A 144,179-nucleotide genomic window follows, 5' to 3' on the forward strand; every position below is an offset into this window, starting at 1 on the left:
GAATTCAGTTTATCATTTGTCATTTCGTGGCCTTTTATAGCGGTCTATGTGTTATGGGCTTTACTCATTATTGAAGGCTGTACAGTGACCTATAGTTGTGAATTTCTGTCATTTTGTCTCTTGTGGAGAGTTGTATCATTGGCAATCATACCACAACATTTTTATACTTCATTTCAATAGATTTGGTCAAGTAGTATATTATCATGGAAACGAATATTTTATCAGTAACTAAGGTCATTTCGTGTTCAACTTATGTCAAAACCATAAAAATCTAACTGTCCCTCAATTTTATGGTCCATGACATTGCCTTGATATTTCAAAAGATTTGTTTAAGCTGTACTTGAAATCTGGAGTGGAAATTATAGTTCTAAGAGAAGAACATAGGGACGGATTGATGGACATCTGCCATCACTACCTGGTATACACCGCTCTTTATTGCAGGGTTTTAACATAAGTTATGTCAAATCAATTTTATATACGAGTCTATTCACACGCAAAAAATATAAATAAGTCAAAATTGAAAACAAGGTTCAAACATGATTGTATTGGATAAAAACCACAATTTTTTATATGTGTACATGCAAAACAAATTTCTTATTAGAGGGGTCTAAATACTAGCCCAGCAAGCATAGTGGACAACGGAATTTATTAAATAATTATATACATGTGTCTTAATATATAAGATATATGAATAAAACAATAACCACAATTATTCCTAATAACAAAAACCTTGAAATATACTTTTAGGTACAACTTAGCTAGTAAAGTAGACCTTGTACTAACAAGAGATATAATATGGTTGACATGAATGTAAACTGAATAACTGAACTAATGAATAACTCGATCATCAACGACCTCGCCGGCCAGGAACAACCAAACAAACCCAATAATGGGAAACTGGAAACCTGGGTCCGACCCATCGGTGCATAAACAGTCATATATGCTCCAACCCAATGCGACAAGTCGTCTCACGAGACATACTCGGACGTATATTGTTTTGTTCTGTTTGTAAATATGTAAGTAAAAACATCCCTAACAATACAATGTTCAAAGTTCAAGTTAGAAATAAAATAGATAAAGATGTCACTTTACAACTAAAATATTTTGGTGCTAAAATTCCTACGCCTACATGGACATGTATAACACATACGCCAGAAGACAATCAATTCCTGGTATACTTTTATGCCTAGGGAATTTATACATACAGTATACATGAATACAACTCATAAGCATAAACATATACACATAATGAAAATCATTATATTGATAATTAATGAAGTATTTAAAACCAGATAAAATCAATATGTAGTGGAAAAATGTTTTGTAACTATTTGCTTGGAAGAACTGTCTCAAGAGTTATACTTTGGACACTATAATAAAGGAGAACTATTCAAAACAAAATACATGATCATGTAAAAGTAAGGGTATATAAAAAGAAACTTGACACTCTGGGTAGAGTGAAGCTAGGTTTTCAAAATATTTCCAACCATAATTCTATGAAACACTAGCAAAATTTAATTATAAGGCATCATGCTTCAAAATACCTAAACAACACTTTTAATTGGCAGAGAAAACTAGTGTATTTTTTTGGTTGGGGTTCAAAAATTGAAAAAAGGTTGAAAATAAAAATCCTATGTTTGTCAAGTAAACAAATACCAATTCCTAGTATGCAGCTATAAACATTGGAAAACTTTTGAATTCATTCTAAAATTATTAATCTTTTCACTGTTGGTACACTTTTTTCTTTTGCTTTTTCAAGATTTTCTAATCTAAAGCTTACAAGGGAATGTTAATAAAAATAATGAATTTATCATGTCAAATCTGCAATTTGAATTTAAACTGAAAATTGTCAACTTTTTTCTTCATTTATTAAAAACAAATTTTTTAAAGTATATATGAGGTTTATAATTTAAAATTGTTAAAAGAAATATTAAGAGTTTCAATTTTCACTTAAAACTACTACATAACAAAATAATTTCTAGTAAAATCTATTTGGTGCCATGAGTAATTATTTTATTTCAAGGATTTTTCAAGACCACAAATATTAATTAACAAACTGATATGATTGCAAAGTCTGTTCTAATGAATTCATTAACTTAAGAACCGATGATTCTACCCCATCCTCTGACAATTTAATCTAAACAAAAAGTAATTTATTGTATTTTACATTTAAATAAATGAATTAAAAATAATGAACCCAAAGTTTGCTTACAAGCTATTTATTCACCTATAGTTAATTCAAATATGTAATAATACATGTACCTTTATGTGCTACTTTGATAGATGAGCAGTCAAATATTAGACATTTACTAGACATTTAGGTTTCTTGGATATTTCCAAGTAATAGAAAGACATACTGAACTTTTTTGTCATAAAATATAAACACAAGGTGAGTTTTGTAATTAAAAAAACTGGATTATCATCTCTACATATTAAGTGTGTTTTGAGTTAAATTTGTGTAACAACATATTGTCACGATTTCAGTAAAAGAAACGTCATTATTGGCTGTATATTTATCTTATTTAGAACAATTCCATTGCTGGTTTCTTCAAATTGGCACAAATAATCTTTAAACATATTCAAGCCTAATGTAATTTTTAAAAAGAGAGGTCCATGAATTCATTTTCATGTTAAATCAGTCAAAAAATGGGTCTTTTCCTGATATTAAACTATTTGACATGGCTAAAAGTAACATTTGACAGTAGCAACGTCATTACCTCCCCTGTTAATGTATCATATGCCCTTCACAGCAAATTTATATCGTTCTCCCTATAGACCTTGAGGAACCTTAGCTTCCAAAAAGTTACAGTAAGTTTAGTTATCATTTATAGGTGCATAAACTAAAATTAATAAAGTATTTTACCCTTATAACAATACTTGATCGTGTGTTGTAGTAATTTATTAGAATGATCTACTAAATGGTAAAGTGATAATTTGCACGTCACAATGTCAACAAGGGGAGTAATTATAAATAAAAAATGAGAGTTGGTATGCAAGTAAACTTTAAAAAGAATGTAAAATAAAATTTGTTTAATATTGTTTAATCAAATTTTGCAGAGGTACATGCTTCCAATTGGCTTCCCTCAGAGTTACGTACTTCTAATTGGGACCTCTCTGCCAGGGGTACTGCTTCTAATTAGCTTTAGCAGACAGAGGTATATATGTACTGCTTCCAATCAGCTTCGCAACAAGACAGAGGGTGTGCTCCCAATTAGCTTCACTAAGAGGTACGTACTTCCAATTGGCATCGCTCAGACAACCATACTACTTCCAGTGTGGTAATGGTATGGATTTGCAAGTCGATACTACTTCTATTGTTGAAATGGTACATAATTGCAATTAATTGTCGTCCAAATTTGCAAAAACATATTTTATTTAACATTCTTAATCCAGTTTACTGTCATACCTTCACTCACTCTCTATTTGTAATTTCTTCTTATCGTGACAAATTGTGAAGAAAAAATCATCACTTGGGAATTTTGTGCTCTTCTGTAGTTTTAATCCTGATCAGGGTAACCAAAACTTGTCTATCTTATTAAATTACTGCAGCAATCCCTCAAGTGTTGCTGAAACCTTAAATTCTGTTTTAATGTAACTTAACTTTACATATATATACCCAAGGCATGAACTTTAGGGATTAAATATTGGAGATTTGAATTGGAGATATTGATGGACAAATAGATCCATATATTGGATAATTATGAATTAAAGAAAGAAAAATCTTATTTTACAGGTCAGTTTAGCAAACTGTTTTTTAAATTTAGACTTTTTTGTAAATTCATTATTCAAAATAAACCTAGCTTGCTGTTAAAAAGATAAAAAATATGGAAATTTTCATTCCTCCTACTTTTGCAGTCAGGATTCTACTATGTCAAAATTATCTCCCCTTATTTTTCAATCATAAAAATGAAAGCCAATTTATTGACATTTAATGAAAAATCAAATCAGACAACCTTTGCATTAGTTGATTATTGTATACCCCCAACCCCTTATATTCAATTTTTTGGATCAAAGAAACAATTGTTTATCATTTAAGGACTTTCTTTACAGTTATCCAATTTGCAGAGGACATGGGGCATTGACCAGCATATTAACTGTTCTGTTAAGTTTAAAACAAGGTGTTTGATGAATCAAGTTTGATTTAGGCCTATTTAAAGACTTCAGGCAAAATATTTCCTGTAAAATTCCTACACTGGCTTAAGTTCTTTTTAATAAAGGGAGATAATCACAAATTCTGATAACCAAGTTGATTTTATCCCATTTCACCATATATTAATATGGGGCTTGTTATTTTTTGTACATGTATTAAATAAAATAGGGGATGCTTCTAAACAGTTGTAATTTTGTCCACAAAATTAAAAGCAATTTCGCCTAAAATAATTCTTTCTGGATGGAAAAGTTACAATAGCATACCACACAGTTAGGAAATAGTCCAAGGCGATGCATGACTAAAAATAAATTCAGGCCAATTTAGGCTGTAACACATATTTACATATAAAAGTGCATATAGAAGATTTAGGAAAGAGAAATTTGTTTCTTTTTGGTTATTTCTATGCTTAATTGTCATATATTTGAACCACTAACTATCCAACAGAAGAAGAAAAAAGTTTCATATGAATTCAATAATATACAAATTTTACATTACATTTAGTACACAAATTATTGTTTTACAGAAACTTTTATTTTAAATTCCTTGAAAGTAAGATGTTTCATCAATATTCTACTTTTTTTTGGACTTGGCATAACTCAATGCATGAAAAATTAAATAATTGCTTTGTAAAACAGTTCATTTATAATTACTCTGGTAGTGCTAAAATTACAACAGTTTTACAGTTTAATCCATCAAAAAACATGTATATGATACAAGAAGAAGTATGCAAGATTTATATGAACTGTTCATATTGGAAACTGTTTGGTAGAGTTAGAAAGACCCAAAAGGAAATATGGTCACTCTTGGTCTTCTTCAGACTTGCAGTAAAATACATGTAAAAGTAAGGTATCTGTTTGGTAGTGCATGATACTCAGGCAGGATATACAGATTGGCAGTCATGTCCTGTCAGAATGGGGATTTTAAATCTTATGTCTTCTGAAGAGAGAGCACCCAGCTGTCAACATGTTAAGAATCTTCACAACATCTCTAATTTAGGAGTATGGAGAATTAATCCCACAATTATATCCTTCAGCCACAGTAATTAATATCTGAAAAAGAATAACACTTTTCAATTTTCTGTCATATTTTCAGAAACTTTAATAGGCAACAAATAGCAATTAAACTGGGAATAACTTTATTTCTTTATTGAAATTTTCGAAAAGCACTTTATGCCAGTATCATCTTCGCTAGCCAAGGGTTACGATCCACTCCCGCTCTCTTCACCCTTGGCGGATTGAGATAAAATTTCGGAGACACAAGGTAAGGATTTTTATTGGTTGCAGTCAAAACTCGCTGCATCCAATCAAAATGCGCCTGTAACATGATCACGTGTAAATGTAGAAAGTGTTTGTAAACAATTGCCACGTGTTTTTTGTGCAACAAGCCTTTACATCCCTAAACATACGACTATATTTAGTGAAAACTTGAATGTTTTTAATCAACAAATGGAAGTTCCTGTGTATGTTACATGCACAAATGCATGAATGTTGACGTATGCTTTTATTTCCGGCTTTACCAAGTGTGTAGCATCTAGACGCTACCGTGTTTTTACCTCCAAGCTGAAGAGTTCAAGTGCTACCATTGGTCAAGACTAATGTATTCGTTATTGGCGTGGTTTTTATCTTCCGATAGATGGCGCAACATTGTTATCACAAATGTTGGCTCAATCCGCCAAGGGTGAAGAGAGCGGGAGTGGATCGTAACCCTTGGCTAGCGAAGATGTGCCAGTATGGGCCAATGGCTTAAAACATTATACAATTAAAGCAGAGAAACTTTTCAAAATAATAGTTTTTCCCTTCCTAAAACTTGACATGTCAATCCAGAAAACATTAAATTGTAAAAACATTATAAAAATCATGGGAATTTACATGATCTTAAATAAAAAAAATTATAAATCTATAAATCAGTTCTTACTTTTAAAAGTCATTTCATATAGCAATTTCCAACATCAATCTGCACAGACAAGCTGTAATGCTTACCTGAAATATAAAATGCTTAGTCATTGAAAATAGTGAAAAAAGAATCACTGTTGGTATAAGTACATTATATAGAAATATAACTCTCAAAGGGGATGATGAAATCCTACACAGCCTCATCTGGTAATACGTCAGAATGAGATCTATCGATGGTCAATATTTGGTCTTGATGACTTCAATAGAAACGGGGGGAGGGCATGTCAAAAAAATGTTGGAAGAAAAAAAAACATTAGAAAAACAATAAGGTCTTTCCTCACGTAGGGGAAAGACCTTAAATATGTGATATATAACATATCAAGGTGAAAGAAGATGTAGAGAACACATCAATGTGACAATAATTGCTTCATTCCACTTCATTTGAACTTTGGCGGATAGTTGTCTCATTAGCAATCATACCTTATTTTTATAACTATACGTGGGAAAACAATCCAATTAGGTATAGGAGCTTTCTGTAAAAGAGTCTCAATCAGAGGAGTTGTGTTCAGAAGTTTTCTCATGATCACAATACTTAAAATTGTGAAAGACTTCCCATAACTTCTTTCAAAATTGTCAAATTAAAATGGTGGTACATAATGGTCAACTACAGGTGACAGAAAACAATTTGACCAAATATGATGGCTTTCCATCTTATCCCAGACCCTCCACTTTCCTGTGTCATGCTAATAAAAAATCAGCCAATCCTACTTCACCCTTAGACTTCTATGAAAACCACATGTCTAGCTTTTGTCTTAAATGTCACAGGCTTAACAAAATTTAAGGGCATTTACCTGATCTGTAATTAACAAATAACAGGCTATTATTTGAACTTGGAACTATTTTTAATTATGACATTTGCATTATTTCATCTGCTTGAAATTTAAAATAAATTCCATGGTTATTTGGTATTATAATTTTTGAGCGATTCTTAATTAAGTTCATAAACCTATGCAATGGTTCTTTCTTAAAGGGTATATGTTGATAAAATTTGTTTAAATAAAGGAATTTTATACAGACTTGTATATGAAGACATCTTAACGCACTGATAAAATATCTATTTTTGTGTGTTGCACTTTAATTAATTGTAAATGTGCAAAATTACAAAACTGGGTGTTGCCTTATAGATCATCCATATATACGTACTTGTATTTAAGATATATTATACCACAAGTCTTACTCCCCTTCATGAAAACATTGGCACTGTTTTATAACCTGAAAAGGAATTAAAATTGACATAAATTATATATTTTACAAATTTGTTAAATTGCCTGCCTAAATTCTGATTGCGGAATAGTGAGTTATCTCCCACTGAAAGAAACATTCTTGCTGTTTATTGTACTAGTCTCTCTTGAAATCAAAATTCTATCAGGATTTACTTTTCATGGTATAACATTTTATTTGTGAACCGGAAAAACATTTATCAAACTGATAAATATCTATTTTTGTGTGTTGTAAATGTGCAAAATAAAATAAATGTGTGTTGTCTTATAGATAATCCTTTTAAACTTTATCACATTTTTCCTGAAAATGTATAGAATTAATTGGCTTGAATATACTTGCATTATTTCTTTCATGACAAAGCCTCAGACTTGGTTGAAGATCAATGTAATAATTAATCTTCATTCCAGCTGCTATCCTTGCTGCTTGATTGCTTACATGGCAAATCCTTGGACTTGGTTGAAGATCAATGTAATAATTAATCTTCATTCCAGCTGCTATCCTTGCTGCTTGATTGCTTACATGGCAAATCCTTGGACTTGGTTGAAGATCTAATTCATCTTCCATGGAGTTGCTACTCATCTGCCATCTGGACTGAAACTTGGGACTTGACGGCTACTGGAACATAAACTAAAATTATAAATTAGATTATATTTATAAGACTGCTGTTGGTCAATATAAATGAAAAAGACATTCCTTCAAGCTTCATATCCTGACCTGTAGTGTATCAATGGAGCCATTTTCATCTTCTTATTTTGTGAACAAAAAACCTTATCGCTTTTTAGTCAAATCCAGGAAAAACAGTCATTTATACAATTTCCTGTTTGGTTCATACCGCCAAAAATAGAGGTCATCAGTAGTGAGCTGAGGGAGGAAAAACTTCAAAACTTTAGAAACTTTAAGCAACAAAAAAAAACCATTTGACCTCTTACAACTTTAAGCCTAGTGCACGTTTTTTCCATGTAAACTTATTATATGATGATAAAATTTGTTTAAATAGAAGAATTATATACGTACTTGTGTTTAAGATATATTATACCACAAGTCTTACTCATCTTCATGAAAACATTGGCACTGTTTTATAACCTAAAAAGGAGTTTAAATTGACACAATTTATATATTTTACAAATTTGTTAAATTGCCAGCCTAAATTTTTATTAATCTATTCTTTATTCTGATTGCATAATAGTGAGTTATCTCCCACTGAAAGAAACATTCTTGCTGTTTTTTGTACTAGTTCTCCCTTGAAGTTTAAAATGCTATCAGGATTGACTTTTTATGTTATAAAATTTATTCATGTACCTGAAAAACATTTATCAAACTGATAAATATCTATTTTAATGTGTTGTAAATGTGCAAATTAACAAAAATGTGTTGCCTTATAGATAATCCTTATAGACTCTCACATTTTTTCCAGATAATGTACAGAATTAATTGGCTTGAATATACTTGCATTATTGCTTTCATGACAAAGCCTCAGACTTGGTTGAAGATCAATGTAATAATTTATCTTCATTCCAGCTGCCATCCTTGCTGCTTGATTGCTTACATGGCAAAACTTCCGATTTGGTTGAAGATCTAAGAAAACATCTTCCATGGAGTTGCTACTCATCTGCCATCTGGACTGAAACTTGGGACTGGCCCACTACTGGAACATAAACTAAAATTATAAATTAGATCATATTTATAAGACTGCTGTTGGTCAATATCAATGAAAAAGACATTCCTTCAAGTTTCATATCCTGACCTGCATCAATGGAGCCATTTTAAGAGTCGTATTTGGTGAACAATTGTAATTATGTTATACTTCATTTGGTGGTTTAGCCAAAGCCTGCACACAAGTCTTTACAATGAAATGGGTGTGATCAATTCAAAACTTTAGAACCTTAAGTCAACAACAAAACACCATTTGACCTCTTACAACTTTAAGCCTAGTGCATGTTTTTTCCATGTAAACTTATTTTTTGATGATAAAATTTGTTTAAATAGAGGAATTATATACGTACTTGTATTTAAGATATATTATACCACAAGTCTTACTCCCCTTCATGAAAACATTGGCACTGTTTTATAACCTAAAAAGGAAATAAAATTGACACAAATTATATATTTTACAAATTTGTTAAATTGCCAGCCTAAATTTTTATTAATCTATTCTGTATTCTGATTGCATAATAGTGAGTTATCTCCCACTGACAGAAACATTCTTGCTGTTTATTGTACTAGTCTCCCTTGAAGTTAAAAATGCTATCAGGATTGACTTTTTATGGTATAAAATTTCATTCATGCACCTGAAAAACATTTATCAAACTGATAAATATCTATTTTTGTGTGTTGTAAATGTACAAAAAAACAAAGATGTGTGTTGCCTTATAGACAATCCTGATAGACTTTATCACTTTTTCCAGAAAATGTACAGAATTAATTGGCTTGAATATACTTGCATTATTTCTTTCATGACAAAGCCTCAGACTTGGTTGAAGATCAATGTAATAATTAATCTTCATTCCAGCTGTTATCCTTGCTGCTTGATTTCTTACATGGCAAAGCCTTGGACTTGGTTGAAGATCTAAGTAAACATCTTCTATGGAGTTTCTTCTCATCTGCCATCTCGACTGACACTTGGTCCTTCCTTTAAGCTTCTTTCCAGATCTTTATCAATGGCACAATTTTCTGTGTCTATGCTCTTTTTGCCTATAATTCATTAACCATTTTCATTTTAACTTTTAAATCAGTTTTATGAGGACATCATTATTTCTAAAATTAATGTATGCAGATAATTATCAGAATGTGCAGGTGGCTAACTCAATCAATCTGAGGTATCAATTTTGAACAAACAATTTAAATAAAGTCATATTTTCCCAATTAAAATGCTAATAATTATGTAAATATCCAAATTGTCAATATTAAGACTAATATATATTTGTTGTAATAATTAACGCAGAAATAAATGTGGTGCATGTTTTATTTCAAATCCTAAATTGGGGGATCAATCTATTTACAATTACAATGATCAACTTTTAAAATAATATTTCATTAGATATCAGAAGAAATTATGGACAATTTTGTAATAAAGTTAAAGGGGTCTTTCAAAGGAAAAACAGCTTTTTATTACCTAATTTTTTTTTCAAATAGTTTTAAACACAATTAATTGTAATGACCAAATACTTACATCATCATTATTCCTTCAGGTCTTGTACTGAACTTTCATATGGGCTCCTCCATCTGCAATACAAACTTAAATCATCTTAATATAAGACAAACATATACACAATCTTATCTTAACATACCTGCTGTTCCGATCCTTGGGACGCCACCTAGAGGAAATGTGGACAAAAAGACATACAAACATATACACAATCTTATCTTAACATACCTGTTGTTCCTATCCTTTGGACGCCACCTAGAGGAAATTTGGACAAAAAGACATACAAAAATATACACAATCTTATCTTAACATACCTGCTGTTCCTATCCTTGGGATGCCACCTAGAGGAAATTTGTACAAAAAGACATACAAACATATACACAATCTTATCTTAACATACCTGCTATTCCTATCCTTGGGATGCGACCTAGAGGAAATAGGACAAAAAGACATACAATCATGTACACAATCTTATCTTAACATACCTGCTGTTCCTATCCTTGGGATGCGACCTAGAGGAAATAGGACAAAAAGACATACAAAAATATACACAATCTTATCTTAACATACCTGTTGTTCCTATCCTTGGGATGCCACCTAGAGGAAATTTTGATAAAAAGACATAAAAACATATACACAATCTTATCTTAACATACCTGCTGTTCATATCCTTTGGATGCGACCTAGAGGAAATAGGACAAAAAGGCATAAAATATATACACAATCTTATCTTAACATACCTGCTGTTCCTATCCTTGGGGTGCCACCTAGAGGAAATTTGGACAAAAAGACATACAAACATATACACAATCTTATCTTAACATACCTGCTGTTCCTATCCTTGGGATGCGACCTAGAGGAAATAGGACAAAAAGGCATAAAAACATATACACAATCTTATCTTAACATACCTGCTGTTCCTATCCTTGGGATGTGACCTAGAGGAAATAGGACAAAAAGACATACAAACATATACACAATCTTATCTTAACATACCTGTTGTTCCTATCCTTTGGACGCCACCTAGAGGAAATTTGGACAAAAAGACATACAAAAATATACACAATCTTATCTTAACATACCTGCTGTTCCTATCCTTGGGATGCCACCTAGAGGAAATTTGGACAAAAAGGCATACAAACATATACACAATCTTATCTTTAAACATACCTGCTGTTCCTATCCTTGGGATGCCACCTAGAGGAAAAAGGACAAAAAGACATACAAACATATACACAATCTTATCTTAACATACCTGCTGTTCCTATCCTTGGGATGCCACCTAGAGGAAATTGGACAAAAAGGCATAAAAACATATACACAATCTTATCTTAACATACCTGCTGTTCATATCCTTTGGATGCGACCTAGAGGAAATAGGACAAAAAGGCATAAAATATATACACAATCTTATCTTAACATACCTGCTGTTCCTATCCTTGGGGTGCCACCTAGAGGAAATTTGGACAAAAAGACATACAAACATATACACAATCTTATCTTAACATACCTGCTGTTCCTATCCTTGGGATGCGACCTAGAGGAAATAGGACAAAAAGGCATACAAACATATACACAATCTTATCTTAACATACCTGCTGTTCCTATCCTTGGGATGTGACCTAGAGGAAATAGGACAAAAAGGCATACAAACATATACACAATCTTATCTTAACATACCTGTTGTTCCTATCCTTTGGACGCCACCTAGAGGAAATTTGGACAAAAAGACATACAAAAATATACACAATCTTATCTTAACATACCTGCTGTTCCTATCCTTGGGATGCCACCTAGAGGAAATTTGGACAAAAAGGCATACAAACATATACACAATCTTATCTTAACATACCTGCTGTTCCTATCCTTGGGATGCCACCTAGAGGAAATTTGGACAAAAAGGCATACAAACATATACACAATCTTATCTTTAAACATACCTGCTGTTCCTATCCTTGGGATGCCACCTAAAGGAAAAAGGACAAAAAGACATACAAACATATACACAATCTTATCTTAACATACCTGCTGTTCCTATCCTTGGGATGCCACCTAGAGGAAAAAGGACAAAAAGACATACAAACATATACACAATCTTATCTTAACATACCTGCTGTTCCTATCCTTGGGGTGCCACCTAGAGGAAATTTGGACAAAAAGACATACAAACATATACACAATCTTATCTTAACATACCTGCTGTTCCTATCCTTGGGATGCCACCTAGAGGAAATTGGACAAAAAGGCATAAAAACATATACACAATCTTATCTTAACATACCTGCTGTTCATATCCTTTGGATGCGACCTAGAGGAAATAGGACAAAAAGGCATAAAATATATACACAATCTTATCTTAACATACCTGCTGTTCCTATCCTTGGGGTGCCACCTAGAGGAAATTTGGACAAAAAGACATACAAACATATACACAATCTTATCTTAACATACCTGCTGTTCCTATCCTTGGGATGCGACCTAGAGGAAATAGGACAAAAAGGCATAAAAACATATACACAATCTTATCTTAACATACCTGCTGTTCCTATCCTTGGGATGTGACCTAGAGGAAATAGGACAAAAAGGCATACAAACATATACACAATCTTATCTTAACATACCTGTTGTTCCTATCCTTTGGACGCCACCTAGAGGAAATTTGGACAAAAAGACAAACAAAAATATACACAATCTTATCTTAACATACCTGCTGTTCCTATCCTTGGGATGCCACCTAGAGGAAATTTGGACAAAAAGGCATACAAACATATACACAATCTTATCTTTAAACATACCTGCTGTTCCTATCCTTGGGATGCCACCTAGAGGAAAAAGGACAAAAAGACATACAAACATATACACAATCTTATCTTTACATACCTGCTGTTCCTATCCTTGGGATGCCACCTAGAGGAAAAAGGACAAAAAGACATACAAACATATACACAATCTTATCTTAACATACCTGCTGTTCCTATCCTTGGGGTGCCACCTAGAGGAAATTTGGACAAAAAGACATACAAACGTATACACAATCTTATCTTAACATACCTGCTGTTCCTATCCTTGGGATGCGACCTAGAGGAAATAGGACAAAAAGGCATAAAAACATATACACAATCTTATCTTAACATACCTGCTGTTCCTATCCTTGGGATGTGACCTAGAGGAAATAGGACAAAAAGACATACAAACATATACACAATCTTATCTTAACATACCTGTTGTTCCTATCCTTTGGACGCCACCTAGAGGAAATTTGGACAAAAAGACATACAAAAATATACACAATCTTATCTTAACATACCTGCTGTTCCTATCCTTGGGATGCCACCTAGAGGAAATTTGGACAAAAAGGCATACAAACATATACACAATCTTATCTTTAAACATACCTGCTGTTCCTATCCTTGGGATGCCACCTAGAGGAAAAAGGACAAAAAGACATACAAACATATACACAATCTTATCTTAACATACCTGCTGTTCCTATCCTTGGGATGCCACCTAGAGGAAAAAGGACAAAAAGACATACAAACATATACACAATCTTATCTTAACATACCTGCTATTCCTATCCTTGGGATGCCACCTAGAGGAAATAGGACAAAAAGACATACAAACATATACACAATCTTATCTTAACATACCTGCTGTTCCTATCCTTGGGATGCGACCTAGAGAAAATAGGACAAAAAGACATACAAACATATACACAATCTTATCTTAACATACCTGCTGTTCCTATCCTTGGGATGCGACCTAGAGGAAATAGGACAAAAAGGCATACAAACATATACACAATCTTATCTTAACATACCTGCTGTTCCTATCCTTGGGATGCCACCTAGAGGAAATGGGACAAAAAGGCATACAAACATATACACAATCTTATCTTAACATACCTGCTGTTCCTATCCTTGGGAGACCACCTAGAGGAAATAGGACAAAAAGGCATACAAATATATACACAATCTTATCTTAACATACCTGCCTGTCGGATCCTTGGACGCCACCTAAAACATAAAATGAAATAGATAACCATACTTCACTTTCAATTCATGTAAATGTAAATAAATCTAAAAAATAAAAGAAATACACCTATCGGAAATAGAATGAAAAAAAAACCATACACATGAAAACATATAAAATGAAACAGATAAACAGGAAAATGATAAAATGTTATAGATACACATACCTCACTTTCAATTCTTTGAAGTTACCTATACTATATATATTCTATAGGCTATAGAAAACAAAAAATTAAAAATCAATTGTTGAGTGAACAATTGAAGGTGTTTTCACAAGTAAGGATAATTTTAATATGAAAAAATTTAAATTTGATTATGAATGTGGATCCAAGCTTATTGTACCTCGATTTGAAAAATATATGGTTTCTTTACAAAAAAAATATATAAAAAGGGAGATTTTTTTTGGTGAAAAATGTCACTTCCAGTATTGTTTGAGAGTTTACTTGACACCGATTTCAAAAATATATGGTTCTATATACTTTTACATTAATTTAGTGAGAAAATAGATACTTCCAGTTTAGAAAAGGTGACTTCTGGTTGTTTTTTTCAAGGTGAAATGGATTGCAACCTAATGCAAAAAGTCCAATGACTTTATTATGTATTATTTACACATGAGTTATAAAAAGCAACGGTCAAATTATTGAGCGTAAGAAGGTCCAAAACAAGAGCCTCAAATCAAAAGACCCTATATTTTAATTATATATGATAAATGAGTTATATAACCATATCTGTAATTTAAGATATTACACGGGGGAGAAAACTCTCATTAAGTAACTTTGTTCCCTTTCAACTCAAATATATGTATTAGGACATGTTGCAACTAATAATTCTTAAATAATGTTTTGTTGATATCTTAATTATAACTAGGATTTCTGAAAGTTTGTAATTTTACCAGCGTTTTGCATTTGCGCCGATTTTTCTTTCATTTGCGCCGATTTTTTTTCCCATTTGTGCCGATTTTTATACAGGTAAATTACAGGTAAATACAGGTGAAATGATAAAAGAAGATGTGGTATGAGTGCCAATGGGACGACTCTCCATCCCAGTATTGTTATTTTCATTTATCATTAAAAACCTCCTCTGTTAGCCAGTTGTACATGTTATAAATTGTCAATCATAACATGTATATAACTGTTGTCTCCTGCTTAAAATCAAGAAAGAAGTAAAAACCTAAGAGCAAAGCACTTTGAAAAATATATGTACAGCATTCAAATCCATAAAAACGGAATACATTCAAATCATAAATCTGTTCTTGCCGAGTATGTATAGGCAAAACATCTAATATATTCCTTTCTTATGATTTCGTCTTTTCTATATTTGGCGTTATTGTCAATAACGAAGGTCATCTTTTCTTTGTCTTGCAAACGTTCTTGTGGGGGCATTTCTAGAGCTCGCATTTTCACAAGTAAGCTGTTAAACCAAGAGTTCCAAATGGTGAAGTTGAATTCATCCCTTTGTTAATTTTATGGACGCCATCACAAATTGGTTGACCGTTATGGAATGTGTACTTGTATGTTGTTTAAGAATGTATGACATTTGTCATCATAAGGAGCGGAGCGTCAGACAATGTCAAACGTGAAGCAGTCATCGATTTCATTTAGGGTTACCCAAAACATTGGGATAGCCATTTACCAATTGCAATGTCACTTGATTTGTCTGTATACTCTGTGCTCAGCCAATGTAAAAGTATGAACTTACATGTAACTTACCTGTAAATCCAATTAGGAAAAAAATATAAAATCGGCGCAAATAAAAAATAGAAATCGGCCTAAATGAAAGAATGAAAAATTTCAAAATCGGCTCAAATGTCATACGCCCGTAATAACAAGCCAAAATCAAAATTTTGAACATGACCTTGACCTTTGACCCTGACCTCATATTCATTTTTATGGATCAAGGATCTCAAATCAAATGCCCCTAGGCCTCGATCACTTATGGTTTCCAGTTACAAATACATTTCACTTATATCAAATACAAAAGGGAAATAACTCTCATATGTAATAGAATCTATATAGGGCTTTGGTCAAAATTAAACAAAAACATCCGTAGGATATAAACTTTTTTTAATATATATAGTGGATGGGCTAGAACTTATTTTATTGGAAAAAAATTGCTATCAATTTTATCAGTGTGCAGGAAATTCCTTTTGCAGGCACAAAAAAGGACATGGTCTCAACAATAATTTTCAGTTTAGGCCAAATCCAGATAGTCATCTTTAAATTTTTTTATAACTTTTTCAAATCAACATGGATTTTCATAAAGCTCTACAATTATTTCATTTATATATTGATCTTACAGAATACCAGGTTGTTTTGTAGTTTGGTGAATTGCTGTCATTCTATGGATTTAATAAATAGGTTAAAAAAAACTAAAGTTTTCAGTTAAGACTGAATCCAGATAGTCATGTTTAATTTTTTTCATAACTTTTTCAAATCAACTGGCATTTTCATAAAACTTTACAATTATTTCATTTATATATTGATCTTACAGAATACCAGGTTGTTTGATAGTTTGGTGTTTTGCTGTCATTCTATGGGTTTAATAGAAAGGTTAAAAAGCTTAAATTTTCAGTTTAGGCTTAATCCAGATTGTCATCTTTAATTTTTCTCACAACTTTTTCAAATCAACATGGATTTTCATAAAACTCTACAGCTATTTCATTATATATTGATCTTACAGAATGTCAGGTTGTTTGTAATTTTGTGAATTGCTTTCATTCTATGGGTTAAATAAATAGGTTAAAAAAAGCTAAAATTTTCAGTTTTGGCTAAATCCAGATAGTCATCTTTATTTTTTTTCATAACTTTTTCAAATCAACATAGATTTTCATAAAACTCTACAGCTATTTCATTTATATATTGATCTTACAGAATACCAGGTTGTTTTGTAGTTTGGTGAATTGCTGTCATTCTATGGATTTAATATATAGGTTAAAAACTAAAGGGCTGCGCTTAGGCGCATGATACGCCCGTTGCTCTTTTAACTTGTCTTTTATGCTTTAAATGAATTTATATGATCAACTAGAAATAGTGTGAGCCCTGTCAAATACCCCCCCCCCCCCCCCCCCAAATAATAAATAAAAATGCACAAAAAAATTGGCACTATTAAGGCTACCTCAAATTTAACTAAGTTTGTTTTCTTAATTTTTCATCCATGCATAAAATTTTGTGAAAGTGTTAGTTATTGTCCCAAAATTGAAAATCCCCCCTTTTTTAAGCATAAAAATTCATAACACTGAAATGTTATATCTGAAATTTATAAAAATTGAAAGGGAGCTTACATTAATAGATATAAACAATCCACCAAAGTTTCATGGACATTGGTAAAAGCCTTTTTGAGTTATTTTCTGAAGTGTTAAAAATCACCCTTTTTTATGAATAAAGCCCCATAAATCCAAAACTTAAAATCTGAAATTTATAAAAATTGAAAGGGAGCTTACATCAATAGATATAAACAATTCACCAAAGTTTTATGGACATTGGTGAAAGCCTTTTTGAGTTATTGTCCGAAGTGTTGAAAATCCCCCCTTTTTTATGAATAAAGCCCCATAAATCCAAAACTTAAAATCTGAAATTAAAAAAAAGAAAGGGAGCTTACGTCAATAGATATAAACAATTCACCAAAGTTTCATGGACATTGGTGAAAGCCTTCTTGAGTTATTGTCCGAAGTGTTGAAAATTCCCCCTTTTTTTTATGAATAAAGCCCCATAAATCCAAAACTTAAAATCTGAAATTAAAAAAAAACGATAGAGCTTACGTCAATAGATATAAATAATTCACTCAAGTTTCAGGAATTTGGTGAAGGTGTTTTTGAGTTATTGTCCCAAGTGTGGACGACGAACGGACGGACGGACGGACGGACAACGGTATACCATAATACGTCCCGTTCCGGGCGTATATAAACTAAAGTTTTCAGTTTAGACTAAATCCAGATAGTCATGTTTAATTTTTTTCATAACTTTTTCAAATCAACTGGCATTTTCATAAAACTTATCAATTATTTCATTTATATATTGATCTTACAGAATACCAGGTTGTTTGATAGTTTGATGTTTTGCTGTCATTCTATGGGTTTAATAGAAAGGTTAAAAAGCTTAAATTTTCAGTTTAGGCTAAATCCAGATAGTCATCTTTAAACTTCAAATTAACATGGATTTCCATAAAACTCTATAGCTGTTTCATTTATATATTGATCTTACAGAATAACAGGTTGTTAGGTAGTTTGGTGAATTGGTGTCATTCTTATGGATTTAATAAGAAGGTTAAAAAAGCTTAAATTTTCAGTTTAGGCTAAATCATTGAATTTGATAGTCATCTTTAAAAAAAATTATAACTTTTTCAACTCAATATAGATCTTCATATAACTCTTCAGCTATCTCATTTATATATTAATCTTCCAGAATGCCAGGTTGTTTGGTGTTTTACTGTCAAATGTATGGAATTAATTTATAGGTGAAAAAGGGTGCATCAAAGTCAAAAATATGTCTGCCTAAATTGCTTAAAAATACAATAATTTCTTCTTTGAAAAGTAGATTAGATAAAGGGACATTGGTATTTGAACTATATTTAACATGCTGTGTTATTAAGACAATAATTAGTAATTCAGCATATGATAATATTTTTACTAGTCCAAGAGTTACGCCCTTAGTTAAAATCATTTCAAAAGTTCCTTTATTGTAAATCAATATTGTATCTGAGACTGCAAATATAAAATCAAATATATATACATTGTATGTATATTCATACTGGTTTTAAAAACAATAAAATGTATGGTTCTGTCAGATACACACATAAATATTTATATATAAATGGAATTAACTAGCACATTTTAAATTTTGTATTTACACCAAAGTCTATTCTTTGATTTCAAGACATAAACTTGCAAATTTTCAAATAGAAAAAGAACTTTAATATTTTTGATTGTTTTAAGCTTAAGGAGGCTTGCGGGTATAAAAAAATCGGCAAAAAAATAAACATTTGTTTTTTCATTACAAATTTTATTTAATACATAATTAACTATTACTTTATAATATGGTACAAAAATTACCAAGAAAAATCGATTTGGTTTGGTCACAGATGACTTTTAAAATGTTCATATCATTGAAAAGCTCCAAATTATCTCCCTTTGGTGCAAAAATGTAATTTTTTGACGTTTAAATTGAAATATCTTTTTTATCTCATCGGTGACCTATAGTTTTTATTATTGTTTTCAAACAATCTGTACATAAACTAAATAATTGTAAAATTTTTGCAATTTCTGTAATTTAGTTCTTTTTTTATTTCGATATTACCAATATTTCTCCTATTAGTTCAACAGAAAAAAAGGACATCATTAAAGATGTATGCTTCTTTCGGAGGCAAATTGTGAGCTTAAATGAACGGTGACCCCATATTTTTATTTTATATTTCCTTTAGGTATAAGATAAAGTTTAATCATAGAAAAAGATAGGAAAATCCTATATTAGAAAAAAAAGTTGATTTAGACCCGCGAGCCCCCTTAAGAGAGGCAAGGACTTTTCTTATGGATTTTTTTAGATAGGCTAGGACTTTTTTTCAGAATTTAAAAGGATGGGCATTAACTTTTTTAATGAATCAATATTAAGAATCCATCCGATAAATATTGAACGGTCCCTTAAGAGACTATTTGCTGTTGAAATTAATTTAGAAATTAATTTAGAAATTAATGTGAAAGCATGGTTTATGTCAAATACTAAATTCTAGGACAAGTTGTATATTAACAATTACAATACACTTTTATTATTCTTTATCAAACAAACTCAGACACAGTAACTGCGCTACAGGAGCATCAATTACACATAGTACATTATAATTACAGATGAATGAACAAGTCAAACTGTGAGCTACTGGTCACTGATGTCCCCACGCCGCAAGGGAATAATTTTAATACTGTAAAAATATGTAAGTGTTTGTTAAATAGGAAGTTGTTGAGTGATGAATCTGAAAACGTATCACACAGTATAGGTATATTGTATAAACCCTAAACCCAAATTTCAGAAATTCTTGTATTGTAGTTCCTGTGAAATTTTCAAATTTGCTATCAGGTGCAATATAATACATGTGTTCGGTAAACAGGAAGTTGCTGAGTGATGAATATGAAAACGCATCACATGATATAGATGATATATATAAACCCCAAAACCAAATTTCAGAAATCCTTGTATTGGAGTTCCTGAAAAAAAATGTGACAAAAATATTCATGAGACGGACGGACTGACGAACTGATGGATGGATGGATAGACAGAGGTTAAACAGTATTACGCGTGCTGGCGTATTAAATCATAAACCTTTTACCGTTGATAACTATTCAATACAATTGTAATGACCAAATACTTACATCATCTTATCTGGCAACTAGAATGAAATTGTCTTCCTTCGGGCCTAGGACTGTATGCATGTTCATCTTGGCTCCATCCGTCTGTAATACAACATAAAATTATTCTTTTATTTATGAGACAACTATCAGTAAATTAAAATAAAAATATACTTAAATCAAAGTAATATGAAGATATCCAAATTGACAATCAGAAACTTTTCTTTAGTTCAGTTAATAGACTATTAGAGAAAAGGTTTCCAAATTGTCAATGGTTTGATACATGTAATTTAGAGCTGACTGCCAGGAGTACATGATACGCTGGATAAAGAATAAAGTTCCATAAGTCCTCAATGTTATAAATTTATAATAAAAAAAAAAATTAAAGAGGTTCTTTTAATAGGTAGAAACAAGTCACCAAAGTTTCATGAAAACTGCTCAAAGCACTTTTGAGTAATTTTTTTAATAAAATCTCACTACTAAAAAAACACAAAATTTTAAATGTCATGGCCATAAGACATATATTAAAGAAACTAGGGTAATTTAAGTGTTGACATTTTGATGTTTATTTTTGAAGTTCAAATCAAATATATTCAACTGTCAAGATTTTGGCCTAAAAATTTGCTTTTTAATTTCTCTTGAATATTTTACAAAAGTATTAAAAGCATCTGAACACCAATTTATTTATCAGATTTATTATAATTATTTCAAAGTCAAATCTATATCAGCCTATGTCTGAAAATACATTTTCCAATTCAGGAAAGCCTTATATAAACATGCATTTTTTCAACCAATTAAAAGTTTATGAATATAAAAGAGATGTGGTATGCTTACCAATGAGACAACTGTCCACAAGAGACCAAAATGGCACAGACATTAACAACTATAGGTCATCATATGACCTTCAACAATGAGCAAATCCCATACCGCATAGTCAACTTTAAAAGGCCCCGATAAGACAATGTAAAACAATTCAAACAAGAAAACTAACAGCCTTATTTATATAAAAAAATGAACAAAAAACAAATATGTTATGTTACACATAAACAAACGACAACCACTGAATTACAGACTTCTGACTTGGGTCAGGCACATACTTAATTAAATAATGTGGTGGGGTTAAACATGTTAGCAGAATCCCAACCTTCCCCCCTAACCTGGGACAGTGGTATAACAGTACAACATAAGAACGAACTATAAAAATCAGCTGAAAAAGGCTTAACTCATCAGATGGACAAAAATACAAGTGGATGTGGCCGAGAACTTTATATTTTTTGCGTTAAATATCAAGAAATAAATTGGACAGGTGTATAAAATAAAAAGGCAAGTTATACACTGTTAAAGACTAGGGACTATATTCATAGGCCAGGAAAACCAAAGGACGACAACTGTGACCTTGGACCACTTGCATTTTAAATTTATTAAAGAAATTCTAGGAATATATTGCAAAGCATCAAATGCTGCATGTTTAGCTGAGTTGAATAGATTGCCTTTATATACCTAGAATGGAATCTTCAGCAATGAAATATTGGCTCCATTTACAATCTGGAGTCAAATAATTCTCTTGCCCTTAAAATATACAAAGCAACTGAAAAAAAACTGTTGGATATTAAATATGAAAAATATGCTATTTCAAGACTTGGACTTCATTTCATTAATCTAAATCTTTTTGATATTAAAATGTATTAAAAACCCATTCATGAGAGAATCAATGATATATAGCCTTTCAGAAGCAAGAGACTGACATCAATAAATGTTAAAATTAAACTTTTTTTCTGTAATATACTATATTAAACAAATAAAAGACAATCGTATGTTGATCAATATATATATTTTTATTTATTTATTTCTATTGATGTCTGTTATTTGCAATTGATTTACACAAAAAGCAATGCTGCATGCTGTCTGGTTCTACTTAATCCACCAGGCTGCATATAATAATAGTTACATTAGATGTATGTTTCATTATAATGCGTTATTCTGATTGGTTATAACTGCACATCACATGTTAATCTGCAAGCAATTGCACCAGACAATAACATTTATCATTCATGATGACTCAAGGTCCCACAATAAAGTGCCCAGGTGAAATAAATAAAACTTGATAAAAATCGTGTTTTCACGATCCTAGTTAAAAATGTAATTATAAGTATTGAATGCTTCTTTTTGTATCTTTATAGGGTTGTAAAAAGCGTTGACCGTGCGTACATTTTTAGAATGAAGCGCTTCCGCGCTTCATACAAAATGTACTTCGGTCTACACTTTTACACCGCAATAAAATTACAAAAAGAAGCATTCAATTCTTAAGTGTAACAAATTCAAAGCAGATTTAAATACTAAATTATGAAATTTGAATGTTACAATCTTCTTTCAGGATTGTCTTTTTATAAACTCACTTTAAATAGCAAATAGCCACCAAAATAAACTTGACATTCATTTCATGCAACACTTCTATTACCATTAAGGTTCATGTGGACCCGATGGCTAAAATGCCCGTATTTTCACCTCAAAATTTTATCTGAGTACAGGCAAACCTGTGCATCTGGAAAAGTTTTAAGGCATAGCATGCCCTAGATAAATAGAATTCAAATGCATTGTATGATTTAGAAAATTCCTAACTTAACTGGATTTTGCCGTACATTTTTTTTTGTCTCTGCAGAAGATGATAAAATTAATAAACAGTCGAGTTTACCTTGATATGGTCCACTCAGATACACAGTTTAAATAACCAATTATTGTCAGGTATCTATTGTCCATCTAATGTCCATGTCAATTAAAAATGCTCACTTTAATTATTACCTGTGGGGAAGTTCTCAAACCTGTTTCCCAACTTAGTTTATTTTGGCACCTTCTGGAGGAAAGAAAAAAAGTGCACGGCAAAATCCTGGTAATTTTTTATTTTTCTAAAACATAAAACATACTTAAAATTCACGTATCTAGGGCATGCTATGCCCGATTTTTTTTTACAGATGCGCAGGTTTGTCTGTACTCAGAGTAAATTTTGAGGTGAAAATACGGCCATTTTAGCCATAGGGTCCACATGAACCTTAACTTGTAACATGCTTGTGTATCCTTGTTATTCAATGCTCAACTTATGGAAAAATTATAGGAAATCCACAGCCTTTCCCATTGTACCCTCATATTAGGCAATTTGGTACTTGATAGAGGATTATTACATGCATTGCTAGCAATGATTTCTTTAAAACAAGTTAATTAATTTAGTTATTGGTGAAAACAGATATAAATATGGACCAAATCAAGTACACCTTTTTGTTTTAAGGTGCGCTCGACTGAAGTGACTCAACACATTTTTTTATTTGCAACTCAAAGGTTGTTTAGAACTTTTTTTTTAAATAAACACTAGCACATCATAGAAAAGCAAGTCATTTATCTACGTTTAAAATTTTATAACAAAAATCTCTGTAGATTTTCTTTAAAAAATCCACTTAGCTTATTTGCCACAAAGTCCACTTTTTCTATTAAATGCAGTGAAACAGTAAATAATAATGCTTTGCACGAAGTTTCCCCTTGATGTATGTGCAAAATGGCCTATCTCTATTATTCATTATATTTGTTGTTTTGATACTATTGCAACTTTTGAAAATTTCGTACTAAACAGTCTACAGAAGGGGTAATAAACCATCATTAAAGAAAGAATAAAACCTACCTTAAGCAAGAGACTTTCCGACAGCCACTTCAGTGAAACTAGTAATTCAAAATGAATTCCCTCGTGATAAAAGTGTTCACAAATTAGAACAATAGAACTATTCCACCGAATCATAGTGCCCAATAAATAGCCGCGAGGTATTTTGTCTAATGAACCATGAAGGGACCATAAAGCCTAAATACCGTATTGTAAAATCTGTTCAAGTTCAAAACACAAGTTTAACCTTTCTTAAAAAGCCATATAAAAAAATACGCCAACATCTGATTCATTGTGATGTTTGAGGTGCAAAGACACTTGAAAAATTAAATGAGGATTATTTTGTTTCATTTTGATTTTTCGTTTGCAGAACAATAGCAATTTGCAGGGGCGGGTGCAGGTACGGATCCCCCTTTTTAAAATAATAAAATAAAAAAAGGCAAAGTGTAAAGCTAGCTTTAGTTGAAAACTAGCAACAACTAATTAAAATAAAACACTCATGCGTCTAAGTTGAGGTTCATTCAAGTTTGTGTTGATAGAAGTGAAATAATCTGAACCAACTAAAGTTCTAGTTTATAGATTCTATATACGGTAAAATCATAAAAACATTCATTTCTATCTAATATTCCACTCACTAAGAACGAGAAACTTGTGTACACATGAAATTCGATAATTTAAGAGTTTTGACAACTTCACCAGTTTTCATCTACAGATAATAAAATTGAGAATGGAAATGGGGAATGTGTCAAAGAGACATTGTTTACCATTTTTTTTTACTGATAACAAAAAATATTTGTGAAAATTATGTGAAGGCACGTGCCTAAAGTGCATAACGACAGCTACGCCCCTGAATTATCTATTAGTGAGCAGTGGCTGATCCATAACTTTTCATATAGCTGACTGACCTAAAAAGGGGGGGGGGGGCGCTTTAGTCATGCTTCAGTGATTCCCTAAATAATCAACAATTTTTTTCCCACGAAAGTTGCTCAACCATAGGCAGATCCATGGGGATCCGGGCCCCTCCCCCCTGGATCCGCCTATCTTGAGCAACTAAGTGACATATCATCAGACCTTCATTTTGCCATCACTGAGTTCTAGCACCATATTTATACATGTACCATATACAACCTATTGGAACTAGACAATGAAATGGTTGCTTTAATTTAGTAAGTTTGTTGTGCAACACGGTCAATTTACATATTCAATCATGTATTCCCACAGGCACTCGTTTCCGAATGTTTCCCCCTATATATACCTTTATATAACGGTATATAGGAATTTTATTTTCCGAGACAGGTCTTTGGAATTAATTTTGGCCAAGGATCTTTACATCAATATAGTCAATTCTGTAAAAAAGGAACACATTTTTTTCAGTTTAATCGAATTTCCAAGAATTAATTATATTTAGTTTTTACTGTTGCAAAATTAAAGAAAAAATCTTTGTAGGCATTTAATTACGTTCCCGTTTGAATGGTTTTACACTAGTCATTTGGGGCCTTTATAGCTTGCTGTTCGGTATGAGCCAAGGCTCAGTGTTGAAGACCGTACTTTGACCTATAAAGGTTTACTTTTACAAATTGTGACTTTAATGGAGAGTTGTTTCGTTGGCATTCATACCACATCTTCCTATATCTATGATAAGACGTAGATGGGCGTTTTTCAATAAAAACGTATTTTCTTGTCCCAGCCACTTTAAAAAAAATGTGTTTGATCTTTGCAAGTAATTTTTTGTGTAGTCAGTACATTGAATTAGATTTAACATTTTTAAGGAAAAAAACAGTTAATTTTTAGAGGGATTGATAAGACATTGACTCTTGAATGGTCCAAAACAACCAAAATGGCATGTCCTTTAATCGCCTGTTCAACATTCATACTCTAAAATTTAATAAAAAAAAAAGGAAGAAATAAATGGGCTTTTTACTTTACATAAGTTCCTAAATAATTCAAAAGTATGTTCAGAGCCAACATATTTTAATAAACAGCTTTCAATATAGTTTTTTTAATTTCAGAAGGTGTGTCCCTCACAAAATGTCCACTACGAAACGAAGTCATTAAAATTTGGCAATAAACAGTTTTATAAAATCTATGTGATTTTTGTTTGCAAGAGATATAAACATTAGGGTCTTACAAAAGAAGTGATGCTTTTATAACGGCAATTAAATTGTTGGTAAGAAAAATTGAGCACATCAAATGGACCAGAGTGATACCGTATTTTTGTTATTGTCCTCTACGAAACGGGTCAAATCTCCTGCAGTATCTGGTTTTAAAATTATGAAAAAAATATCAGTGTACAGCTTGATAAATGCTTTGATGAATACAATCAGTCTTGTTACTATTGCAATATAGGGATTGTGGGAAAAAAATAAAACATACGAATACGTCCCTTACGAAACGGTCCCCTACGAAACAAGTATGGGAGAAAAACGTTTCGTAGTGGACACTACCACTACCATGCAGTCTTTTTTTAACCTTTTTTCAATTATATTCGTCCAAAACAAATAACAAGGGTTAGTTTCATGTAATTTTTATTATGTTTTTATTAACATATAATAGGGTTGATGTCAACTACGAAACTTTTTGTCCACTACGAAACGGTTTTGTCCACTACGAAACGCATCGAAATGTCCACTACGTAATATGAGTTGAACCTTCATATGTGGAGTACTGTCTAATCTTTATCGATAAAAATGGATTTCCAATTCAGAAAAAAATGATATGTTTTCTAGTATTTGAAGTAAACTAACTGAAATGTCTATAGGAAACATTTAAAATTGCAAAAATATGTCACGTTGTTTAGAAGAAGTTTCGTAGGGGACAACTGTCCCCTACGAAACAGTACACAAATTATGAAAATAATATCATTTTAAAGAATATTTAAGGTTGCACTTTTTGTTTACAAACAGGTCTATTATAGAGGTATTCAAAATAACTCTTGAAATTGAATTTCAGACAAGTTGATTTTCCATTTTTTTAGGTCTGAAAATAACGCTTTTATTGAAAAACGCCCAGATATGTCTAGTGCAAATGCTTCTTCGCAAAATAGATATAGTTTCCTGTAGTACCATTTTTTTATGTATATGATGGTCTTCCCTCTTGCACGGACCAAAGTTGTTAATGACCATTATGCAGAGCAAGTATAATGACCTCTGTCCGAATCCCAGTCTGAACAAAAATACTGGTCGTAGCTGGATTAAAAACAATAATCTTGTCCACTTTTTCTGCTTTTAGAAACAAAACTTTCCAACAGAATTATTTAGAATATATATATACATGATGAATAACAAAAAAAACCGGTGTAATTTATTGGGGACTGGCAGTTGCGTGTGAATCCCATATATGATGGGAGTGTCTGTTTCGCCGAACTGATATATTGAATACTTTTTTCAAGGCCCGGCTGAAACCTGCCTGTTGGGTGTGGCCTTTATCACGGGTGTCATTCGGTTTATCGAGAGAAAAGATCGTGAAAGAATATCTAACGGCAGTCGATCAAGTATTGAGAGACGATCGTGAAAGTTCTGGTAACGGATCGTGAAAGACATTTAATCGAGAAGACAAATGAAAGTTCAGTAAATATTCTAATTTAATTAATTACACAGACACATTTACGACAAAATAAAACTGTCTGTCAAAATGGTTCAACATTATGATCAGTATGTCAGAATATCCAGTTTTAAAAGTACAAAGTTATTACAAAACGAGAAAAGGCAGATTGCTTCTTGACATTTCAATGACATAAAACATATAAACAAACACGATTTTTTCACAAATTCGACTAGATAAACTATGTTGATCAGAATAAGGGCATTGTATTTGAATTAATTAAACGGTTTTCATAGTTTTTTTGTATAAATATAATCTGAAACTTGGTATAAAGAACTATCTACACAAAAATGATTTTTTGGATCGTGAAAGATCACGTACCGCATTTTTGAAGATCGTGAAAAGGATTGTGAAAGATTTGATGCGACGAAGACGTTAACATTATTCTTCTTCAATTATATGATAATTGATATTTGTTATTGATATTGAAAAAGACTAGATAGGTCAACATCTCAATAGGTTTAAACCAAACAAGTAAAATGTTAAAGACTAAGAGGATCCAAAATTCCAAAAAGTTGTACCAAAAACGACTAGGGTAATCCTTAGTTTTTCGAAAAATTCAAAGTCTTGTAAACAAGAAATTTGTATCAAATGACCATATCATTGATATTCATGTCAACATCGAATAGTTGAATACAGTGCTGGGCTGATGATACCCTCGGGGACGAAACGTCCCGTGACCAGAAATGGCATCGACCCAGTGGTGTAAATAGTTATCAAAGGTACTAGGATTATAATTTAGTACGCCAGACGCGCAAATACATTAAAATTATTATTTGGGCATTTGTGAACGTGTTGTTTGTAAAATAGTTGGATGATTGTAGGATGAAGTTTTTTATTGTCATGTGAAGTACTCACTTATCATGAGTTATAGGATACCCATATTTTGTATATTGGATCCTATACTAACTGTCCGTCAGACAGGATTCACCTGACTCTGAATTTGCCTCATTCCATGGATGAAGATTCGTTTTAGTGGTCAAGTCCGTATCGATGATTCGTTAAGCTTTAGGATAACTGTCTGTTGTTATGATTGTAGGGTGTATATTTTCGACTTGTGCAATGTTTCAACTTACATTGAACTCAATTTACTCATTATCATGCATCATTCGGCAATGTTTGTTTTATGAAATTCAAACTTAAATTAAAATTTGTAAAAAAAATAATTTGATCACGACAACAATCAGATAGTATTCAGGAAGCACCGATATTCAACCGTTTCTAAGCGAATTAGTCCCGATAATACCGTTCTGAATCCGCTTCTAATCCGATTTGTATTTTTCGCCAGGTAAAATTCGACCGAGTCTGTCACGACTGCGTCCCGACTCTACCGAATGTTATCCCATGTATCCGACTGAGATCAGACAGTGACCGGACAGTGAACCGACGCTGACGGAAGTTATCCGTTCGAAAACTGTCGGCATATTCGGGATGATCAAGTACTGTCGGAACGTAATCCTATCATAGTCCGCTCTATCGCATTGCAAACAGCTTTGTCTGGTCTCAGTCGTATTGTATTCTGTAATTGTCGGGACTCTGACGTGGGTATCATTGACGAATTTCGTATTAATAACGGGACTGTTTCGGAACGGTTTCGGCAAAAAACGGTTCGCAATCGACAAGATCTGGATGCAATCTGGACTCAATCGGCAGAAAAAAAAACTATGAAAAATTACTCCGGATCATTCCCGTTCCACAGTACACCGTCCAGAATACACAAGACATTGTTCGGAATTCGATCCGATACAGCAGAATCTGTCACGACATAGCCACGATTGTAATCCGACTAGACAAAATCGGCTGAGTTGCCCCGAATGTTACGGGACGCACCTAACTGTCGGGATGCTTTGCCGAACTATTCGGACCCTTCCCGATCCGTAGGAATCTGTTACGAACTAAAACGAATGCGTTCAGACAATGATAGGACATTCCAGATAATTGAGGATACTAATCCGACTTTTTCACTTTTCGTGTCGTATTGCTGTCTGATCTCAATCGGGAGCAATAATCGGCAATGTGTGAACCCCGCATTATTTGGACACGTTATTAGTTTTTTTGTTTTTTTTAAGCTCACCTGACCCAAAGGGCCAAGTGAGCTTTTCTCATCACTTGGCGTCCGTCGTCGTCGTCCGTCGTCGTTAACTTTTACAAAAATCTTCTCCTCTGAAACCACTGGGCCAAATTAAATTAAACTTGGCCACAATCATCTTTGGGGTATCAAATTTTAAAAATGTGTTTAGTGACCCGGCCAACCAACCAAGATGGCTGCCACAGCTAAAAATAGAACATAGGGGTAAAATGTAGTTTTTGGCTTAACTCAGAAACCAAAGCATATAGAGCAAATCTGACATGGTGTCAAATTGTTTATTAGGTAAAGAGCTATCTGCCTTGAAATTTTCAGATGGATCGGACAACCTGTTGTTAGGTTGCTGCCCCTGAATTGGTTATTTTAAGGAAATTTTGCCGTTTTTTGTTATTATCTTGAATGTTATTATAGATAGAGATAAACTGTAAACAGCAATAATGTACAGCAAAGTAAGACTTAGAAATAAGTCACATGACCAAAATGGTCAGTTGACCCCCTAAGGAGTAATTGGCCTTTATAGTCAATTTAACAATTTTCATAAAATTTGTAAATTTTTACTATCATTTTCCACTGAAACAACTGGGCCAATTTCATTATAGATAGAAATAATTGTAAGCAGCAAGAATGTTCAGTAAAGTAAGATGTACAAACACATCACCATCACCAAATATAATTTTGTCATGAATCCATCTGTGTCCTTTGTGTAATATTCACATAGACCAAGGTGAGCGACACAGGCTCTTTAGAGCCTCTAGTTTAGGATTGTCAGTTTTCCTAACAATGATGGGTTGTTCTCTTCAGCCTCCCTGGCTTCCTCAACTAGTATTAATTGACTGCCACAAAATAGCACAATAATGTAAGTGTTAAAAGTGGTGTTTAGCATCAATCAATCAATCTATTTAATCTCACTGGAAAATAAATCACATTTTTGCAATTGCCTATAAAGTCTTCAGTGATTTTCCTAAGAAAGATTGATTCAATTGCCTAATATCCAGTTGATTATAAGGATTCAATGCATATTCAGTACAATAACTAATCAAACAATGAATAAATGAAGGAGGGTCTGAGTACATTGATAAATTAAGAGGCTAGCTATAGACATGAAATGTTTTCATTAGAAAATATGAACATCATGTGCATTTGGATTTGTAATCATAGCTTATTTTAAAGTTTTTCTTAATTATAGCTTATTTTTATATAAGTGATATAATTTGCTATATTTTTTCATTGTCATTTCCTTTGTTTTGACTAAATAGAATTTTGGTCTTGTACCTTTGAAAGTTGAGAGGTAACCTGTAATTTTTCCTTCTGTGTTTCTTTGCAAAAAATAGCAATTTTTGTTCACCAAATATTCATAATGATAAGGAAGATTTTTACTCAGTGATGATAAATTTGAACCATACATGATCATGTGATTGCTAAAATTAAACTTTAGTAACCCTCAGATTTCTGTGCCAATTTTTCAAATATCCGTATGTAATAAATAAAAAAAGAAATGTGTCTAAGGACATGAAAGCACCTGCACAAGCTTGCTTATAATATGTGAAAATACTTTTGTGATGAGGGAAGGACGGTTAAGGGTAACACATAGTGCCTGCTTTGACTAGAGGTTGGGGCATTAAAATTTGCATAAAAAAATGGTATGATTGCCAAGACACAACTCTCCACAAGAGACCAAATGACTTAGATTTAACAACTATAAGTCTATAAACAGCATTAACAATTATCAAAAGCTACATGTGTACTACAGTGTAAGCTATAAAAGGACCTGAATTACAAATGTAAAACAATTCAAAAAAGAAAACCAACACATTGATTTCTGATCAGCTGAATTAGAAAATTGTGATTTTAGAAATGTTCATGCCTTGCAAAGCAGAGACAATGACTCAGCTCAATTATAACCAGAAATTATCTCACTGTTTTCATTGCAGAACCGATTGTTCTGCTTGTGTAGATTACCAGATGAATTTTTGCAATGCCTTTGATTTTGTCCAATATCATAAACTGGTTGGATTTATAACTATTTCCTATATATGGTTTTGATGACATATTAGAATAAAGGGAGACAACAAATGGAAGTTCTTATGACCTTGACTGGATATACATCCCTCGCATGGTTGGTATAAAGGGAGAGAGAGGTATACATCAAAGAGAGAGAGACCTAACACAGATGGTCAATGTTTGGATGACAAAAGCCACAGGAAAAAACCCAAATATTTATTTATAGATTTAAAGTTATACTATAATGACTTGACCTTAGTGTTTCTCATCACCTATTGCATTTCTTTTCTAATTCTGACACCAATGCTGAATGGCAATTTGTTTTTATTAAAGTATTATATGATTGTAACAAGGCTTTATTTTATGACTTTTCAATTGGTTAAAGTTTCTGACCAGTTAGATAAAGCAACTCTCATTACTGAATGGTAAATGTCATATTTTTCCACTTTGGTAGTTTTATCACATAACATTGGTATTGTAAACTGTTCCAGTCTGTACTACACAAGATGTTTATTTTTCTATGTCCATGAATGTGAGTAATATTATTTGATCTAGTATGAAGTATCCATCATCATTCATGTCTCATTCAAAATCCCATGTCTGGCTTGGAATGACCTTGAGTAGAACTGTGCAGTTACAGTTGTATCACATGTTACTTTTGGTTTCCCATCTGTGCTTTTGTTCAAACCTGAAAAAACATAAGTAATGCATGTAGTTAGACTGAGGAAAAACATATATATAAATAATAAAACTAACATAGCTATGAAACAAATTCAATGTATCATTAGCTAGAGGCTCCAAGGAGCCTGTGTAGCTCACATAATATTTTTATTTGCAATTGATGCATGAAATAATGCAACCGATATACTTTTGATAATTTTTTAGTAAAAACTGTATTTTCACCCTTTTTTTAGCCATGTCTGCCAAGGTCATCACACGTTTTCAAAAACTAAATACCCTAATCCTAAATTGTGAAAAAGCTTGGTTAAATTTGTTTCAGTTGTTTCAGAAGAAGACTTTCGTAAAAAATTACAAAAATTTACAAAAAACAGTTAAATTTGACTTTAAGGGGCATTTTCTCCTTTTGCGGTCAATTGATTATTTTGGTCATGTTGACTTATTTTTAGATCTGACTTTGCTGAACATTTTTGCTAATTACAAATTATCTATAATAATATTCAAGATAGAAGCCAAAAACTGCAAAATTTCCTTTAAATTACTGATTCAGGGGTTGGAACCCAACAACAGATTGTCTGATTTGTCTGAAATATCAGGACCGATAGTTTTTGACCTAATATACAATTTCCCCATGTCAGATTGATCTAAATGCTTTGGTTTCAGATATATGAGCAAAAATCTACATTTTACCCCTCTATTCTATTTTAGCCCATGGCAGCCATCTTGGTTGGTTGGCCAGGTCCTCGGGGGAATTTTTCAACAGGGTTTTCGCTGGCGATCGCCATTTTCGCCATTAGTGAAAAAATAATAATTGTGGCGATTAAAATTTGTCATTGGCAAAAGATTTTGGCGAAAGAAATATATATGACGATTTATTTTCAGCCATCTTGTCTATTTACTTTTTTCGGGTTTCTCTTACTTTACCGATCAAACAATACTCGGAATTCACCTTGAACTCGTTAAGATTTTGACAGGAAATCAATAATCAGCTGAATGCATTCATAGCTAACGACATCAAAGGACTAATTAATAAAGGTGTTGATTGTATGATATGACAAAATGATAGGGTTAAATGGCTTCTGTCACATGTCACAAAAGGGATTTATTAACCACTTTGCAAACCACGTGTTTTAAGCAAAAATTTTACGCTTCTTCTCCTTCTTTTAGTGATAGTCCAGAAAAGAAAATTGTTGTTATGACGAAAAATGTTCAAAAGCAAGAAAGGTCTCTGATTTAAAACTTTATCATTTAACTTTCATTTAGATCATTGATTTATGTGGGTAATTCAATGTCGTTTCAATGACACATGTGTTTCAAGAATATAGTTTTAATTATTTACAATGGTCTAGACAAGAAAACTGTCATTATGAAGAAATCTTTTCAAAAGGTTGGCATGAGAGCAAGCCTTCAATGTACTGAATACACCTTACACGAGGGATCAATTCCAAGTGATGAGATGCTTCGTTTTGTTATAAAACAAGAGGCTCTCAAGAGCCTGAATCACTCACCTTAATTTTTTTGTGTTATAAATTGACTATAAAGGGCAATAACTCCTAAAGGGGTCAATTGACAATTTTGGTCATATCAACTTATTTGTAGATCTTACTTTGCTGATCATTTTTGCTGTTTACAGTTTATCTTTATTTTTAATAATATTCAAGATAATGACCAAAAACTGCAAAATTTCCTCAAAATTACCAATTAAGTGGCAGCAACCAAACAATGGGTTGTTTGATTCATCTGAAAATTTCAGGGCTGATAGATCTTGACCTAATGAACATTTTTACCCCATGTAAGATTTGCTCTAAATGCTTTCGTTTTTGAGATATAAGCCAAAAACTGCATTTGACCCCTATGTTCTATTTTAAGTAACGGTGGCCATGTTTTTTGACGGATCAAAAATGAAGCACACACTTTGTGCAGGATAATCTAAGGAACAATCATGCTAAGTTTCATTCAAATCCATTCAGTAGTTTCAGAGGAGAAGATGTTTGAAAAATTGTTAACGACGACAGACGATGACGACGTACGCCAAGTGATGAGAAAAGCTCACATGGCCTTTTAGGCCAGGTGAGCTAAAAAAACACTTCTTATTTAGGGGGGGGGGGGGGCTGGAAAAAAAGGAAAATTTTAAAAGAAAAATGTATTTGTGTTACTTGGCGAAAAAAATTATAAAGTGGCGAAAAATATATTGTTTTGGCAAAAGAGGTGGCGAAAAAAATTGTTGACCCAGGGGAAACCCTGTTTTTCAATTAAGATACCCTAATGATGATTTTACCCAAGTTTGGTTAAATTTGGCCCAGTAGTTTCAGAGGAGATAATTTTTTTGTAAAAGTTAGCAATGAAGCCAGACACAGACACCAAACGCCAAGTGATGAGAAAGGCTCACTTGGTCCATTGGGCCATGTGAGCTAATTAAAAATTGAAATTTCCTCACTTCTGCCTGCATGCTGACATAATCACTTAAGTGTGCCTGTATGAAATGTAAGATGATCATACCTGTACTTGTCATCTTGTAGTACCAGATATGCTATATTTGATGTCAACAATAAACTAATGTGTAATTTCAAAAGTTCATCTGTACAAAATTTGGTTACTCTGACCCTGTTTTATTGCCTTAATCAATCAATGGGTAAAATTTAAATTGATTAGCTACACTTTATCTACTTTTAATTTTTTTTGTTTTGTTTTTTAGTGGTTTAATAATCTTACCCCCAATTCAATTTCTTCTTCTTTCTTTTTGAGCATTTCTCTTCTAATTTCTGAAACAACAATTTAAGAGTAGAATATATACATAATAAATTAATTTACTGATGCCTTTAACTATTATCTGAGACTTGACACAGTGTCAACAAAATTGTTGAATTTATAAATATAATCTTGTCAGCTTTTACTGTGACAAGTTGATTCTCAACTTTGTTACGTAACTAACAGTCCTGATGAAAATATTTGCTCTGCCGATACAAAGGTGGTGGAAAGACTAAGACAAGATAAGCTAAAAGTGTAAGTCTATAGATATAGGAAGATGTGGTGTGAGTGCCAATGAGACAACTCTCCATCCAAATAACAATTCAAAAAGTAAACCATTATAGGTTAAAGTATGGCCTTCAACACGGAGCCTTGGCTCACACCAAACAACAAGCTATAAAGGGCCCCAAAATTACTAGTGTAAAACCATTCAAACGGGAAAACCAACGGTCTAATCTATATAAACTAGCTTGGAAAGGTGTCTTATATAGCCTACCTATGTTGATGGAATTTTTAAATGACAATTAAACACAAACATTCAAAACGTATATTAATTTTGATTTGTTTTATTTAATTTCCCTGGAGGTGCTCTTAATAAAAATATTATTTCTTTAAGAAGACCATACTTTGATATGTGTCAGAAAAGTTGTCTTAGTTGCAATCTGTCACATCTACTTTTTTTATAAATAATTCTATAAAATTTAAATCACATCAGTTTCCTTACTACAAATAGTGGCTTAGAGATTACACAAAACTGTAACACTGAACTATTACCAGCAAAAGTAAAGTCAGTCAGATGACTCTGATCAGAATGACACTCACATGTATTACAGGCAGGGGTTGAAATTGGCGCTGGTCAGAGACCAGTAGAAATTGCATCAGACTAGTAGATTTTGTCAGCTGGTGGTCAGGCAAACCAGTAGAAATTTATTGATACAATAGACTTAAGACACCTTTTTATAGGGTGGAATCAGCAATAGTATGGTTGAATTACCGGTACTCAACGAAAGACACTTTGTCAAGTAAGTTTCTCATAATAACAATGAAAAATCTAAAAACATTCTTTGAATGAAAACAGACTAAAGTCAATAAACTAACTGGATATAAGATGTTAGAGCTTTTAGAGAGTTAACATTGACACTGCAGCTCTAATTTTTGAGATTATACTCACTATGAATTGTTATTTTCGTTACCTTTTTTTCTATGTAGTCTTTAGCTGTGAAGGCATCTGCTATCTTTGTCCCAAACTAATACAAAAATAGATAAAAAAATTAAACTCACATTCAGCTGAATATTATCATTTCATGTTGTTTTTGTATGTTTAAACATATGTATGGATTATTGTTGATATAACTCTTGCAACAAAATACCAAAGATAGTATAACAAGGATGTAAAACAAGAGGCTCTCAAGAGCCTGAATCGCTCACCTGAATTTTTTTTGGTTTAATCTCTCATCAATGATTATTTTGGCTTTTCAATTTATTTAAATGTTCTTTAAATCGTCCTATTCTCTTCAAAAGCCAAAAAAAAAATCATTTTCTCCTATGTTCTATTTTAGCCATAGGAGCTATGTTTCTTGACATACAAGGAAATGAAATATAAAATTTATACTAGATACTCTGAAACTCATTCAGCCTAAGTTTGGCTGAAATTGATACAGCAGTTTCAGAGGAGAAGATTTTTGAAAGTAAGTCAACATGATGAACAAATTGTGAAAAAAGTCTTTAAAGGGCAATAACTCCTTAAGAGGTCAATTGACAATTTTGGTCAAATTGACTTATTTGTAGATCTTACTTTGCTGATCATTTTTGCTGTTTACAGTTTATCTTTATCTATAATAATATTCAAGATAATGACCAAAAACTGCAAAATTTCCTTAAAATTACCAATTAAGTGGCAGCAACCCTATATGGTTTGTTTGATTCATCTGAAAATTTCAGGGCTGATAGATCTTGACCTAATGAACATTTTAACCCCCATGTCAGATTTGCTCTAAATGCTTTCGTTTTTGAGATATAAGCCAAAAACTGCATTTGACCCCTATGTTCTATTTTAAGTAACGGTGGCCATGTTTTTTGACGGATCAAAAATCGAAGCACACACTTTGTGCAGGATACTCTAAGGAACAATCATGCTAAGTTTCATTCAAATCCATTCAGTAGTTTCAGAGGAGAAGATGTTTGAAAAATTGTTAACGACAACAGACGACGACGGACGCCAAGTGATAAGAAAAGCTCACATGGCCTTTTAGGCCAGGTGAGCTAATAAAAAGTGACTATATTAACTTCAATGATAAGTTAAAAATATCACAATATATTAAGGTATGAAACAAAATGCAGTGGTTTAATTAATTTAATAAACAATAACTCTCTCACTGGGAGACAATAACTTAACTATTGTACAGAAAAAAAACTCTGAAAATAGATACAATCCTAATTTTAAAACAAAATATAACAAGATATTTAATTATTCTCTGAGTTATCTCCCCTTAAGAGTCAAATTCTTTAAATCCTCAATAGTTTATCTTGTCTGATAATATGTGTTTTTGTCAAAAATTTCTTAATTAATTCTATTATAAAACAGGCTAAAATATATCTTATGACTGACTATCAAAATCAGCTGAATCTAAATACCTCACGAGTCGCTAATCTATCACTAAGTTTTTCTGCTGTGTTAAATTCTCCTAATTCAATAGCATGATCTATTTTCTTCTCTAATCCACTCCTGGGAGCTGCACTGCCTCTATTTATACCCTTCAGATGGTCATTTACACCTAGATATTGGTTCAAGACTTCAACATCTTTTGATGTACTCTCTTTACTGCTAAAAAGTTATGAAATAAATATAATTGAGATTCATTAACAATTGTACTTGCACACAAAAAACACATGACTTCATATGACAATGTGGATTATTTTTTCAAAATTTTAATGAATTTCCTATTTAACACTTAGCATCAATACATTTAAAACTTCATCATATTTTTTTCCATTAATTTTTTTGTACCAGTACATAAATTAGGCTGTAAGTTTTTCTTTTTGAATTGTTTTACATTTGTCATTTCAGGGAATTTTGATAGCTAAATATGCAGTATTGTCGTTTCACATTGTTGAAGGCCATACTGTAAGCCCTATAGTTGTTAATTTCTGTCTCATTTGGTCTCTTGAGAGTTGTCTCATTGACAAGGAATGCCACATTTTCTTTTTTATGCGCAGTCAAGTTAAATTATTTGCAAATAAAAATAGTAATCAGTATAAAATAAAATCTAACACAAACTTGATTAAAACTGTAGATTATATGAAATCTAAGTTTTCCTTGAGTACAGAAGGACTAATAATATAATGCATGTATTTAATGAAAGCAGATGTGGAGTATTTCCAGAATTGGTGATTACCTTTTATGGCTTATTTCTGTATCATTAGCATCATCAGAAAATGACCTCTTTTTATTATCAACAGAAGGACCAAATTTCACATCATATTTTCTAAGAATTTCTCTATCTTCTGGTAAGGTTATCTCTTTGTGAACTGAAAAATATAAACATGTAAAAATTCTGCAGAAATTTTTTATAGATTGGCAGACCTGCCAACTATCCTGATTTATGGTGAAAATTCAACATGAAATTAGAAGAGGAACATTTTACATTTTGTTAGGCCTTTAATCTTTTACTATACAGTATAGGTTTTTGCTCATTGTTTTAAAGGCTGCAAGTGAAGTTTTTTTTAAGGTGCTTAAATGTACATTATTTGGTCTCTGGTGGATAGTTGTCTAATTTGCATTCATACCACATCTTCTAATTTTTATAATGTATAGACAATAAGGGTAAAATCAAATCTTTCTGTCTAAGGAACATTCAAGTTGGGTAAAAAAAACATTTTCTCTAAAAGCCAAAAAAAAAACCCTAACAGTGTAAAAGGTTAAGGTTGAGTGTAATAAAAAATGTAGCACTCTGCAGTGATCTGGAAAGATTTTTTCTCTATGGGCCCAGGGCCCCAAAAAATAAAATCAATGGACCATTTTTAGAATTAATGGGCCATATTGTCAAACGAGGGGCAGTGATCGGGAAGGTCGAGCGTCATGCTTTATTCCTGTCTCATCTGTACTAGCCAACTTTCACAGAATTAAAGTTTTTTACTTTGAAAATTTATATCATGGATGATGGTTCATTACGTTTTTTCGGTAAACAGACATACTGCACGTTGCTATCTTTAAAGAAGGAAAACGCCCGAGACGTCCCAAAAATATATAGGTGGTGCTCCTGTCATTGGAGGGAACACAACACAGTTTTGTACACAAATATGGCGACAAGAAACACTCATGACACGATTGGCAATCCATTTTACGATATCTTAACGTTTACATACGAAGTGAAAAATATTGTGCGCCACAAGGGCGTTTGCATTTGTCACTCTATGCGCCATTTCTGGTCGAAATGCGCAATTGGCGCATGGCGCTCAACCTTCCCAATCACTGCTCTGCGAGGTAAGAGTCGTCTATAATAAAAGAAAATTTTCAAGATTTTACCTTTTTCTTTAATAGATTTTTGCAGGTGTTTTAATCTTTTCTCTCTTGACCTTTTAGTCATGTCATCTGTTCTTTTTTCTATTACTTTGAACCTCTACAAAAAATGAATATATTTTATATGAGACCAAGCTATTCAAGAATGTTAAAATCACTATTATTAAGTAGGTGTAAGAAGATGTGGTATGCGTGCCAATGAGACAACTCTCCATCCAAGTCACAATTTGTAAACCTAAACCATTTAACATGTTTAAATTGTTAGTATGTCTTGCAAAATTATTTTAAACAGTATCAGGGGTCCATATTTGCCTTGATAACAGATAATATAAAAAAAAGATCATTTTATTAACCAATCATGGTGCCCAAAATTTGAGCTATGCAATCAAATGAATAACAAAATTAAGCATAGTAAATGATTATAATGTATAAAGTACATTGAAACTAAACACATAAAAACACATATCAACAAAGTAATGATTATCATAAACCGTTTTATTAACAAAAAATTTAATCATATTGGAACACACAGTGACCTGGATAAATATCCTGGGTCGATGGGAGATAACTCATGATCAATTTTTTTTTTCAATTCTTTTAACTTCCCGTACATTGATATTTTCTAAAAGGTTTTTTATTCTTCAAAAGGGAGTGTAATAATTTAGACAAATCTTCAGATGAAAGAATCCAAATAGCCTTGAAAAATTTAGAATTTTAATTAGACTGTTAAATTAATGGTAAGTTTTGGCATTACATTGTTACATTAGTTTTTATTCAGAATAACTTTCAGTGACTGTTGATTGATATTTAAAATTCTGATTGCTAGGTAAAATAATGCTGCGTTTCTTTGATCTCAATGATTGATGGATTAAAAAAAAAAATTAGATGTACAACTGAATTTTTAAACATCATGAACATGTGAGAGAAATTCTCAAGTTTGTTTTTACCATTTTATTTTTATGTGGAAGTGGATTTTATGTTGTTTTACAATTAAAACAAAAGTTCCATCTCCCTGTACAATATTATATAGCAATTCAAAAGAAATATAATTATCTGTTCATCAATCATGTCAATGCAAAATATTTTTTTTCTGACATGCGAAATTAATTTTTTTTTTACATTAACAACATACTTCAAATTATATAATTAGACAACAATACAAAAATTAAACAAAAAACAGGTGATAGGGGGAACAGGTACTAGAGTGAATGTGAATCAGGGACTGGGATTAATTTTATTTGAAGGCTTGAAAGCAGAACTTATAATCCATGAAATCCACGAAAAATTGGTATCCAACCAATAATAATGAATCCACTGCAGTAACGGTATAATTTATTGCCAAATGATGTAAACAGTAATTTTTGGTGCATGACAATAAAATGTACACTTTCTTTTAGACAACTAAAAAATAAACTGATTTTGACGAATCATTTTAAATCATTTCGAAAAATTAATTGTGGCAATAATTATGTAGACTGTATTAACCTATGACAAATATCAGGATAATGATATTTTGACAAATCATTGTAAATTTTAACCAATTTGACTGTAATGATAGACGAAAATGGCTGATTGACGCCTGACAGTAAAGGGCATTACTTTCCTCTTGTATAGCTTTTCCAGATGTCACAATTATTTGGACTGGTCTGGATACACATGCAATACTAGTACTGTAAAGTCTCAGTCAGTATTGACACTATACACCTTATCGCTATTTGTCCGCCATTACCGGATATCACACAGGTTCCTGTAAAATTTTGACATCCTGAAACAAAATATTTGACGCCACAATGGAAAAGTAATTGTTGTATGTGTCAAAAGTTCAAGTGGCCGGGTCAGCAGGGATTAGCGATAAGGTGTATTAAAACGGGAGTAGATGTTTCCACTGGCTTCGTTTTCCCGTTGTCTACCCAAATTCTGGGATTTTGGACAAACTACGTAAAACACATAAATATAAACAAGATGTCTATTTCAAGACAAATATTATGGTTGAATATGATCAGTTACATGTACATAAAAGAATAATACAATATAGGACCGTGCGGCGTCTACTTAATTGTCATTGTAAAGTTCCATATTTCCAAACGGTATGAGCTTCTGCTCATTTCAAAGCCAAAGTGTAGACTGTCCAAAACCAGGTGACTGACATCATACTTATAGTTCCTAGGGACAACGAGCCCGGCTGGCCGGTATGTTTGGCAGGTGCAAGAAGCAGGAAGTCCTGACTAGAAATTATAATAACATGGCCGGTCTCGCGTGAAAGATTTATGGAACTATAAGTAATACTAACATTAATTTAACCTATTTCTTCATATATTATAGACAAGTAAACAAAGTGACCACCCTGATTAGTGTCTGACAGTAGTGTAGGATATACATTTGATATGATAATCATACTTCTAATAAATGAATAGGGACATTTGTAGCTCTTTTTTCTTCCTTGATGTCACATTTATCTGTTGATTGTGTTCTTTCTTGTCCGGCTAAGAGAAATTCGTCGTTATTTTCCATCTTGGCCAGTTTTGACTGCCGCAGTTTTAACATGGTCTACCCGGAACCGTAGGAGAATTATCGACTAAATGACACTTCCGGAACGCTTCACGTGCTGACTCATTTTTCGACAAAGCGAAAGTTGAAAGAATTGCTTACTTGCCTTAAAGTGCTTCTAGCACTTTATGTCATTACGATTAATAAGAAGGCTAACACATTTAAAGCCATCAATTAACTCGAAATTGTATCTCCAATTATCCTCTAAATTTGTAATTCAAAAACATATTGTCCAGCCACTTACTCACTTCTGCAAATTTGAATATTGCAATTGCAAGTCTGTGGTTTTAAAAAGTTGTATTATAGCAGAATTTCCAAGAAGATTAAATCACCAATCAACAGCAGATATGCCAGAAGCAAAACCATTTGAGAGGTTGCCACAGACGCTGTCACCGGTCAATTACAATATTCGTTTGAAGCCAAATTTGAAAGCATTTACATTTGAAGGGTCTGAAGATATTGATATTGAGGTATAGCACCATATCCCTTTATTTCATTTTGTAAGCTTTTTGTACATAAGTTATCCTGGCAAAAGTAATAAAACAAAATTTAACAATATGACCACAGGAGGTTGAAATCCTATCAATGAGGGTCTATAAATATGTCAACTCGACTATCACAGTAGAGCTTCTCTCGTAGAGATTGGAATTTCCTCGACTTCCTGCCATGGCCAAAAATAATGACAAGGATTCTGTCAGGACGTAAAAAGAAGCTGTAAATTAATAATTAGTGACCTGCAAAGTAGTTTAAGTGGTTACATTGAAGTAACAATATGTTTATTAGTTGACGCATAGCGTTTATTCCGATCAAAAAGTCCCAGATTCAAAAAAGTTAAAAAAAAATTGAAAAACGCGTTGCATTCCTGTCGCTTCTCTACGAGAGAAGCTCTATACTGTGATAGTCGAGTTGACATATTTATAGACCCTCATTGATAGGATTTCAACCTCCTGTGATATGAAACAGGTGGCACCACAGGGTTTGTTACAATAGATCACTTTCGAGTTCATTCGTCACAGGAAAAAAAGCCTCAATTATGGGCGCCTTTATAATGTCATTTACCAGACAGAGGGGATCCTCAGTATCCCCGCACTATTAACGTTCATCAAGCGTCTTGATGATCATCATTGTGCAGTATAAACTAGCAATGAATTATGCTTATTCTGTAGGCATGGTAGTTACATGTACATAATCACAATTCCCTTATGATACAAGAGCCGATTGTCAACTATTAGAATTCAATTTGCCGAATAATTCATGCAATATAGCATCATAGTTTTCCAACCACTCCCTCAAAATGGGAACAATGACGAGGCCCCTCAATGCACAAGTGATGTTCACTAAAACCACACTTTTTGACGGAAATACATCGAACTCAAAAGTTGTCTATTTGATGCTTTTACTCTCCATACGTACCCTGAAGTGTGTGAAGGTTTAGAAAAATTTTGAAACAACTATTTGAAGCAACGTTGCGAATGACCTTCCTCCCTTGTAACTTTTTGGCGATTCATATGGATTGTAAAACAGGCAAATTGCAACAAACCCCTGTGGAAGCACCTGTGTCATATTGTTAAATTTGTTTTTAGGAGTTATTTCAATTTATATGTACATGCAAAGGTCAAGAGTTAGTCTTAGTGATGGAGTTGAAAAAATTGAGTCTAAAAATAAAAAATCTCATTAGACATACCTCAGATGAAATATTTACTTGTTTTAAGTAGTCATGGTAGTTTACCATGTTTGATTCCAACTTTATTGCCAATTGCAAAAGTAATCAGTGGGATCTACCATTACAATGTGCATCACACCTTTTCCAGTTTTTTTCCAATCAGCCAGTACATATAACTTAACAATTTCATAGTCTTAGCTTAGTCTTAATAGAGAGAATAAGAAAAAGAGTTCAGTATTTTTTTCTTGTTTCAGGTGGTGAAGCCTTTATCTAAAATAACAATTAATTCTGTTGAGGTAGAAGTACAAGAGGTGTCCTATGTTGCCAGTGGTAAGAACATTTCTATTAACAGTACAAAAAAAAAGAAATAGATGGCATGATGGACAGACTGCTAACATAACATGGCTAAAGTATATTAGAAATAATTAGACTATTTAATGATTGTGATAGTTGAAGCTATTGTCTTTACCTGCAGATATTTAGTTGATTGTTTGAAGGATGATTTACAGATCAAGTTTTCAAAATGCCCATTGTGTTTTTGCATGCAATATTGCTGCCATACTCCTAAAAAAAACCTTTAAGGGGCCTTCAAATACAGTGTAATGTTGTTTTTTAGCTTCTTCATACTTTTGATAGCCTCATTGTAAAATTAATTGTTTTGTTAAAATTGTGGACACAATTGCTCTTTGAAAAAATTTCAATTTGGGAACCTCCATGGGGAAATCCCCTGCAAATAGTGACAGTTGGCAGGTATGAAAATGCAAAGTGAATGCAATCTTAACCACTCCCATCCTAGTTAATTTTGTTTTTGGATTGCTGTATTATTGCCATTCTATACATTTCTCTCCAAATTTTTATTTTATTTTTATATTTTTAGGTAAAAGTGACACAGTTAAAGGCACAGTTTCATACAACAAGGAAGATGAAACAGTCACTTTCACCTTTCCGTCGGAAATACAAGTAAGCCTTTATTAAACTGTGGATTAATTTATTTTCATTGGTCAATGTTCGTACCATTTTTTGGTAGTTAAAGTTTGAGGAAAATTGTATATTGGGGAAATTGGGTTTTGGGGTTTTACCAAATTCTGCATGCATGCAAATTAAAAGATAATTGGTACTTAATTGAAATCTTAATTCCTTGTTAAAGTTTCCCTCAAAATCCACAAAAAATTATATCCCACAATAACAGACAAAAATCATGTATACATTGGATGAAATGATATATTTAATTATTCACAATTAATAAATGCCTTAAATTACAATTAATAGATTTTATATGTTACATCAAGCATAGATATGTATATCTTGTGATTTTAGATATCGATAAACAAGAGTGGAGCTTTAAAAACAAATTGTATATTTAAATATTTCAACTGTATTTCAGCCAGGCAAGGGAAGAATGAGTATGACTTTTACTGGAATTCTGAATGACAAAATGAAAGGATTTTATAGAAGTAAATACACATCACCTGATGGGGAGGAACAGTATTCAGCTGTTACACAGTTTGAGGTTAGTTAAAAAAAAAAATTGATGCATATAATATATAAATAAATTTCAAGTTTTTCGTTAAGTGGAAAAACCTCATCAATTATGCACATCTTTTTGACATCATCTACTAGATTGAGGGGATCACCTGTATCCCTGCACTATTAACATTCATCAAGTATTTTTGTAATCATCATGTGGCATGATAAACTAGAAATAATGTTTGTTCTGTAGGTACTTAATCCCAATTCCCTAATGACAGCAGTGCTGATTGACAATTATCGGAATGCAATTTGCAGAATAATTCATTCAATAAATTATATAGCATCATAGTACATAGGCTATTTTAAACAATACCGTTTCAATATATTTTGTTCGCCTTAATTTTATTTTTACGTGTTGTAGGCCACTGATGCCAGGAGAGCTTTCCCATGTTGGGATGAACCTGCTGTCAAGGCCACATTTGATGTCACTTTGGTTGTTCCTAAAGACCGAGTTGCCTTGTCAAACATGGTATGTAGTTTAATATACAGAGTTATTTCCCCTGTTGAGATTAAAATGCTGTAGAGGATACAATTGATCTAATGATATTTTGAAACATTCATATTTAAGTTGAGCCAATTTTTTGCAACAAAACATTATTTTCTGTAGTTATTGACAAATATTTTATCATTAAATTCTGTTTTATAAATAGAGTTTCTATCTTTCCCAGTATGCTTTTCTGAAATAACCTAAATTCAATGTTGATTTTCTAGACTTTGTTAAATTTTGAAATTTCACTTATTTTAGCCTGTAAAGTCAGAACAAGTCTATGAAGGAGACAACAAATGGAAGGTTGTTAGTTATGAGAGGACACCGATCATGTCTACGTACCTACTGGCGTTTGTTGTGGGAGAGTTTGATTACGTAGAAGGGAAGGATGCTGATGGTGTGCTTGTCAGGGTGTACACACCTGTTGGCAAGAAAGAAGAGGGAAAATATGCACTAGACGTAAGGAGGAATTACAATGTCACCTTTCAAAATTCCAACTTAACAAATATTAAAACAACATTATAAAAGTCACAATTAAATCTGACAGGCAGTCAGGATTTTCCCACTTCTCTAATGAGACCCAGTTTCACTGATGGCTAGATATGTTTACATATGTACTAACTCTGACCTTTTCTTTGATGCAAAATATTCCCTCAAAAATGATAAAATGTCCAGCTGATGATATACAATGACCTAATTTTGGGAGAGAATATAAAATACAGAACTCTATCAAATTTCAAGGAGCTGAATTTCTGGCTTATTCAAATTGGAACATAGTGGAAAATTCTCAACTGTCCCACACAAAACAAAAGCATCAGTTCAGCAATACAGGACTTATTTATATGTATGTTAATGTGTGCGTGTCAACCGTATAACAAATTAAAACTTTTCAAATAAAACAATTCAGCTGGCCTCAAGTAAATATATATTTTGTAGTTATTAATACAGTACATTCCGGTTATTTGCATAGCCTATTTGTCAGACAAAATTATGCAATAAAGCGGAGTATGCTTATATCCGAAATGCCAAATTACGGAGTCAAATAACATCGATAGTGCAGATCAGCAAGGAAGAAAGATGAACGTCCATAGTCCACTTACAACATATTGAATGCTTATTTATTCTAATAAAAGTTATTTGTCTAGTGTCATACATTTTATTTCATTGTGTATTCTTTCAATAAAGTTTATAAACACATTTTGTTTTAGTTTATTTATGTACCGACTTTTCCTTTACCTGAGATACGAAAATAAAATTGTTCTAAAAATAGATTTGTTTCTTTGACCCGGATGTACAAATTACATTGTTACGCTTTGTTTAAAATAAACTGTTTAACAATACTAAACAGTTTATAATCATTGTAAACAATAATTGTGCAATGAACTGCCTTTGATGTTCAGTATTTACCGATTACACAGTGATGTGACACTGTTACTTTAACATCGTTAGTTTTCGTATATGCAAAGTGGATGGGGCCCTGCACGGGTTATTTGCTGGACACGAGTGTTGAAAGTGAGAAAATATAATAATCAGAAGTTAATTTTCTTTTAAAAAAATATTAAAAGGGAAAGATTGATGTATAAAATTCTTCAACCATATATAAATGCCCTGTAATATTTAACATAAATGTAGATCACCCAAGCTGAATTACGAAATTACACATTGGATAATGATCGATAATTAGCAGGCGTTAATGTTTTAAAAATCACCAAAAATATAATCTATGAACAATGTTTGAAATCCAATCAATAATTAACACCTTTTAAGATAGAAGATTATAGAATGGTTGTGTTTTTACAACAATCAGCTGATTGACATTTTTATGACCTCGAGGCTTAAAATAGAATATGGGAAACTTTACCTGTGTACACATCAAGGCCTTTTCTATAATCATATAAACACGAAAGATACTGTTTTAAAACTTTATTTGAATAACACACAAGTAAATGTGAAATAATATTGAAAATTATGATGCATTCAAGAAAAATATACTTAACCAAATTGCCGTTTCCGGTCAAAATTCTCGTCAGTTTTAACTGAGCATATCTAGCTGGCGATAATTTTCTATGCAATAAACCGAAATGCCACTTGTAAGGCTATGCATATAACCGGACAATTTAACATTAGGTGAATGGGAAATGGTTTTGTGCAGGAGAAAAGTATGCAATTAACCGAATTATGCTATTAAGCGGTATGCAATTAAGTGGAATCGACTGTACCGCAGATAAAGCTCTCAACCAGGTTATGTGTAAAGCTTTAAAATGAAGATGTTAACAGTAAGTCACTTATTGCAATGTTTATATGTGCATGTGTTAATACTGTAATGTCATTATATTGTCTTTTATTATTAGGTAGCTGTAAAGACATTGCCATTTTACAAAGATTACTTCAAAATACCTTATCCTCTCCCAAAGATGGACTTGATAGCTCTCGCTGACTTTGCAGCAGGTACAATTAATTACTTTCTTTTGTCAAACTTAAACAAATTTAGAAATGATAACTGCATATATGATCCTCAATCTTATAATAAAAAAAATTTAAACAGTTTTTTTCTGTGATAAAATTGTATGAATTAACACATTAATACTACTGAAGATTTTGAAATTCAGTTTTCCAGTAAATGGTAAACCTAAATTATATTTCAGTCTATTATTAAAATCTTAACCAACCATTAGTGTCAAATTTGCGACTCATTAAGTCATTGTTTTTCATTCTCTAAGTTTTCTTTAGAAAACTAAAATCCATGAATTAAAGAACCCAGACATGAACATGTAATTTTGGCTAAAACCTTGAAAATTGATAACCACAAGGAATAGTTCTTTTACAGTATTTCAATAAAAGTTCGCAAAATCTGCTCACTGAAGCAAATTTTTTTGCATCTGAAATAATTACTTTTATAACTTCAAAAAATTTGAATGAATATTCAGTGGAGCCTAGTATTATTGTGATTTTACTTTTTAGTAGTTTACATCAGTATACTTATAAGAAGCTTTCAGTATGAATTATAACCCATTTCTAAACTTTCCTTTGCTATATTCAGGTGCCATGGAAAACTGGGGCTTAGTAACTTACAGAGAAACAGCATTGTTAGTGGATCCAAAGAAATCATCTGCCAAAACCAAACAATGGGTTGCTCTAGTTGTAGGACATGAATTGGCTCATCAATGGTTTGGTAATCTTGTTACAATGGTAGGTTGTGACTGATAACAAGCCTTTTATAAACAAGTATTTCAATTAAAGTCAGCAATATCTACTGGCTTAAACAGAAGTTTGTTGCCTCTCAAATGTGTACTTTTTATAACTTCAAAAAAATAAACTAACAGTTCACAAGGTTTCATCATGTCTTTTGTTTGGTGTTATAGGTGTTGTTGTATAATGGAATCTTACATCATATCACCTGTAAGTCGTTATATAATTTATATTCATAGACAACTTTTAAAAATATTCCAATGATGATTAAAGTGTTCAAATTGGGGTAAAAAATCCATCAACGTTAGTAATAAATTGTTAATTCTAATTTTCTACAATGAACATCTTGTATATCTGTAATATATTTACTGTAATATTTTTGTTTACAGGAATGGTGGACCCACTTGTGGTTGAATGAAGGTTTTGCTTCCTGGATAGAATATTTATGTGTAGATTTCTGTTTTCCTGAGTTTGATATCTGGACACAGTTCGTAAAGAATGATTTAGGAAGAGCTTTAGAATTAGATGCTCTCAATAACAGCCATCCTATAGAGGTCAGTATGCTTTTAAAGTGTTTTTAGTACCACAGACATAAGTATCGAGATAAATTGGCCCAAAAACTAGGTTTTCATGACTTTTTAGAATAATTGCTTCAGAATTCAATTACCAAATGTTAGGTTATTAACTGGAAAATAAGTGTAGGTAAATAAAAAATCATGGCCCAAAACCACAGAAGAGAACATTAACAAGTATATCAGGTGTCAGATTTAAGATATTTTAAATAAACAAATACCTAACGTAAGCCATATTTTCTCTGATAAATGGATAACAAACATTTTTATCTTTGTAATACCTCTATGGCAAAATGCTTTCTTTGTAAAAAGTAATGTTTTTCACTTTTTCCCAAGGTTTACGTCATGTATGTAGGATATTGGTAAGAAGAAGAAATATTTGATGCTTTGTGATTTATTATTAAAATAATCATCTTTCTCTTCAGGTACCGGTGGGTCATCCATCTGAAGTAGATGAAATATTTGATGCTATATCATACAGTAAAGGTGCTTCCGTCATAAGAATGCTCCATGATTATATTGGGGATGCTGTAAGTTTAAAGTGATAGGTTTACAGATTTCTTGTCAACTTTGATAATTATAAGTAAGAATAGAAGGAAATGTTGGATATAGTTAACTAGACATCAGCCTGATAAAATGATAAAAGAAAATAAAACAACATCATACCTGCCAACTTTTGAAAATGCCTGTGGGGGTTTTAGCGCGCGACAACAATTTCAAAGGTTACAATTCTTTACGACGACTATTTTGCGAGTGCTGTTTTGTAGTCTAGAAAAAGTGTCATATTTGTAAGAAGAGCTTACATGCCTTTTTCTTAAGTTTATTTGCATGAGTCAAGTTTTTATATCAGCAGAAAATATGAACATGTAGCTGTAAGACCAGGAATTATTTTCATGTGTAAGGAAACTAAATAGTTGTTGACTTTTCCAATTTAAAATTATACACAAAGAAGGACCTTTATCAGGTTGGGAATAACACATAGGGATTTCCCCTCAATGTTAGGACATTAAAACCCACTTTTTAAGTACAAATGAGCACACATTCATATGCATATTATTTGAAGAAACTTTTCCCAGAGAACTATACATCTTATGATCTATCTGGTATTATATGATCAACACATGTCCAAGAATTTTTGATATGTTCTTGGCCTTATATCTTCTTTATTATTCATAATAATGGGACTCTTCATTTAGAAAAGCTGTTCCAAATATAATGTCAGAATTTCCCATTTTAAAGTAAATAAATCTACATTTTTCTATTTTATTTTTTACAAGAGTGACCCCTTGACTAAGGGTAGTCCCTCATTTAAGGGATTCCTCATGTTGATGTGGGTGGGGTCCATGTGAAAAATAATAAATAGTACATTATACTTTAAATGATTGAATACATAAATGAAATTATGTTACAGCAACAGTTACTGTAATGTCAATAAATTAGTGAATAAACTACTATTTATTATATTCATGGTAGTACTGCATCATTAAAGTTTGTCAATCAGCCATGCTTGTATTCTTATTCTGTGTAAGAACCTCATTGCAGTTGAAAAATCAATTGCCATGTTCACGTTTTTACATCAACAAACAGTGGAATACAACACAAGTTCAATATCTAGCATGTTAAAACAATCTTGAGAGAAAACGTTTTTGATTGGCTGATTAATTTGATCATGAGAAACACACAATTTGATTGGCTGAACACGATTTTCCTCCATTGCACACAGTTCAAAATCAGGAACAACAATATTTTTCGTGTAGATTTTCACCAAATCGTGTTTTAGAGGGTTTTTCAGGAACACGATCGTGCAATCGTGTCAAAGGGTCAAAATCGTGTAGTACACTCCTAAATCGTGAAAGTTGGCAGGTATGCAACATCCTAAGGTCAACATGAACTTCAACAATTAAATGGTGTCTACTATAGACCAACTAATTTTTTAGGTGTGATTACTGTACAATATTTTATCTAAAAAAAAAAAATGAGCTTATAAGTCCTCGTGAATTTTACAAAGAGATCTTGGATCTTGGTCATCACAAACTTTTTCAGTCTAAAATATGGATCAACAGGTATATTTGTTTTCTTTAGATATATATACAAATTGAAAAAAAAAAACACAATACAAAATTTAAGGAATGTGGCAGAAAATTTAAAATCAAATGAAATTATGTAGAGTTTTAATAATGAGGTGTTTGTCCTAGAAAATTGATGAACTTACAGTGATAAGAGTTATGTTTGGAATATTCATATCTCTATTGAATGTTTTAAAAATTTGTTGTAAATACAAATCACGTTTGAAATGTGAAAAAAAATTTACATATGTTTACACTCCAATTATATTTTTCTTTTTTAGGATTTTAGAGTTGGTATGAATGAATATTTAACAAAGTTTAAATACAGTAATGCCTTTACAGAAGATTTATGGGAATATCTAGGTAAAGCTAGCGGTAAACCAGTGGCTGAGGTTATGTCCTCTTGGACAAAACAGATGGGTTATCCTGTTATAAAGGTAAAAACTAAAGACAGTAAATGCGTAGTGGTCCATCTATCTCTAGAACAAGGTCCATTTGGATCTATTGAAGTAGTCCATTTATCTCTAGGACAAGTTCCATCTGGATCTATTGAAGTAGTCCATCTATCTCTAGAACAAGGTCCATCTGAATCTATTGAAGTAGTCCATCTATCTCTAGAACAAGGTCCATTTGGATCTATTGAAGTAGTCCATTTATCTCTAGGACAAGTTCCATCTGGATCTATTGAAGTAGTCCATCTATCTCTAGAACAAGGTCCATCTGAATCTATTGAAGTAGTCCATCTATCTCTAGAACAAGGTCCATCTCAATCTATTGAAGTAGTCCATCTATCTCTAAAACAAGGTCCATCTGGATCTATTGAAGTAGTCCATCTATCTCTAGAACAAGGTCCATCTGAATCTATTGAAGTAGTCCATCTATCTCTAGAACAAGGTCCATCTCAATCTATTGAAGTAGTCCATCTATCTCTAAAACAAGGTCCATCTGGATCTATTGAAGTAGTCCATCTATCTCTAGAACAAGGTCCATCTCAATCTATTGAAGTAGTCCATCTATCTATAAAACAAGGTCCATCTGGATCTATTGAAGTAGTCCATCTATCTTTAAAACAAGGTCCATCTTGATCTATTGAAGTAGTCCATCTATCTCTAGAACAAGGTCCATCTGAATCTATTGAAGTAGTCCATCTATATCTAGAACAAGGTCCATCTCAATCTATTGAAGTAGTCCATCTATCTCTAAAACAAGGTCCATCTGGATCTATTGAAGTAGCCATCTATCTCTAAAACAAGGTCCATCTGAATCTATTGAAGTAGTCCATCTATCTCTAGAACAAGGTCCATCTTAGTCTTTTATGAAGACAACATGGACTCTGCAGTTTTTTTCCTGTTGTGTTGTTTGACAGCATAGCTTTAGTTAAACAAAGTGGACACTTCTGTCAACTTTTGTCTTTATCACCAAGTTTATAAAAAAGAATGACAGAGTTTCTACAGAAAATGTTGTGAACCTGCTGTTAAAGTTTTCTATTTCTTAGTTTTTGGTATCCAATTCCAGCACATTAAGTTTGCTATTTCTGCTTATATTATTTTGCAATGACAGGTGACTCATATTCTTATACTCTCTAATTTAAAAGATTGAGAAAAACATTTTTATGCCCCACCTACGATAGTAGAGAGGCATAATGTTTTCTGGTATGTGCGTCCGTTCGTTTGTTCGTCCGTCCTTCCGTTCGTTTGTTTGTGTGTCTGGCTTCAGATTAAAGTTTTTGGTCGAGGTAGTTTTTGATGAAGATGAAGTCCGATCAACCTGAAACGTAGTATAAATGTTCCTTATTATATGATCTGTCTAATTTTAATGCCAAATTAGAGTTCTGACCCCAATTTCACGGTCCGCTGAACATAGAAAATGATGGTGCGAGTGGGGCATCCGTGTACTGGGGACACATTCTTGTTAACTCAGTTTCAGAATCTTAAGGACTATGTGTATTATTATTTGTCATTGAAAATTACTATGTTATTAGTTTGTATTGTTTTATAGAACATTTTTACCAATCGCAATTTCTTGGTATATACTATGTTCCCCATTTCCATTCTCAATTTTACTTATGAAAGTTTTACTCAAAATGCATTAGATTATTATTGTTTTTAATGGAGATTTATGAATAAATATATATCTTGTATGCAAATAAATATTGCATTTGTAGTTTAAATTTTACCATTTTTCCATAGGTAACAGAAAAACAAGATGGGAAGAACAGAGTTCTCTCATTGTCACAAGAAAAGTTCTGTGCAGATGGTAAAAAGCAAGAAGGTACTTAGAATGTATATTTTGTATGATGTTTCTTTTTTTTTTTTTTTTATTCTTTTTCATACTTTCCCCCCTGCTTTGAATTGTTTGTTTGTTTTTTCTCTTTTTTGTTATAAGTGCACAATAGTAGCAATGTAGATTAAGTTTTTGTAATCTCATTTAATCATAAAAAATTATATGTAATTTAATGTCAGATCCAAAATTATATGTATTTGATGTATTTCCGTCAAAAACTTTGGTTTTAGTGAACATCATTTGTGGGTATGGGCATTGTTACCATATTGGGCAAGAAGTTGGAAAAATATAATGCCAAATTGCAAGAATGATTTGGCAAATTAAATTCTTATAGTTGACAATCAGCACTGCTCTCAGTAGAGAATTGTGATAAAGTACATACAGAACAAATATTATTTCTAGTTAGTCCTGCACAATGACAATCACTTAGACCCTTGATGAAGGTTTATAGTGCAGGGATACAATCAATCCACTCTATATGATAAATGGCTTTATAAAGGTGCAGATAATTGATAATTATTTTCCTGTGAAGAACATAATTGATCATGATTGAAAAATGGTATCTTCATTACAAATTTGATGTTGAGCCAACGTTAAAATGATAGAACCTTTCAAACAAACAGAATACTTTTCAATTTATAACAGGGGAGCAGTTCAAGTGGATGGTACCCTTGTCATTCTGTACAGCATCAAGTCCAGATAAACCAGTGAAAAAAATACTGTTAGATGGTACAACAGCTGAAGTCACACTGGAAAATGTTAAACCTGGTGAATGGGTTAAGGTAAATAAGTTATTACTATTCTGGTGAACTCAGATGAATACATTAAGTGGAAGATACATTTATTCAGTTTTTAAAATTTTTAAAAATACATGTTTGTCAGGCTTGCTTATTAACACTAATCAGCTCCATGATTTGGACCTAACAGATAGCCTATCTTGTTGTTGCTCTCCTATAGTATGGGAGGTTATTGGTTTATCCCTGGCTTAGTCAAACCAACAACTTTGCTTTTCCTGCCAAACATGAATCATTTAGGAGTAAGAGCAAAGACTTGTGTTTGATTTATGTGATAAGAGCCATCAAATTAAAATTTGACTAAATGTGTCTGTCTAGTACAATCAGGGCATATTCCTTCCTCTTTCAACAAGTAACTTATTGTACTGAATATGCAAGTATTTTTTGCCATTGACATACAGTATTGGTGTTATTGTAAAGCACTTATTGTTGTGGGTTTTAAGCCAACCATTTATATTTGATAACACAATACATTACCTAATGATATTGGTGCCTATTCTGGCAGGATATGTCTATTCAGTGGTATTAAAGGGAAAATTCACGATTTTTTACTTATGGTTTAAATATGTTCATTATGACATAATATATATATTCACAAAGTTTTATCGCTATATGTGCAGTAATAAAGGAGAAATTCAATATTTAATGAAAAAATATTAACTACTTCCTGTAGGTCGTGACGTTTTCTCCTGGTTTTTGCATGCCGGGATTTAAAAAACAATCCTTAAAAGTCTTGGTTTTTAATCATATTTTAACGTAATCGTAAGCGTGCCGATGACTTATGCTTTATCTAATAACCATCCGATAATAAGAAGATAAAACGCACATACGTTCAATTGTACATATTCATGAGATAAATTTTCTATGTTAAACGTATATATATTCGAATTATTTTTGTAGACAACACAAAAAGTTATAAATTGATTTTTAATTAATGTATTTTCGGACTGATAAGGTGAACAAAGTAAAGTACAATAATCTGTAAAGACAATATGTTAGTGTACTCTTATTGACCTTTTACTATCTCTGCTATGACTTGGTTGATACGATGTGTGTATTGACGGTTCTGTAGCAATACTCGTAGATGGCTTGTTGAAAGGTAAATTGTTATTTGCACTTCGGTATTTAACCACGCCTCTCGGGCACACCTTGCCAGGTGTGACTGTCTATTCGGATCAGTGAATTATAAGACAAGGGGAGCATCCAATACACATATTTAAAATATATATTCAAGTTGGTGACAATTAAAAATTGATCGTCGTGGAATTATTTAATTATGTTTGGTGCTATTATTTATTTGAATTCAAATAAGTTAATTTACTAAGAAATACACAATTTTTGGTTAAAGACGGGAAACTTAATTCATATGTCCGATTGAAATGATTTACACCTTTTGTCCTTGATTGATGTCTAATAAAAAGGAGAACTTAGAAATTATAAATAGCTTTACCAAAGTATTTTTATTTGTCTTTATTAGGCAAATAAATGAATGAGAACACTTAGATTTAGACATTTTAAAAGCCACGTACAAATTAATAACTGGAACTCACTGAAGATAACTCTACCGAAGCGGAATATAATATGAACGAATAAAGAAAAAATACTTTTGTACTTGAGAAGTCTTAAAACATTGACAGCAAATTTAAGGTCTTCTTGGAATGGAATCGAAAAATTACGAATAGATATTCTTTATCAAGTGTGAAAAACGTCAACCAAATTTAATCATAATCGGGGACGTCCTTATTAAAGTAGTCTTCGTCTCACAACGTATAATACTTAATAACTATTTGACCAAAGATGTTTAAAAACAAAAGACAACAAATTTAATGTCATCTTTCCCTATTTTTGAATGTAATTATAAGTATCGGGATTATTAGTGTACGTCCAGTTGCATATGTCGGAACAGTTGTGGTGATGACGAATTTCTTTCTTTATTCGAGAACAATCTAATTGATATATAAATCTGTGATTTTACTATGTTCATAACTTCGATTAACCAAAGCAAGTTATAGATCGACCTGTATTTAACAATTTTTCAAATTGGTCCTCTTCTTCTTCTTCTTTTGGTATACAATAGTCTATCGAATTGGATGATTACATACTGTTGGTATACGTGGACTAGTCTATTTACAAAACTTTTACCCCAATTTGCACAAAATGTATGTTTCTTTCTTATGTTCAATGGGGTACGTCTAAACACCGCTCAGGACATACAAAGTGCACTCAGGACCCTTTATAGTCATTGCATTTGCACACAGGATGTATGTGTATATTCGTTACATGCTGCTTATATAAGATTAAAATTTTGGTAGAATTTGAAATCGAACTTAGATATGTTAATTTTTTTTGAAATAATGAGGGCACGTGTCACTGATTTCACAACTACTGAGCCGTGAATTATCCAATCAACAAAATTAATTGGATTATCTTTATTGATGTTTATGAATTGTTTTGTTTGTACAATGTTGCGTTTGAAATAGTTGAGATTGTTTAATGTAGTTAAATTTAAATTATGCACTGTGAAAATAGTGAATTGTATGTTTATGGAAAAAAAAATAACCCATTCGATGTTCTTTTTCAGTTTATTTTTCATTTTGACGGCTGAATTTATTTTTTTGTATTCTGCAGTTTATGAATAAAGAAAATAAAAAAATCTATGACAAGTTCTATTTTTGTTTTTCTTTAATATTTTTTTCTCTCTCTCCATATCAACTTAATAAAAAAAAACAATGTTTACTAAACATCAAATTTTATTCTCAATAAACAATACACATAGTTAAAGAGAAGACAATTACATGTATGTACAATATTTACAATGACAATATTTACAATTTTAAAAGAAGTCTAATATCTTGGCTGTGTGCGTGCTGTCCTTGGTCTTTTCCTTTGGTTAGGCTTACGAGCAAGCTTCTGGGGTTAAGGCACTTCAAAATCTGAGCATGAACACTAACATGTTTAACCCCGCCACATTATTTATGTATGTGCCTGTCCCAAGTCAGGAGCCTATAATTCAGTGGTTGTCGTTTGTTTAATTTATGTGTTACATTTTAGTTTTTCCTTTATTTTTTTACATAAATAAGGCCGTTAGTTTTCTCGCTTGAACTGTTTTACATTGTCTTATCGGGGCCTTTTATGGCTGACTATATGCGGTATGGGCTTTGCTCATTGTTGAAGGCCGTACGGTGACCTATAATTGTTCATGTTTGTGACATTTTGGTCTTTTGTGGATAGTTGTCTCATTGGCAATCATACCACATCTTCTTTTGTATATAAGTCGTGGTTTGGATGGATTTTGTGTCGATCAACAGTCTCCGAAAAAGTCTTTCTCGCTGTTCTTGTGTTTTCGAAAACCAACATTGGTACGATCCGACATGTCTTCTGTACGGACCGAAAAGTTCATAATTTCCCATTCCATACAGGGAACGCTTCAAATCGATTAGTTGTACACATACAATGTCCATCAGTTTGGTTACAAGGTCTGGATTTGGTGTCGGTTTCCTAAATACAAAACTAATTAACTTCATGAAAAGTAAATTTATTTCCCTTTTTTAACCTCGTTCAAGGAATTTATTACTGGACAAGAACGAGTTTCAATAGGGGAATAAATCTTACAAAATGAAATTTTGATTGAATCTTAACGACAAGAAAATAGAGATAACACACACACACACATACATATATATATATATAAATATTAAAGTATTAAAAACACAATGATACCAATTTAAAAAAGAATCAACGCTACTATTCGTAATTGTAACTGTTAGCTTGGAAATAAATTATATATAAAAAGGTGTATCACATATTCTTTTATTCTTTTTTTACTATGGAACAGTGCAATTAAAATCTATTGTAGTATATCTAGAGATATGAAAATACGAAAGAATTATTCATCTTAATTTTTGAACTATTAAAGAATAAAACTAAAACTTTTTCGTATATTGAACGAAATTTGATAAAAAAAAATAAACGCCACTTTTTGTGATTAACTGTAAGCTTAAAAGTAAATACTATATTATTTTTTTCACTATGGAACAATACCATTAAAAAGTCTATTGTAGTATATCTAGAGATATGAAAATACGAAAGAATTATTCATCCTGATTTTTGAATTTAGAATATAACTAACACTTTTCATTATTGATTTTTTTTAATTTTTTATAAAATTCGAAAATCTTTACAAAGAAAATGTTTATGATATATTTTTATCTATTAAGTTAATATACCTTGCTCACTCTCTAGAAACACTCCTCGTAGTTGAAACGGGGTTTTGATCCCCAAGGACGCCACATTTTGCAATAAATTTTATCTATTTATTTTTTTAATTTTTTTTTATAAAATTTTATCTATATTTTTGAACGTTTTCAAATTAGATGAATTGAATGAAAATTTCCCAACTTTATGTAGATTTCTCATATTTCTAAACTGGCTTCAATTATTACAAACAAAACGAAAAGTTTATTTAACATTTTTTTCCAAAACAATATATCTTCTTTGTTCTATATTTTTCAAAAGACATCTTGGTTTTGTTTGTTTGCCAAGCTTACATGTATGAGGTTAGATCCATCACTTATCACTAGTTATTAAAGATCAAAAGACCTAATCAACATGATAATTGGTATTCAACATAATCATCGGTCATGCCTGAAATATTTCATAAAAACGGCGCGTGCCGATGAAAACTCAAATAACTTCTTTAATATAAAATTGATTTTATCGAAACCAAAACTATAAGATGAAGAATTAAATTATCTACCAAAGGCATACCTTCACCACCCACTAAAACATAGATTTCATGTCCTGAGTGCACTTTGTATGTCCTGAGTGCACTCAGGAGGTCCTGAGCGGTGTTTAGACGTACCGTGTTCAATGTATACATGTATATATTTTAAATTGCGCTGTAGTTCCGTAACTTTCTATCCGGGCGTATAAACGAATCGTCGACAAGTGCGCACATTTTTTTAATCAACATTTCTGGAATGATCCAACTATGTCCTTTACTATTGACAACGAGTAAATATTACATTGTCCCAGAGACATATACGTATATTTGTATATCTTCATTTTTTTTAAATTTTTTTTTTGGTATCTTTTTTTTTTTTTTATAAATAATATTCTTTACACCAGAAATTTTATTTATAAACAAGCGTATGAGTTAAGTAATGACTAGTATATTATATCACTTTCGGACACGCAAGACAGAGATGTATATTATACATGCAACTTATAGTTCAAAATGGAAAGTTATAAGTTTTCGGCCGTGTACACTGATCAATACCTACAGAAGTGAAACGATGCATGAACTTGCAGGCCCGACAGGAAATCGCTTGAATACCTGGTCGTGTCACCTTACACCCCTCACAATACCTTTGAGAGTAATACCTTAAGCCATGCGGGTGATCAGTGGAGCGAAGATCCTAATTTATTTGAATAAAGTATATAACTTTAAAGAATTATGAACGAATTAGATTTTCGAAAACAATTTTCACGGAACTCTTATTTATGATTTGAACTTTGACTTTTTAACTAATTCCAATATTAACAGTTTAAAAATAACAGACTATATGGTTATTAAAAATATAAGAACATTTTCCGAATCAAGTTAGTTTATAGTCAGATAAAACAACCGTACGATTGACAAGATATCGACACGTAATTACGACAACATCGGTTACTGTAGTTTTGTTTCTTTATGGTTTATAGACATATCGTGATTTTTATTTGGACAAGATAACAAAATGGCGGAACGCAAAGAACTGATACTCAAAATTTAAAATCGATGGTGATCTCTTATCTAGCGGAATAAAACTTTAATATTTATAAATTTGAGCATTTTTATACAGAATGGACATAATATGAATTTTTGATTTTTTTGCGAAGTTTCCCTTTAAAGGCCATAAAGGCCAACATATTTTAGCTTATTAGTTATCTAACTAGTGCAAGTTAGTTTCAAGAAAAAAACAAAAAAAAAATTAAAAAAACTTCTGCTACTGTTATTAAATTTTGCATATTGGGTAATTGTTTTATAGCTAATCTTAAACCTCATGTAAACGGTATATTTAAGTTTCTCTTTATTAACAGGTAAATTGTGGCACAGTGGGAGTATATAGAGTACAGTATTCATCTGAAATGTTACAGTCACTTATAACAGGTATCAAAGACTGCAGTATAGCACCTTGTGATAGATTAGGTATACAGAGTGATCTGTTTGCCTTAGTAAGTATATTCTTTAATGCCACACTTAAGGAATATATTTTATTGTTATGATGTTATAAGATAATAGTAAGGATAAACAAGCACCATTTTGATGCCCCGTCTACAATAGTGAAGGGTAATTAGTTTTATAGTTTTTTCATCCATCTGTCTTCCATCTGTCACGTAATAGTTAAAGTTTTTGTTTAAATTATCATAAAAGTTGTCGCAGTTAAACTTGTTCTTTTTCATTAACTTTTATCATGTGGTTTCTATATTATATTTGTCAACAAACTGAACAGCACCTGACAGATTGCTTACTTGAATAAAATGATTAATATAGACAAAGTGGAAGTTTGCAAGTGTATTTGATTCCTCAACATCACCTTGTTGCAAAACTTGCTCACTTTTCTGAAAGATAAAGTTAGCTAAGGGAGACAACTTCATTTTAAATTGTCAAATTTTTTCCTGTATAATGGGATCTTTGTTTTAAGTGTCCTACAACTTTTTATATTGAAGGCCAGGACAGTTGGTGTATTGTTGGAAGCCTGGCTTTTTAATTGAGAAAGATTACACTGTATTGTTTTATCTCTGTATAAGATCTAAGTACTGTTTATATTGTAGGCCAGAGCAGGATTAGTGTCAGCTGTTGATGTACTGAAGGTAGCTGAAGCCTATATAAACGAGACTGACTATACCGTATGGAGTGATCTTTCTCTTAGTCTTGGTACACAAGGTTTATTAATACAAAGTACTGATGCCACTGATGAAATGAAAGCTTATAATCGTAACCTCTACAGCAAAGTCTTCCAGAGTCTGGGCTGGGAAGCTAAGGAAAATGAAGGTACAGTCATGTTTAAGCTGATGCAAATCTACTTTTAATCCAGGCTGCAAGATTACTGTCATTATAGCAAGATATATATGCTGATTGTTGATATATATATATTTTTCATTGCTGCAGCAAGAGTGTTAAAATAAATTTCCACTCAAGACAGTTAAATTTTAATATTTAAAGCGTGAGGCTTGCCGAGCTTTTTAAATAATTTAGATTTAACTGTTGAGAGTTGAGAAATATTGTAATATATGAGTTATAGTGGTGGGATCTGTAACTCTAATGTTTTTTATCCTTCTTTTTTCAAAGATGTACTAAAAGTTGTGTTTTTTATATGTGACGTCATCACACATGGTCGTCTTTTATCACGATGTCACAATAGGAAATTTCAGAGAAAAGCAAAAGAATTTGATGTCATAGATAAATTTTGACCAATCATTTGCCTTCAAACAAATTTTCTACTAGTGAGAAGAAATATTTTCCTCACACCAATCAAGAAATATGAAAAAAGCACAAAAATTAGAGAATCTGAATTTACAAATTCCAGAACTATGAAAGAAGAACTTAGATTTAAATCAAAATTTTCAGATTTCATTAATTAAATCAAATTAAATTAAATGAAGTCCTGAAAAGTTAATATGGCCCATATTTCATAATAAATGATGCTTAATTTGGCAATTTAAAAAAAGAGAGAGATTATGAAAAAAAAAAAAAAATTTAGTAAGTGTCAAACTTGAGATATTTTTTCATATTTATTTATTGTACTTTTTAAGACTGTTTCTAGTTCCATAAGATGTAGTTCTGGCAACATGTTTTTATTTTATAGGACCATTAACTGCCATGTTAAGAGATCTGGTGTTGGCTAAACTAGGTCGTAACCAAGAACAGTCTGTTGTTATGGAGGCAAAGAAGAAGTTCCTAGATTTTTACAATGGAAAACCTCTATCAGCTGATTTAATGGACCCTGTATGTTTTAGCTTAAATATATTTTTATTAGCGTATACTGTTTTATCTAGAAAAAAAGTATCATTGGGCAGTAAAAATTAGAAGTTGAAGATCATTGTTAAAAAAAAAATTAAATAAATAAAAAACGAAACAATTAGCCACACTGTGCCACTAATTTCTAAACTTATTATTGACAGCTTTATAATTGTTTCAATTTACCACTAGCTTGGTATTCTAATTCTTTTAAATCTCAACACAGTATATGTGACAATTAATTCAGGTAAAACAAGCATGGCAGTGTCATAGATTTGTTGCAAGGATGTTTGCTTATTTAATACTGTAAACCGGGAAATTTTCGCGGTAGTTTTATTTTTGCGGTAGCAGTTGGAACGCCAAAATAAAACTACCGCAAATATTTAACTGGAAAAGATGTGTTTCCTACCTATATCAAAGTATAGTCATGAACAAAATCTACTCAAGGCACATGGTCTGAAAATAGTATATGTCGATGACAAATGTATACCAACAACTTTTTAATGGACACTACTTTACCTTTGATTCTAACAGTTTATGTACAAAGACATTTGGTAATAAAATATTTATTAATAATAATGACAAATGTATTAAAAATGATCTCAAGTCTAATTCCAACACTGATAAATTTGTTATAAAAACAACACACATACAGTTAGGTAAACATGGTAAAGTACACCTGTATATCATTTAAATACCTATTAACACATTGTAGCTGTCACATAGATCAAAGGATTTATTGATTAACTTTTATCCCTGCAGCTTCGAAAGCGCTACGAATTAGGTCATTCTTTGTTTCTATTTTTTTTTTGGTTTATATTTGCCAGCTGGCGTGCAGTAGTTTAATAACGCTTAATCTCATGTCAATTTCAAATTTATCAAGGTTTTTTTGGAGAAATTTTGCTGCATACCTATCTTGGAACTTTGCCCTTAAAAAGATTTAATTTTTATTTACAAATGAAAACTATTTACAAATGAAAACTATTCACTCGTCCAAACAAGTTATTGATCGATATCAAATTAAGTTACAACCGACATACAAGAATAATATAGTTCACTAATTAACGGTACACAAACAAGTATGCAGTTTTCTAATTTAAAGATATTTTTTCCGGACATCAGAAAACCGCAAATTTAAAATGACGCGGATCTAGATTGAATTGGCTAATAGCGAAATAAAGATGGCGCGAAAATTTCCCGGTATACAGTATTTTATGAACATCATTTGTGGAAACACTGCAAAAACAATATGTATAATGCTGAAATAGGTATAGAAAATATCAACACAAACAGTTGTCTTTACAATTCTTATCTTCATTATTGCTATAATGTTTATAAATTACAAAAAATTCTCTTCATTTAATTTGCATGTAAACTATTTTTTTTCTATTCAGGTATATGTAACTGTGATGTCTAATGGTGATGAAGATATGTTTAATAAAATGTTGGAGGTAAGAATAACTTTTTTTATAAATCATTTTAAACCTATTTTCCTCTGTCAGAAGCCATTTATCATATTAAGGTTGAGGCTGTTTGAAAATAAATGTACCAGTATGAAGGAAGGTTGGGTTTATATTTTACCTGCCAAGCATAAATTCAAACTGTTTTACATATGGTAAGCAAGCTATCATTCTAACAAGCATCCTAGATCAAATATTAATGGAAATACCATTTGTTATGATTCTGGAATAATCTTGGTTATAACTCTTGGCTTGTCTCCCTTCTTAATCTCACAGACATTTCAGACTTTTGGATACAGTTTGGCTTGTGATACATGTATATTCTCTGTCGAATGCTACTATTACAATGCAAAAAGTAAAATAACAAAGGTTCTGAACTCCAAGGAAAATTTAATAAAGAAATTTTCTTAATGAATGGCAAATTCAAAAGCTCAAACACATCAAAAGAATAGAAAAAACTGTCATATTTCTGACTTTGTTCAGGCATTTCCTTATGTAGAAAATGCATGGTGGATTAAACCTGGTTTTATATTTAGTTAAATCACTCTCTTGTATGATAGTCCATTAACATTCCATTATATTGACAACAATGTGTGAAAAAAACCTAGACATGATAGATATGTAAAAGTAATCAAAAATTGAGGTACAGTATTCAACATTTTGTTATAATCTTAATCACTATAAAAACCATCAACTATGAACAATTATGTCCACAAAGAAATATAAAATGACATGTAGACACACTATAGACCATGCACATAAGCAAAAATGAAAGATAAGAAACCAAAAATGACCATAGTACAATAACACAATGGCAGGATGTTTAAATACCTAATGAACTTGGGGAAAGTCTGTAACCCTCTAGTTATATATTTTACAGTTGTATGATAAAGCAGATAGTCAGGAAGAGAGGAATCGAATCAGCAGAGCAATTGGTGCAGTTAAAGATGAAGCTTTAATCAAAAGAGTTTTGGACTTTGCCATGTCTGTAAGTTAAAAATCATATTGTAATTATTATCCTAAATAAGGGTTATATTTTTTTCCTCAAATTTTTAAGTGTGCTTAGTACACTAAAATTCCCTTTCTCTTACTCCATCTCATAAACATCAGCTTTTTATAGTTATACCCCCGCTTTAAAGCGGGGGTATAAAAAAAGGGGGGGTATACTGTTTTACCTCTGTCTGTCCGTCCATCAGTCCGTCAGTCAGTCCGTCCCATGAAACTTTTGTCACATTTTTCTCAGGAACTACAATACAGGGATTTCTGAAATTTGGTTTCAAGGTTTATCTAAGTCAGCAATATCGTGTGATGCGTTTTCAGATTGATTGCTTGACAACTTCCTGTTTACCGAACACTTGTATGATTTTACACATGATAGCCAAGTTGAAAATTTTCGTTACATTTTTCTCAGGAACTACAATAGAAGGAATACTGAAATTTGGTTTCAGGATTTATATAAGTCAGCTATACAGTGTGATGCGTTTTCAGATTCATCACTCGACAACTTCTTGTTAACCGAACACTTGCATATTTTTACACTATTAATATTATCCACTTGCGGCGGGGGTATCATCAGTGAGCAGTAGCTCGCAGTTTCACTTGTTAATGTTTGCAATTCCCAGATTCATTTTAAGACAACAAAGGGATATGGAGTAACACAAGTGAATAGATGAATGCATAGAATGTTGGTTTTCCTGTTTGAATATTTTACACTAGTTATTTTGGGACCCTTTATAGCTTGTTGTTTGGTGTGAGCCAAGGCTCTGTGTTGAAGGCTGTACATTGACCTATAATGGATTACTTTCATAAATTGTTATTTGGATGGAGAGTTGTCTCATTGGCCCTCACACCACATCTTCCTATATCTATAGACATCATCAAAAAGTTAAAAGGAAAAATGTGTGATATTAACTAATGATGTCACTATTTAGAGAAGTGTTGATACTGATTTAACAGACCTCATGAAATATATTAAAGAATATATTTATAATATTTCAGGATAAAGTGCGATCTCAGGATACAGTGTTTGTGATTGGTGGTGTGACAGGTTCTGTTAAAGGGAGAGAAATGGCTTGGCAGTTCTTAAAGGATAACTGGACAAAGTTACATGATAGATATGAAGGAGGTTTCTTATTATCAAGACTTGTCAAGGTAAATACACAATCAGATGCGGGATACAATTCAGCCATACCAAGTGATGATTGAATTTACAGTTTTTCTGTACAGAAAGGCTTTAATAATTAAGATGTGCTAGCAACAATTCTTGGATCTTTAAATTTGATATTTTCTGAATTACTTTAATTCAAAAACAATTAATTTTGTAATTGTAATATCTTTTCTATTTTTACCCGTGTCTCACAAAGCAGGTTTGACTGTATGTCTGAAAGATATTTGGTAGTAGTCTATGTCAAGATTTTTTTGCAACTATGAAAAGGAATGATTAAGTATTAGGTATGCAGCTTGACAGAAGTGAGTAATAGCAAGAAAGCACTGTTTACATCCTCATTGTAGCTGTTTCCTGTTGGCAATAGTTCAAAATTTTACAACATTCATTGTACAAGGAAATTTTTGTCAGAGTTTTCTGGGCTTCTGTAAATGAGATAGATTGATATTTGGTATGCAGCTTTATGATTTTTAGTTAATAAGCAATTTTTACATTCATTGTACATTGAAAATTCTTGTCAAAATGTTCTTGCCTTCTGTGGTTGGTTATTGTTCAGAATACATCCAACCTCAATCAATTACATGTGGCAACAATATTGGTAATGTTAATTATCTCAAGCTGTTTACATATAATTTACAACGAGAATGTATATACCTTCATTGTGCTTTTCTGATCACATCAGAGTTTTAGTTGTTTTATTGACATTTATTCATTATTCTACAGGTTACCACAGAAAATTTTGTGACAGAAGAAAAGGCTAAAGAAGTAGAGGTATGTATTATGTATATACATATACTTTAGACCCTTATGACTATACATCAAACCTTATTGTCATTGTTTCTATGTTGATAGGATGCCTTTGTCCAGTGGTAAGACCAATGAGAGACCCAATTGAAATGTAACACTTTATATGAAAAACTAGTAAAAAAATGTCAGTGATAAAACTGGTTAAATGCAATTTTAAACAATCATTCAAATTAAAGAAACAATTTGTAAAACTGTGTTATTATATATATAAATGCAAATACAATATGTTTTGATTTTCATCATTTATTGAACTATTTTCATATTTTTAAGAGAGATAATATTTTGTCATTGTGCAGGTACTGTGTACTTTGACTCCAATCTTAATTGACTAGGATTGTCAGTTTTCCTATCGAAGGCTGGTGGTTTTCTCCTAGCACTCCAGCTTTGTCCACCAATGAAAAACTGGAGGTAACAAAATATCCTAAATGATGTGCATAAAAGTGTTAAAACATCAAAAATCAAACCAATAAACTGATTAGGTTCTAGGTTTCACCCCTCACCATGTCAATTGACTTTGACTTTTATCACACATTTTTTTCAGCAATTTTTCACTGACCATCCAGCACCAGCAGCAGAAAGAACAGTAAAACAGTCGTTAGAAAACATTGGTTTGAACATAGAATGGATGAAGAGAGACAAAGATGCCGTGTCAGCTTTTTTAAAAAGCCGAAAAGCTTAAATCAAATGGACATTAAAAGTAAAATCTGACTTCAAAAGTTTAAACCTAGTCTCTAATATAATTATGACAAAAACTGTTCATCTGTTACCTGACACAATTTTACATGCTATCAGTTCTTTATAGGTTGGTAAAAGACCTGGCTACTATTACCATCAAAAGTGACCAAGTTAAGTTACAGAAATAATATTTGCTTTCCTGGAAAGTTCTTGTACAACAGATTTTATAAAGCTTGTTCAACAAGCTTCAGAACTGATCCCATATAAAAAAAAATGTGCAGCAGTCAAGGGTTGTCTGCTGATGTTTAAATGCAAATCATGGAACTATAACCAGTTCCTTTAAATTATAACCAGTTATTGTTACTTTAGTGTGTTTGATTTATGATATATTTATAATGGCATATATATGGTGCATAATTTATGAAAGTGCTGTTCTCATAAAACCACATTTAGGATTACATAATAACTACATACTCTTTTGACAAACTTTGAAATGTTGAGAAAATAAATCTTATTTATTTTACTGATATAAAAAACTTAAGTGATAGATCTATTTAATTTTGAACTGAAACATAATGACACTGAATTTATTTGTTTAATGGTCATTCATTATTTTGGCTTATATCTATAAGAAATTGTAATGTCAGTTGAAAAATTATAAAAAAGTCATGAAAACATTAGAATTTTCTTCTTTTATTTACCACTATTCATTGCATAATTTAAGATACTGCTTTAAAATTCTCAATAAGTGAAATAAACAAACTCATTTTCACAAAAAAAAATTCAGCATAATTGTTCATATTCTTTGAATCAAATTGTTATTTAATATCAGTCATCATTTTTTTCTTCATATATTAAAAAGATATATTTAGTTATTCAGACACTTATAGACCAGTATTACAATGTTCAGTTAGAATATTTATTAGATGTCTTGTTAAGCTGAAAAGTCTTAGATTGCTCTGTTGTCTTTTGTTATGTTGTATCTATATACTTTGTTGTTTCAAACATTTAATGTTAACATCATATGAAAGACTTCTCACTTTAATAACATCATTTGCGTACAACATGATTTGACATTTTTCTTCCAGGAAAAAGTCATAATTAAGCTGTCTTAGTAACAAAAATTTACCTTAATATAAATAGGTTCCATACTGGTATCAAACAAAGTTTTGGTTGTTGCAATGACATAGCTCAATATATATTTTTTTTCTTTTCTCACATTGAGGGAGGATATTTATGATACAGTATGATAAAAGGCGGAATACCCTATAGCATACATTTTTGCTTATTTTAGTGAATACTAGCAAACCAAAATCACCAAAATAAGTTCTGCTAAACTGTACCACATATGCAGGAGCATTTGTATAATAAACAGGTATACAACCAAAAATAGTCTGTTTTATAGAAACTGATAAAATTTCAGCATTAGAAGTATTCTGTCAGCATTCACAAATTAGTCTAATTATTAAAGTGTATGTTAATAACTGGGACCAATAAATTATGTCTGAACCTCTGTGTATTGTTATATTTAATATTTTCTTAACATCTCTATCAACTTGTGTATAAAAAGGATATATGGTATGATTGCCAATGGGTCAACTAGCAACCAACACCACAAAAACTCCGGAGCCATAAAGAATAACCTAATCCATGCAAGGTCAACTTTGCTTGAAGTTTTAAGAACATCAGCTCTTTATGAAGTGCAAGGGTTGTAATATGATAGCAGTTTTTTATTGCCCATCTCTCAACAAACTGTAAGCTATGTTTTGCCCCTGCTATAGTAGAAGGGACATTAAGTTTTAACCTTGTTAATCAGAGGCCCTTAGACACATTCTTCATTTATTTTAATTGCATATTAGTTTCTAAAAAGTTTATATTTCCGAATGTTTAGGACCTGAATAGATAATATTTTGTAATCCAGGGCCTTATGATCTGAAATTACTGTCTGCGCTGTCCTTTACCTCATATTTGACATAGTTTAGCAATTACTTAAAAACATAATTATATGTTTCAAATTGTAAAGTTGCAACAGTGAGACTCAGACATGCTGTTTCCATTGGTAGATGTGGTGTCAACAATGTTTTAGTTTGTGATTATTTGAGATTGTGAGGAACCACTAATGCAAGTTCAAAGATACATGGCATGCAGTTTGGTATGAGTATGGTTACATCTCATTACCATTGTGATATAGATCGTGCCCTCCTTAGTCATTGCCTATTGACTTTGAAACTTCTGCCTATAGATATAGGAAGATGTAGTGTGAGTGCCAATGAGACAACTCTCCTAGTTACATGTTAAATTTTGTGATTAGATCGGTTTCTGGATGGCTATTAATAGTTAGTCAAATATATTTAGTAGGCAGTTGTATATGCATTTGCGCATCTCTTTCCATGAAGATTGTGTGGCCCACAATGATAACTTGATGACATTTGGTAAGGACTTGTATTGGTATTGGCAGTTATTAAATCCACAGTAATTATTTTATCCATCTGCTCCCCATTTTGATTTCAACCATTTCATATACCCATCATCTTACATACATGCTAGCTATATTGCTATGGCAACAGTTTATTTATCAGATGAATTTGGTATTTGAGATCCTTGCAGGGTCAAAATGCCAGTTAAGACCTGACCTTTTATTAAAAAATGTGAAGTTTTAGTGGTCTGGTCCATATGTGATCTAAAACTATATTTTCGATGTATTGATTGATTGCTTAGATATATGTCTGTCTGGTGTTGTTCATTTGACCTTGACCCCATTAATAGGGATCATCCATTAAATTAGGTTTATGTGATACTTGTAATGAAACCTTTATTTTATAGACTAAACATAAATTCAATTATTATCAATTAAGCAGGCTAAACATTTAATTTTAAGTGAACTTCTGAAAATCGTTCTGAAGACTGGATTTATGAATTGATGTTTTAATACAACTGCATCTTTTAACAGTCGTATATTGGTATCACGTTGTCGTGGTCGCTGTCTGTGTTGTCAAAAGACAGATGGTTTTGAGATAATAGCACTAGTATAAGTAAATAGAAATCTATGAAATTTCACACACGGTTTATAACCACAAAATGAAGGTTGGGATTGATTTTGGGGAATTGTGGTCCAAACGTTTTAGGAATTCGGGGCAAAAAAGGGCCCAAATAATCTTTATTATAGTTTCCAGACAATAACATGCGTTTCAGTGTATCAATCTCTCTGAAATTATACCACAAGTTTCCATACTACAAAGGGATGATTGGGATTGACTTTGTGGGGTTATGACTCAAACCATTTAGGAATTAGGGGCAAAAAAGGGGAAACACTCTTTTTTCTGGTTTTAGGACAATTAAGACAGTTTAAAAGCAGTGTAATCCAATCCCATTTAAAGAATACTGTTTTATATGTTTGATTTCCTCCCCTACATTGCTTGTAAATTATGTATCAAGTAATGGTGTATTGTGGTTGCAAACTCCATTATTAGCTCACCTGGCCCGAAGTATATAAATGTTTATCAGGTCAAGATCTATCTGCCCTGAAATTTTCAGATGAATCGGTCAATTGATTGTTGGGTTGCTGCCCCTGAATTGGTAATTTTGAGGAAATTTTGCTGTTTTTGGTTATTATCTTGAATATTATTATAGATAGAGATAAACTGTAAACAGCAATAATGTTCAGCAAAGTAAGATCTACAAATAAGTCAACATGACCAAAATGGTCAGTTGACCCGTTTAGGAGTTATTGCCCTTTATAGTCAATTTTTAACCATTTTTCGTAAATTAAAGTAATCTTTTACAAAAATCTTCTCCTCTGAAACTACTTGGCCAAATTAATCCAAACTTGGCCACAATCATCTTTGGGGTATCTAGTTTAAAAAATGTGTGGCGTGACCTGGTCAACCAACCAAGATGGCCGCCACCGCTAAAAATAGAACATAGGGGTAAAATGCAGTTTTTGGCTTATAACTCAAAAACCAAAGCATTTTGAGGAAATCTGACATGGGATAAAAATGTTTATCAGGTCAAGAACTATCTGCCCTGAAATTTTCAGATGAATCGGTCAATCGGTTGTTGGGTTGCTGCCCCTGAATTGGTAATTTTGAGGAAATTTTGCTGTTTTTGGTTATTATCTTGAATATTATTATAGATAGAGATAAATTGTAAACAGCAATAATGTTCAGCAAAGTAAGATCTACAAATAAGTCAACATGACCAAAATGGTCAGTTGACCCCTTTAGGAGTTATTGCCCTTTATAGTCAATCTTTAACCATTTTTCATAAATCTTAAGTAATCTTTTACAAAATCTCCACTGAAACTACTAGGCCACAATCATCTTTGGGGTATCTAGTTTGAAAAATGTGTCCGATGACCTGGCCATTCAACCAAGATGGCCGCCACGGCTAAAAATAGAACATAGGGGTAAAATGCAGTTTTTTGCTTATAACTATGAAACCAAAGCATCTAGAGCAAATCTGACAAGAAGTTAAATTGTTAATCAAGTCAATATCTATCTGCCCTGAATTTTTCAGATGAATTGGACAACTGGTTGTTGGGTTGCTGCCCTCCAATTGGTAATTTTTAAAGAAATTTTGCCGTTTTTGGTTATCTTGAATACTATTATAGATAGTGATAAACTGTAAACAGCAATAATGTTCAGCAAAGTAAGATCTACAAATAAGTCAACATGACCTAAATGGTCAATTGACCCCTTAAGGAGTTATTGCCCTTTATAGTCAATTTTTAACAATTTTCATTAATTTGGTAAATTTATGTAAATTTTTACCAAATATAGTTCTCTGTTACTAATGGGCAAAGTTCATGATAGATATAATTGTAAGAAGCAAAATCGTTCAGTAAAGTAAGAACTTCAAACACATCACCATCACCAAAATACAATTTTGTCATGAATCCATTTGTGTCCCTTGTTTAATATGCACATAGACGAAGGTGAGCGACACAGGCTCTTTAGAGCCTCTAGTTAAATTTGAAATGGAATTATAACCATATCATAAGGGATTTTATTTTTAATAAGGGAAAGGGGGAGGTGAAATGATTTTTGTGTGTGTTGGAGAGAAAAGGGGGGGCATTTTTTTCTCAATTCAGATTTCAGAAATTATAAAGAAGAAAATTTCTTCAAATATATTTTTTTATATATCGCTACAGCATAGTTTATTGCACAAAAGCAAAAAAAAAAAAATATAAATTCAAATCATAAAACCAACTTTAAGTTCTTTATAGTACAGTTATTCTTTGTCAAAAACCTATTGGCTGTCAAATATTTCTAAATTACAATCCAAATTCAGACCTGTATCAAGTGCGATTTTTATGTCGATTTTGGCCCCTACTTTCAGGGTTGAACATCTGCGGTCGAACCCAGCTTCGTTTAGCCAAGCAATTTATTCTTTATCCTTTTTAAACCAATAATGCTGGTTTCCTGCGAGAGTCTAATGGAAGGTTTAGAATTATCCGATTGTAGAATGAACAAGTTGAACGTAAAAAATAGATTGATTGTTGGTTGGTTTATAACGCTATTTTTCTGTAATCTTCCATATATCGTAGCTGTCGACATTTCTTGGAGGAAGCCCGAGTGACTTGAGATGATTCAAACTGCAAATCCTAGTTTTGTACTTGTTTGGCTTTATAAATATTTTGATATAAGCGTCACTGATTAGTCTTGGTAACTATTAACTAGTCCATAAATATCGGAGATGAAAGCACCTGCCTTGTACAGGGTTGGTTAGACATCGCAACATCTGTGTTGAAGGGCTGTAGTGAAACAGCAACTAACTACTTCAGTCAGCGATACCCCCTTAAACATTTACAAATATCTCATCAGGTTTTTTTTTAATTAGTTTTGGTTTATTTTTGCAGAATTTCTGAAGATAGCACCATAAATAATTAATTAGCCCTTGTTTCTTTTTTATGTGTCTCGAAAAGGAAGTAAAATGTGCAGCTGCAATGTGTGTCTGTTTAAGGGTATGGATCATGATAAAATTATCTTACCATGGAAGACAGTCGTATTTTATTCAGTCACAGTTGAATAGTGACGCAATTTTAGATTACATGTAAAAGTATTATATGTATTGATATACTGTTACATTTTGTACCGTTGGCACTTCGATGTGCAGTTTCATCCTCTAGGGCGAAGGCATGCGTTTTGGTGCCCTTTTCACTACATTCTTATACAATAATAATAAATAAATAAGCTTTATGTATAGTCGGCAAAGTATATATTAAGTAAGGACATAACATAAGATCCAACACGCATGCAATAAGATACATAACAAAATGATTGATGATACAGATTGTTATATCTTTTTGTATATAAAAAAATAGCAAAATCTAACTGTGTTTACCTATTGGTGAGTGGAATCTGTAGTACATGACCTCATTTACCTATCTTGCAAGTTGTTATTTTATATATTGCAATAATACAACCAATTTCATGTTTTGAATTATTTATCTTTTTTTTTGCGTAGTGTACGATCCACCTTTACTACCTGTATTTCATGGATTAAAAAGAAATTTTCTATCCCATTTAACACAACACGTTGAGTATGAGCCACTGCCAGCCGTCGGTTTACTTATAGATATGCTGTCTATAACATTTATAACCCACACTCATAATTTAAGGTTTTGTCACCGCGGCACCTCGTTATTTGTTTTGCAAGACAATAGGATAATGAGAGGTGTATATTATTGCTCACTCAAAGACTTTGCTTACAGCATATTCGCCTGTTATTTTAAATGTCGGTTTGGATTATAGATCAGCTTGTCTTGGTTTTACAAAAAATCGACACCCATTCAAAAAAGTTTAAGCAAAGTAGTTTGTTTTACTATCCCGCTCACAGTCCACTTTAGGTTTTTGAAAATGTCATTGTGACTCAAGTTACTCGTTTCCATGGCTCTGTCGGTCTTATTAAACGGGGGTTGCTTCATTTCATAGCTATTTGTACTACCTTAGCATATGGTTTAGCAGCGATCTTCTCAGTAGCGTGTATCATAATATACCAAATGTCATAATGTTTAATCTAATATCTAAAGACAATTGTTCTCTCCTCAAAAAGAACTTCAAGATTTTTCAACTTATGATATTAAAAATAAGTATAGATTTAGAAAATTAAAGTTCTCATGATTCGAACGATCACAGAGACTAAATAAAATAACAGAGACTTTGAAAACAGATTTTCATTGCTAATTCTTCTCTTTTCTCCTACGTACAACAAAACTATCACAAATAACAGTAAAATCATTTTATTGAATATAACTCATTCATATAAATACTTTTTTTCTTTCAACTCTCATGGTTATTGTAAAACTATAGTAATAACAAACTTAACAACAAGGTGTGGATCAAATTTTCAGTGACAGGACAGACCATTTAACTATTATTCTCAATGAAATGATGTATTTGAAGAAATAATAGTCCCAAATATCAATAAAATATTCCAAATTGTGGTTAAAATTAAATGCCAAAATAATGATACCGAATATCAAAGGAAAAACGTAGCTATTTTAATGATTAATGAGTAAGAAACATGAATCATACATTATGAAGATTGAAAAGCATAAATGTTCCTATTATTTTATGGCTTTTGTATTGAGTTGTAAAAAAGATATCGTCATCAAACAATTGAACAGTATTGGCTATTGAGACATTATTTTACAGGTTTATTGTTGGTTCTTTCGACTCTTGTTTCAAAGTTATGATAGTTTTTGCAGCTCTTATTCCTGTTTCATAGGCACCGTGGGCTGTAGAATAGAAATTATAACTTGTCGCCTCTCCTGCAAACAGTAACCTTGGATTCTGAAAAATACAAGAATGAATATTGAAAGTTGGTTTATTCATTTTTTTTTAAAACAGATTGCACATTTAAACACGTATACATTAAGAAAGAAGCGAGTAACTACACTGTTGTCTTTAACTGCACTTCATAAGACACTAGCTTCGTGACAATTTGCAACATTCATATAAGCTGTGACAGAAATGCTTTACCTGATTGGAAGGTAAGGATTCACAAAGTGCTTCATAATCTCCATCTTGTGTTCGTGTGGATACGTAACTATAACCTCCGCCTATAAACTGGTTACTCTGCCATTTGGATCTAGTAATAGAAGAACATTTAAATGCAGATCACATACATTGTAGAAGATTAAACGCAATAAGAAAGAAAAAATAAGAACAGTGCATTTTTGCGTCTGTCCCTGGTCAGGAGCCTCTGGCTTTTGTTTGTCTTGTATGTTTTTTTTTAATTTAAGTTTATTTATATGTTTTGAAGTTAAGTATGACGTCCATTTTCACTGAAATAATACCCATTTTTTAGGGGCCATCTGAGGACCATCTCCGGTTGCGAGATTTTCACACTGCGTTGAAAATCCATGACCGGTTGTCTTTGGGTGTTATCTGTTGTCTTTTTGACATATTCCTCATTTCCATTCTCAAATTTATTAAAGGCGGACAATTCAAACGTCTGCCTTTCACCCCAGTCGACCTACTTTGTATAATCAACCAGTTCGATTCATTTGTCCTTTCTTGAATATACATGAAATATTTGCCACTGGCAGTTAAATGAGCATCAATTAACCAATCAAGTCAAATTCAAGGCAACAAAATCTTAACAATTTTAAAATCTCATAAAAGGGAACTGCATGCATATCCATAGTAGACAGACCACTGTCCAGTTGTCTTAACAGGGTATACACGTCTACTGCCACGCATCATACACCAAATCAACACTTAGTAAAAATGTCGCAATTAAACGAATAGTCTGGTATCTAAAGATCAAATACCGCGAATACATATGTTGATACTATTAGACTCCTTTTATTTGTTTAAACTGCCAAATAATGAGCTCTTTTCCAAGGTTGTCGTTTGTTTATGTGTTACATATTTGTTTTTCGTTCATTTTTTTACATAAATAAGGCCGTTATTTTTCTCGCTTGAATTGTGTTACATTGTCTTATCGGGGCCTTTTATAGCTGACTATATGCGGTATGGGCTTTGCTCATTGTTGAAGGCCGTACGGTGACCTATAATTGTTAATATTTGTGTCATTTTGGTCTTTTGTGGACTCATTACAAGAATCACATAAACCTAACTTAATGGATGATCCCTGTAAATGAGGTCAAGGTCATATGAACAACACCAGACAGACATATATCTAAGCAATCCTTCCATACACCCAAAATATTGTCTCATTGACAATCATACCACATCTTCTTTTTTTATATCTATTCCAAGGGCCTCGTATAGACGAGAGACAAAAGATATCAATTTGTCTTTAGTTTGGAATAGGGAATACTTAAAGTGTTGAAAAGAGTCTTATATGCTTTGATATTGTAAATATTAAGTAGTTTTCATCCTTATATATTATATGGTTCCGGTAGGTTTTAGTCATCACAGCAACATTGTAATACTCTTGTGTACTTACATGTATATATTATCTGGTTCCGGTATATCTTCGTCACCACAGAAACACTGCAGTAGTCTCGTGCATACTTTCGAAACGTCTATGTCACTCAATGTAGTTGACAATTCGGCACCTTCTCCTACCAACCAACCACAAAGTACGTTAGGTCGTCCGGTACAACGTTCAAACCCGGTAATATCAAGATACCATGGGTTTCCATCTACCTAGATAAATATATGATTAAAAGAAAATTAAAAGCTATTGAAATTTTCAATAACAACCTTTTCAATATTGAATTTGATATTTTTTAAGATATGGTGTATTTGAGAATTCTATGGGGATGAATAAATTAAATCTATTGTAGAAATAAGAGTTGAACTATATTCTTATTTAAGAATTGAATGCTTCTTTTTGTGACTTCATTGGGGGTGTAAAAGCGTTGACCGAAGTACATTTTGTATGAAGCGCGGAAGCCGCTAGATTAAAACTGACGTGGAAAGGTAACACATGCCCACCAAAAGCTCTTTTTTTGAGAACCCAGGTGGTCGTGTGGTCTAGCGGGACGGCTGCAGTGCAGGCGATTTGGTGTCACGATATCACAGTAGCATGGGTTCGAATCCCGGCGAGGGAAGAACCAAAAATTTGCGAAAGCAAATTTATAGATCTAACATTGTTGGGTTGATGTTTAGACGAATTGTATATACATTATGTACACAGCCATGTATCACCATCATTGATGGCGATCCGATGGATACATCCGTTGTAGGGTTGTCACTGACTCAGACGAACTTATGTATATATATATATATTTTAAAAACCCAGATTTATATGTGACCAATTCCATGTCGGTCCCGCTGTCATCCCTCAACCCATATATCAGTACATCGGCTAACATTTCGGTCTGATATAGAAGTCTCATACCGTCATGCATATCATTTTAATCTGCATGTAGCTTTTCACACTCTTCTCATTGAAAACTGTAAGAAAATTTCCACATTACGACGATGTTTATTTTCACACTCAAACCGTGCCTTAGCATTGAGCTCAAATGTGTTGCATTTTTTATATTCATTCGTGCATAAGCCCTCGTGAGTCGAAATGCAATTGTAACATGCAGGTTGGAATATTTTTTTAACACATAACCACAGAAAAAGAAAAGAGAATATGTATTTTCACGGGAAAAGAAAAGAGAAGATGAATGCAATTAAAGATAACCAAAGCTTATAATGATAACAAGATATAGTTGTTTGAATCATAGACAGTTCCTTGAGAAGATTTTTTTTTAATAAGTCGGAATAGAATATTTTTCACCTTAAGTAAACATTCACCTTTAACATTTCCGTCGTTCCCTGTTTACTAATTTCTGTTTTAAGTTGTTCTTGCATTGCATCTGAAGTCCAAACAAATTGCACACCACTATATGACTCGCACCAGAATGGTTTATTCCATGCCAAAAACACTTTAACAAGAGTGGAAAAACCAACGTTTTGTATTGCCTGAACCTTTTTGTCGGGTAATGATGGATAGAACATTGATGTCATGTGATCTTTTAAATAACCAATTGGAACCGTCACGATCACATGCTTTGATTTATACACCGAACCGTCAAAACATTCAATAGAACAAATATTTTTTTTCTTCCATTTTATCAGTTTAACGGGTTTGCGTAGAGCGACTTTTTGTTCTGGAAGATCCTTCTTTAATACATTAAAAACGGACCCAAAGCCAAATTTGAGATCAGTAATGCCATGACCCTCACACATCATATAACGTCCAGGAAAGGCAACGTCGTCCAAAGACGAACAACAATTGTCCCCAAGCTCCCATTTCAAGCGCCATTCATATAAAGCTTTCTGTATATCATAGTCTGTATTCTCACAACTTTCTAAATATTCATCGAAGCCTTCAGAATAATGAGTAGCGAAGGATTTTGTCATAAAATTTCTAGATATTGCCTTGTCAAACTTAGACGGTTCAATTTCCGATATAATATCAGTGTTCTTTTGACACTCTTTCGGAGCACTATCGATAGATTCACAATACAAATCCTCCATGGCCTTTGACACTTGACAAACAATATTTCTATTAATCAAGCTTCCGTTCTCTGTCCGGAATTCATGTACATCGTAAATACTGGCAGATGAAGGACTTATGTAGGAGCTTTGATTTCGGTTATGGACGAGTCGATTTTCTACAGCAATGTCGTACAAAGGATTTCCTTTCTGTCCATGGATCCACTCTGCTCCAAGATCAATGTAACCATATTCTGTATGATAAAGATAACAAACAGTTAAAACTATTGTTTTTCTCTAAAATTCATGATTTTTGGAAACATTATTTAAAAATGTAGACTAACGACTAAAATGATAATAAAAAAACCCAGTATGAAAAATAAAATATATGATAGTTTGAATTTCGTTGGATTTTCATTTTACAACGACCATTTTTTTACATAAATAAGGCCGTTTGTTTTCTCGTTTGAATTGTTTTACATTGTCTTATCGGGGCTTTTTATAGCTGACTATGTGGTATGGGCGTTTCTTATTGTTGCAGGCCGTACGGTGACCTATAGTTGTTAATGTCTGTGTCATTTTAGTCTTTTGTGGATAGTTGTCTCATTGGCAATCATACCACACCTTCTTTTTTATATAATGAACTGGAAAGGCTCAATGCTCGGGACATTCATATACAGTATGTGGTATAGGTAACCATATAACTACACATATTCATTAGAACTAAGAATAAAAATCAGTTAAAAGAAATACCCGTATCGATAGTCTTTATCCTTCCTCCGAGGTAATCTTGTGCTTCTAACACTAGTATGTTGTTTACACCACTCTGTAGTAGTTGCTGAGCGGCGGCGATGCCCGCCATTCCTCCACCAACGATAATAACGTCCAATTCGACATTTTCAAGACCCGATTCCATGTATTTGTAATAACTACAAAAGAAGGATTTTGAAAATTAATACCCTAGCCTTATAATAATAATTATCGAATACCCTCCACCCTCCCCCTTTTCTGTTGGTAATTTGTAATTTTAAAGAGCACAAAGTTTTCGAGCGCATTTTTTCAGCCTTTTCTTTTATTTTGCATCTTACTCACTTTGTCAACGTAAACTATATTGCCTGAGCTACATGTATATATATATAGACGATGCAGTAAAAAAATAAACATCTAAACTGAATGCTAACAAAGTAATTATAATCTAACAAGCTAATAATCATAACCACCTACCTCGTCTTATTCTTAAAACTGACTATTTGAGAAGATGTTAAACTATTGTCACAATTTTGTTATAATATAACCAGGAATATTTGGACAATTGGGACCTATGAATAAATCAAATTCAGACAATACATTTTAAGTGTAATCAATGATATAATCAATGGTTATAGTGACAATTTGTTAATTCGTTTATCTCACTTTTTACCTATAGATCTTTTTGCTCAATTATTTCTATTGTTGAATATGTGTTTGTCGTAATCACTTTGACGATGACAAGTTAATCCGATACGGACACTTATCTTGTTCTATAGCTACTGTTTTTTATATGTACTTTTGTACGATATTTTGAAGTCAGTTTAGGTCTAAGGTCTGGTACTGTCCGGACCTTGCTAATACAGTTTAAAGTATTGGTATTCCGTCTTTGAATTACTATAGCCGTAAAACTCCCGGTTATAATAGCAACAAAGACATATGGAGACATATAATTATACATATGATATATATAAATTTGCGAAGCAAATTGACAGATCTAACATTGTTGGGTTGATGTTTAGACGAGTTGTATAAATATATATGTGTATATTATGTCTCTGATAACAGTTATAACAATATGAACATGCGTAGTTATAATCTATTTAGAATTTCAATTTCGATTCAAATTCTTTATCAAAATAAAAGTTGTAAAAGCGAGGTCATTCAATAAATCTCTCTAGATACATGTATATGTTATTGACAGAGAAAATGTAGACTTATATCTAGCTTCTTGAATTAATTTATAATATATATAGATAGATAGATATTTTTATTTTAGAGTACAAATTGGTACATATACATGAAATACAATATATTGCAGTTTTAAACATAAGCATTCAATTATCATGTATAATTATACCAACCAGCCTTTAGAGGCCTATGATGCACTGTCATTTGAATGCGAAAAATTGTTTCTGAATGATTCATATTCATAGTGATATTACAACTCTACTTCAGTGTATTGTCATGAGCATGAAATATAATATTACAATGACCGGAAAACCAAAGACACGGGTTCGTGTACCCCCTCCTTTTGGTGTTTTTATATTTTAGCAGATTTTTAATATTTCAATTTATTATCTTGTTCTATCTATTCGTAATATTTTCAAGTATCATTAGAGGAACGACTCGTAAACACTACTGTAATTGGAAGATTTAATGAATGTATAATAAGAGCAAGACTTTAACACATTTTAAAAATACAATAAAAAATACATTTACATGTGATAGAAAAATTGAAAATAATAAATAAAACACCATAAAAATGAAAACAAAAATGGAGAACATGTCTCAAACGCCTGTGGTTGAAATTAATCTAACAGAAAAATCTATTCGTTCTGTTTAGAGAACCGAAGAAAAAGCCTTCAACAAAACGATTTCTATTGAAAAAAAATGTGAGCACAATATTAAAAGAAATAAACTTAATTTATATCGAATATATATACAGTATAAGTAAAAATTATCTAAATGTACGAACCAGGTCTATTCTTGGTCATTAAATCTCTAACAATGAGTATGTATACTACAATGTAAACAAAACAATGACCCAATGACTAGAAGGTTACATGTATTTAGGAAGAACAAGATTAAATGATTAATCACTGTTATTACGTCAAGAAGCTGGTCCGCGTCAATACAATACTACGCGTGTTTACCTTAGTGCGACGTCCACAGACTTTTTCATACTTATAAAAAAAAACATATATCCACTTTGTTTTAACGCGTTCAGGAAAGAAATAAGACTGAAAAAGTACCTGAAGATCGTCTGTGAAATCTAAAACTTATAAGGTGGGTGTAAGAAATACGTACACTTGTGATATCAGTTTTGTAAATCCTGTTTTATGAGTTTATTTTTTAATTTTGTTATATATATCATGAATATATGGAAAATGAGATCTAATGTATTTCCTGTTTTGATAACCTTTTAAACTTTAAAGATAAGAAATTAAGGTTCAATGTTTGTTCGTTTAAAGATACTTTAATGGGTAAACGGACAGAAAGTCACATGTTCGAGTCACATGTCATCGGACACCATCTCATTTGAGACTTAGTATACTGATACCAATGAGTACCATGTATACAAGATTTAAGTTTGTACAAATTATAATTTGCACAGGGTTTTTGTACAAGTTATAACTTTTTTATACACACCTTCTTGCACCAGGTGATAAATGCTTATCTTCCAAAATGTGTCGGTTTAATGTCTGAATTTCAAATTATATACTTCAACCTAACACTAATTGCTATTCTCCTTGTCCTTAAACAGAAAATAAGGATACCTGAATGATTTAAGTTCTCACATTATTTTTCTCCTTATACCAAAATCATATCCGTAAGAAGTCTGTTTGTGTATGTGCGTGTTTCAATACTCAGTTTTAGACTGTACCATGAAGTTGTGGAATTATGATAGAAATATGCAAAACAAAAGACTGTGTGCTTGCATCATCTATTTAAGTTAAGCGGTTAATAAAACACTGACATGTTGTACAAAGTATCTGTACAAATTATATGTATTTGGGTGGTATCTCGGATCATAATGAAATTGTATTAGAAATTGGCGAACTGCATCTGAATATTACTATATACTAGTGTATAGTTCCAATCAATTCGATTTGAAATTCATACTGAATCATAGAAAAATTGGTTTGAACAAACATCCAAACGATGTAAAACAGTATTATTCTATAATGAGGAGTACTCTTATTGCATCCATGCTAAAATTCACATCATCAAAAATCAAAACATAGATGTTTTGAAACAGTTCTTTAAAAAAATTTGAACAATTTGACAGTATTCTATGTTCACGTTTCAGTTTTAGCTCACCAGGCCTAATGGACAAAGTGAGCTTTTCTCATCACAGTCACTTGGCGTCTGTCGTCGTCCGTCGCCCATTAACTTTTACAAACATCTTCTCTTCTGAAACTACTGGACTAAATATAACTAAACTTAGCCACAATCATCATTTGGGTATCTAGTTTAAAAAATGTGCCCAATGACCCGCCCAAACAACCAAAATGGCCGCCATGGCTAAAAATAGAACATAGGGGTAAAATGTAATTTCTGGCTTATATCTCTGAAACCAAAGCATTTAGAGCAAATCTAACGAGGGATAAAACTTGTCGCTACTATTTTTGCTAAATTGGTTCCAATTATGTACTCGGTGTAATTTTGATAGAGGGATGTTGTAATTCCAGAGATACAATCACTGAACGGACCTGAAAAGTTTAGTAACACAACTTCTAACTGAAATTAAGTGTATTGTTGGCCTTACTTCGATTGGTTTGGCTATTTTTTAAATTATAAAGAAACCAAGGTCTCAACTTTTTCTTGCTGCAAAGTTGGTCTTAGATGGATTTGTGGTTTTTTTGGGTTATTTTTGGACATATAGCTCTTCAATTGTTCAGTTCTTATAAATCACTGGCGTTCAAACATGTTGCGGATGTAGGTGAATCTGAAAAACCCGCTTCGAACACCTGAAATGTATAACGTGTTGTTTTCATGTTTTACACCTCTGCTGGTGGACTATCAGTCCAGGAGTGTATCATCAGTTCAACAGTCAGCACCTTGGCACTGACATGATTTATAAAGATCCTTTCTAAAATTTTCCGTTTAAAAGTTTTGAAATTATAAAGAAACTAAGGTTTGAACTCCCTCAGGCAAAGTTGGCCTAAGATGGATTTGGCTATTGTATTAAAATTGAGAATGGAAATGTGGAATATTTAAAAAAGACAACAACCAGACAAAATATCAGATAACAGCCGAAGGCCACCAATTGGTTTTCAACAAAGTGAAAAGATCCCGCACCCGGAGGCAGGCTTCAGCTGGTCCCTAAATAAAAATGTGAACTAGTTCAGTGAAGATGAACGTCATGCTTGACTCCATAACATATGAATGAACTAAAATTATTAAAAAAAAAATCGTCAAACGAAGGCCGGAGACTCCTGACATGCGCATTAAAGGATTAAACATATTTAGTGAGATCTCAACCCTCCCACTATACCTCTAGCCAACGTAGAAAAAGAAACACACATCAATACGCACAGTAAAACTCAGTTAAAAAAGTCCAATTTCAAGTGTCAGAATATAGGTAATAAATAACTCATCACAGATACCAGGACCAAATTTAGCATATACGCCAGACTCGCGTTACGTCTACAAAAGACTCATCAGTGACGCTCGAATCCAAAAAAGTCAAAAGGCCAAATATAGTACGAAGTTGAAGAGCATTGAGGACCAAAATTCCTAAAAGTTTTGCCAAATACAGTTAAGGTATACGTAATCTATGCCTGAGGTAGAAAAGCCTTAGTATTTCAAAATAATTCAAAATTTGGAAACAGTAAAAATAGAGAAATAGAAATAAGACCATGATATACAAGAATGTGTCCTCAGTACACGAATGCCTCACTCGCACTATCATTTTCTATGTTCAGTGGACCGTGAAATTGGGGTAAAATCTCTAATTTGGCATTTAAATTAGAAAGATCATATCATAGGAAACATGTGTACCAAGTTTAAAGTCGATTGGACATCAACTTCATCAAAAACTACCTTGACCAAAAACTTTAACCTGAAGCGGGACAGACGGACGAACGGACGGACGAACGGACACACAGACCAGAAAACATGATGCCCTTTAGCTATCGTTGGTGGGGCATAATAAATAAACAAGGAACTATTAGTAGTTACTGACATACCAGCTCTAGAAGGCAATTGAACTGATGTTAAGATTTGTATGCCCCACCTACGATAGTAGAGGGGCCTTATGTTTTCTGGTCTGTGCCTCCGTTCGTCCGTCTGTGCGTCCGTTCGTCTGTGCGTCCGTTCGCTTCAGGTTAAAGTTTTAGGTCAAGGTATTTTTTTAAGAAGTTGAAGTCCAATCAAGTTGAAACTTAGTACACATGTTCCCCATCATATGATCTTTCTAATTTTAATGCCAAATTATAGTTTTGACCCCAATTTCATGGTTCACTGAACATAGAAAATGATAGTGCGAAGTTCAGGTTAAAGTTTTTGGTCAAGGTAGTTTTTGATGAAGTTAAAGTTACATCAACTTGAAACTTAGTACACATGTTCCCTATGATATGATTTTTCTAATTTTAATTCCAAATTAAAGTTTTGACCCCAACTTTTACGGTCCACTGAACATAGAAAAGATAGTGCGAGTGTGGCATCCGTGTATTATGGAGACATTCTTGTTTCTTCATCATATGAAAATCAAGTGTTGGAGGTTTAGTATCATACCAACATAAAATATATGAGCAGAACATTACCGCATCATGCCAACAACTGGTTTTATAATAAATGTGTTTCTTTCCGACGAAAAGACCATACGAATGAATCAAATATGCTATCTTAAAAGACATGACATCAGTATCGTAACATCATTATACTGGATACAAAAACTACACAAAAATCCATGTAAAAAAGAACGATACGTAGCTGGATCGTCAAAATGTTCGACTAAACATCTTTCTAGAATACTGACTACTTTTCTTTCTACAGTTAAAGATGGGTTTCACAAATATTGTGATAAGATATATTCTACCAGTGATGTTAACCAGATGTGGATTCTCAAAAATTCGAAAGATCCACTGCTTAATCTTCGATCCCAATCTTTGCAATTTTGCAACAACATAAAGACTTTTTATTTTTCGACCCTTTACACTACTTTTCCTCATGCTCAGTTGGAATATCAACTTCACCATCTCATTTATAACAGAACTTTTTCTATTAAAATGGGAATCATAGATACAAATTTCTTGTTTCGGGTCACAATAATTCATATTTTTTAAAGAACCACACTGAATCTACCAGAAAATACACTGAAGACGATATTATCAAAATGCTGGATTTTTTATCGACAATATATTTGTTGAGTTTGGAGGATTCATATTTCAACAGACAATCGGTATTCCTATGGGTTCTAATTTTGCAGCCCACTAGTCGATTTGATTTTGTACTCGTATGAAGCAGAATTCATTCAAATCCTTATAAAAGACAAACAGAAAAAGAACCTTGCGAAATTCTTTAATTTCACTTTCCGATATATTGATGATGTCCTATCACTGAATAACCAAATTGAGAAAGGAAATGGTGAATATGTCAAAGCGACAACCACCCGACCATAGAGCAGACAACAGCCGAAGGCAACCCATGGGTCTTCAATGTAGCGAGAAACTCATAACAATACAAAAAACAGGTCCGCAATAAGTGGTGCACAGTTAGTCCCCATTGGAATTCCAATAACTTCACGATATACGGAATCTCCAAAGCGAACAAAAATGTTATCAAGTAAAAATTCAAGCGCATAAATAGTATCAAAGCATGTCCAATTGACATAGTTCTTTTGTTTATTGCTACTAAAAAATGATCTAAAAGAGTTTGAACATATGTACTCGCATTCCGACTTTTTAAATGCCCAGTTAATTGGGGATGTGAATTTTTTCTTTATAAGAATATGAGGCAAAGTGGTATATAGGGTAGAAAAATCAAAACTTTGAACAGATTCAAAATCACCAATATATGCATGCAATTTATCAAGTACTTCCAACGAGTTTTTGACACTCCAAAAGTAATTAATTCCACTATTTTCAAAAGCCTTATTTGAACAATTTATTATCAGGTTTTTTATTGTACCAAGTGTACTAGTAAGTAAAACAGACAATTTAGTAGTTGAACAATGGCTAGAAGATGAAATAAATCTATATTTGTAAGTTTTTTTGTGCAGCTTCGGAAGCCAGTACATAGTTGGGACTTTCATTGTGTTTGGTTCAGCTTGTAAAGAAATAGCTAAAAGTTCCATAGCTCAGCCAATACTTGTATTTCATATATCCCAATGAACTTGAAATCAAGGATACAACTGATACTAGAAGGACTGCTTCATACCTTGATCTTTTCATCAATATTGACACAGATGGACGACTTCACACGACAATCTATGATAAACGGGACGATTTCAACACCCCAATTATCAATTTCCCATTTCTCTGCAGTAACATATCCTCTGCCCCTTCGTATTGTGTTTACATATCTCAATTAATACGATATTCTCGTGCATGTTCACACAATACGGACTTTATATACAGGAGCGTGTTCCTAATGCAGAAACTGCTCCAACAAAGTTATGAGGAAAGATTAAAAATGACACTCCATAAATTTTACGGACACCATCACGAATGGTTGATCCATACGTTGTATCTTTGTCCAAACTAACTATGCACATTTTTACCACGTGTTAGATTGTGGTTTGCCATTACATCGTCTGATCTTTTTATTACCGCACATGACTTAATCCCGAATGTGACTGTTTTGCTGAGTGGGAATTCGTATTGCTTTAAGACGTGGCACGGTACTTTTCCATCCCAAATTAATTTGTTGGTTTTAGATGTTGTGTTTGTTGTTGTCATCGGATTTTGTCAAATGTCTTAACGTTTGTAGTTGTAAATTGTATTTTTTTCTGTTGTATTCTGGTGTTGTGTTAGGGACAACTACTCATCCAGTTCATTTTAGTAGAAATTTTGGATCAAAGAAATTTACACTACAAATTTGGTTTGCAGTTTGATTAGAAGATACACCCACAAAGCTAGATAATACGATTAATTATCTAATTACTACTACAATTAAATATTAATTAGTATTTACTATTATAAATTTCACTGTCATTAATATAAGTTAGATACAAATGTAATCTTGAATTTCATCCAATTTCTTTCTTAATTTTTGGAACATGTTTAAAAAATTTAAATGTGACGTCACTTTGGGCGTTGCATTGACTATGGCTAACAGGGCTGTGATTTGGTAATGTATTCGTATTTATTCTATAGCTAGTCACACCTTCAGTTAAATCATGTATATCTATTATATAGTCATTTTATAAAATTTACTATTTGCAAAACCATGCATTAAAACACTGTACAAGTATACATATTATAAGGGGCCAGCTGAAGGAAGCCTCCGGGTGCGGGAGTTCCTCGCTACATTGAAGGCCAATTGATGGCCTTCGGCTGTTGTCAGCTTTATGGCCGGGTTGTTGTCGCTTTAACGCATTCCTCATTTCCTGTCTGAATTTGATTATTCTTGATAATAATGATGTTTTGTTCAAGGTGGATAACCCTGGCATCACAACTTTTTGTAGCTTTTGGTCCACGACGATCTTCAACTTTGTAGTTTTTATGGCTTTCAAACTTTTTACATCTGATCATAGTTTTGCGTGGACGTAGCGCGCGTCTGGCGTATACAAATATTTTTTAACATGTAATCTTTTGATGGCTATTATTCGTTTGTTTCTCTGACCTATATTTTCTCTCATTTATCTGTTTATTTATTGTAACCCTGTCGTGTAATGTTGTCATTTTAATGTAATAATTAACACTGCCATTAAAGCGGGAGGTTTGGCATGTCAAAAAACCAGGTTCAACCTTCCATATTTTCATAACATGCCCTTTACCAAGTCAGGTACATGGCCATTGATACAGTTTAGTCCATTTCTGTGCATGTTACATTTCGGTGTGGTGTCTCTATTATGTCGTTGTTCTCTTATATTTGATACGTTTCCCTCAGTTTTAGTTTTGTTACCCGGATTTGATTTTTTCTCTATCGATGTATGAATTTTTAAAAGCGATATACTACAGTTGCCTATATCTAAATCCCTTCTGAATGAGTATGTTTGAAGGTTTGTTTAGCTTTTGAGATAAATGTTGTCATTTTTGTGCTTTGTAAAGAATATTTCCATAAAAAAATAATGTGAAATTCCTGATCGTTTAAGAAATCTGCATGTTGATTTATATTTCAAAATAATGTCCTTGTACCGATGATTTTTTTTTAGTAAATACTAGTAATATAAGGTTGCTTTGGTCATATAGCTCTTCAATTGTTTCGGTTCTTATAAATTATTGGCTTTTAATTATCTGGCGTTGAACGTTCTTAAGGAAGATAAACCAAAAACAGGGCTTCAGACGCATGAAATTCATATTACGTGTTGTTTTTATTTTTAACATCACTGGTTGGCTATCAGTACCCGAGGGTATCATTAGCTGAGTAGTCAGCACATCAGCACTGACATGATTTATAACTAATCTTTCTAAAATTGTCTTTTTAAAATGTTAGATTATAAAGAAACTAAGATTTTGCATCTGAGGTTCAACATTGATAGTAAAAAAAAAATATCCGATAAAAAACGTTGAATGTAAATGATATGAACCTTCAGAGTCTTATATTATAGGACTAGATTCCTGATGACCTTATATTGAATGTTGATTTACTAACATCTGGTAACCCATACCTCTCGTATGAACAAAATTTCCATATATTTAAACATGTATTCGAATTTATTAATAGGCCAGAGATGTTTCTTGTTATGTAGAAAAAGTGTATTTGCGGTATATTTTCGTCATCATCTTCATCATGACTAATTTTTGCGTTATAACTGTTTCATCTTTTTTCAATAGATAAACTCGTAAAGTATTGTATATTTTGAATTATGCATGCTCATATTAATACTGTATTGTAATTTATTGTTATTTGGAGCGGACTTCATAAGTATGGTTTACTTGTGTCCAATCCATTATACATTGAGTAAATAAGATATGTCAAGTTTGATTCAGTTGAACGGATAGAAAAAACTCTTTTATCAAATACAAATTCATATCAAAAGCAAATTTATCAGTTAACAACATTAAATGGACTGGTTCAAATGATAATGTAACAGAAAAAAGTTAAATCACAAAAATACTCATCCTAGAGGAAAATTCAAAACAAAAAGTCTCTAATCAAATGGTAAAAGCACAAGCACCTCAAACGAAGAAACAGCAAGTTTCATATTCCTGACTTGGTTTTGGCATTTTCTTATTTAGGTCATGTTGGATGTTCAACTTACGGGGCGCCGAATGGGACTCTTGTGGTTTTGTACTCAAAATTCAATTTTGTACGGACAAAAGTGACTTTTGTTCAACAAAAATAAGTTCAGTTTAACAAAATTTGTATCATACTACAAATTTAAAATTTTGTCATACAAAATTATCTATCAGCGGACAAAAGTCACTTTTGTCATGACAAAATTCATTTTTGTTACAAAGACTTGACTTTTGTTACCTAATTTGAAAATTGGGCGACAAAAGTCAATTTTGTATTCAAATTAGTTTAGTTTGGTTTCTGTGAACTAATTTGCATACAAAATCGACTTTTGTTACACAAAATTGACTTTTGTTACACAAAATTGACTTTTGTTACACAAAATTGACTTTTGTTACACAAAATTGACTTTTGTGAGACAAAATTGACAAAATTGACAAAATTCACTTTTGTCTCAACAAAATTGACAAAATTGACTTTTGTCTCAACAAAATTGACAAAATTGACTTTTGTCTCAACAAAATTGACAAAATTCACTTTAGTCTCAACAAAATTGACAAAATTCACTTTTGTCTCAACAAAATTGACAAAATTGAATTTTGTCACAACAAAATTGACAAAATTGAATTTTGTCTCAACAAAATTGATTTTTGTCTCACGAAAGTCAATTTTGTCTCACGAAAGTCAATTTTGTCTCATAAAAGTAAATTTTGTTGTTACAAAAGTGAATTTTGTCGTTACAAAAATGAATTTTGTCGTCACAAAAATGAATTTTGTCATCACAAAATTGACTGTTGTCTCAACAAAATTGACTTTTGTCTCAACAAAATTGTCAAAATTGACTTTTGTCTCAACAAAATTGACAAAATTGACTTTTGTCTCAACAAAATTAACAAAATTGACTTTTGTCTCAACAAAATTGACAAAATTGATTTTTGTCTCAACAAAATTGACAAAATTGATTTTTGTCTCAACAAAATTGACAAAATTGACAAACTTGAATTTTGTCTCACAAAAGTTAATTTTGTCTCACAAAAGTCAATTTTGTCTCACAAAAGTCAATTTTGTCTCACAAAAGTCAATTTTGTCTCACACAATCGACTTTTGTGATTTAATTTCCATATCAGGTGTTTATATTTGCATACCTTTTAGACAAAATTGACTTTTGTCATGACAAATATTAATTTTGTCTACAAAAATGAATTTTGTCATGACAAAAATGAATTTTGTCTACATACATGAATTTTGTCATCACAAAATTGAAGTTCTCACAAAACAAGTCTGTAGCACATAGTTTTGTAAGACAAAAATGATTTTGTTATGACAGAATTGAATTTTGTACAAAACCACAAGAGTCCCATTCGGCGCCCCGTACAACTCGGTAATTCATTTCTTTTTAGTGATAAGCCAGGTCAGTATTTGAAAAAAATAACATTTTACTGTTTGTCTGTTAATTTGAAATAACAATTTATAGCATAACAGATTTTTCCATACATAGAAAAATAGTCCAGAATGTATAAAATAAACAATTATCTTAATTAACAATAACGATATATTCTTACCTAAACAGATTCCTTGAAACTGTACAGGTTAAACTCTCAATTTGCACGGAAATGATAGTTTTTCAAATGTTATTAGCGTAATTACGGTAGAAATTGTTTATTTTCTTAGTGAAAACAGTTCAAGTGATACTTATATTTTGTTAGAAAGGTCAATTTAATGATAAACTTGTACATTGTATTGCAACTGTTAACCCATCTCAATATACTTGAATAGTGTCCGTGTGTATTGGTACTACCAATATTTATGTCTAATGTTCGACTGACTCACATTTCAAAACGTATCAATTTTTTTGCCAAAAAAAAAAGGAACATATATTGTGATGTTGAAAATATCTTTTTATTTTATAGCGTTTATTATTGTATTTGTTCAATTGTATTATTTTGGTAGTTTATAAACGTAAGTTATCTAATTTTGTGCACACGACAATCCAATCAGGAGGTAAAATGATTAGAAATTTAAATATGGGACAAACAGAATCATAAGTCATTTTATCAGTCTGATCATATAATACTTTCTACGTTCGCATACAGCAGTGCTGACTACTGGTCATGCGTTCGGGTACTAAACGTCCACCAGAAGCAGTGACATCGATCCAGTAGTGTAAAAAGTTATCAAAAGTACAAGGCTTATTATTTGATACGCCAGACGTGATACTACAATCACGCCCTCTTTCCTCGATTGTGACATGTCAAATTAGACTCATCACTTGATTAATACTAAAATGAGCAATACATATGACAGTTTCCCAACCAATGTGAAGCAGGATTAAGTTATCCGTTTGTAGCACCTGAGATCAAACCCGGACTTATGTGGTGTTCATTTCGTACAGTAGTTAGTGTCCTATGGTGTGTTTTGAATACTTTTGTTTGTCTTTTAATCGTTTTTGTTTTTTTCATGACCTTATCAGTTTGTTTTCGAGTTATTAATTTGAATATCTTTTTTTTTGTATTTACAGATCAATATTTCAGTCTTTAATTCTTTTAAGAACACATTGATAAAGTGGTGATCTTAACTAGAGAATGATAACGATAAGGCGTTCTACGAAAGATTGAACGAACACCATCATTATTTGGTTGATTGTTACAGAACATCTATGTCGTACAATACCAAGGATATGTTGCACTTTGGTGATCGCATCTAATACATCGAACTTGAAATAACGGATACAGAAGATCAAGTCTGTCACATATCTCGACCTAGCTTGAATTACATCTTGAAATTGACAATACTCGTGGGTTGACAAAACAAATATAAAGAGATAATTTCAGCTTGAAATAATGAACTTTCCATTACTATGCAACTGCAACATTCAAGTAATGCCTAGAATATCTCGCAGTTGATACGTTATTCCAGAAATTGCATTTCTTGTTGAGATATCTTTGACAGAGGGTTGTTCCCTACCATAAAGATATCGAACCGAGGGTCCCAAGCGTTGAACTTGATGTCATACCTTCAATTCTTTACGGACGCCATCACGAATAGGTTAACCGTTATATATTTTCTGTTATACAGATGACGACTGATATGTGCTAAATGTAGCAACTACAATCTCGTCCTCATCCCTGCTAATGTAACATAACAGAGTATGTAATTACATTAGCAACACGACGGTTCTAAATATAGAGTAGGGTTTGCCAACCTTTCCGGAGCTCCCGAGATCACCATTCGTGTTAGTGAGGTCTTTTTAATTTTGTGTTGTGTATACTGCTATTTGTTATTTTGGCCATTTTTCGAATGTTATTTTTTGCATTTGATTGTCTTTTCTATGTCTTTTGATGGAATATGTGGTGATCAATCCAAAGTTTTCTGTGCAACGGGTTGAAAACATTTATTTGTCATTTCGCAATTTTATGTTTTAGTCATGGTATTGAAAATTTTTGGTTAACTTATTGTAGATATCCCATAAGTGTCATTTACTTCTTTTCACTAAAAAGAATAAACACCATCTCGATAAAGAGAGGAAACCGAGAGAGAAAAAAAATGGTCATCAAAACCTTACACGAAAAAAATCATAATTCTAAAATTGAGTAGCACAAATCAAACATAACTGGTATTCATCAGTATCAATGGTACCTGTATTGTGAAGAGATGCAATAGTTGATAGTATAAACAAGGAAAGCTTTGACAAAGATTCTTGGTAAAGGTAAACTAAATCATGACGGCTCGTTTTCTAAATAAAATTGTTCATAAGCAAATTCATTTAACCCCCATTTTAACTCATGAAAGAGGAAAGGAAATATAACTGTTGATAATTCTTTTGAAAATTTTTGGTACCCAATGCTCTTCGACTTGGTACCCCAATCAGTTCAAAAAAATATTCAATGTCGTCTGGCGTACACAATTTGAATCTTGGTATCTATGATGATTTAGTTTACATGTTTATGATATCGTTGTGATACGACAGATGGCAGAAATGCACTAACGGCTCATAGTTTGCCATTTGATAAACGTTTTTCGTTTTGAAATTTCCTTTTTTACAGTACGCTTTTTTAATCTATCCAATAAACTAACTAGGTTTGCAAGAATTGAAAATTCTCACAAACCTCTTTTTAAACCTCCTTCTTTGTATCAAAATGTTCATGCCAAATATTACATCAACGCCACTTTAATATTAAAAGCTAAGATAATTACAGCGCAAAACAGATAGGACAGCATTTCACAGGTAACTGTTGAATTTTCTTTAGATTTTTCTTGCATTTGATATTTGTTTGTTTCGTCTGTATTTGTTTGTCTCCTGATTCAGCAATGTTTTGAGTGAAATTTCATGACATAAAGTATAAATCAATTTTGTATAACCTTCAGAATCAATGTAGCGACAATGTCATGTGGTTTAGTACATTTATTACATTGATTGTTGTTCCAATTACAATGTATGGCTGACTAGTTACCTTTCGGAACTTTTTGATGTTTCACCACCGAATATAGCATACCACTGTGACAATCAATCAAACAGGTCTATTTACCTTAATGAATATTGATTGCATATTCTTTTTTTACAGAAATATAACACCACCGGTGGAGTACCTAGAAGGGTAGTTATCAAGATGTACGTTGAAGTACTTATAAATCATTATTTTTCTTTTAGATTTTACCTGATTATTCATAATAGAGCATTGACAGATTCTATGCTTAATTGGATTCAAATCTCAAGTAATTAATTGCCCGGATGAAAAGATACTGAAGAAAACCCATATCAAATTCGATTAGATAAAATATCTACTGATGTTTTAATCAAATCACCTTGAAAACAGTTTTAAAATGTTAGTGCCAGTTTTTGTATTGTTTTTTCTTTCTTTGAAGTATGATGAAACTATAATATTAAGTTATGTTTTAAATCATATTGAAATACTTTTACTCAAAGTTTTATTGAAAGTTGCATATAATGTCCAATTAAATTCAAATAGAATTTAAAATGCAGACATGAAGGGTATAATTGTTACATTAGTCTACCAACTAATAGCTTTGTTATTATAAATTTAACGAGTATCAAGATGATATGCCCGTTCATTGAAATAATTTAACTGCTATATATACAATTGTGTTCTCTCTAGCAATACAATAAAATTGAAATCACCATAGAGTCGCAATCACCAAGCTTTACATCAATGACAAATTAGGAGTCGGCTATGTGGTAGTGATACAAAATATACAGAGTGGAGGGCAAAACACACAGAATCATTTGTATTTTCAGGATTTCCAGGTATAAGCCTGCCTCTGAAATGAACCTGTTTTAATGATATTTTGACAACCACTCTATGAGGTGTACGTGCCATACTCGAGACGAGGATATCAGCAACCTAGTTGTCAGTACCGGTACGTCTGCATTGACACGAATGGTATACAAATGTTCTGTTAATAGTTATCAAGATTACCAGTCTTTTAATTTGAGACGCTAGACGCGCATTTCCTCTATTTCGTATGATAATGACCATGTTTTTTGCCTCTATTTACGCATGTAAATATATGTTTGAGTGTTTCCAAATAAAGTTTACTGTTATTGTTATATTATTTTCTACATTAAACTCATCAGTGACGCTCAGATAAAAATAGTTAGAAAGCTAAACAAATATACAGTTGAAGAGCATCGAGGACCCAACATTCAAATCGTTGTGCCAAATATATCTTGGTAATCTATGCCTGGGGTAAGAAAATCCTTAGCATTTCGAATAATTCATTCTTATGCAAATTGTAAATTTATAAAAAATGACGATATAATTGTTATACCAAAGTGCTTACTAGTTGGCTGGTGATACCCCCCTCGGGGACGAAACCTCCACCAGCAGTGGCATAGACCCAGTGGTGTAAATACTTATCAAAGTTACCATGCCTATAATTTAAAGATAAAAAGAAAAGAGGAGTTGACGAAGCACGTCCGTTCACCTGTAATAATTGCATACATAACTAGCTCCACATCACAAAAGTCAAAGACGTGATTGTTAAACTCATCATATATACCAGGATTGAAATTTTATATTTGCGCCAGACGCGCGTTTCGTCTACAAATGTATCATAAACATGAAAACCTTCTTCACTGTTGTAACTATTAAAATCATCAACAGTAAAGCTTTACCATCAATTCAAAAACATCAACATTTAATATCATTTATCACTTTGTGCTTTGGACTATTAAAGTGTTATATTGCTAACTTAGCTTTAAAATCATGATACAGAAAAAGAAATGGAGTTAATGTTCTAAAAGTAATTTATTCCATTCGTAACAGCTTATCGATAGGTATATTTTCAATTTATTAAACCGAACTTAATGCTTTCTGTGAATTACAAATGATGAGTAATTTGAAACAGTTAAGGATTTTCTATCCCTGGGCATATAGATATATGTATTGTTTTGCCAAATTTAGCCCAAATTTGCAGAAGATTTTTTGTTCAATCTCTTTACTATCAAACGCGATAAAGCTAACCAACTGTTGTATTTCGACTACCAGTGAAAAGTTTTATGCAAATTAAACGCGTGTTTGACGAACTAGATAATACACATGGTATCAATGTTAATTTTAAACCTGGTCGATGTCACCTCTGGTGGATGTGGCTTCCTCGAGAATAGCAAAAGCTGAAGTAATCAGTGCTTTTTTCATCATGATTTTTCCTAACTATAAAGACATGAAAACAACCAGTTATACATTTTATGCAATCGAAGCGCTTTTTTATTATTAACCTACACCAAGAACGCTGAAATCCGATTATTTGAAGCTGTACAAGCACAGACACAGTTGAACTATACAGCAACAGCAGCCAAAATCGGTTACATCCACTCCATAAACAGTAGCAAAAGTAAACCTCTCATGAGCACGATAGTGACTGATGGAGCATACACAAGCCATTTTGAAATTAACTAAGTCCAATCATAAGTAACAGCTTCATTTTTGACTATCATGCTTGTTAGAGCTTATCATTTAAAAAATCCATGGGTCTTGGCATATAATTTAATTATATTTTGGATGTAATGCGTCTTCTGATTGGCTGACCGTGACGTCATCAATGTTTTTTCATGATTTTTTACGGTTCAAAATGGAATTTAGAATTAAATTATAAGAAATGACTGTAATATTTTCTTTTGTTCATTCGAAATCATTTTTTTTTATGTTATTTTTTCATAGACAGAAAAAATATTACAGTCATTCCTTAAATAATGTAATAATATTTTGTCCTTTTTCTTATCAATGTAAAGTTTCGCCTGTTTATATTATCAATAGTTGTAAACTAGTTAGCATACAGGGCATAACCGTGGTTAAATTATTATAAATGTAAGAACCCATAATTTTTTTCTAAGTATACTATTATGATTTGTACTAGTATGATCTCATAAAAAGCAAAGTTCGATATCACATGATAAACATAATTATGCGCTGATATCATTACGTGATGTCGGTGTTCATTGAACCGGAAAACTCTTAAAACACATGACCACAACTATTTGTAAATTTTGATACTGAATGACCTTCTTTACAATTCATTGATAAGACTTCTATTCATTCATATCCAGATTCTATAGGATCAATGTAAATGATGCTATTGCATGAGAATTATCTCCAACAATAAAGTCTATCTTATATCTATAGGACAATTCCATAGTGTGTACTCCGAATCAATATAATGCTATTGGCTAAATTGAATGAAAGGAGTTGTGGATGTTTGTCATCCTGATAACAGACTAACGACCAAAAAAAGAAAACATAAAAAAAAGAGTAATATCAAGGCAATACCACATACAGTCATCCAATGAAGACAGGTGTCTTTGGAAAATCGTATGTAAAATTCTATATTTTTGGGTCCTCTATGCCCTTCAACTTTGTTTTTGTTTGGCTTTTCAACTGTTTTGATCTGAGCGTCACTGACGAGTCTTATGTAGACGAAACGCGAGTCTGGCGTATTAAATTATAATCCTGGTACCTTTGATAACTATTAAGTAAAAGTGGTGTATACAGTTCACAGAAATATCTACCCAGTCACACCATTTGAACATGCTGCCACAAAACTAAAATAATATCAAAGAATCTAAAATAATCAGTTTGAGAAATAAAGGCAATAGTATTATACCGCTGTTCAATAGTAATAAATCGGCTTACTAGTAACTGAAACAAATCCGGGTAACAAACCAAAAACCCCAAGAAACACATCAAATGTAAGAGGAAAACACCAGAACAAAAAGAACCCTGAACTGCTACAAAAACAAACTGCTATTTCAGCTGATGTAATGGCAAATAAATAGATTAAGGATGTTTGCTACTCTGTTAAAAAATAACAAGCTTTTCAAAAGACTGTTATGAATTAATAGTAGATGAATGAAGAAACTAAAACTTTAAACTTCAAACTTTATCTAATAAAATTATGAAAATAAAAGTAGGGGTAAGTGGGCAATTTTTTTTAATGACAATACATGGATAAAATAAGAGGATTCCGAAAATCTGGCAAAAAATCAAAAACTGGAGGAGCAAACATCCTTAAGAAAATATTTACCAAGAAAAAATAATCGGTTAATATATCAAAAACAAACACCGATTACTTCCATGAGATTTAATACCACAATCCTACTGTTTAATAAGTGTCTAATCTAAATATTTCCAAATAATCCCAGTGCGATTCGATTGATGAATACTTTTGCATTACATTTCTCAATTAATTAATTCTTTTCTGTTCAACAATGAACCAGCTGAGATGGAAAATATGTACACCGCCACTTATAGTTCACTACCCCTTTAAAGTGATGATTTGAGATTTCTATCCTCCAGGGAGAATCGAAACTCGCCAAACAGCATGTAATAAAATAATTAGCAGAAATAAATCATTTACTGTATCCCGGTATCATTTATCTCCTTTATTGGACGTAGATTAATGTAGTTACGTCAGGTCGGTTAGTTTCCCCCCGGGTATACATACAGTATTGAAACTAATAACTGTAATACCGTGATAGATTAAGGAGAATACAACGAGAATACAATCCTGGTAATAGTCAATTTTACAATCTTAGTAATAATCTGTCACAGAATTGTACAGATACAATTATGGATATCTGCTTTTATACACTGGAAAATGATTAATTTGTTTTCGATTAGAAATAAAATCTTTAAAGAATCTCAATGCTCGACTTTACATGTATTATACATCGTTAACTTATTTTTAAATGCAATGTATAACTCGATTTTAAATGCAATGTAAGGTAAAAGAATAAAATGCATATGATGTATTTGTATGAAGAAATCCCATATGGTCAGTTTTGGCTTCCAAGATGAAAAATCGTACAATAAAATTGAAATTACTGATCTGTTTGATGACCTTATCCAACTCATATCGTTCTTCAGTGATATCTAAGTAGAAAGAACGCATTGAATAGAACGAAAATAACTTTATTAAAGTCAAATTCTTTACAAATTACCTTGTTTCTTTCATTTCATTAAGTAAAATGACCTTTTGAATTTTACACGTAAACTGAATTGTTTAGAATAGAGTTACGCAATGATTTGTAGTAAATCTGATGTATAGTATAGTTGTCGTTTCTTGATGTTGTTCATAACTGTTTCTGGTTTTATATTAGAGATAAGAGCTTTGGTGTTCACGTTTGAATTGTTTTATATTTGTCATTTATGTGGCCCTTTAAAGCTTGCTTTTCAGTATGAGCCAAGGCTCCGTGTTGAAAACTGTACTTTGACCTATAATGGTTCACTTTTACAAATTGTGACTTGAATTGCAAGTGGTACTCATACCACATCTTCTTATATCTATTGTCTTGAATTAATGCTTTTATAATTTCTAAATGTATGAAGTAAGAAAATTGGTCGCTGTTTTGTAGTTTTCCGAGTGTGGAGAAATTGTAGGTTGTTCTAACCAGTGACTGTGGTAGTTGGCAAAAATCTGCAAACTTGTGTTAGATAATAGAACACGTCATTTCTCATATTGTTATCATTTTTGTTTTGAATATTTACATATTCTTTTTTTTTTTTAAATTTGATATTAAAATATGTCTTTTCCTCAGTCTAGAAGAGCATTTTGTTATTAAGATATATATTTAAGTCGTTAATGTATATTAACGGACGTTAAAACACTTTTTGTATTGTTCATTTTTCATTTTCATAACCATAATAAGATTGAAATTTGAAATTTTTGAAAGACGGACATACACGATTCAGGATATTTACATAGCATTGCAAAAAAGGAAACGCATACAAACAACAGCTGACAATGATTAATACTATACAAAGTGAAATGACTACGGGATAAACATAAAACAAAAATATAAACATTGAAACAACAACAGAAAACAATCTGTTGTATACAAATAGAAAACATTCAAAACAAAAGCTTTTATTCTAATTTGCAATCATGGTACCCGAAAATAACATTAGATGCTACGATTTTTTGTTATATGCACTTTCAATTGAGATAATGTTTCGTTTTATCCAGGAAATGAAAATATCACTTGACAAATGACATGCTTCCTATGCTCTTTTTGAATTATCTTTCGTTTGGGATGCTTTAACCAAATCATTTGAAACCCGGGGTTACGTATTTACTTTTTTAGGCATATGTCCTACATTAACCAACCAATACCGGTAATAGCTAAATGTATGAAGAAGAACGTAGCAGTTGTGAAATATTTGTAACTTGAAAAATTTATTCTGATTTTCATATTTTTGAAAGTAAAATTTTATTTATGTACCAAAAAGTACAAAAAAGGAGAAAAATATGAAGATTAATTAGCCACTTAATGAAATCTATATCTTCAAATGGAGCCAAAAAGTCATGTGTCACTATAGAAACAGTTTTCTCTATTGATTGATGTTTTAATAAGAACTTAAAGAATGGAAATAGTTCAACCTTCTCAACTTTCTAAATGTTTCCAAATATTTAAGCAATCCCAGTTGATATTATTGCATTAATTTCCCTCTATAATGGGAAAATATTTTATCTTTTATTTCCAATGGTAATTCCTTTATTTGGCCTAGATTTGTCATATGATATGGTGTTATAATATAAAACAGTTTCATTTTCATCTCCTTTTTTGTACAATTGAATAAATAGATCGAAGAAAGAGACAAAACTGAAAACTTTGTATAAAGCAGAATCAAGAATAATTTACGCAATTCTTAAAGTATAAATGATAGCAGGAACAATTAAGTCAATCAAAAACAACTATACCCGAACTTAATTGAGATTTTCTATTTAATCCTTTTTGTCATAATTTTACCAATTTTGAGAAAGCTTTCGCTTGTCTATTGCAGTTGGATTGAATGTTAACCATATACTCAACGTCCGGGATCCTTATAATGTTGCTTATGACTAATGTCTTGTACTGTTTTGCTTATCTTGCAGATGTGCATTTTCAAGTACATTGTAATAGAAAGATTGTCACGTGAAGTCTTCTTGCTTTTTTTCATGAGATCATCAATTGCGTTCTATTCTTCTTCTTTATAATTAAGCACTCCATCAACACACTGATGATAACGTGCCGGGCACTGATTTTGCTATTTATATTATTTACAGACATTATATATGTGTGAAATTAGTATTTCTTTCCGACATAGAAATTTGCGTTTTGTAGTGAAGAATTATGTTTTGAATTTAGTTTTTAATTGAAAGTATAAGGTCTCGAAGTAAACATTACTTGTGTGATAAAATCAAGATATATAAAAATTATGACAATCCTTTTCTGACCCCTTATTTGTCGTCTTGTGTTTACTTTGCCTCGGAGTATTATAATTCTAATGGAATTATAATGTTGTTTGTGCGATAGAATCAAGCAGTATGCTGCCTGCGAGTATGGTTTTAATTTTAACAATTAGACTTATATAATTTCTGTTTTGTTTAAAACTAAGTGAGGTGAATGTGGTTTTCCGAGTTGTAGGCTTCACTGTGACGTTGAGATGTGGGAAGAGCATTGCAATTGCTATTCTTTTTTTGTTGTCTTTGTTTTGACTGTGGATGTATTGATGTTGTGTCAAGGATGGATGTCAATATCGTTCCGTTTATTTTACAAATATTTTTTAAGTTTGAGAAAAAAAAGACGTTTGTCATATTTTTGTACATCATCATTAAACAATATATTGTTATATAAAAAAGTTTTTGTTCATAACTATAATAATATGTAATGCTAATTCTTCTTTTTCTTCGACTCTGACGATTTCGAAGAGTTATAAATATGATCAAACTCATCAGTATAACCAATACAATATAACAAAACAGTCGTTTTGAAAATTCAAAGCAGTAATGATTCTGTTAAAACAATCGGAACAATTAAAAAAAAGAATCATAAATTGAAAAAAAACAACAATTTACTCTGATAAAAAAGTAAGCCTTCGAACACTAAAACATTATTTTCTTTTCAGAATAATATTTATATAAAATGCTGCAAAATCACTTTGAAATTAAATTTAATCCTGGCATCTATGATGAGTTTATTTGGTATAAGAGTATACCTCAAATGTAAAAGATTGAATTCTCAAGAATAGGTTGTTTTTTTCGTAATCGACATTTTAAGGGTTAACCGACTTAAAAAAAGCCAAACAATTATTATAGATGGACTTCACTTTAATATCTACAATGAATTGTTGAATCAAATGTCTACAAACAAATCAGTAGAAAAACAAAAATGTCATTAGATGTTAACCTTTTTCATTTTCATCGCAGTCAATCTGTTTTGTGTCGTTCATATGTGACATAATTAAATCACGTCCAATAAAGATTGTTTAGACGTGGTTTCTGACCGGTCTAAACGAGACATATATGTTCTTTCTACTGACACTTGTCTCAGCAAAACATGCCTTTTATTACATTGCGCTAGATAAAACAACGGAAGTGGAATATAGATTTTACATCAGACTGTCTTGGTAAATGTTCTATCTAAAGGTCATATCTATTGTTTTCGACATTTATAGTTTTATCTTCGTAAAGATGCTGTTGAATTTATTTCATTCATAACGTGTATTTGATGGTAGGATTGTAGTAGCACTGTACTTTATAGAAAATAAAATATAAACGAATCTTTTATCATTCCAATCCTTAGTTAATTAGTTCTGGTTATCCTTCAAAATTAATCGTTTGATAAAGATTTTCATAAAATACGATTTTCTTTTTTCTTTTATACACAATACAGGTAGTATAATTTTGAAGTTAATACCTCAGATAAAATGGAACTATTTTGTAAAATCGTACCATTGAAATTGTAGTGAGTATGACGTCTTTACACTTAATCCATTGGATGTTTACGGATTGATATTTTAGTCTGAACTCACGATTACTTTATTAGTTTGTGGTTGGCATTAAATTAGCTTTTGGTATTTGCTGGCACTTTGTATGGTAAGTCTCTATTTAAGTTAGCTGTTGTTTTCGTTGTTTGCTTTTTGTAGAAATGATAAGTAAACTAAAGACTTTTTCCAATGATTTTATAGTTCGTAGTGCTGTTACATATCTTTCGCATGATGGGGAATTGTTGGGTGTCAGTTAACATTTTTTTACCAGGTATATTATGTGACTGTCCGAAATCAGGGTCCTGTAATTACGATTTTTTTGAAGTTTTGAACAACAATCTGTCATTAGTTTTCTCGTCTGCCCGTTTTACATTTGTCATGTCGATCCTATGAAAGGTTGCAATGCATTATTTACTGCGGGGTTTGTCCTGTTTTGATGCAGTAGAACGTTTTCCCGTGCCTGTTGTGTATGCCCTTATATATTTACAGTTGCGGGTTTTTTGCTTGTGAGAGAGCTGTCTACTTGTTCCATTATCATGAATAATGCAGTATATATTGTGGTAATTTTTGAATGCCGTACGGTAACATACAGTTACTTACGTCTATGTCTCTTGTGAAGATTTGTCTCATCGGCAATAATACAACATCTTCAAATGTTTATATTTGCAGCTAAAGTAAAATACAAAACTCAAAAATAAATCCGGAAAGAACTTTTCCCTAGCAAGTATTTTAACAATGTGTAGCTTAATGGTGTGTGTCATATGTATCAAAGTAAAATGTATTGGTTTTGAAGCACACTTCTGGTTCTAAAAAGGGGGAACACGATAACAAGGGATAACTCAAAATCTATCGCTCTTACTGTAAAACGAAAGACACTAAAGTTATATTATATTAAAATGCAAACATCACATAAACATGCCCCGGTATATTGTTTTATATAAGATAATTAAAGAAAAAAATAACCAAAGTGATTTCTTTCTATAAATATTGTCTTTTTTCTGAACTTACAACGATTGTTTTATGTATGTTCTAAATTTATATTAAGATCCATTTTGTTACATCTTGTGATCAATTTTATTTGTCAATCGCCAATGGCAGTCAGCAGGGTTAAAGAACACCAGTTGTTCGACCTGTTAGTACACTTTTTTTTCACTTTTTTGGTCTTTTGGAAAATGTTGTTTGTGCTGTTATAAGACCCTTCTACAACAAAATTTGTTTTACATACACACGTATAAAAATAACGGTTTTTATCCAACGCAATCATAGTGGTTAGTTTTCAATTTAGACTCGTTTACATTTTTTTGTCCATCTAAAAAAAATGAGGGTACTTTTTCAAAAAATGAGGGTACTTTTTATATGGCCTTCCAAATACCGTTTCGATCCCTAACATCACTGAAGAGACATTTATTGTCGAAATCCGGATCTGGTGTACTAGAAAAGTATTGACACCGTATATTTGTGGCATAAACATGAGGGACTTTTCGTATTGACAATAAACTTGTTAGATTTGTAGGTAGACTGTTCCAACAAATTGTCAGCATTCCTATGGAAACGAACTGTGCCGACCTCTTCTTATCTTCATATGAATCGGAGTTCCTTCAGACACTTGTAAAAAAAGAATATCAAAGAAGCCAGGTCCTTTAATTTCATTATCAGATAAATTGATGATGTTCTTTTCAATAACACGGTTTCCTCCGTCTCATTTTTAGACCTAAACCTCGAAGTTGGTCGTCTAAGTACCAAAATCTATGGCAAACGAGACGATATTAATTTTAAAATTATCAATTTCCACCACCTTAGTAGCAATATACCAAATTCACCTGCACATGGGACATTTCCCAACTTATTTGACATCAAGCGCTTGCAACTACAACTAAAACTTTGTAAAACCTCACCAGTGTCTGAGTAGAAAGTTGATGAACCATGAATATGTCAAAGAACGTCTAGTCATCTAGGGACTTGAAGTTACTTATCATTTGTATCACACAACAATTACATATTGACATTCTAATTACATTTGTTATAAATTATCATTTCGTAAATGTACAGATGTTCTATAAGAAATTATATTTTTGTTATGTTTTTTGTTCTTAAATTAACCTTTAATCTGTTGACTCCTCACAAGCTTAATTAATTCTCAATCTTAAGTAAAGAAATAATGCCAAAATTCATGAAAATACAATGTAGTCCTTGGTTCTATTGAAATGAAAAATTACTCTATTGGATAATTTTCTATAAAAAAATCCTTTATTGGTAATTGAACATCTCCAGTTTAAGTAACGTTTCTGAAACTAAGCACGCGTCTCTATATACATCCAGATATAAACACTTATGTTGGGGCTACATCCTGTCGATACTTATATGTTGGCATTACAAAGGTCATCCGTATGATATCTTTGCACTAAGTTCGTTGAATATGTACTAGGATGACATTTAAGTTTAGGACAAAATGCAGTTAAGTGACCTTAAGCTACTAGTTTCTGTGTCATTGTGTCTCTTGTGGAGAGTTGTCTCGTTAGCAGTCATGCCACATCTTCTTTTCTAAATGGTATATTTGTAAATTGCAGTCTTTTTTTTAAAGTACAAGTTAACATTAAGTTATAGAAGACTTACATAGTTTGCAATTAGAAATGATCTTTGTTCGGTGTTGAAGAGCGCCCGGTGAACACCAATTGTGTACATTATGGTCCTTTGTATTAGAGATAAAAGCTGTCTCATTGGTAGTCATAACACAACCTCATGTTTTAACTTTGTGTAAATGTTAATGATTGATCACTTAATGTTTATAAGTTGAAAACAAAAACTACAAAATTACCACGAGGAGCCCCTTCAATTTTGCAAATGGGCAATTTGTTCAAATAGAAAATATTTGGAACAAAAAGGAAATGGTAATAAATGCAAGTCATCAAATAGATATGAATTATCAAAACGAAAATTGCAGTTTTGTAACAATTGCAAGAGGGCCATTTTTTGAACGAAATAGCTTGGTGCATTACTATATTTTGTACTGTACCTTTAAAAAAAAGTCTCACATATTCCAAATAGTACAGACATCAAATAAATTATCATAATTTACTTTTCAGTATCGGATTTGCTCACGGTTGAAGAACAGTTAAAAGATTGGTATGCATAACGCTGTTCCTTATTGTTTTCAATGAGTTTCCTCAAACTTCAAACGTTTCAATAAGGAATATTAATGCAACCTGTTAGAATTCAGGATAATGATATTATAAAATACATGATGATGATAAATTGATGCTTAACATTCAGCGGTAGATACTAGATATACATAAGGACAAGAACATGTTAGTGTGAAATGAATATTAACTCCTCTTTGTATTATAACGATGCGTTGAGTCGATTTTGAGTGTTCGTAGACACTCTATCCGAATGGATTAAGGCAGTGAGGTCGTTAATACAAATCAGAATTAAGAAACTGAATGGGTCCATCAATGCCCATGCTACGTCAATCTTCAAAGATCCAAATGTTGCTAAACACCTATCTGACCTCCATGATAAATATGTTGTTGTCCCAGCAGACAAAGCCCCAAATAACATCGTTTTTGTCTGTAAAAGTCATTACATTAATTGCTTGATAAACGAATTAGGTATAAACAATTCACTTGGAAACCCAACATATACCCTCACGACACTTACCAAAGAGGAAATCCTGGATAATCATAGGTCTGTTCTTTGTTCCTTTGGTATTTCAACCGAAGATGAAGAACTGGATCTTCCATCACTGTATTGGATACCTAAACTACATAAGTGTCCTTACAAACAACGGTATATTGCTTGGTCTTCCAAGTGCTCCACGAAACTCCTTTCTAAATTATTAACATCCATTTTATCAGCAATCAAAGACGGGCTTCAAAGTTATTGTGAAACTGTTTATTCTAGAGGTGGCGTTAATCAGATGTGGATACTTAAAAATTCCAAAGATCTTTTAGAGTACATACAATCTAACTCTCTTTCATCTTGTAACAGTATTTAAACATTTGACTTTTCTACTCTTTACACAAGTATTCCACATTCCAAACTAAAAGACAAATTAAAAGAGTTGGTATTACTTTGCTTCATGAAAAAGAATGGCCAACGTAGATACAAGTATCTTGTCTTAGGGAGGGATAAATCATACTTTGTAAAGAATCATTCTGATTCAAATAAAAAAATCTCTGAAATCGGTATTATCAAGATACTTGATTTCTTGATTGACAACATATTTGTTACGTTCGGAGGACGTGTTTTTCAACAGACTGTCGGCATCCCAATGGGAACAAACTGTGCCCCTCTACTTGCTGACTTGTTTTTTTTTTATTATTATGAGGCTGACTTCATGCAGGAACTTCTTAGGAAGAAAGATAAGAAGTTAGCAATATCCTTTAACTCTACTTTCCGCTATATAGACGACGTTCTTTCACTAAACAATTCAAAATTTGGTGACTATGTGGATCGCATCTATCCCATCGAATTGGAGATACAGGATACTACAGATACAGTTAAGTTGGCTTCATATCTTGACTTACATCTAGAAATTGACAATGAGGGTCGGTTGAAGACATTTACGACAAAAGAGATGATTTCAGCTTTCCAATTGTGAACTTTCCATTTCTAAGTAGCAACATTCCAGCAGCACCTGCATACGGGGTATACATCTCCCAATTGATACGATATTCCCGTGCTTTCATTTCCTATCATGATTTTCTTGATAGAGGGTTACTGCTCACAAGGAAGCTATTAAACCAAGAGTTCCAAATGGTTAAGTTGAAATCATCCCTTCGTTAATTTTACGGACGCCATCACGAGTTGATTGACCGTTATGGAATTACCGTTTCACAAATGATATCGGATATGTCCCTTACGTCGTAACATCAATCCCCTTCCCTTTCATGAATTTGACCTACCGAATTAAACTTTTTACCGGATTTGTAATCACATAAGCAACACGACGGATGCCGCATGTGGAGCAGGATCTGCTTACCCTTCCGGAGCACCTGAGATCACCCCTAGTTTTTGGTGGGGTTCGTGTTGTTTATTCTTTAGTTTTCTATGTTGTGTCATGTGTACTATTGTTTTTCTGTTTGTCTTTTTCATTTGTCTTCTCCATCCCCTCTTACTTGAAGTGGCAGAAAAAGAAAAAGAAAAAGAAAAAGAAGAATAATAATAAAAATAATAAGAACTGAGCAAAAACAATAAGTCTCCAAACTTTGTTTGGGTTTGTTTGGGAGACTTAATTACGATACTGTTGTCAAGTCATTAAAGATTGCATACCTTGGCGTTAATATTGAGTTACTGATAAGGTCTTTGCATCGGAACTAAACACATTTATTCTAAAACAGTTGTTGGCATAACACGGGTTATGTTCTTCTAATATATGTTATGATGGTATGATACTAAACCCTAACGGGCAGGATTGTGCCTGATGTTCATATGATGAAATCATAATCTTTCAGTCAGTTTAATTGAAGTCTGGAGCTGGCATGTCAGTTAACTGCTAGTAGTCTGTTGTTATTTATGTATTTGTGTCATTTTGTTCTGTAATATACTATAGTGAAACGCTATACACAATATGAAAGTTTATGGGTGTGAAAAGGTCAAGGCCACTTCTTCTTTTGCTATGTCTTAAATGGAAAAAAATCAGAAGGTTCCAAATCAACGCTATTTTGTAATAGCTGCTCTTCATATAAGTAGTCAAAGTTTTAACTTCATATAAGTAGTCAATCGTTTTAACATCGTTTATAGCATATGCTTATAATTGAATCGCTTTTGTAGCATTCTATTGAATAAATATCAGAATGTTTCTACTTTTTGTCCTTTTGGTTGAAATATTGATATTTTTAGGTCTGACCTTTGACCTCAATTTCACAAAATTGTGACCACTCTGGATATATACGACCCAACTTTTCTTCTTGAACACGTTTTCCTCTTTCCATCGATATATAATTTAGGTGTGTGTTCTTCCAGACCATTAAAATTTTTAAAAATGAACTCTGGTTGCAGTACTAGTAATCAACGCCTTGGATAAGAAAATCCTTAGTTTTTTCAAAAAATTCAAAGTTTGGTAAACAGGAAATTTATAAAAATGACCACATTAGTGATATTCATGTCACCACCGAAGTGTTGACTACTGGGCTGGTGATACCCTCGGGGAAGAAAACTTTGTTAAAATCATTTCAAATCAATGCTTTTAACCATTTGGTTCCATTATAAACCTCAAAATACACATTTAAATAAAGGCAACAGTAATATACCGCTGTTCGAAAGTTATAAATCAACTATGACAGGAAACAACGAAACAACTGACACAATGAAGTTTAACAAAAACAAACGACAATATAACACGCACAGAAACGTACAATAAGATAACAACTGACATTTCCATGGCTTGGTAAAGGACATTTTAAGAAAATATGGTGGGTTAAACCTTGTTTTGTGGCTAGCCAAACCTCGCCCTTTTATGGCAATGTTTAATATAACAAACACTATTAAGACAACATTACATGACAAGAATACAGTACATATAATTTTTTTTAAAATCGGGACAGAGAAAAAAAAAATAAACAATACAATATTACATTTCGACATGCTAACCAAAGAATAAAAACGAACACGTAAAACAACTTGAACAACACACAAAAACAGCACAACAGAATCACGAACTATTTGTCACACGACTGGATCAACGCAACAAAAGTGACGTCACAGGTAATTTTGTAAAAACTAGATATCTTTTAAGATTAGGTTTGTGAGTATGCTATTTGATGTATTTTATAACAATTACAAGAATATAAGTCTGATACACTTGACGTTTTGATCAGGTTAATTTGCCCATTCCTTTTCGCATTGACCAAGCACTTGATGCGTCATGGTTACTACTGGGTTATATCATTTAACATTGCAGACAAGATTAGCAGTTATATATTTCTGTAAGCAAGATGAATTGTTGTTCTACGACATATTTGGTTCAAACAGATGTCTTAATAATACAAAATTAGTCGCTATACAAAGGGACGTATTATGGTCATAGTGGAGTATTTATTTATCTCAATTTGTATGGTCAGTGTAAAGATCTCAAAATAAGAAATACGTACAAATTTTGAGTCTATATTTGTATTTCTGTGTTAAAAGTTCCTTATGTCAAGATGACAACAACAAGAACAAACAACGTACCCTATGTATATACCCAATTAAAAAGTGTTAGATGATATACAATATCGTGAACCTAATTGTCATAAAACTTACACCATATGTTTCTATTTGTTTTCCTTTAAATAATGACTATAATTGGCTTTTATGATTTTTAGATAATGATCAGAGCCTCAGTATTACTAATACTCTGACGCTTTCTGATATAACAATTTCTGAGAGTATTATACCAGATTGTCAAGGCTAAATCCGAAATTTGCCAATGTAAAAATCAGACGATAGTAATAAAGAAACAAACGAAGCTTTATACTCATTATTTTAATGTATACACAGCCACTAGCGTAATATATTATAATTTAATACGGAACTATTATCATTACGTTCTCAAATTAATTGTATAGGATAATAGAAAGTAAAATAACAAAAATACCCAACATCAGAGGAAAAATCCGTTATTAAAATGGCACAATTAAACGACCCAATATATCAAACGAATGGATATCAACTATCATATCTTGCATTGGTACAGGCATTTCCTTATGTAGATAATGGTTTATTACTTCACATTGGTCGATGTTTCGGGTTGAACGTAACAAACCATTCGTTTTCGGATATAACAGGAAAATCTTTTAAAAAACCCAACCAAGAACTGCTGACTCTTCGGGAGCATCTGATACCAACACTGGGTTTTGATGGTGTTTTGAATTGTTGATTATCTGTTCTTCATTTTTCGGTAGACACGGATTTTGTCTTTCTATTTGTCTCCAACTTGTTACATTTGGGTCATTTTTTAAAATTGTAATCTATGTCTAGCATGCTATTTGCACTATTCTAATTTCTTGAATATAATTAATCAGCTTTTGTTTTCCATTTCCCTGTCTATTAGATAAATTGAGTTATATTTAAATGTGTTGACAGAAATGTTAATAAATTTTTTGAAATAAAACATTACTTTATTTTTCAAAAATGTCTCGAAAGTTAAATTGAAAAATTGAAACATATTTGAAAATACAAATATTTGTGTAACTCGTTTTAAAGTTGATTGGTTGTTTAAACTGGAAAATACAACGCATGTACATTAAACAATTTTCAAAATGCACTCATACTGCCTCTTCTCTTATTTTGTAAAATGTTTCTAATCTCCCCGAGAAAATTCCTCTAAACAAATTTTACAAGTTTGCCTGAAATTGTATTCCCTCTGGAAAACTTCATAAAAACAGAACTGAGCATAAGTTAAGTTATTTACTTTTATATATCGATAAAACAAAAACCAATTAATGTTCAATAGTTTTTTCAGAGAATCACACCCTTTGATCATAAAAGATCCATAAATTGCGAGTTAGAGAAATAATAGGTTAATTGATAACTACAATAAAACATCTTATTACAGAAGACATAAATATACATCGTCTATATTCCACTACTGAGAAACAAAACAATAACTTTCTGTTGGTTTTATTATCGTATTTATGACAGATTAGTCATTTTTAAAGCTTAAAACGGGATATTTTTCCTATTATTTATCAAAGTGGTATCTATTTGCATTGCTAATTTTTCTTTTGTTAACTGTAACTCATGCAATAAAAATGAAATAAAAAATGTAAATGCTATGATATAATGTGATCTCACGCATCAATATTCATAAATTGATACAAAAATGGTAAACTAGCTGTGGGTGATTATTAGTCATTTTTACCAACTTTGGAAACGGCTACAGACTTTCTCTAAGCATAACTATTAGTTATCCTCCAAACAACGAAACTAGGAAATAGTATCAACAAATGTTTATTTATTCCTTACAAACCAACGACCAATCCACCAACATATATGTTTCTTAACTTTTCTGTAAAGATAGAGGTGAAAAAAAAACCATAGCAATTTAGCAAATATGATATTTATTATAACCTAATGACGGGTTTCGCCGATGAAGTGGGATTGCTTACACTATAAAAAAATCACCAGTCTTTCTATCTAACCTTTGACGTTGTAAGTTTGTCTTTGACTAATGACGTTGAACGGTCCTAACAATCCTGTTTTCTGTGACATCAGGATTTTAACAGTAATTAAATGAGTTTTAGTTATTTTTAAAAACTAAGTGATATTTTTACCTATATATATCAACGATGTTTGGTATAGTTCAGTTTGCACAATCTTTAGTTTTTAATGTTTGTTTGTCGATTATCTAATCTGTTTCGCTTTTTGTTTGGCCATAAAATTTTTCTTTGACTTATGTTTTTAATCTCTTACTTAAGATGCCACTGCATGAATATCAACTAAATGGTAATTTTTATAAACTTCAGGTTACAAAAGGTTGAATTTTTTCGAGAAACTAAGGATTTTCTTATTCCAGGAATCAATTACCGTACCCGTATTTGGCACAACTTTCCGGAATTTTGGGTCCTCAATGCTCTTCAACTTTGAACTTGTTTTGCTTTATTACTATTTTTATCTGAGCATCACTTATGAGTCTTCTGGAGACGAGACGCGCGTCTAGCGTACTAAATCATAATCCTGGAACCTCTGATATCTATTTGATTCATATTCGGCATTTTTGTACTTTTCTAAATATATTTTGAATATCCACAATAACAAACGCACTTCATAGTATTGTCTTGCACCTCTTAAAACATATCAACATTAAATTATAATATAATAGCATCTGTCTGTTTTAACATGATAAATATAGTTATATAACCAGATCTCAACAAAATACAAACTTCTGTCATGGATGGAAACAGCTTGTATTTTGTTTTTCTATCATACGAAGTAAGTCAGTACGCCCTAACTGTATACATTATTTTTTTTAATGTTACAAATGACATTTACATATTTCTAATGTGGATTATGTGTGTTGATGATATTCTGTGTCGTTGACGTATAGTGCATGTCTCCTTTTATATGTCCTTCCAGTGTCTTATCATTTAAACCACATCACCTTACTTTATCTCTTAGAATGATTCTTAGACACACGCAACTTATATCATAAGACCAAAATCAATAACGAAGTAATCAAAAACTAATTACAGGATGAACTGTCATTAAATTCTCATTCCTTAAACAAAGATATTACAATTCTATAGATCAGACTAAGATACAATACATATGTTTGCTTTATGTAACTGAATGGCATTTGTTATACCTGTGTAAAAGAGTGGCGAAAGATACCAGAGAGACATTCAAACTAAAAGTTTATATCAGTGTAGGTGTTAAGTAAAGGGTCTTCATGTCAGCTTCATATGGTCATCGGTTTAAATGTGTTAAAAGAGTAATGATGATGCCATATTTCGATTACATATTAAACAAAAAGGTGGTAGATCATCATTAATACAAATTTATATACATATTTATAAGAAACATATTAAAAAATCCACACCGAATTGTATGCATATAAAGTGTTGAGTACACTAGAAGGTAAGTGTTTCTTTAATCAAACCTTTGTGACTCCCAGATCCACTTTATAATGATTAAAATCATTTATCAATAATGAGATATCATTGGCACGACAAAAGTGTTTTAAGAACAACTCTAAAAGGACCAATTCGTATGATTAATAAAGACAATAGTAGTATACCGCTGTTCAAAAGTCATAAATCGAATGAGGGAAAACAAATCCGGGTAACAAAACTAAAACTGAGGGAAAAACCTTAACTTTATCCCCTTGGCATGCCACATAACCAGGTTCAACCCACCATTGTTTTCCTTTAAAAAATGCCCTGTACCAAGTCAGGAATATGGCCATTGTTATATTATAGTTCGTTTCTGTGTGTATTATATTTTAACGTTGTGTCGTTTGTTTTCTCTTATTTTTGAGTGTACATTGACATTGCGATAAGACGTGTCACGGTACTTGTCTATCCCAAATTCATGTATATGGTTTTGATGTTATATTTGTTATTCTCGTGGGATTTTGTCTGATGCAAAGTCCATTTCTGTGGTGTAACATTTTAGTGTTATGTCGTTGTTCTCCTCTCATATTTAAGTACCAGTCTTTGTAAGAATCAGGCAATTTATGTAAAAATCAAAACATGATCAGAAAAAAACCACCGAGCTAATCATGCTATTTAATACTTACAATCATCCTGAGTAAAAAATTATTAGTCTTTCGTTTGTGTGTGTCTGGTAATATCAAATAACTCGGTTAGAAAATTGGTTAGAATGATAGCAAATTATAGAGTTATCGCCCCTTATTCGTTAATTCCTAGTGCATTTCAACCAAATTGTATCTTCTATTACCAGAACAGAACACGGAAATGAATGTTATTTTTGTGCATAACTACATATTATGAACTGAAATCATTGTCAAATTGGGTGGGTTTTTTTATCATGTTTTCACCACTGCCTGATTCTTAGGCAGACTGGCACTTAATGCGTTTCCCTCGGTTTTAGTTTGTTACACCGATTTTGTTTTTTGTTCATGGATTTATGAGTTTTGAACAGCGGTATACTTCTGTTGCCTTTACTTAACTATAAGAGGAAAACAACGAAACAACAGAAACACTGAAGTGCAATAAAAAAACAAACGACAATGCAACTTACAGAGACACGAATTATAAGATAACAACTGCCATATTTCTGACTTGGTAAAGGACATTTTGAGAAAAAAAGGGTGGGTGAAACCTGGTTTTGTGGCTAGCCTACCTCGCGCTTTATAGCAATGTTAGATAACCCGATAAAATGACAACATTACATGACGGGGATACAGTACAAATAAAAAACACTCAGAACAGAGAAATACATTTCGACATAAACCACAAAATAACAACGATTATCTAAATTTAATTTAAGACACTTTACAAAAACAGCATAAAGAATAACGAACTTTGCGTTACATGAATATGCCAACGCCATAAGTGATGTCACTGGAAAAAATTGAATATAAATCGAGAAAAGGTTTGAAACTAGAAACAGTAGGATTACATAGCAACCGACTTACATGATTGTCTTATTCAAAGAAAAGCTAAATGATAAAATTGCATGCCTTCTTCTGATTATAAGCTCTCATAAAATAGTTTAAGTAGCATATTACCTTAATTAGGGATATTATTGAAAAGGATCTTTCATCTATATTTATTATAGAAAGTAATTTAATCTTTGAATCGTGTTGTTTACAAAATGCTTTATGGTAATAGGTTGAATATTTTCACTTTGTCATTATATATTTGTAATATTTTGACCTTTTAGTAAAAGAGATATCTTCTTTCATGAGAGTTTTATCTTTAAGGCTGACTTATCTTATATCAGGAATATTTCATTTATTTTTTTCAATTAATGTCATCCTGAAAAAAGAGGTAAAAGAATATAAGATGATTAATTGTGAAACAATTTTAGTTAACATATTCTTCTAAGGCTGTGACAAATCGGCAAATAAATACGGTGGCTACCGACATAGAAATAATGTGGCGTTAAGATCGAATTCTTTTCACATTATTGTCTGAAGTCTTATCTGAACAACTTGATCCTTTTGACTGTGTTTGGAAAAAAACTCCTTATTTTATATTCAGTGATGAAATATATACTTCCCCTGACCAACAAGTTCAGATATTTCTGTTTTGGGGTTTCTGTTTATAATAAATCTTGAAAATAATTAATAACTGTTATTCTGAAACATCTACATGTATTTGAATGATAAAAAAGTGTGATAATTCTTTTTTCATTGCTTAATGGATCAGCACCAAAACTTAAGAAGAAAGGTTTCTACATTGAAATTACGATTTATTTGTAATTTTGGTTGATCCACATATATTAAAGTAAAATGTATTGTGGAATAAGTATGAACTGTTAAAACGCAACAAAGATACCAAGTTCATAATTTTGTACGCGCGACATGCGTTTTACTTATTTTCCGGACCATATGAGTATTTGGACCATACGCGTATGGTCATAACCATATGCGTATACTCATATGGTCCGACCATATGAGTATATACTCGTTTGGTTATTAACGGGCCAGACCATATGAGTATTTTGACCATATAGGTATTTTTGTTCAATTACATTTAAAAGTTTTAATAATACAAAAACTTTATCTAAAAAACACTGATGGGTTTCTTACATGACAGTGTATTATTTTTATAATTCAATACTACGTAAAAATAAAACATTGATGCCATAGTTAGTTTTCTTCGAGGTTTGTCCGATATGTCTACGGTGATTTTAAACATCTATAGTATAGATCTTAAATATCGTAACATGACAAATTAAATGAACTATGTTACTTTCAAATATTGTGTAACAGTTCAAGACATTTTTATCTTTTTTAAGTCACTCGTAATAAAAAAAAAATCGGTAATGACCATCGGTTATGATCATCGGTATAACATGTGTTTATCATAGTTTTCGCATAGTAAAATAAAATAAAGTTAACTATGTGAAACTTCTAATTCTTATTTAGCTGATTTTATAATAATATGATAATAAAATCATCTATATGATACAGTCTTTTTATTGAACTGTCATACCATATGAAATTTTATAAGTTTAAAATGTAAAATGTAACATGTTAATTACCCCGACCATACGCGTATGGTCCGACCGTACGAGGTTATACCCATTTGGTCATGACCATACGCGTATGGTCTAAATGCTCATATGGTCCGGCACATTTACATATGGGACTCATCAGTGACGCTAAAATCCCACAGCTGAAGTTCAAATCAAATAAGAAGTTGGAGAGCATTCAAAACCATTTCTTCAAAAATCGTATAAGCTCAAAAAAGGGTGAGACTTTAAAATATTTAAAACAAACTTCAATGTATATAAAAAAAAGTTGGTAGTCCATAATCACCGACAAAATCAATTTATATAAACCAAAGGAACAAACAACGTGTTTTATTCCTGACTTTGTATGACAGCTGTTTATAGTTTCGTAATATTAACAAATAATATAATCAATCTAATCTAATCTTAGACGGTCGGTTCATCGGACGGTATCGAATACTTCTGTTGTCTCTTTAAGTTTTCATGACATCTATTCGTGGACATAGAAAAACTAAATAATATATTTTCCTCAACTTACATGTTTTGAAGCAGTAAGGTTTTATAACATTCATTACGGCATAATGTACTTAATTAACATATTTCTAACGGGTAGATTAAAGACAGAATTTTAAACGAATTCATACATTGAAATTTTAATACCAGCAATTTAGTGTCTGTCAATAGTAATATTTCAAAGCGAATTCTTTTTTTCTGTCAATAAAAATGAATGAACAGCATAAAATTACCAGTAATGATCACTTCAAAATCATATAACACGTTAAATAAGAAATATCATCTTAATTTGAAAAGATACGTCTAGACGAAATGTTCAAGTTATATTTTTACTTTATTCCAATTCTGTTAATTAATCAGTTCTATTTGCACTCAATATTAATCACAATTACAGCTTTAAACATCATTAAACAAATTGTAAACTATTTTTTGAGAGACAGCTAATGTTATAATTTCAGTTTTCTGTACTAAAAAAGAGACAAAAGTAAATAAAAAGACATTCAAAATTAATATATCGATTAGCATGTCAAAAAGAACAAAAAGGATAAACAGACATTAAATAATTAAAAAAAACGACGTAATCACAAACAACAGTCAGCAAAACACCAACAATAAAAACAACAGACAGGGAAACACAAACTCAATAAAATAGGGAGCGATTTCATGTGGTCAGGATATGTAATAAAATTAATGGTACTAATTTTCTTCCACCAGATGCACATTTCGACAATACATGTCTCTTCAGTGATGCTCGTGGCCAAAATTCTGTAAGCAGATTCTGCATCTCATGTGGAATAGGTTGTGAAACGAATGCTAAGCACACGTCCATGATAGGCTTCATACGGTGATAAAATGGGTGATACGAGGACAGGATTTTGCCTACAGAAATTAAAAGTTATACATGATGGTCCGTAACACAGATGATGTCCGTAAAAAATTCGAAGGGATGACTTTAATTTTACAACTAGGATTTAATAACATTCATTGCAGTATATATTCTGTATCAACCAAGTTAGGAAACCTATCGCTCGAATTCTGTATCATCTACAAACCTGAAATAATGTAATATTTTCACCGGCCAACCCTTTTTGTCAAATCTAGATGTAATTCAAGATATAAACAGACTAATTAATTGTATCAGTTAAATCCTTTATTTCAAGTGTAATAAAGTTGATAGATACGTTGAGTGAGACAGTATCTTTATAGTAAGGTATTCAAATATTAAAAACAAAGACGACGATTGTTATTTAATCGACTCATATGCGAAACGATGGCAAAGATAGACCGATAAAGTTTTATAAACGCGAAATAATAACGTGTCTCAGAAAAGTTTAAGAAGTTTTAGAAACCTTCTTAAAATCTTTCGACAGATGATACAGCTGAATATCAAATCCTTTTAATACACCTATAAAAAGCTGAAGAAGTATCAAATCTTAGATCCATTTGTCATTAAGCAACGGGTTAACTACTCTTAACTACTCTTATATCAATAATAGCAAACGATCGAAGAGTATGTTAGTTAATCGGTTAAGTTTTATATCGATAGTATGATAATTTATCAATAACCAAGTCATAAACTTATCATAGATACCTGGACTAAATTTAGAATATACGCCACACGCCTGTTCGTCTACAAAAGACTAATCAGTGACGCTCAAATTCAAAAAAGTTTAAAATAAGGTAAGAAGTTGAAGAGCATTGAGAACCAAAATTCCTAAAAGTTTTGACAAATACAGCTAAGGTAATCAATGTCTGTGGTAGAAAAGCCTTAGAGTTTCAAAAAATTCAAAAATTTTGTAAACAGTAAATTTATAAATATAACCGTATCAATGACAATTCATGTCAGCACAAAAAGTGCTGACTACTAGGCTTGTGATACCTTCGGGAAATAAATCTCCACCAGCAGTGTTATAGGATGGCTCAACGTATCCTGCTGAATGTCGTCTTATTATCGAAATAGTACATATTGATCCCGGTAACAATAAGTTTGTTTATTTGTTGTTTTTTAATCGAAAGAACCATTCAACTTCGAAAATAAGCCTTTTATGATTTCGATTACAACTTCCTGAGCAAACAAAAAATATTTCTGAAGTTGGGTTTTTCATTCGAATAAGCTCTGTTAACTGTACGGTGTTTGCTCATTGTTGTAGGCTGGGTAGGTACGTATAGTTGCTACAAACATCTGCTTTGGACTGTTGTTCACCTGACGGTTCAATTTGGTTTCATCGGCGTTAAATAATAGGGTTATTCACCGAACGTTCAATATGTTTAGGTTATTCACTGGGTCGGGTTATATACCGATTTGGATAAAATAAAAAAAAAAGAAAATAACGTTATAAATTGCATGTGTCTGAAGCTCTTTTCTGGATTTACCTATGCCAGGAAAGCTCAGAGCCGAATATTTGAAAGCCAAACAAATTTAAGAACCGAACACGTTTAAAAGAGTTATCAACCAAAATGGACATAAAAATCATAGCCAAACACATCTTAGGCCAACTCGGACAAAACTATCGGAATGGATTAACATTACGGGATCTTTTATTAGCAAATAGTTTAATTTAACTATGTTATGAGGTATAATGAGGAAATGGAATTGGAAATGGAATTGTGAAGCAGATCTTGAAACGCAAACTAAATGTACGAAAATGATGACAAACATTATTTTCAAATCAAATCTCATTTCTCCATAATTTTTCAACCCAATTCCATTTCCAATTCCATTTTGATGATAAAAAATGTACATATTTTATGATAATAATTACTGGCATAAATGATATGACATAAAGCGAATCAGACACTGTCTGTCATGTGTATAATTTGCAGCCAGTAAAATGAATTTAAAGAGAATATCTTCACACAGTAAGGCACATCATGTACTTCTGTTATACAATTACATAGCAGTCTCTTACATGACATCATATAATATTATATAATAGAAAAACGATTGCTTTATAATTTCTGAAATATTCACTCCAAAAATCTTCAGTATGATTTGTTTCCCTTATTGCTTTCAGTCTGGCTACCCTCGACAGAAATTTGAGTCCTTATTTTGGTAAATATGAATAATAAACTCTTCAATGATACGTGGCGTATAATTTGTTCGCCAGTTGCCAGTTTTGTCTACAAAAGACTCACCGGTGACAAACATTTATATCGAAATAAAGTACGGTGTGCATTGCAGGCCGAAATTCCGAAATGTTTTGTCAAATACAGCTAAGGTAATCTATTCCTAGAGTAGAAAAAATCCTAATATTTTGAGTATTTGAAACTGTTGTACAGTTAACAGATAAATTTGAAAACATTAATGTTAATAATCCATGTCAACACATAACATTAAGAAGTGAAGACTACTAGGCAGGTAATCCTCACAAGGAGTAAAACCCTACCAATAGAATATCATTTGGGGTAAACGTCTACCAGAGAGTTACCCAACGACATTTGGAGAGGTGTGTTCTTGATGTACGGCAACATTTGGAATATGACACATCTGTATTTGAAATACATAAAGCGTAGGAAAGTTTTCTAAAGTAACATTTATTCACAAATGGGTCAATATCCCTAATGTGCCTCAACTTGAAAAACACGAAATTGTGAGTAAACAAATAATATATGTGAAGTGATATTGTACAGGTTTCTATTTTTAACAAATGACTAAGCTTCACCATTTGTGTAGAGGACCAAAGAATAAATGTTTACAATCTATGAAGTTATTAAATCTATTCAAAGTATTTATTTTCTAAGAAGTGATGGTGTGTAAAAAGAGATTTTTAACCACCAGAAGTCGCATCACGGAATGATTGTCTTCCAATTATATCCCCCAAGGGTGACTGGGGAATAGAAATATTGTCACTTGGTCTTCTCCCGACCGGCAGTAAAACGCTTGCCGAAGTGGGGCGTCCGTTTGACTGTGCGGGATGTATCAAGTTCGCAGTCACGTCCGGTCAGAAGGGGGACGTTAAAAACCGATGCCTCGTGTAAAGAGAGTGCCACACTATTTGCACGTTAAGAACCCTTGCGAGAACTCTTTGAGGGGTCCGTAGGTGGCCTGTTGCAAGGCTAAATTTCTGTCCCTATCCAATATACTGTGGATTCATTTATATTCGTGGGTATCAATTTTCGTGGATTGGTGAAAACTTGCATATTCGTGGATATTTGATTTCGTGGTTTTGCCAATCTCTGTATACAAGCCTATTGCACATATGATATTCGTGGTACAATTGAATTCGTGGTTTACCTGTACCCACGAAAACCACGAAAATTGGTATTCAACGAATACTAATGAATCCACAGTAGCCTCATTTTCCAGTGGCAGTCCAAATTTCCCCGATCATCATCCTAGATGACCTCTATTACAACTACCTACCTATTGTATTTATTGCTAACTTGTTCTCGTCCTGAATATGCATGAAATATTTGCCACTGGACGTTAAGCAACCAACAATCAATTAATCGATCAATCTTCCAATTATAAAGGACATGTTCTGCACATAACTTTAACCAATAATTTGGTTGAACAATTTACCTTGTAAAATACTTTACTCCCCTTCTACCGAGAAAATAACCATTAATATCATTTTATGTTTCCGGTTACAACTTACGTGCAATTAAAAACAAAGAACAAACTAAGTACCATTTATGACAAACTCCTTGCTGTTACGCCTAATAATTTTGATTAATAAACCAATTGACAGAAAATAAAACAAGTGTATTGTGAGACATAAAATATGGAAACGGTTGCCCGATATATTTTATGGTTTCCTATCGAACAAAACAGAATGGATATAAATGATTTTTCATGCTTTGCTGTTTTAATTGATGATTTAATTCGCATCGAGAAATTGTTGATTGATAGAAATTTCCCAATAACATACTTTTTATGACTAATTAAGAGGCTGCTGTTCACCGATATATTGTTAACTAACAGTCTGACGTAAGAATATATTTTCTATGAACATATATTTAATGTGTACATTTATTGCTTTCTGTTATATAAGCATATTGTATTGTTGATATTAACATTATTTCATATCCAAGAAGACTAGAAGTGCAATGTTTTTAATATGCAAACTTACGTGATGTCTAAAAACGTTGTTGATTAAGACACTAAATAGAAAATATTAAAAGGTATACAATTATCTTGAATGACACTGAAAAATCTGCCCGGCAATCAATCGCAGAATGCAAATAATGGCAACAGTAAACAGCTATAATCCAAGCAGTTGATCAAGGTAACATCAAATAGCTACATACCACCAGCACATCATGGTCACAACACACATCATATTTCATCCGGTACATCATGGTAACATCAAACAGTAACATTCCAATCAGCTTCTCATGGTGACACCATTCAGGCAGTCTAAAAAGAGCTAAGAGAGATCATGAAATATAAAAAAAAGTATAATTGTGTTTGACGTTCCAATGAAATAACAAAAATATAACATACATTCATATACCTATTTTAAAACATTGAACAACATTGTCTTCTTGACAACAGATTTTAAAACATAATTGCCAAATGCATATCTAAGTTCAACTTTGCTACGAGAGTTGTAATTTCATTTTGAATATATCATTCATTGCGGATTGGGAAAAAAGTTATTGCAACTTATATTAATCTCTTTCAATTTTGCGTGTTGGTTTCTTGATAATTATAAATCTATAAACGGACAATTAAAAAAGGTTCGTTACAAATCATGTCAGATTATAAAACTTTTCATATTTATATATCAAATTAAGAAAGTCAGTAGTCAGGTATAAAAATTAAAATTTCTGATGTCGAATGATGGTCATGTGGAATAATTATTATCATTTCGGTTGATGTCCATATTTGAATGAACTAAATAAGACAACAATATAACAGTGAGAAAATTACCAATATACAAAATATAAAAAAAAAAAACAAAAACACGAACTCCGAAGAAAATTCAAAACTAGAAAACGTTATCAGAAGGCAAAATCAAAAGCTCAAATATATCAAAAGGATGGTTAACAACTGTTATATTTTTTGATTTGGTATTGGAATTTTCTTAGAAAGAAAACTTATATTAATTCTTAGAAAGAAAAATGATGGATTATACCTGATTTTTTAGTCAGCTTCACATTGCATAAAATTCAATTATATTGACATAATGTGTGACCAAAACAAACAGATATAATTTTCACTTCTTCGTACTATATTTGTATGAACTTCAAGATTATACTCCTTAAATCAGTACAGGGAAATTTTAGCTAGCTCTAATTGTATAGTTTTATTGTTGATATTCACTCAAATTTGTATCTAGTGTTAAATTATGTTTTTACATGACAGAACTTTCTTGGTATTCCCAATATTATTGGAAGAATTTTATACACATAAGTAGTATACTTAAAACGACAAAGTTATTGTTCATTTACCTGTATAAATTATTAAAACCGTTTTTTTCAAAAGTGATTTTTTTCAAAGGGTTTCGCATGGGTGTCTTGCCATAGATTTGTTTGCTTTTTGGCCTTGAATGTTTGTCCCTAATATTTTATTAACTATGCATTTGCATTCAGATATCGAAGATCAAATTATTCGTTCATAGTGTGTTAATTTACGTTTTTTGATTGAGTTAAGCCTGCTAATTGATATATCATCATGTGTTTTTTTATGTTGTGATGTTATGCTTTTGTTTCAGAAAAAAAGAAGAAGGTTTGGTACCATTAAAACGTTTAATCCCGCTGCAAATGTTTCGACTGTCCTAAGTAGGGAATCTGATGTACAGAAGTTGTCGTTTGTTTATGTAATTTATATGTGTTTCTCGTTTCTCGTTTTTCAAATAGATTAGACCGTTGGTTTTCCCGTTTGAATGGTTTTACACTTGTAATTTTGGGGCCCTTTACAGCTTGTTGTTCGGTGTGAGCCAAGGCTCCGTGTTGAATGCCGTCAATTGACCTATAATAGTTTCTTTTATAAATTGTTATTTGGATGGAGAGTTGTCTCATTTGCACTCACACCACATCTTCCTATATCTATATAATATGTTAATGTCAAAAATTTATTTTTTATGTTTCTTTAATATTATATTTTTTAATAAATTATTTGTGTTAATTTGATACAAAGTAAAACGAAAAAAAAAACGTTAATACACGAGAACCTACTTGAAGACCAATACTTCTAAGTGTTACATTAATATTTGATTTAATGTAGTTTCAAATATGCATACTTTCATAACAATGAGTGGTTGAGTGGGAAACGATCTGTCTTACTTCGTTTACGATTTATTATCAGTATAATATTTGCAGCTGACAAAATAAAAGGCAATAGTACCTTTATAAATTTGTATCTTTAAAACTAACAGAAACACAGAGAAATAGTCAGAGAAAGAGGGAGATAATTAGAGAGAAAGAAACAAACAAACAAAGAGAGACATAGAGATGGAGAGAGAAAGAGAGAGACAGTCATGGCGGTTGAAAAACCCTAAACCATTCCAAAATGGCGGAATAAATCAGTTTTATAGCTAGCTAAACCTCTCACTTCTATGATTGTGACACAAAATTCCATTCTTTTGACAACAGTGTGTGAACAAACCAAACAGACATGATATGTAAAAATGGGGGAATAATGTACAGCAGTCAACATTGTGTTATTTTCATAACCAATATAAAATTTAACAAGGATTTGTTTTGTGTGATGTTTTATGTATGTTTGTTTAAATCATTGTATAAAACATTTCTGTATCGTTTCATTTTTGGAGCAGGGCTGGCTTATTCATTTTTCGAACCTTATTTTCGGTAATGTTATTTTGTATTTCGTTTTCCCCTCTATGTTATAGTTTATGATGACTTTTTGGTAGATTTTATTTTCATGTTGAAAACAATACAGTAAAACTCTGTCTCATGAAAGCATTTTTCAAAACTTATTTCCTTTTTTTTAAACATTGGATAAGTTTCAAGAGAGGAAGAAACAATAAGAACTTTCAATGTTTGCATTGACGCCTTCGTCCTTGATTTCCCTAGTATCCGTTTTAAAATTTTATAAACTATTCTCCGTTAGATTTATTTCCTTTCGGTACAATACTTTTTATTAGAAAGAACATATAATAATTGTTCGTTTTTCCTGATTTTTCCTATTTGGACATTGATTAGATTATTTCCAGCATATAAAAGCAATTTTTATAGTACGGCTTGTCATAATCTCATATCCTACTACAGAAAAATAAAATTGACTTATTTGTTCAAAACTAAATATATGGTGCATTTACAATGACAATTTTTTTATCTTTGATTTCGTTCAGCTGTTCTGGTTTTATAAAATCTTTCTTTCTGGAATACTTCAAATTCGTAATATAGCCAAATTTGCTTGATGACATTACCCTCATTGTGTACGATCGAAAAAAAAACCAACACACACAGTGAAAAACATTTATAACTTAATCTACCTTTCATAACAAAGAAGAAATAAATGCAATGAGACTGTCATCAAACGATACAAGCAGAAGTCATGTCAATATCAGAGCCCATATGTACTCATATGTTTATTTAATGCGACTTGTATAAATTCGTTAACTGCTGACATCTAAACAAATACAAACTTCCATGAAGGCAAAATTAACGGAAAAAACAGTTATAATTTACACTATATCACTGTGGTTATACCTGTTTTGTGGATGAATGTATTAGCGAAATACAAATTTTGGTAAGACGCATATTAAATCAAAAGATTTGGAGCTTTTCGTAAGTTTGGCTCATCTGAATCAAGTCAGGGTTCTCACTAGGAATTTTTTCATGGTGAGTCCTGGGAATCATCACTTTTAGAAATGGTGTGTCCCAAAATGAGTGAGTCCAGGATGCATGATATTTTTGGTGTCATAATATAATGAAATATGACGAAATACAGCTTAAACAATGCGTGTTAGGTTGGTAGTTTTTTTATAAAATCAATAAAAATTATGACCTCTTAAAAGTCATGTTCAAAATATAATATACATGTAACACACATCTTTCTGGGTTTATCATATTTTTGATGAAAAAAATGTTGGTTTGCCAAAGCCAGAGTTCCATAAAAAAATATCAGGGCGATAGGGAGGGTTTTAGTTTTTTGTTGTTGATATGAATCTACTTTTTAATTATAAACTCAGTAAAAGAATTTGCATGGTGATTTTTAGTTACCCAAATTTATTAAAATTTCCAAAAAAAAAACCTTTACAAATTAACCCCTTCCCCTCTACACCCTTTTCCCAATTTAATAAGTGTAGATTGAATAATATACACCAAGTTTACTCATTTTCATGGCACTACCATATCAGCTGTTTATTTTAAATATCCAGACTGAGTTGTCTGTTACTTAGGTGTTTCCCCAAGTATTTTCCCGCCTTAAATGATCATGTGACGTGTTTGTAAACAAAAGAAAAAATTTAGTCAAGTATCTCTTTCATATTGGAAAGTTATGTTAGTTTATCAGATAATTGGTAAATGTCTTGTTTCAATGTTGTCTTATCTGTTACCCGCCACTTACAGGTGAAGCAACTATAGTTTTATTTATTATTATATCAGTGTTTCAAACATTGTACAACAAATGTTGTCAACTAAGACAGCGGACATTTACGTTTTGTTAGTGCATTTTTTAAACAATTGTTTGATTCTTAATTTCTTGAAGAAAAAACATACATTTTTCAGAAGACAAATGACAAAAATAGTCTCCATATATAAGTCAGGCAATAAAAAAAAAGACGTAGTGAGTTCGTTCTCCATGTTCCTGTATATAATAAACAAAAGTGCATTTTTAAATAAAGTCATGAAATACGTGTCTCGAGAACGAATCACTCATTTCCCTCAAAATAAATGAATGGTCAGTGTCTAATCTTATTCAAGGACAATGAGTATAGTTACCATTCAGTATATATTTCAAGTATAAAAAAAATAAATAAAAAAAAAATAAGTATACATTAAAGTTTCGTGGTGTAATGTATATTTTGAATTAAACTCATGTCATTTTACAGATTAATCTAAGATAGAATGATAACGCTGTTATAATTTGGTAAATCACCTTTAAAAGAGTAGTGGAAGATACCAATAGATAGGCTTAGCCATACTCAGAAGTTATAAAGTAACTGACAATGACATTCTGGAAAAAACACAATGTAGAAACCCAAAGACTGAGCACGACGAACACCATTTAAAACGGGGATTATCTAAAGTGTTCCTGTAGCACCCGTTTTACGATTCCAGATTTCATCTCCTTGATGACAAGAAGAATCACAAAAATACTCAACTCCGAACTTCCCTAATTAAATGGCAAAATCGAAAGCTCAAACACATTAAACGACGAGTAACAACTGTCGTATGCCTGATTTGGAACAGGCCCTTACGTATGTAGAAAATTTTGCCTTAATAAGATAGAGCAATGGCATCTAAAAATAGTTGGAGAATCAAACTGTATAGAATTATTGAATAGCATTGAAATCCACGAACAATCCATGATGTTGTGTCAAACATAGGTAATATTTTAGGAACAGTAAATTTATAAAACAGTGACCCCACCTATGCTATTAGCAGCGTGTAGAATAATTTGATAGTCAAACATTAAAAGTACATTAAGCATTAACTTTATATTAAGGCAAACATCAGATCTTCCTAATTGTAAATGTATTGCTGTTCTGTTTTAAAACCTAAACCACAGACAAACGACAAACAGGATGAGTGTGACAAATCAAAGTTATTCAATGTCAATATGTTTTGAAATTAACCGATTTAAGTGTTGCACTGTGCATCATAGGTTTACGTGAACTATTATCACGAAAAGCTTCCATTGTCAATTTAAGTCAAGTCAGTTTGTTATTGCCTTGGTACAGATATCCCACTACCTGTATTTCCTGTTTTTCTTCTTTTGGTAATTAGGTAGATCAGATATAAGTAATGGTTTATTATCGCTATGGTGACTTTCATTGTGATGTTATCCTGTCTACAGTACTTCAAGCTTCCCATATTAGGATCCAAACAAATAAATGCCGTAATGTTACGAATGCAAACCGACTTCGGGTTTTTATTATCTATTCCTTAATGTCCGTTTCGTGACTGTAGATGTTTTATCTAAGGTAATTACAGTTCCTGTAAAGATTTTTACCTATTAAAATTCCATGACTTTGATATTTTTTATAGTTTGATCTTCCCGTTTGTTCTTCATTAGCGAGACTATGAACGTCTCATGTTGACATTCATTTCCTAGTTAGCTATAATTAAGTTAGTTTTATTTCACAAACCTAAAACATTTGATTAGGTTACAAACCTTGGTATTATGTATTTTGTCGTCTTAACCTAGAAAACAATACAAATTTATGATCTTATTAAAGATATGTTTTCAAATGTAATTTGAAACCGGATCAACTTTTCAAATTGCATATACATCCTGTTTGTTGTGTTCTTGGAAGAAGAAGATGTCTGTTACAGTATTAAAGAGCCTGCACAGACGTTTAAGTAAACATGTATTCAGATTTCGAAGTACAACAATTATTATAGAATAATTACCAATGATTTTAAAATGTCACAACGAATTTGATAACCTAGAGGAAAATGTCTTACTGATTTGTGTGATAAGGAATTTAACAGGATAAAGAAGATTTAAAACTGTTAAATTTTTGGGACTTGATAGAAATAACAAATTTTATGGGTAATGTGAACTTGCGGTTTTTTGTCAGGACAAATCGGATTAAAACTCAATCCTGACAAAAGGCCGTTACTTAAGATAAGATATTTCGTAAAACATGACATTTCCTTGATTTCGTATTGATTAATTGAAACATCTCTTTTTTTTTTTTTTTAGATCTGAACGTCACTGCTGAGTCTTATGTAGACAAAACGCGCGTTTGACGTATCAAATTATGATCCTGGAACCTCTGACAACAATTAACACTCCTGGGTCGATTCCACTTCTGGTGGATGTTTCGTCCCCGAGGGTATCACCAGCACAGTAGTCAGTACTTCAGTGTTGACATCAATATCAATTATATGGTCATTTTTATAAACATCCTGGAAAACTTTGAATTTTGTTGAAAAACTAAGGAGCTTCTTATCCGATATGAATAGATTACATTAGATCTTGACCAATCGTGCGAGGGCTGTATAGCCAGTCAAGGTCTTTAAACACTTCCAGATGTTGTTGTTGCTGGAGGTTTTAATCTCCGAGAGTATCGTCAGCCCGAGAGTACACACCTCTCTGTTGAAATATAATATTATTATTGATATGGTCATGATGATAAATTAACTGTTTACAAATTGTGAATTTTTGAACTACTAAGTATTTTCCACCTCAGGAGTAGATTACCTTATCTATATTAGGCAGAGCTTTTAGGAATGTTTTGTCCTTATTACTTTCTTTTGCCTTTTATTTTGTTTTTGTTTCGCGCATCACAGACGAGTATGTAGTCTGGCACAATTATAAAATTTCAATCCTGGTATATATGATGAGATTAACTGTTACGTTTGTCTGCGACTCTCATTCAGAAACTGAAACTTAAATATATAATAATACGCATTACAATATTAATTTAGCCTTTTCTATCGTCAATACATTTTCATCTCCATTTTTCTATGGAAAGATTCATTTCACAACACCTATGAAATCCTGCTCACTTCAAAAAAATCTTAGGATTTTCTTATCCCAGGCATAGATTACCTTAGCCGTATTTGGCACAACTTTTTGGAATTTTGGGTCCTCAATGCTCTTCAACTTTGTATTTGTTTGGTTAATAACTATTTTGATATGAGCGTCACTGATGAGTCTTATGAAGACGAAACGCGCGTCTGGCGTACTAAATTATAATCCTGGTACCTTTGATAACTAATTAGAAAAATATATATATTATTTTTCGAATTAAAATATGATTTTGAATAACAGTAAGACTATCCTGGATGTATTTTCTATTTGATCATACGTCTTTTGAAAAAAAATAGATATAGGAAGATGTGGTGTGAGTGCCAATGAGACAACTCTCCATCAAAATAACAATTTAAAAAAGTAAACCATTATAGGTCAATGTACGGCCTTCAACACGGAGTCTTGGCTCACACCGAACAACAAGCTATAAAGGGCCCCAAAATTACTAGTGTAAAACCATTCAAACGGGAAAACCAACGGTCTAATAGCATGTTAGTCTTTATTTTTAAGTAACCTTTACTTGAATTACATGTACTTAATATTGCAAAATCCATACATTAAGTGTCCTCGTGGTTTTTCTTCTTGTATCAACACATCGTTTTTAAACGAACATAAACCTTAATTTGAAATAACCTTTTATTTTCAAAGTCCATTAAATTAAAGAAATTTGAAAATAACGTAGTTTAAACATATCTAATTCAATTTTAAGTTAGTTACATTGACATAAAAATGTTTTGCTTTTTACCGATTTTGTTTAAATATTAATGGAAAAAAGTCATCAAAGATATTTGAAAAGAAAATATAATTTGCATTCAAGATTATATTTCGTTAATTACTTTCTTTTTTCTCGGAGTTTGGAATTTTTCTTCTTTTTCTTTTTCATCATATAATAGTGTATTGTTATAGTAACCACTTGATATAAAATGAAAATCCTATTCATGTAGGTGTGTAGTATTTATGTGTGGGATACATCTGAGGCTACATCAATATCGTTGATGGGTTTTTCATTGATATTTAACTTTTATCAATTTACTAAGATTCTTAGAACTAAAACTAAGAAAAATGCAAATCAAGGATAATATGAGTAAAAAGACGGGGGATCGCATGAACTTTCAAAACAGCAAAACCTTTTGCGTCTACAGTTTGAGCACAAGGACAACGATGGCATTTTTGAAAGAGGAGTTCGGTTTATCGTGTGTGACACTGCAATGCTTTTGTTGTTGATTGTAATTTTATGCTTCTGTAAAATCATATACACGAAAGAAAACCCTGAAAAAAGTACCGAGGCAAACTAATTTATATTGCATATGTGTAGCTTATGTGGTAGATTATTGTTTGATATATTATAGACCTTTTACGGTATATTTGCATGATAAATTATGAAAAGAAAGTTTCTCCTTTTTTTTTTATCTGCAAAATTATATTGTCTTGTGCTGCCGTTGAATGATGTATTTTTTTCTGTATTTTAGCTTCTTTTTGTACTGTTACAAACAACATGTCAATGAGTGTTTTCATATTTTCATTTCAGTACCACTTGATAAATGACAATAAGATAAATGCATTATTTTAGACTATTACTCAGTCAACATCTCTTTTAAATAACTGTATTTTATTTCATAAGATCATATAACCTCATTGATGTCTGCGTATTTTTGTTGTATATATATTATCTCTATGCAGTCATAAATTAACGAAAAGTAGAAATAAGAAACACGCCTTGCAGAAAAAGGACGCTATACATGAAAAATTTAACTAGGTCGAAAGTAGTACCGTTCATTTTCATCGACATTGATTCACTGCGTTCATTTCTTTATTTTCTTTGGCGAAGAATTTTAATAATTTCACAAGAACTAAGATTGCAACTCCTTCAGACAAATTTAAACTCTGATAGTGTTTTACTCTGTGTTGTCAGCATACAAATTTCTCGATTATTTCTGTAAATATTGCGTTGGCGGGATTCAATAATTTGAAACCTGTTACCATTCAAAAATCAATTTTCTAATTCATAACTATAATGCATGAAATAAGCACGAAGTAAGTTTTGTCTGTAATAGTCACTAAATGTTATATTCGAATGGGTTTGTAATACTTTCGAAAAAAAAAAAAGCATAATAAAAATCACTGACGATACATCAATAGCTGTTGAAGGATGAGTGAAATGATTCACGATTAGAAATAAACCAAGGAAAGCAATTCAGCCTTTCCTTCAAACACATTGTATATATTTACAAATTGAATCTTAAACATTAGCACAATGTCGAAAATCAAGTTAATGAAAAAGAAAAATGTATCCAACAACATTACAAAACAAATTGTATATATAACATGTATAACAATTCTTCTTCAAGAGTTAAATGTTTACTTTTTCCAAGTAGAAATATCCACTTTTAAAAAAAATATATATAATGATATGACCATTTTGATCATTAGATAATCTTAAAATGCATGTATAGGGGTATTATTTTAGCCTGATAATCGAACGACACCTCCTTTGGTGTTCAATTTTTTTAATTGTTAAATCGTAAGAATCTCGGACAAAACTTGCAAAAACACAAACATTCTTTGGCCGTGTGTGGAATAAGAAAATAGAAAAATAATAGTAGTGCATCAAGTTGATCATGCCAGTACAAAAGCACTCGAGTCTTGTTGAAAAATTTAAGGGACTTACCGGTCACAATAGTGATCATGACATAATGTTTTCTTTTATCTCCGTACCATGGTGTTTTCAGTTTTACTAGTCTTGGCAGATTGATGGTTGTTAATAACCTCTGTATTACCCCTTTTTATCTCAAATACCTTACTTAACTTGGACCCTATTGTGTATATTCATTACTTCGGTGCAGAGATTAAGATGGACCAGTTTAATGCTTTACTTGAGCTGTAATCAACCTAATTACTTATATCCTTATAAATAATTATCCATTCCCCGATACATTGAAAGTATAATGTGATTTCTATATTTTTTATGAAATCTTATTTAAATTATTCAAAATAATCCCATATGATTCTATGTCTTACGTATTTGGAGTATTTCCGAAATAATTTTTTTCAGTTCCCTTTCAAACCATTATTAACTCTTCAAACCTGATTCCATATTGATGGTTGTTTTACTATGCTGTATAGCTATTATAAATTAAGATAATAGGAAACACGGGATAAAGGCAAATACGACGTTCCCATTATTACATTCAAAAGCCAATTAACTTACATATTCATGTCAGACTGACACTGACTCATTATTGTGTAAGTTGTTTGTTGGTCGTCTACTTTGTGTCTTGAGTAAGACAGCTTCCATTTCGATTGTATATCAGTATTTGAACATGCCATTTATTGTTTTTGATATGATCAATTATGAAAAAAACTAATACTTAGATTGCGTGAGTGTTCAGTTATCAATTGAGGGAAAGACTTATTTCCAGATATTTGTTTTCAAATTTTTGTAGTTGATGTTAATTCTTCAATTGAAATTCAGATACCTTTCAATTGAACGCTTGTCAATGTGACTGGTATTAAAATTGCATGGAGTTCTTCCTATTCAATACATTAACTTCATAGGCGTGAGTGATCGAGCTGTGTTTTCTTTCTTTCAAAAACTGTCAAAAGTAAAAAATCTATTCTCTCATTCATGAATATATGCATGAAATATGTCTTTTCATTTAAGATATTAATTCTAATATGTAAAATAGTTACATAATTTCAATGAAAGTCAAGATTTGATTAATTCAATATCCAAATTCAATGGTGAAGAACAATACGGAGGGATGTAAAAGGAAGGGTGAATTTCCGTACTATTACACGATTACATCCAAAATATTATAGTTGATTCACTCAAATTGCGTAGGTTTTTTAAACGAAGAATATTCAAAATTAATTAATTTGTGTTAAGAGTCTTTTCTTAACTTGATGTTCTTTTTAACAAATTTGTCTGCATAAATTAAAACAGATGACTCTTTTCTGGTACTCTATTTTTCTTGTAACAAGTGTGAACACTTCAACTTTATTATATTCTAAACTCCCAAAATAATAATTAGATATATATGTTAAAATAAATTAGACAATCCTACATATTTTTTTAATATATCAATACTAGTACTCTTTTTTCAACTCTACGTTTTATAAATGATTATCATTCAAACCAAAATATTATTTGTTTATGATTTCTTTATTATTATATTTTCAATATATCATATATGTTTATTTGATACCAAGATAACAGGGGAAAAACCATGAATACATTATAAACTAATTATACAAAGATATAGTTAAGTGGCATTAATTTTTAATTTAATGTAGTTTCAAATATACATTCTTTCATTACATTAATTGGTTGAGTAAGATATGATCTCTCTGACTTCATTTACGATTCAAATTAATGTCATTATAATGTTCCATGTAACAAAATAAGAGGCAAAAGTACTTTGCTGTAATTTTAAAAACAATCCAAGTGATTGAAAAAAACTCAAACTTATCTATTTAAGAAGATGTCATTATAATTGATCGAGAAATAAAATGACTGGCAAAGATATATCTATCCACCAGATACCAAATATTATGGATTTCAGCAGTTAAAAGTCACCGTACCGCATCTAACCAATAATTAGCCAAACCCGTGCCGTATTGTCGACTAAAACAGGCTCTGACATGACTATCTGTGAAGCATTTCAAACGAAAAAACCAACAACAAGAGTAAAGACTCGGTAATGATTTAAAAATAAGGAAAACAACCATAAAAAAAAACATTTAATAACAGGCTTCTTACCTTCGCTAGTCACACATAGAATGAGACAGGTTTAAAGTTTGTGAACGCCCATCTATCCCCTAACCCGGGACAAGGATGAAGGTTTAACATAGTCAAAAGCCTGTAATTCGGTTGTTGTCGTTTGTTGCGGAGTATCGTAAGTGGATTTCGTTTATTGCTTTTTACATGAATGGAACGGTTAGTTATTTCGTTTGAATTGTTTTTCTTTTGTCATTTTTGGGCCTTTTAATAGCAATATTTGCGGTATGAGTTTGCTTATCGTTGAAGGCACTATAGTGAGCTATAGTTACCAATTTCGACGTTAATTGGTATCCGGTAGAGAGTTGTCTGTCTCATTGGCATTCATACCACTTCTTTTTTATGAGAAAAAACTGTAAATATACTTTGCAATAATTTTAGTGGTTGTAATTTGTTAAGCCTCAGTCACACCTTATCGGATAGCTCGAACGGACGCCTAACGTATAACTGTTTTCAATCCGTTCATGTCCGTTAAGCGTCCGTTCTTATCCGTTATACGTTCGTCCACTTCCGTTGCATGTCCGTTAAGCGTATGTTTTATCCGTCGACGTCCGTTCTGTCCGGTGGAAATTTTTGAGCATGTTAAAAACTTTGAACGAACGTCCAACGGATAAAATGTCCGTTGAACGTCTGTAGGGGGTCCGTTTTGTACGGTACTCGTCCGTTTGGTGTTCGTTTTGTATCAGTTACGTGTCCGTTATACATCCGTTGGAGGTCTGAAAGAAAATTTCACCAACGGACTTCTACCGGACGTTTAACGGATAAAACGGATGTTGAACGAATGAGAAACGGACTTCTACTGGACGCATAACGGATAAAACGGATAAATGCCGATAGAAAAATGTTTCATGAAATGACAATTATTGGTATGTCAGATTTCTTAAGGTTCATGAATTTTTATTATTCATAATCGGTCTTTGCGTTAGGGCACGTTTTCACAATCAAGCAGCTCGTATTCAGGCCAGACAATGTCCTTTGTCGGCATTTTGAAGAACAAACCAAAACCATTTACACAGAAACATTTTGAGTATTAATGCAATTTACATGTATTATTATTGTCGCCATTCATTTTTCCGTATATCTTGTTCATCCGTTTTATCCGGTACGCTTCCGTTAAGTGTCCGTTTCATGCGGTACTCGTCCGTTGGATGCACGTTCGACATCCGCTCTGTCCGGTACGTTTCTCGTACGTTGCATATGCGTTGTGTGTTCGTTATGCATCCGTTACACGTCCGTTTTATTCGGTCAGTACATCAACGGACTTCCAACGGATAACAATTTTGTCAACGGACAACATTTCTTTTCATCCGTTATTCGTCCGTTCGTGCTATCCGATAAGGTGTGACCGAGGTTTTATTATAAGATACAGTTTACAAAATACTGAAAACTTAAGACATGGAAAATTAGCAAACGTCATATATGGGAGTTAATCGTGGAAGTATGAACATATTATTGTATATCTAGCTTGTTACGATAATATCATATTTATAAAACTAAAAGGTTTTGAATGAAAATAAAGGCAGCTTGTTGCCAGAATAGGTAATTTTCAGCACTAATGTAAATTAAATGCAAATCCGATAAATTTCAGACCGTCTGTTTTGATGTGCATTTTCGGCATGTATTGAATACACAGCCATGTCCATTGTCGAATTTCTGGTGGTGATAACCACACTGTCTGACCTTAAAAAAAATACTATTTGAGAAATCTGCACGTGCTCTGTTAAAAGTTTTCGGCATCAGCACTGGGAACTTCAAAATATCTTTGTATATCGACCAGTGCGATAGAACCAATGATGGATTTTAAATTCCCAACAGTTTCACATCTCATTATATAAGTCAATGACACAATTTATCATACATATTTCGACTCTATGTTTTTGGTTGAAAACAATGAAACTAAGTTTGCTAGTCCCTCAACGAAATTAAGCACATTATCAAACACATTTACCTAATTTGATTAAAATTCTAAAGACTTCTAGTGCTGGCATTTCATTCAACAAAATCAATGCAATTGCTTAAATGAATGGATCACTAGTGAAATATGTGCATCTGACAATTTACTAAACATCCGATTGATGTCAATTTTCATGATTGCATAACACATGTGTTTCGTAAATACTGAAAACTTCTCATATAGATTAGACACCACAAATCAGCTTCAACTATGGCGTTTGTATTTTATTTTGGTTGAAACAAAATGTGACAAAAATGTCATAGGTTAACGTTTGATACTATAACGTTATTATATCACTAGTCGTCATCAAAAGTATGATAGATTTATCATTACGGTGTATCTATTTCTCAGTTAAGCGAAGATTGTTTGAAGAAAGAAAAATAACAAAAATACCGAAATCCAAGGCTTGAACATCTTTGTTCTGGCCGAATGTGTCCGCGTTATCATTAATCCCGCACTGCGAAATGACACCCTCTTTAAGCATAGATATCCAGATAAGAGTTGTCCAGATAACCATAGTTGTCTTGCCAAAAGGAAATTATTAAAGAAAATACCGAACTCTAAGAAAAAAGAAGGAAACATATTTAAAAATTACAAAATCAAACTTGAGACTATATCAACGAATGAAATTCAACTGTCATATACCTGACTTGAATTATCCTTTATTCACATATTGTTACAAAATAGGGAAATTATTATAAATTGAGGAATGTATCTCCCTCATGCAAAGCTCTGATTCCTTTCACGGATTTGGCTATACTTTTTGGACCTTTTGGATTAAAGCTCTTCATCTTTTATATAAGCTTTGGATTTCAAATATTTTGGCCACGAGCATCACTGAAGAGACATGTGTTGTCGAAATGCGCATCTGGTGCAAGAAAATTGGTACCGTTAATTTTGTTATTCAATTACTTCAGTATATTCTACTTTACATGTACCGCTAAAATGACCAAAAAGTTGATTTGTACTTTTATTTCACTTTTTTCTTACCGAAAAAAAACCCAACACCCAACAGCGTTGGCGCTGTAGAAAAATGAGAATCATGCATGTTTTCTTGCATATTCTATAAAATACAAAATTTTACATATCTGACATATGCTAATTCATGTAATTTATAGGCTAAAACTCAATTTCTGACATCTCACACGGACTTGATCACTTATACTAAATTTTATGCAATTTTTATAGGAAAAGAACATTTTTCACGCTGACTACAATTTCTGTTTTCGCAGCACTTGGAGTATATATTTGACTACAAACGTCTGTAAAATACATTCTAGACTACACGAACACGGAATATAAATGATATCGTCAAATATTTATTCATGGTGACCTTCTGCTGTTGTTTTTTTTATTTGGTCGGGTTGTTGTCTCTTTGACACATTCCCCATTTCCATTCTCAATTTTATTAAACATGATTGTACTGTATAAAATCTTCTCAACATATGATAGTATTCGTATGAATAGTTTTTACATACGACAAAGAGGCTAATGATTTAACAGATGAATTTTTTGTTAACTGGGATGTACATATGCTCATTAATAGTACACTCTCCGGGAACGTAATTCGCAGTTACTATGACACAAGTGACTAAAAGTTCTTTGTTTATTTCTTGACAATTGAAGACCCTAATTAACTAATAATGTACAACAGGAAAACAGGATGTGTTTCCATCTGTTTTGATTTGTTTTTGTTCATCGATTTATTACTATTGAACAGCGATATACTACTGTTGCCTTTATTTTATCCTTGATTTGCATTTTTTTCTTGAATCGGAATACTATTACCTTAGTTTAAACACATTTATTTATAGTGGATTGGGAAATGACCTTGAATCAGTTTTATTTGATAATGCTCGTTTAGCGATATAGGCTCAATGAAAACAGTAGTTTAAGAAAAAGAAGATTTTTGATATAGATACAAAGATTACAAATTAGAAAGAACATAACTAAAAAAAATGATTGATTAGTTGATGCATAGTCCCGAGGAAAACATTTCGACTTTATTTAGGACAAAAATAAGTGAATCATTATCATAAATCAAAGCAGTAGGATCTGAGAAGTTTGGCGACTGGAATGTATGGCTATAACTTAAAATGATTGTCACTGAAAAAAATAAAATTTTACTTAAATTTTATGCCTTGTAATGGATGCCAGCCGCTCTTTTTACGGGGGAGGAGAATCCGGGAAGCCACATTTCTATAAAAGAGGGACGAAATATACCAGAAGTACAGTAAAACTCATAAACTCATAAATCGAAAATAAGCTGACAATGCCATTGGTTAAAAATGAATAGACCAACAGACACAAAAAAATCAGTCAGAGCTCGGATGACAACAAGGTGACAACGAGATCTCTCTCCAGCCATGTCACAATGTATAAAAAAGTTAACAATTACATGCCAAAGTAAGTCCATTTACACGAATCGTTGACTCATAACGAACAGCAAGATATAAAGGGCCCAAAAACTACTAGTGTAAAAGAATTAAAACAGGAAAAACATCGGTCTTATCTATATAAAAGAACGAGAAACGAGCATTGGGAAACGTCTATGATATACATCATATAACGACAACCACAACAGGCTGATTTAAGACATAAAAACACAGGAATGTCTTTTCTTGTAATTTTGAATTTAACTGTAAAGTTCAAATTTCAGTAAAACTTCCAATGCCAGTCTTTAATGTAAATAAATAAACCCACAATTTTGCTTAAAAATTAGTTGACTCACTTATTCTTAATTGTTGACATGTAATTCAGAAATCAAACGAAACTAACTTTCCACACTACTTCATTATTTAACAGCATATTAAAAACAATGTTATAGGTAACAGTTAACAGTTATCAAAGGTACCAGGCTTATAATTTGATAAACCAGACGCACGTTTTGTCTACATAAGACTCATTAGTGACGATCAGATCAAAATAGTAAGAACGCCAAATAAGTACAAAGTTGTAAAGCATTGAGGACCCAAAATTCCCCAAAAAGTTGTGTCAAATATGGGTAAGGCAATCTATACCTGTGATAAGAAAATCCTTATTGTTCGAATAATAGATACTTTAGCAATCAGTATATTTAAAAACAAATGGCCATATAATTGACATTCATGTCAACACCAAAGTGATGACTACTGGACTGGTGAAACCCTCGGGGACGAAACGTCCATCAGCAGCGGCAAATACCCTGTGTTGTAAATTTTTAACAAAGGTACCAGACTTACAATTTAATACGACAGACGTGCGCTTCGTCTACATAAGACTCATCAGTGACGCTCAGATCAAAATAGTAACCGTGACTATTTTAGAGAGTGAGTGATTAGAGAAAAACAAAAAATAAGTATTCATAAACTACATACTTTCTTGTATGTTGTTATGAACACCATCCTGTTATTATCAACTCGTTAAAAAATAATTTTCATCGACTTTGTTTTTGTTGATGTTGTTTCTTCGACTGTTTTCCAACTTGTTTATGTCTGTCTTTTTTGGACAGTCTAACATGGTCTCTTGAACACATGTATATACAGTTAACCTTCTGACCTGATAAAGTTGGTAATGTAATGAAATCAATTTAATTAAACTTGTAACAACAGTTTGATCTATGGCTTTTATTTTATGACACCAACGTTTATGTCCTGTTAGAGTGCTTTATGCTTTCCGTTAGGTTCTTTTCATTCAGGAGATTGCCATTGATTTTATGAATGAAAAGAGAGAAGAAATTAATCTAGAAAAAACCGGTAAAAAACTTCTTAATTAAGAATGTTTTATCCCCTGAACAAAGAGATTGGCTGCATGTTACATATCACCTCTTACGGCTTGTCTCACAATTTTTAGGATTTTATTCAAGCGACGTATATAGTTTTTCCTGCAAAAGGGCTTTTGAGTTCGTATTGTAATATGCGTACAACATTTACTTCTGACAATTACAATGTCTTTCAAACCGTATTGTAATATGCTTACAAAAAAGTACTTACACAAATTACAAGGTCGGAATGGAAATTAAGAAGGTAAGAAAAATAAACCATACAGAATCATTATCTTAAAACGTAGTTATTATAACACAAATGATGGGGGATAGTGGTGGTTTAACATATATTGTTATATATAATGCATATCCATGGATATAACTCTGGTTTGTACCAGACCGTAGGCTGCGTCTGATTTGCAATTTGCTAGACCAACAAGTAACAGTATTCAGGAAAATATGTTATTCTTCACGGATACATATTCTGACGTTTCGGTGTTGACATGAATATCAATTATATAGATATAGGAAGATGTGGTGTGAGTGCCAATGAGACAACTCTCCATCCAAATAACAATTTAAAAAGTAAACCATTATAGGTTAAAGTACGGCCTTCAACACGGAGCCTTGGCTCACACCGAACAACAAGCTATAAAGGGCCCCAAAATTACTAGTTTAAAACCATTCAAACGGGAAAACCAACGGGCTAATCTATATAAACAAAAAACGAGAAACACGTATATATTACATAAACAAACGACAACTACTGTACATCAGATATGGTCATTTTTATAAATTTACTGTTTGCATGAGTTTAAATTATTCTAAATACTTAAGATTTTCTTATCCCAGGCATAGATAACCTGAACCGTATTTGGCATAACTTTTTTATGTAGTGTCATGTGTACTATTGTTTGTCTGTTTTTCTTTGTCATTTTTAGCCATGACGTTGTCAGTTGTTTATTTCCGATTAATGAGTTTGACTGTCCCTCTGGTATTTTTAGTTCCTCTTTTTGGAATTTTGGATCATCAATGCTCCACAAATTTGTACTTGTTTGATTTTTTTATTATTTTGATCTGCGAGTCACTGATGAGTCTTATGCAAATAACTATAAACATGTCGAAATGTACTAATGTATTTTTTATTTGTATTTATTCATACTGTAGTGTTAATATTAATATTGTCATAAAGGCGAGTGATTTGGCTAGCCACAGAACCAGGTTCAACAAAACATTTAATTTCTTAAAATGTCCTATACCAAGTCAGGAAAATGACAGTTGTTATTTTATAGTTCTTTTCTGTGTGCGTTGCATTGTCTGTTGTTTTTTTTTGCACTTCGGTGTTTTTGTTGTTTCGTTGTTTTCCTTCTATATTTGATTTGTTACCCTCGGTTTCAGTTTCTAATTCCGATTTGTTTTTTCGCAATCGATTTACGACTTTCGAACAGCGGTATACTACGCGCGTCTGGGGTAAATATAAAATTTCTATCCTGGTATCTATGATTAGTTTATTTCTTACGCCTTCTCCTGACACGACAGTCGTCTGTTTGTAATATGCAGTATAAGAGAGTTTTTCCGTCATGGTAAGTCCTTATGCCTACTCCTGACACGACAGTCGTTTGCTTGAAATGTGTAGTAATTAAAAGACCGAAATAAGAGAACGGAACTAAATTAAAATAGGTCTTCAACCATAATATTTATGTCATAAGGACAACAACAACTGTATACGATCATGATTTCATATTGTCTTCCACAATACTCTTACCATGTGGAGAAAAAAAATATAAAAGGATGTAACTATGAAGATGCGGTTAAAGATGTGGTAACATTGCCAATGAGACAACTATCCACCAGCTCATGAATAGGTAAATTTAGTAGATTAATCTTTAGTCGGTTTCAAACGGATTATGCCATGCTTGTCCGTTCGTTTGATGTGTTTGAGCTTTTAGTTTTGCCATTTGATTAGTGATTTTCGTTTTGAATTTTCTTCGGAGTTCAGTATATTTGTGATTTTACTTTTTGAGTTATAATTTTTATCATACTAGCGATGTACAGAAGGGTAAGATATAAAAATAAAATGTAATACATTTATGCTATATGAAATAGCTATTTCCGATATAATTTTCTATAAAAAAAAATGGCACAGGTCATGTTGTTTAGAACAGGTATTTGCAAAAAACTGTGTAATGTTTTTACTCACTGTTTCTCATTTTTCTTCTTCATATTTTCATTTTTACCTGCCTCCTAAATCTTTATTATGACTTCCTCCTAAATCTTTATCATGACTTCAGACACATAAATATTAATTATTTCGTGTATTCTAAACAGAAGACGTACAAGTTTTTATTTTTTTTTAAATTTTCCATGCAGTCTTGAGAACCTGGTGCAGAATTTTGTCACTGGTAACATCAACAAATAAACTCATTGTAGAAACCAGGTGGCAATGTGTACGCCCGATGCGTGTTTTACAACATTTCGGTCTTCGTCATTAAATATTTGAGTATTTTTAATGATTAGAGGGTTTCCGATTATTTTAGTTCTGTACTTTTTATTGTGTTTCGTGCCAAGTTTTATAATGGTTTGATAGTTGAAATCGATCAAATAAAAAATCTCCGAATCCTGCTCTTTGATTTCAACTGTTAAACTATCTAATGATGTTTTAATTACTATTTTGCTTACACAGGCTGAGCACACACCATCACAATGAACTAAATAAACTTATCTCTTCAAGCACACCTTTGGGACATCCTATGTGTACTGTATCATGCAAAATATCAATGAACATGTCATAGTAGGTCCTCAGATCACATAAAGATACAATTTATAGGTATATGCATGTATTT

The 144,179-nt window shown here is 32.0% G+C and overlaps 3 protein-coding genes and 2 long non-coding RNA genes across 11 annotated transcripts; 1 reads left to right on the forward strand and 4 right to left on the reverse strand.

Annotated features, from left to right (window-relative positions):
- Nucleotides 1-621: 621 nt before the first annotated feature.
- On the reverse strand, nt 622-7,319 carry LOC134715620 (uncharacterized). Its single transcript, XR_010106779.1, has 3 exons — nt 7,246-7,319; nt 6,065-6,129; nt 622-5,199 (listed from the first exon to the last, which is right to left on the reverse strand). It is a non-coding gene; the product is annotated as an uncharacterized LOC134715620 (long non-coding RNA).
- A 3,178-nt stretch (nt 7,320-10,497) lies between these two features.
- On the reverse strand, nt 10,498-24,719 carry LOC134714028 (uncharacterized). Its single transcript, XR_010106470.1, has 4 exons — nt 24,498-24,719; nt 20,855-20,935; nt 14,459-14,484; nt 10,498-10,545 (listed from the first exon to the last, which is right to left on the reverse strand). It is a non-coding gene; the product is annotated as an uncharacterized LOC134714028 (long non-coding RNA).
- Nucleotides 24,720-32,363: 7,644 nt separating this feature from the next.
- On the reverse strand, nt 32,364-42,719 carry LOC134715622 (protein FAM204A-like). Of its 3 annotated transcripts, none has more exons than XM_063577923.1 (7): nt 42,503-42,719; nt 40,112-40,205; nt 39,027-39,114; nt 38,221-38,410; nt 36,780-36,833; nt 35,551-35,600; nt 32,364-32,848 (listed from the first exon to the last, which is right to left on the reverse strand). In XM_063577923.1, exons 1-7 carry the CDS (start codon nt 42,647-42,649, stop codon nt 32,806-32,808), a joined length of 666 nt encoding a protein of 221 aa, XP_063433993.1. In that variant the 5' UTR covers nt 42,650-42,719; the 3' UTR covers nt 32,364-32,805. The 3 variants fall into 3 exon arrangements, with proteins under 3 accessions (XP_063433993.1, XP_063433991.1, XP_063433990.1); XM_063577921.1 differs by having other exon boundaries at nt 38,221-38,407; nt 38,982-39,114; XM_063577920.1 differs by having other exon boundaries at nt 38,982-39,114.
- A 61-nt stretch (nt 42,720-42,780) lies between these two features.
- Nucleotides 42,781-69,857, forward strand: LOC134715621 (puromycin-sensitive aminopeptidase-like). Its single transcript, XM_063577919.1, has 21 exons — nt 42,781-43,122; nt 44,570-44,645; nt 45,193-45,275; nt 45,700-45,825; nt 46,207-46,314; nt 46,591-46,791; nt 48,684-48,780; nt 49,373-49,521; nt 49,911-50,075; nt 50,519-50,623; nt 52,441-52,596; nt 54,349-54,430; nt 55,088-55,224; nt 61,318-61,452; nt 62,053-62,272; nt 63,087-63,226; nt 64,633-64,689; nt 65,579-65,686; nt 66,697-66,849; nt 67,586-67,633; nt 68,211-69,857. Exons 1-21 carry the CDS (start codon nt 42,781-42,783, stop codon nt 68,346-68,348), a joined length of 2,826 nt encoding a protein of 941 aa, XP_063433989.1. The 3' UTR covers nt 68,349-69,857.
- A 5,711-nt stretch (nt 69,858-75,568) lies between these two features.
- LOC134715623 (spermine oxidase-like) lies at nt 75,569-92,434 on the reverse strand. Of its 5 annotated transcripts, none has more exons than XM_063577927.1 (6): nt 92,412-92,434; nt 80,506-80,681; nt 79,069-80,006; nt 77,762-77,964; nt 76,327-76,435; nt 75,569-76,137 (listed from the first exon to the last, which is right to left on the reverse strand). In XM_063577927.1, exons 2-6 carry the CDS (start codon nt 80,666-80,668, stop codon nt 75,994-75,996), a joined length of 1,557 nt encoding a protein of 518 aa, XP_063433997.1. In that variant the 5' UTR covers nt 80,669-80,681; nt 92,412-92,434; the 3' UTR covers nt 75,569-75,993. The 5 variants fall into 5 exon arrangements, with proteins under 5 accessions (XP_063433997.1, XP_063433995.1, XP_063433994.1 ...); XM_063577925.1 differs by lacking the exon at nt 92,412-92,434 and adding an exon at nt 82,478-82,592; XM_063577924.1 differs by lacking the exon at nt 92,412-92,434 and adding an exon at nt 80,977-81,110.
- Nucleotides 92,435-144,179: the final 51,745 nt, after the last annotated feature.

This window comes from Mytilus trossulus, chromosome 4 (genome assembly GCF_036588685.1).
Source record: "Mytilus trossulus isolate FHL-02 chromosome 4, PNRI_Mtr1.1.1.hap1, whole genome shotgun sequence".
Classification (NCBI taxonomy): Eukaryota; Metazoa; Mollusca; class Bivalvia; order Mytilida; family Mytilidae; genus Mytilus; species Mytilus trossulus.

Coding starts and splice junctions, on each gene's coding strand:
- LOC134715623 (XM_063577927.1), bottom strand. CDS start 80,668: ATGGAATCGGGTCTTGAAAATGTCGAATTGGACGTTATTATCGTTGGT. Junction 76,436..77,761: donor GAACCAGATAATATATACAT/GTAAGTACACAA, acceptor TTCTATTACTAG/ATCCAAATGGCAGAGTAACC. Junction 76,138..76,326: donor AATCCTTACCTTCCAATCAG/GTAAAGCATTTC, acceptor TGTATTTTTCAG/AATCCAAGGTTACTGTTTGC.
- LOC134715622 (XM_063577920.1), bottom strand. CDS start 42,649: ATGTTAAAACTGCGGCAGTCAAAACTGGCCAAGATGGAAAATAACGAC. Junction 39,115..40,111: donor AAAATCTATTAAAGAAAAAG/GTAAAATCTTGA, acceptor TATATTTTTCAG/TTCACAAAGAGATAACCTTA. Junction 35,601..36,779: donor AAGACTACATAGAAAAAAAG/GTAACGAAAATA, acceptor TTGTTGTTTCAG/AAATTAGAAGAGAAATGCTC.
- LOC134715621 (XM_063577919.1), top strand. CDS start 42,781: ATGTCATTACGATTAATAAGAAGGCTAACACATTTAAAGCCATCAATT. Junction 62,273..63,086: donor GGAAGCTAAGGAAAATGAAG/GTACAGTCATGT, acceptor TTTATTTTATAG/GACCATTAACTGCCATGTTA. Junction 66,850..67,585: donor TATTATCAAGACTTGTCAAG/GTAAATACACAA, acceptor ATTATTCTACAG/GTTACCACAGAAAATTTTGT.